Here is a 139,242-nt window from a genome sequence, read left to right on the forward strand (position 1 = left end):
CAAAAACTGATCCCACCACTAATTTTCGCATTTTTGGACTCAGGGCACATCGAAATGTCGAGATATACAAAAGATTGGGGTTTTTTTCTGTATGTACGAATGTTAGACTGTATAGGAGGCACGATTTTGAATCGGAGTCGGATGGTTTAACACGGAAGTTATTAAGCTTGAAAATGGTTGAACTAAATCGGTTGGTACACATTCTAACACCCGTGCGTACAGAAAAAACCCCGAATGCTTTTGCACTTCTCTACGTTTCGAGGCTTCTCGAGTCCGAAAGCGTAAAAATCTGAGAAAATCATTTTTTGACTGATCGTCATTCTTTTCCTTTGTTATAGGCCTTACTGTATAACAGCCGAGAAAATAATAATGACGACGATTCTGATTATTTTTTAAAAAATACAAAACAAGACGATTTTAAAAAATTAATTAAACATTAAAATTCGACACATCAACCGAATATATAAGTTTACATTTATTGACTCGTTTGATAATGGCATTGGTATTTGGTAAGCGTGTATGAATAAAACCAGTAAGTACATTCTTATACAAACAAATTAGTTTAATAAAAACGTTGTAAAGTACATAATATACGAGTATATTAGGTAATATATCAGTATACAGATACATCAAACTAAGTCAAGAATGAGAAATATAACATTTAGACATGGTAAAAAACAGGTTGCTTATTTTGCCACGTTTATTAATTTATTATTTTTCATCTCTGTTATAAAGTGAATTACTCCTTACAAAAAAATCACTTCTATTAATTCAGCATTCACTGAAGTTCTAAAATCATGTTTAATAATTTTAAGAGCGGAAAATAAACGCTCTACCGAAACTTGGTTGGTGGCAATGCTGTGACAATCAATGTTGTATTTTGGATAATGGCTGGATAGTGCAGTATTGCCGTATTAACATCCAAACTCGAAGAGTGGTCAATGTGATTTATTTTTTCCAGTGCAAAATAAATATCACCTTCAAATTTTGTAAGATTTCGTTTTCTGTCTTTTCTCATATTAGAACTCAAGCTTAATTTTGAAGGTAGAGACGAGTTTTATAAAAAAAAATTTTAAAAAAACTAGCAGATGAGCCAGATGTTGCTCACGCAAAAAGTAACGAAACGAAGATTAAGATATTTAGAGTATAGCCGATTTTACCCATTTTCACTGGGTGCAAGAATTAGGTCCTCTCTTCCGAGACTAATTAGAGAATTTTTAGATGGGTTTAAGAGTATGTTCGATTTTTCACAAAAACGCAAAATACCGCATCTAAAATAGTGCGGTAGAAACAAAGTTCTTCGGGATAATCCTTAACTCTCTCCTTCTTCCCCCCGCGAGACGAATTTCGAAAAATCCCTTCTTAGTGTACATTCTTATGATGTATCCTAACTGTTTACCGAATTTCAACTTCTAACCGTTTGAACTCTGAGCTTAGTAATACTGTAATAATAAATAATGATATCATTATTAACTTATCTCGATTATATTATAAGATTGTGAATGCTAATAACGAGTAAAATATTTATTAAGTCCGACCACACTAGAGATATGACACATGACCCCTTCTATGTCTCTACCCTGTCGACCTTTAATAAAGAATCAAAATTTAATAGCATTAATGCCCTTTATACACACGCTACTCTGCCAAATTTTGTTTCTTAAACTTTACTTGTTCTGAGATATTGTTTAATAGTTCGGAGCAGAATAAAGAAATTAAACAAATTAAACGCCAACATAAATTCGCGCGTGGAAGCGCGAATTTTTCCCTTTATTTGCCATTTTTTGGGTTCGAGAGATCTCCAAACGTATAGATTTGCAAAAAAAAACTCGGAGAGTCAAATGTGACACGATTGAAATACTTTTTCGTTTTTTATATACATAATAAATTGGAAAAGTGAAAAGGAGTTCGAGTCTCCCCCGACTCCGACTCCGGCTAAAATATCAAAACTCTACGACTCTGACTCTGACTCCGACTCCACAGCCCTGGTTATTATACAATAACAATATTACTTTAAAATATTAATTGTTTAATTTAACCTTTTTGATTAATATATAAATAATATAATATTTTATCCATAAGAGGTAAATTGAATAATGAAAAAGATAATTTAAATAAAAGTCGAGATAGTTTAAAAGTAAGTACATAAATATGAATAAACTTTATTTAAAAATTCAGAAAAGTAAACTATCTTATTTACAAATCTTTTCAAAATAGCCAGTTTGATCAGGCCCTTCAAAAAACCGGGCCCTAGACATTTGTCTCATTTGTCTATGCGATTATCCGGCCCCGTGTCGGTAATTGATTCCAGGAGAGGCGATTGGTTCCAGAATAAACTTGTCACTAGGCTAAACTACAAATAACCATTTCCAGTTCTGTATTTTATTTATAAATGCATTTTTAATAATATATGGTTAATAAGAATCTATTTAAAGCTTACAAACAAATAAATTTTAGTTTTTAATACAGTACGGAAAAAAAGTAATCTAAATTTACGAATGTTTACAATTTGGCGATGTTTACAGTACATCGCGGACTCTATTTGTGAATGTGGTTTGCACTAAGACATTAAGGTTAAATAACAATACAGTTATTCAAATTATTTTGCGACAGTAAAGAAAACTAATTTATATTGCGAATATTTACATTCAGTTTGTTAATTTACATCGCGGACGTAGACGGCTGTGGATCGTCAGCATCAACAGCTGATTCTGATATTGCGATTCTGATTCTGAGTATCTTAATATGATTTTATATACTTTTATTCTTATTTATTGTACAGTAACATAATTTTATGTGCTTTTAACGCTTTTCTAGTGATATTACGACTTCAATATTTCTGACAGACAGACAGCCAGTCGAATGAAATGACTTAAGCTTCATTTTTATTTTTCCAAAGATTTTTTTTGACAAACGACGTATAATCGAGAACGACTTAACTCGAAAAAACGTAACTTGAGGTATACCTGTAGTTGGAAATAAAGACAATTCTGACAGACCAAGTGATCCTGTTTAAATTTAACTTGACTTTTAAACTCTTATCCCTTAGAGATTAGAGAAATAAAAGTCTCAGAGCGAATTGCGAATAATTGTTAATTGCAGATTATCTCACTATTTTTCAGATGAATTCCGTTGCACGTATACTGAATTATAGCGAGTTAAAACCAGAATCAGCCTACGAATCTTCTCCTGACGAACAACCACCTGCCGATTGGCCTCAGAAAGGAGAAATTGAATTTAAAAATGTTTTTTTGAAATATTTGAATGACAGAAGTATTGTTTTAGATAATTTATCCTTTCTTATTAAGCCAGGAGAAAAGGTGAGTTGATTAAAACATTTATTTTTCGTAATTCTTTTGAGCAATGTTGTAATTTTATGTTCGAATGTAGATAGGAATTGTTGGACGAACAGGAGCCGGAAAGAGTTCTATAATTGCTACTTTATTCCGTATGACAGAGCCAACAGGAACGATAACCATCGATGGGATTGACACTAAAAATATTGGTCTTCGAGATCTACGCAGTAAAATCTCAATTATTCCTCAAGTAAATTACAATAGGTTTAAAGAAACTCTTTATTAGTGTATAGAATTATTTAATTTTTGTTTTTAAATTTTTAGTCAGTATACTTATTGCTATAAATACTGCTTGCATGAAATGATCGTTATTTTCACTGAACTTAAACTTAAAACCTGCTTCGTCATCATTCGGTTTGGTTGCATATGTAATATATTTTATTTACCAGAATATATTGTTGAACAATCTTGATAAGGCAATAATATAATTTCTTTGTGATCGGATTGCTACAACAGATTGCCTTGCAGTCATCATGTTTGGATTAGAATTTGACAGAAAATAATACAGAAAAGTTCTGCCTGTTGAATCATGACTACAGAGATGACTGCTTGTGTTTTCTGCAAATTTTTAATTGTTTTGACGCTTCCGTGAGGACAGTACGTAAATTATAATCAATCCAAATAAGTAATAAAATTTTGATTATTATTTGGCAACCCAGTTTTCTCTGGGTTGCCAAATAAGAAAAAAACTTTTATATTTAATTTTCTTTGTTCTGGCAAGAGATTGTCAATACCAAATAATATCATAACTGAACGCCAGTAAAAATTCAATACAATACTCACTCGTTAACACCTAAACGAAAACTGAAAAACGCGTAAGAGTTTGTCAAGATGTCAGCAAAACAGAATGAAACATTAACCTCTTGAAGAAAATTTTCGCAAGTGATAAACACGATGTTAACGATACAAACCAAGCACGAAAACACAGTGTGGAGACGACTCACCTAATCCAAAACCCATGGCTTGATTAACTGGGAATTTGTACTCTTTAATATGGGAATTAAGTTACAATTCTTCTTCCATTTCCTGGTTCTACTGGAGATTTGTATATTAATTTGTATATATTGTTTTTAAAACAATTTATCTCACGTTGAAGATACGCCATGTAATCTAAACAGAAAAATACATAAAATAAAAGATATACTACAGTAGAACTTCTGTTATCCGGACTAATTGGGGATGAAGGTAATCCGGATAAGGAAAAATCCGGATAATCGAAAAATAATAATAATTGACGGTGAAAGACATGTACAGTACATACAGTATGAATAATTTTTATTTGTCTAGATTTACATATAGCTTCAATATTAAATTCTTTTTTATTAAGAAATTCAATTAACGATTTTTGTTTAAAGCTAGCTGTTCTTTTTGAAGCTGCTAAATCGCGAATACTTTTAAGCATATAAGTTTTCCTGAGTTTCACTCTTCTTAGCTCTCAAACCATTTCATGGCGACATCTAAGCACTGAAAAGCTTCAGAATGTGTAGGACCAATATCTCTTACTTCGCAAATCTCTTCTTCGTCTTCTCGATCTTGTTCATCTGAGACAGATATTACTTTAATTATTTCCTCATCATTCAAAACTTGGAATCCAGGATCATTCGCACCGCAATTTAACCACTCGGTTACATCTTCTTCGTGACATTCAGCACATGTTGAAATTTGTGCCATTGCTTTCGCAATGTCTCCTTTACCACTTTTTACTGTGTTACTGGAATTTACTAATGGTCTTTTCAAAATTTTGTTCCATGCATTTCATCACGTATGTACATAAACAGTGTCACAATTCTCCAAGTGCAAATCAGCAAATTCGTACAATTTTTGTTTATTTTGAACAATCCGGATAATAGAGGTCCGGATAATCGAGGTTCTACTGTATGAATATATTACCGTAATAAATAATGATATCAACTATTATTGCTCCTAGTTCGCTTTTATTATAGTTTATTGCCAAATATTGTCACTTTCTGTTATATAGGTTAATAAGTTCTTTCATAACAGGTTGGTTATATTACAATTACTAACATTCTTTATAATTCCGTATATCAGGTATTCTATTTTATATTGACTTTAACCAAAAAAAAAAAAAAAAAAAAAAAAACATGATGAAAGGCTATTTTCAATTGTGGTCATTTCAACTTTCATGCGTATTTATTAATGCATTGTGTATTTATACATTAATTTTGCTATTTTACTTCACATGTGTATTATTTATTTACTAGCAGGTAGGCCCGGCGTTGCTCGGGCAAAAGTAACGATAGCGAAGATTAAGATTATTACGTTATAGTTAACCTTACCCGTTTTCACAGAATGCAAGAATTGGGTTCCCCTGTTTCTAGACTAATTAGAGAATTGTTAAATGGGTCTAAAAATATGTTGGATTTCCCGCAAAAACTAAAAAAAACTGCATCTGCATCTTGCACGTCGCTTTCTGTTAACAATTTAATTGTTACGTAACACTTCCATTGTTGTCACTTCCATTGTTACTTGACACTTCCATTGTTACTTGACACTTCCATTGTTACTTGACACTTCCATTGTTACTTAACACTTCCATTGTTGATGGAAGTGTTAAGACTTAATCCTGTCCCTCTCCCCCGTGGGGAGGAATTTCGAAAAATCCCTTTTAAGTGTGCGTCCTGCCTTTTTAGTGCTGTCAGAATGACACCAATATGCCAAAGTCGACTGGTATGGACACCAGTATGTCGAAGATGTATGGACATGAGAGACAATGCGGTTAGGGAAGTACACCAAACATCCATTTAACGATAACAATTATCCATTTATTTAACTAAGTGCACAAAGATTAATATTAAGTCTACAAGAATACTAGTATTTTATAGCCTAAGGTACAGTATATGTACGTCTTCGATCTACCAAGTTCGGGAGTCAGAGAAAGAGAGTTTACATCTAGATCTTTGAATACATGCTTTAATTTCCCGAATTCAGGATTATGAAGGAATTCACTGGGTTTACTGAGTTGCTTTTCTCTTCTTTCTAAAGATGTCTTTATGGAGTCCTGTCAGGTCTCAAGAGTTCACTTATTTAAGGAGTTCTTGTCTGCTGGAGTCACTTAAAAAAGTCCACTTGGACGGAATTCCCTTTCTTCGAAGTTGGTTTAAAGAAGTTCGTTCCTGTTTTGAAGGTGGACTCTAACCAAGGAGGGCTACGTGGAGGCATCCAAGCGAGAGCCAGGCGAGGTCAAACTCTCGTCATCCCCGATCGTCATTGACCCTCACTTCTATTGAGGGTCTACCCCATCTTTTCTATTGCCCTTTTTTGGAAATGTTTTAGATCGTAGCCACTAGATAAATTTCGGTGAAAGTTCCAAGTGACAGATTCGGAAGATGTGTCAGTGGAGAAAGTAAATTTGGTGAGAAACATAATCAGATTTTTTTATCTTATATTAATTGTTGGGAAAAGCTTTTTGTATAGAAATTTATTTATTAATTTATTATTTAAAAGGTTTTATAAAAATGTTTCTCTCTGAAACAATTTGCCTTGAATTAAAAAGTTAAACGTTAATAGTTCCATAACTTTTATTTATAATTTTTTCTCTTCATGAAAGGCTACATGAAAACGCGAGAGAAAATCTAGGTTCTCACATTATTCCGGCCATTTCAAAATCGAGCTTGTTCTTCTTGGGCAAGCTGAATTTTCGTAGGATTAGAAGGTTGTTAGATTAAAGATGCTACAAAAGCAAATTTACTCAATCTCTCTATTTCTGTTACAAATATAGCTAAGTATTATACAATTATACCCTTATCGCGTCGCGTTATTGGAATTGATAATTTCCGTGACAGGAGTTGTCGACAATATTAACACTATGATAACTTTACAAGATTAGTTTCTTTTACTCTTTCTCTCTCTTTCTCTCTTTCCTTTTTCCTGAACAGGTGTAAAGAATTATTATAAAGCAATTTTCAATAAGAGATTAACATGATATAATTGGGGTTTATTATTACGAAACATTCAATTGAGTAAAGATACAACTGATAAAAGGATTGATAAACATAATAACAGCATTGTAATTATATGAGTCTAGTAAAATATAACATACATACTTTGGGTTTTTTTCATGAATATATAATAAAAATAATATAGATGTGGTTAATATGGTTAACATATCATAACATATGTAGTATATGGAATATAGTATAAAGTCAATAAGGAACAGGTAAATAAGTGGTATTTAGTGCCAACGAGTTTCAGTTATTCTTGGTTGAAAGTCTGGATTAGGTCAAGTGTTGGCTCTTTGGTTATGTCGAAGGTCAGCTAGATCAGGCCTGGCCAACCCAAATTGTTTCGCGGGCCACTTTGATCATGCCTAACATTACGGTGGGCCACAATTTAGGCAAACATGCTTTTAAAAAAGTAAAACAAATACAAAATGAATAAGATTTTATTTTTATTGTACTCGCACTTGCGCATTATACCAATGACACATGCAAATTTTCATTTATTTAATTGTTTTGGTATATACATAACGGGAAACAAATGTTTTAATAGATATATAATGTTGCTTAGAGGGCGACACAGTTTAACGTGACGGGCCGCGGGTTGTCCAGGCCTGAGCTAGATGAAGGGGAGACAAATCTAGAAATTCCACCTTGTCGTGGAGATGGGGGAATCCACAGTTGTTCCTCTACTGGGCCTTGACTTTTCAAGCCATATGGGTGTGAAAGAAGTTGTTTTGGTTGTTTTTTCACGATTGAGGATTCTCTATTATAATCCGCTTCGCTATCGGATTCTGAATCTACTCTTACCTGGATTAGGGAATTTCTGCTAAAATAAATGCATCCCAAGAGTCTAAGGTAGGGGAAAGTTCTGTATGTGGCTTTTCTCTTGTCGAAGTTGGAAAAAAAGATTGATTAATAATTTCTGCTTGCTTGATTTTCCATTGTGCGGTGGCATGTTTTAAATGGTTAGCGTGGACTTGCATTCGTTTCTTGGTTTGAATAATTTCGATAATAAAGGTGACTGAACTTAGTTCTAGGTCTTGTGGGACGTATCTAGTATTTGTGGGACTAGTGACAAGATCGAAAGGGTACCTGGGGTCTCTTTTATACAGTAAGAAAAGGGGGCTGTGATTTATTGAAGCATGGATGGTGATATTGTATGCAAATAATACGTAGGGAAGCCATTCGTCCCAATACCGTTGATCCTTGGCAACATAGTGGGATATCTATATATATAATCGAGACGAGTTGATAATAATAATATTAATACATCCACAAGAGCCGAATTATCGGGCTAGAGTTGGCTATAATAAATAAATAATTAATAAGACAATTTGGCACTAGAGCCTGGCGTTAGGCGCCATCTCTTACTAAACTTAATAATTATAATTAAATTAAATAAATAATTTTAATAATTTGGAACTGGAGGAAAAAAAATCGGCCCGAAGCGGGACTCGAACCCGCAACTTCTGCTATCCGTGCAGACACGTTACCAGTTACGCTACCCGGACCTTCAGTCCGATCGCCTCCTCCAGTATATATAAGCTAACATGACGACCATCGACGGTCATTACAATGCCGGCTGGGGACACATCAAGTGCCCACGTCCTCCCAAGGCACTCAACCGGCCATCGCGACCCCGGCAAGGCAGATAAATATAAATAAATAACGACTAACCCGTTACAAAGCTATACATCCACAAGAGCCGAATTATCGGGCTAGAGTTGGCTATAATAAATAAATAATTAATAAGACAATTTGGCACTAGAGCTTGGCGTTAGGCGCCATCTCTTACTAAACTTAATAATTATAATTACATTAAATAAATAATTTTAATAATTTGGAACTGGAGGAAAAGAATGGTCGTCATGTTAGCTTATATATACTGGAGGAGGCGATCGGACTGAAGGTCCTGGTAGCGTAACTGGTAACGTGTCTGCACGGATAGCAGAAGTTGCGGGTTTGAGTCCCGCTTCGAGCCGATTTCTTTTCCTCCAGTTCCAAACTATTAAAATTATTTATTTAATTTAATTATAATTATTAAGTTCAGTAAGAGATGGCGCCTAACGCCAGGCTCTAGTGCCAAATTGTTTTATTAATTATTTATTTATTATAGCCAACTCTAGCCCGATAATTCGGCTCTTGTGGATGTATAGCTTTGTAACGGGTTAGTCGTTATTTATTTATAATAATATTGATAATAATAATAATAATCATCATCAGTGCAGAGCACAAATGGTTAGGAGTTGAAAGTTGAAATTTGGTACACAGTTAGGGGACGTCACAAGAACGCACACTAAGAAGGGATTTTTTGAAATTCCTCTCCACGGGGGAGAGGGACAGGATTAAGTCTTAACACTTCCATCAACAATGGAAGTGTTAAGTAGCAATGGAAATGTTAAGAGCCCAAACGGTTTTTTTTTTAACTCTTTCCGCCCTGTGTGCACTAAGAGGGCCTCTTTTAGTAGGCCCATTATGGGTTCGGCCAGGCCCACAATGGGGCGACCGGGTGGTGAGGGATGGGGCCCGACATATCCGAACGGACGACTTCCCGAAAAATTCCTGGGGATTATTCGACCCTCTCGGATTCGATCCTGGGTCCCCCAAAGCGGTAGTCTGCCACCTTTACCGCTCGGCCATTTGGCCGAGCCCAAACAGTTAAGAGTTGAAAGTGGAAATTTGGTACGTAGTTACGGTACGTCACGAAAACGTACACTAACAGGTGACTTTTCGAAATTCTTTCCCACGGGGAGAGGGACAGGATTAAGGCTTAACACTTCCATCGACAATGGAAGTGTTAAGTAACAATGGAGAACAAGAGAAAACGACGTGTAAGTTTTACGGGTGCTAGAGGAAAAAAAAAGAAAAAGAGTAATATGTTAGAACATATTCGATTTTCAAATTTAAACAGATTAGTTCGGTTTTTCTCGACTTTTTTCCTTTAGAACATTCGATGAAAATCGAACGATATAATCAGAACACGTCGTGAAAATCGAACAATTTTAGAACACTCGATTTTGAAATTCGACCTTTCTTTAGAAATACTTAGTTCGTTGATGAAATTACTCTTTTTCTTTTGTGACTATAACGTAATAATCTTAATCTTCGCTATCGTTATTTTTGCCCGAGCAACGCCAAGCCTAAGTGCTAGTTATATCAATAAGAGTTTTATTGAACCTTTCTACTATCCCATTGCATGCTGGATGATACGCAGTGGTAGGAAGTCTTTTAATATGAAGTAAGTCGCACACTTCTTTAAACATTTTCGATATTAAGTTAGGTGCACGATAAGTGGAGTTGAACAGGTGTTGAATGTCTCAAGACAATGTGTGTGACAAAGGCGTTTGCAATTGTTTTACTATGAATATTGGGTAAAAATATGGCTTCAGCATATTGGCTAAAATGATCTATAATTACCAATATATACTTGTTCCCATTTGTTGAAATTGGCAAGTGACCCACAATATCCATGGTAGTCCACTCAAATAATTGGGTTAAAGGAGGAAACAACTGTAGTTCAGCTTCGTTTCGTTTATCTTTCCCTTTATATATATATATATTATTATAGCACAGCATTGACAACTCTGACAATAATTTCGGATATCTTGTTTCATCGTGGGCCCATAAAATCGTGATTGAAATTTTGTTGCATTTTCTGCAAATCTAAATGACTTCCAATAAGAGTATCATGATGAATCTGAAGTATGTATGGGATTAAGACAGATTAGTATAACAAATTGTTCTAGTGGTCTTTCTTGTGGTGAAAGATGTTGATGATACAATATCCTCTTAACAGTGGAACAGTCAGATGTGGCACTACCACTTAGTTGTGGAGAAGAAGCGTGGGAAATTCTTTAAGAATTTTCCCACGCGTTTTTTTCGTTTCCGTTTAGGAAAAAAAATTTTAAACAGTTACGTCTAGTAAAGAAAAAATCTTTTTTTATTGTCACATATTATTTTTATATGTGAATTTTTTTCAATTTTTTTTTCAAATTTATATTAAATTCTTTTGTGATTTTCCATCCGTTACGATTTTTTCAAAAGTTTTGAATTTATTTTGAATTTTATATAATTTTTTAAAGTTTTAGGCATTTAATCATGACGATTTTTTTTGACCTGCGAATCAAATGCAAGAAAATGTAATTGACAGTTAACTAATTTCATCCACAACGGTAGATGACGTAAAGGTTGTTATGTTTACAACTACGACACCTGGCGGCCTTTCCCCCCAGACTGAAATGTGGGTGAAAGTCGTCTTGTGTTCTACTTTTTGTAGAAGTGACGTAATCATTGTAAATAAAAGAAAATTTCAGTATATTTCTTATTTAAAATTTTAAAATTCGTTGTTCAAATTTACACCGAAATATTAAAGCGGTTTAAAATATTAGCATTTAGTAAATAAACTTACTTTACATATAATAAATTTAAATAAATTCAACTTTAAGAAACAACAAAACAATAAAAAATAATGTAGAAATATTTTTATATTCATCTTCAGATTTATTACATATGTTATCGTCATTGACTGATATTTAATTTTGGGATAAAAATTTGGACCGATAAAAAATGGAATAAATTGTAGGTAGTGACCAAGGTCAGAATTTGTCTTGGGACCTTAGTAATAATTATTTAAATCAGAGAGACATTTAATCGGTCTTAACTGTTAAGAATTGGGGACAAATATCATGTGTGTGGGTTTTGTCTGGGTTGGTCTTCTCTCGTCTTTGACCTTTTGTTTGCCCTTTTTCCTGGGAAGGTATTGGATTAAAATATTACTTTAATTAATTAAATCATTTAATTAGCTCAATGCCTGCCTCTCACATAAATATACAATACAATATTATTAAATAGGTACCCGATAACCCTGAATGTCCAGTAATTCGATAATCAGGCTGCAGTCTGATCCTGTACAAGCAAGTCTGAATAATTTCTACTGGGCGTTAATGGAAATAAACTGTATTTTTTTAGAAACTTTCAAGAACTTTATACAGAATTAGAGAAGTAGAGTTTCAGTTCTTAAAAAGTTTTATTTTGTATTACAAATACGATTCTTTCTCTTAGTATTTGAATTTTCCCTTTGTATTAGCAAAAAAGCACTCATACAATTAAAGTAACTTCGAGCACGCAAGGTGAATGAAATGTAATCTAATTGCATATTTTTTAATATTGCATCACTTAAAGTTTGTAAGATATATATAAATTCCATTGTACTGTCAATGTATATAAAAAGATGCTTACATTATTTTTCTTTCTATTCACGTTGATTATTAAAATATGTTGTGGAATGTTTTTTTTGAATGCAAAGTTATTATTTTATTTTTAACGAATTCAAACATGAACACAATAAATACAGCTTGTATGTTGTTTATAGGATCCGGTGTTATTTACTGGTCCTCTTCGTAGAAACATCGACCCTTTTAATGAATATTCAGAGGAAATGTTATGGCAATGCGTTATAATCGATCATTATACACCCTTCGTTATTTGGTAAGTCTTTCTTCTTATGGCGCATCCTGCTCTTGCTAGTAATAGCTTCAGAGTTGATTTTTTATTTCTTGGCTAAATTATATATAAGTTTCAGTTCTTCCGTTCTGTCCTTTGCATTGCTACAGTGCGAATAAGCTCTTGTGATAAGCGCTCTGAACGCTGCCAGCTTATATGAAGGGGGATCGTGCGAGATCCACGAGATAAATATGGGGTTATGTGAGGGCTTTCTGTAGACTTTAGTACTGAATTGTCCTAGGTGGTTAATATGTATATAATGATCCAGGAAATGTACAATTTTGTTGTTTTTCTGCTCTAGCTCTATCTCCAAGCCAAATCTGTGTCATTTATCCCTTTTATAAAACCTCGTATGTTGGGCTTAACGTTAAAGAATATAAGTACATCGTCTACGTACCTGGCATGTATTATCATTTGCGCTTCATATTTCGGCAGCACCGCTTTTTCTAATTTACAAAACGAGCCTGCGAAGGGGCTTCCCATGGCTACCCCTTTTTGTTGCATGTATGTAATGCCTTTGAAGCTAGATAGAGCAGAAAAAGCGGTAAGGTGCACCAGTTTTAAGATACATTTTCTTTTCTTTTCTGGAGAAGGGATATTGCTGAGTAGGATATCTCTTAGATGACAGAAACAGGGTTCCTGTTTAACGGACAGATATAACGCTTTGTAGTCCAGCACTATCATATACTTAACTTCATGCGAGTTAATATTATCCATTTTGTTTAAAACCTCTAGAGATTGCTTGACGCTGTAGGGATTAATGGCAGCATGTCGACGCACAAAGTTGTGTACCCATTTTCCCAGTGTTATGGTGGGAGCGTATCTTTTATCAACGACTGGTCTTATATCCTTGTCTTTTTTATGGGTTTTAGCGAATTCAAAAGCCTAGGAGTCGACAAGGATTGTACAATTATATTCTAGATGCCTAGTTCTTTGGCCAAAAGTGTGGTTTGCGAACTTCTTGACTCTTGTTTGCAGTTTTTCCAAGGCGTTCGGGGTGCAATCGTGCTTTTTGGAACGTTTTTTTTTTTTTTTTGCCAATTCTTAACAGTCGAATCCACTTTCCATCGATTACACTTATGAGTTTCTCCGAATTCTGGTCAGGCTTATATCAGGCTTCCGTGTGATTTTCGAATATCAATCTGGAATTCAATGCAACAGTTTTGCTTTTCCTATTACTATCCATCTTTACTTCTGACAATATTCAAGTATAATTCAAACGACTCAGATAAAATAGTTGTTTTTAAATACAAGAGGGTAAGCATCTAGTTAAAATAGCGAATACAAAAAATTACAAAAAATTCTTTGTATTCGCATAAAAGCAAAGAATATTTCGCTCGCGCGTATCGACCTAGTAATTTGAAACAGTAAAAAATGAATAGAACCCACGTCTTATATGCGAGTAAGTACAATAAATCTTAAAATCGAATAATGTAATTATTTTTCATTTTTAAGTAATTTAATATACAAACATATGATTACATGAAATCAAAACAATATTTAAAATTATAAAATACATATATTAACTTACGAACGTATTAAATTTCTTGCAGAACTGACACCCGTATTCAAAAAATTATTCGGGAGAATTTCAAATCTTGTACAGTATTAACGATAGCACATAGATTACACACTATTATCGATTCGGACAGAGTTATGGTAAGTTTTATGACGTAAATTAATATAAATAAATATGAGTTTCATTTAAGTTTTTAAAATTTTTAGGTATTACATTCAGGAATTATTCAAGAATTTGATTCGCCGTATGCATTACTAAAGGATGTAAATGGTACTTTTTATAATTTGGTAAAGAGCACAGGAAAGACTTCGATGAAAGAACTTTATAATATTGCCAAAGATAAATTTTATGTTCGGGAAATTATAATGAATACAAAATTATAAGTGAATGGATACCATGGATCTACTATACAAATTATTTCTTGTATGTTCTGGATTATTATTCATCTTTTAAAACTATTTTCTTAGAAACATGTCTTCGATCATCTGTTTCGTGTAAGAATTTATATTGCTGAAATCTCACATTTACAATTCCTTCCTGCAACATTGATAAGAAAACGTTAAATTTATGGTTAGTCACTTTTGAATCGAAGATATTGAAAATGTTTAATGTGAAGGTTTCGTTTAAAAACGATGATTGAAATCTTGCTGAACAACAGAACGTTTGTTAATGTGATAAAAGTTAGTGATTACAAGTGAATTATTAATAAAATATGTTAATATTTTGCTGCTCGGTATTTTCAAAATTCTCAACTTATATTGGGAGATAAATTTATAATATAATCGAGATGAATTAATAATAATAATAATAATAAGCGCAGAGCCGAAACGGTTAAGCTTAGTTCACACTGAGCGCGATTCTCTGGCGAACGCGAAAAATAGAGCGAATAACACGTCAGACATGACGTCGTTTCCGGCGAATTTTACCATTTTGCGAATCGCTTCGATGTTCGGAACCGTCGAGCTTATTCGCTAGCGAAAAAGTTTCGCCACCAATCGTATTGCCGTTAGTTGTCACGTGGTTCTTGTTGTTTTTAAGATGGCTACAGAAACTTCTCACGCAATAGAGTAAATTTTGTAATTACGGATTTTTAATATTTCTTCACCCAGCATCGTTTTTTTTTTGACGTAACTTTCTTTTTCAATAAATAAACAAACGAGGTTAACGACGGAATATCGGAAGCACCCATTTTGTTTTTCCAGATGACGTTTTCTCTCGCTTGCAGATGATTGACTCTTTAAAATTCGGAATCGCTTTTCGCCTTTGGTTGTATGGGTCAATTTCGCTAAGCGAGTTAAACTCGTTTTTCGCATTTCTCATTCGCTTTCGCTATTCGCTCAGTGTGAACTAAGCTTTAGGGGTTGAAAGTTGAAAATTGATAAACAGTTGGGTACTTCAAGGGGGAACACTGAAAAAGGATTTTTTGAAATTCTCCCCGCGGAGAGAGGGAGAGGAACAAGGCTTATCCTAAAAAACGCAGCTTCTACTGTACTATTTTAGATGCGCTTTATTTTTAACTGCGCCGTGAGAATGCACTCTAATAAAAAACTTTTGGAAATCCCCCGCGGGGTAAAGGATTAAGGATTACCTTGAAGAACTCGGCTTTTATTGTACTATTTTAGATGCGGTTTCTTGCGTTTTTCACTGCGTTTTAATAGATTATGCCACGAGAATGATTATTAAGAATGGATTTTTGGAAATTCCCCCACAGGGGAGTGGAAAACGGTTAAAGTTAACCCCCCGAAAAATTCGGCTTCAGCTGTACTATTTTAGATGCCATTTCTTTGCATTTTTGCGAAAATCGAACATAAATTTTGGCCTATTCTAAAAATTCTCAACGATATTTAGTGCTCCATTGAATTGAAAGTTGACACAGGGAGCGTATGCGCATATGTTTGCTTTATTCAAACTGTTTGTCTTACCGTTTAATTTAATGTTCGAATTAATATTTATGAATTACTCTGGAAGATCAAGCTTATTTTTGGAATTAAGTAAACCTAAAGAAAAACCCAGAAAAGGTTACAGAAACGTTCGTTGTTCATCTCTTAGTGGTACTACGCACCGTTTAGTGGTTGCAGTGAGTTTTAGTTATCGTTAACCCAGTGTTGTAACCAGATATCTAAAAATTTTTTAACTAGTCTCGGAAGAGAGGAGACCTAATTCTTGCACCCGTAGAAAAGGGGTAAGATCGATATAATGTAATAATCTTAATATTTATTATCGTTACTTTTTGCCTGAACAACGCCAGGCTCATCTGCTAGTATGACTAATAATGTTTGCACCACGGAAAATATACAGTTGTAGCGTAATGATTTTATTGTTTTTTCTTTGTGATATAACAGATACAAAACATATGTACGAATCTGATCAAAATAAAATTTTTGTAAAAATGAAAAAAATTGTGTATAAAAAAGTAATTTAGAATAATAATATCAACTTATAATTATCTATCCAATCGGTTTCCTTATCTGCTAAAGAAACAATTTTAACTTACATAATTTCTATATTATAACTAATATTAGAAATCTGAGAAGTTGTATAATTGTTTATTTATGTTATTCATGAAAATAACATTCAACAGATTGTCAATAAGGCACTTTGATTCCAAGTGTAAATTATCTTGCTATTAGTTTGGAGATTTTTATGTAACATTCATTTTTTATGCCACTGATGTTTAATTTTAAATGACTAAATATATATGTATATACAGTCATACCTCGGTACTCGAACGTTTCGGAGCCCGAACAAATCGGTACTCGACCAAAAATTTCGAAAAAAAAAATGCCCCTGTTCCCGAACAAAATTTTGGTACTCGAACGGGAAAGCCCGCCAAGTCGACGCCGACGCCACGGCGGCGGCGTCAGTTACGAGACAGTCCAGTTAGGCCTAAATTTATTTAAATTATTTAATTAAAATTCCAATTATTAAATTTAGCAAGAGATGGCGCTTAACGCCTAACTCTAGTACCAAATTATCTTAAATTATTAATATTTCTATAGCCATTTGCTAGCCCGATAATACGGCAGTTGTTGGTCTTTTCGAGACAGTCATTGTTTGGCATGCACATTAACTTACGCTATGCTATATTTTTTGAATTAGCATCCTTTTCTTTTGATTTATTAGCCCTTAAACATGGGTCCAAGACGGCCGGATGGCCGAGCGGTCAAGGTGGCAGCCTACCGCTCTGGGGGACCCGGGATCGAATCCGAACGGGTCGAATAATTCCCAGGAATTTTTCGGGGGGTGGTCCGTTCGGATATGTTGGGCCCCGTCCCTCACCACCCGGTTGCCCCATTGTGGGCCTGGCCGAACCCAAAATGGGCCTACTAAAAGAGGCCCTCTTAGTGCCCACAGGGCGGAAAGAGTTAAAAAAAAAAAAACATGGGTCCCAAGAAGAATAAAAGTGAAAGTGGTCAAGTGAAAAGGAAAACAGTGAGAACAACAATCGAACTGAAAAAGAAATCATTGCTAAACACGAAAATGGAGTGCGTGTTTCGGATCTTGCTGTCAAATATTCTATGGCTAAGTCGACGATATCGACTATTTTAAAGAATAAAGAAACAATAAAAAACATACTAGCGAATCAACTGGGGATTGGAACGCATTATTCTATTTTACATTATTTGTAATGGGAAAAAATGATTTGGAGTTCGAACATATTGGTACTCGAACCTCTTTCTGGAACGGATTATGTTTGAATACCAAGGTACCACTGTATATATAAGTTTTAAAATTTACAATATAGAGAATGTATCGATACAGCGGTTACAAGCTTTCAGGAGAGACAGAGTCCACCTAGACAAGGGAAATCACATAACAATGCATGGTCAGAAACGCTTTCCTGGCGCGGTAGTGACGATACAAAACACAAAGGAAGGACACGAACAGAGTGAGAAAACGTGTTTATTATTTTTAGTACAGCAAAAATGCTGGAATGTCTTTTCTGGTATATGTGAGATGTCAAGGCACTGGGATACGAGACTCCCGTTAACAGTGCTGAGGAACTTGTTGCACACATCGTGGAAGCTGGTGAGGAAGTCCGGGACACGCCCGGTATTTTCGACAACGTTAGATCTTTAATGCGCCGGAGATGTGAGGCCCACATCACGGCCCGGGATCGTAATTTCGAACATCTTTGATTTTTGTTGTACTAATGTTACCGGCAAAACCCGATTTTACGCCAAACTAGTTTGGCGTAAGCGTGTCAGGCCAAACTAGTTTAAAATTATTATTCAAGTAAATTAATGGTTAAAATAAAATTACAAGGCAATCAATTAGATGAACAATATTTATTCAAACATAGTCTACTCAATAACTATGGTAATTTATTAGAATAGGTTAGTGTGAATGTATGTCTCTTTAATTCGAACAAATAAATCCGGTAGACTATTGCTCACAACTATTGCTGTGAGGAAGTCTACCGGATTTATTTATTCGGATTAAAGAGAAATGCATTCACATTACGTATATACAGCTACCACATCTGACATTGAGAAGAATAGGTTAGGTTAGAACGCGCGTCCCCACTGTTTCCTGTCTTCTGATTGCTGGACACGGAGACGAGCCGCCACCTTCGATACGTAGGGTAACATTAACCCCGTTTTTTATAATTAAGTAGACTATGTTTGAATAAATATTGTTCATCTAATTCATTGCCTTGTAATTTTATTTTAATCATTAATATACTTGAATAATAATTTTAAACTAGTTTGGCCTGATACGCTTTCGCCAAACTAGTTTGGCGTAAAATCGGGCTTTGCCGGTAACACAGAATAATAAACATGTTTTCTCACTCTGTTCTTGTCTTTCCTTTCTTGTGCTTTGTATCATCACTACCGGGCCAGGAAAGCGGTTTTTTTTCGACCATGCATTGCTAAGTGCTTTCCCATCTTCTATTATTCTATTTATCCTATTATTCTATTTTACATTATTTGTAATGGGAAACCGCTGTACTGATACAAGGTGTATCAGTACAGCGGTTTGAAACTTTCAGGAGATATAGATTATATCTCCTGAAAGTTTCAAACCGCTGTACTGATACACCTTGTAGTATATATATATATATATATATATTGTAAATTTTTAAACTTTGCCTATATAGTGTGAAATCAGTGTCTTAAATTTGCCATAAAAATTTTAAAAGTTACTAGTTATAAATGTGAAATAGAAAAGTGATTATCAGGTAATCAATATCTTTTCCATTAAACATAATATTTATGACGTTTAATGAAAAACATATTTGTCTTCTTTTGAAAAAACTGTTTTCTTCCTCTTCTTTCAATTTTTTCTGATATACAGAAAAATGTTTTAAGTTAGTTTGTAAACTATAGCAGTTATAATTGTCATACAGACTATTTATACACTTTCGTATTAAGTAAATTATATTGCAGGGCTTAGTTGGAAAGGGTACGAGTATAAACGTAAAAGTAGCAACAAAAAGTGATCATCGTTTCAATATTTGAAAATACAATAAAATATATTTTAATATTTTTGGCAAATACGTTTTACAGTTCACTTTCTCATGTGTAAATTTCTAGAATAAGTCCCAGATGTTAAGCAGGGTATTGCTTGTAGGTACTCAATTTTCAAATATTCCAAGTTACGGAAAGAATAGAGTAGATATGGAAAGAAAATAATCCTTAGTCTGATTAAAAAAAAATAACACTAGATGAATGTTACTTTTCCAGCAGTTATAACTTATAAGAGAGGAAAGTTATGACAATCAGATAAACAATCAAGTTTTTTTATATTTTTGGACTCCAAAGACTTTTAAACTTTCAAAATACAGTTTATACTGTATTTTGAATAAGCGTGCAATCACTTATTTGAAATGAGTCGAGATTGGTCCGATCATTAGAACGAGAAGAAAAAGATAAAAAGTTTGACAACGCGAATTTCTTGCTTTGGTATTATTGCAATGCTTTCTCGTGATCAAAGCTCAATGAGAAATTTAATACTTTCAATTTAGCAACAATTAAAATTTATCTTCATTACGTAACAATACCATTTAATAATTGACTGAAACATTTATTTGGAAATTTTATCAGTATTTTTTTAAATTATCAAGAATAAAATTATAGAGTTCATTACTGACGATACTAGTTGTTAAATCTAAACGAAAACAATCCCCTGAGTGCAAAAAAATAATTTGTTGGTCATTTGACCCACTACTGACAGAGAGGGGAGTTTTTAAAAACAAAGCTATAGAACGATTATCAGTTTGTTGTCCTTCACAGTAAAGGACTGGCAATATCTATTACTTTCGCGTAAGAAAATAACAAAGCTTTTCTACCCTTGGTTGATACAATCCTGTGAAAGTTAAAAAACTGGGTACCTATTTTGAGTTGTATGGTTAAGTTAACGAATACGATAAAAACCACTTTCTATCGTGACCACGTGATTAGGGTTTAATCAAATGTGAAAATGCTATTCTGAACCATAGGTTTCGTATCCGGTTCCGATAGTCAAGTGCAGTAACTAAGCTTTTTTTATCGATCACTCACGAACTGCGATTACGAACGTAACGATAGTAAAAGGAACATAGCGACTTTAAGTGTAAGAATGATATCAGCTAGGTTGCGGCCTATGTTTTCATCTCTAAAACGTGAACGTCGAACGTCGAGTGCCGCTTAAAAGATAGCCGCTCTCTAGGTTCGACGTTCACGTTATAGAGATAAAAATTTCAGTCACAACCTCTCTATTACTTCACGAGCAATTGGAAAGAGAGAAAAATAGCATTGGCATCGCGAATCACGGATTTTTGTCTTTGAGATAATGCGTTTCGGCTGAATAATATACGCTTTCAAGAATTTTAAACATCAGTTAGATGCCACACGACTAACAGAGGTTTAAATTAGAGATCAGATTTTTTTTCTATAATATCCGTGGTCCCAGAGCCTACATGTCAGTTATTAACTATTCCTGGTAAACATCCTTGCATATGTAAGAATCTGAATTTAGGATTTATTAATTTTGATTAATTTCAAAAATCGATGTAATATTTTGTCACAAAAATTGTATATTTTTCCACTTTTCGAGGAAAATTGAGATTGGATAAGGAAATAGTTTCCTTTACAAACATTTTATTTCATTAAAAAGTTTATATCATATCCTATGACTAAACTCCGAGCTCAACTCCGTCTCATTGTCAGAAGGCAACAAACATAACTTTTCATTGAAGATAAATTTGTGTGTGAAAGGGTTTTGCACGTTAAACTGTAGACATATTAGCCACATAGAATCGGTTCATGTATACGTATAATTTTGTGCCTGATCTCCTCTTGCTCTCTGATTTCTGTCTAACATATTAATCTCGAGAACAAAGTTAAATAGATAAAAAATTAAGGAAGTATTCCGGTTTGCATTAGACGTCCATACACATTTAATCGGGTTAGGATGCCGCGATTAACTATATATGAACTTCTGATTTGCATCGGAAGTCAAGGTATTTCGATTCCACAATTTTACCCTGGAAAGTGTTAGATAGATAACCGGCACGACGCTAATGTTAAAGGAAAAGTATTAAGTACAGAGGCGAGCCACTACTAATATATAGTGCAGAGCAAATACTTAAAAAAAACGTAACAGAGACTAAAAACGTATTCCCTTTCGCCATGTCCAGTCACCAGGAACAACAAATGCAACATTATATATTTTTAAATTTTTATTTTTAAATTGTTAAAAGTTTAAAAAATTTTTTACAACTTTTTTACAAATAAAATATTATATTTTTAATTGTGCTGGGAGTGTCACCTGTGACCTGTTAGACTGTTTTCTTTTTTTTGCAGAGGCGTAGTGTCTAAAGAAAGGTCATCTCTGCTGTGGAAGACTTTTGTTCCTGGTGATTGGGCATGAAAAAAGTCAAGACACTTTTAGTTTCTGTTATGTTTTTTTAAATTGTAAATTCGTCAGTATTTTTTTGCAAATGGAGAGCATATATTTTAAATTAAAACTTGTAGCCCGGCATTGAGACGATGCCACAACAAATAATCGCTCCTTTATATTCAATTATAAGTTTGTGCAATAATTAAAGAATAGTGTTAAAATATTTATTCTGTAAAGTAAAAAACCAGATAATACCTACAACCAATTTTAATGTTCGACAACTCGATACGAGATGCAATCTTGCTTTAGCACTCCACTAGGTATCGCTTTTTTCTCATAAAATATAACTGGGAAAAAACGTTTCTTACGGTATTGTTGATTAGATGTCTTATTTCTCGTCTTACTATTAATTAAAGTACTATATGAATATCAGCATAAGAATATGCCATTTTGTATCTAACTTCGAGATACCCAACCTGTGCTTAAGGCGAGTAAGCAGAAATTTTTATATATATTTTACTTCTCAAAAGCAATATGACAGAGGATTCTGCAGCAAACTGCTCTAATAACGGCAGACAGCAAATATAGAATTTTCGCTTTCCAAGTAAAGAAAATCGTTGACAATTATAACAAATAAATTAAAGAAGGGTATATTTACACAGCATAACTACCAACGGAGTCATTCCTGATAAATTCATTAGTTCAATCTCGTATAAAATTTGCAATTATTTCGGGAGAATATTGAAACGGGTGTTACAAGTGTTCACAAAAATTTTGTTTACTTTTTTATGTAAAAAATGAAGTTTGAGTAACCATTATTTTTCGAGATACAAGCTCATGTATTGATAATCGATAGTATGGGTCATTTCTAACTCTACTGCTTCCATTTGTTTACAATGTTTATACCTGCAAGAAAATAGTTGATTTTTAAAGCTAATTGACAGAATGGAACCATTTGAAGTTTGTTAATATATTTTGACTTATGCGTATGATAAATATTTTCGTAATGTTCATGCCAAAGTACAGTTTAACGTAGAACACGATCGTTAGAATGAAGAAAAGATTTGTCTTCTGGAAAGCTGTTATCTGCAAAAGATGCTTGGAAATGTTTTCGTAATATTAAAGAAAACCAGCCTGATGTTCAGGAAGATGTTATGCAAGTAAATTCTTTAAACTGTGACTGTTTCTGCCAATCAATCAAATTTCCATATATACAGAAAAAAAGGTGTATCAATGACGAGAAGATGAGAAAAAGGATGCCATTCAGTAAATATAGGTATTTTCGTTGTTTCAACGTAAAGTAAAATTTTTAATTTAACTCAATAGGACTGGGTGGTAGAGGAAGTAACAACGCCAATACAATACCTGCAATGTCTTCAAAATTTATCACGTAAAGAAAATGTAATGCCTTACATTGGTAAAGAAGGAACGAAATAAGCTATCATGGAACCAGACTGCATTTCAGATAAATGTTCGATACAAAAATTAGAAACGCCAGGTCCTCTTGAATATGCAGAAATATATATATATGTGTGTGTGTGTGACAGCATAGCCTGTTCGTAGTAACTAGTATGAGAATACACGCGAGGGTGTAATATCCTCTAGTCATCGAGTCTGTTAGACCCGCTCACCTGGTCACTGAATGTCTTTTTATAGAATGTCCACGGGATCTTTTGATCCTTCCGACGTCAAGACTGATACCAGCTAGGGAAAGATTTCGCTCCCTAACTCGCGATCTTCGTGCAATGTTTAAACGGAGAGCTCTATTCTATCGAGTAGTCGTGAGTAAGTTTGCGATCGTAGCAGGGTGAATGTCGGTACTTGGGACCTATTCTGAGTAGTATCGTTAAGCTAACGAATACGATAAAAACCAGTTCCTATCGGAATCACGTGATTCGCGTTTAATCAACTGTGAAAATGCTATTCCGAGCCGTACGTTTCGTTTTCGGTGCCGATAGCCACGTGCGATAACTAAGCTTTTGTTATCGGTCACTCTCGAGCTGCCGTTAGGAACGTAACGAAAGTGAAAACAACATGGCGTCTTTTCGGGTAAGAATGATTTTACAGTATTTCACGAGCAATTGGAGAGAGGGGACAGCAGTAACACCGATTAAATTTAATACTCTTTCTTCAACTTCAGTTAATTTTTGATTAACTGAAGGCCCATTTCCTGTTTGAAACGTTGATTTTTTTTTTATTTGTGAGGCTTTACTTTTAATGTTTGCTTTCCAGTCACTCCATGTCTATGCAAATAATATTTACATTTAATAAAATGTATTGCATTTGACATTTAATCATAATACTAATTCTAATTTGGTTATAAGGTTTATAGAAGTAGAACTTGTGGCAAAATTAAGTTTGTCATTTTATTCTTAATGAATGAATTAAAAATACATTAATTACATGAAGTTATATAGAAATATACAAAGAAACTTAGACATACTTTGTATAATTGTAAAATGTTAGCATTATGTAATAATAGAAATCTTTATTTTGTAGATTTTATCTAAGTTTAATGTCGGCTTTAATTCATTAGTTTTAGTATTAAAAAAATACATTCTATTTACGTAACATAACAGTAAACTATACACTATACATAGATGACTATCTATCACATAAATTATAATTTTTAAAAACAAATATTTGCTTAACGGATGGGCTGACAAAATAGACCCAGTAATAGACCCAGACATTTTAAAACAAAACAAAACTATATCACTAGCGCTAGTACACGACAATGCTAAAAGCACGTGCTTCGCTTAGAAAATGGCGGGTTGCAGTCACGTGACAAAATACAATGTTAACTAAACTGTGATTGGTTAAAGCGTAATAGCTATCGATAGCATGGAATCCAGACGCATCTCGACCGACTACCCGTAGCGAAACCCACTTAACGTGAAGCACAGAATAGCAATTTGTCTAAGGTTCGTTAACTGCCTTTCGCTAAGGGGACTTATCGAATGTCCCGTGTATCGCTCTCGTTCAGTTATCGGAAGAGCTCAGAATAGGTCCCCTTGTGTAGCTAAGAAATTCAACAGGTTAACAATAACAATAAAGGATTTAATGAATATGATACGCAAGATATACATAAATCGAGACACTTAATATAACCCAGTGATTCTTATCCTTTTTTTCTTCACGGTACACTTTTAATAATTTAAAAATCTGGCGGCACACACGGTTACTTCGGTAAGTACCGCAGGACAACCAGTGACGTCATAACAGTGATTTTTAAACGCGATTGGTTATTTATGTAACGTTTTCTAAACGCATTGATAACTATCGGCAGTTACCGATAACACCGGTTACAATTTCCAAATGCGCCCTAGGAAGGTAAAACTGATTGAACTACTTTTTGACATCATTTATGTATGGTACTCGCAGTTGTGGCACACTTCATAAATCTTACGGCGCAGTGGTTGAGAATTACTGATATAACCTATCGTAAATCGAACCTCTAACTCTAAGATACACCTCTAGATAAAATACACCTCTAAATAAAACCGAGAAAGTTTACAATCGGAAAAAATGATGATAATACTTCAGTAGATCATACTTGGAAAATGAGAAATGAATGCGGGACTATCCGCTGTTGCTTTTTTTAGGAAGCTTTCTTCTGGTCATAAACTGCGGCTAATATGGCAAATTCTTTTTGTCGTAAACTGCTAATATAGCAATTTCGGGTTGTATTGACTGCGCCAAATTTGTGAATTTTTCCCCTATTTATTCTCAGATCCCACCAATCAATTAAGCATAGATAATTTGGGTCTAGATGGTATTCCGATTCCTTACCCATAGTTTAAGATCTATTACGGGTTAAAGGCAAAATTGAGACATGTTGTGCTTTAGTCCTTCAATCAAATGAGATCAGAAGGACAGAATTGTGTTTGTTAATTTTTAAGATGATATAATTCTGTCCGTGATGATGCAAATTGTCAATATAAGTCTTAATTCTACTTGTCAATTTGGTGTTTATAGTAATGAATATATTAAGAACATAAGACAGGCGGCCGGATGGCCGAGCGGTTAAGGTGGCAGCCTACCGCTCTGGGGGACCCGGGATCGAATCCGAGCGGGTCGAAAAGTCCCCAGGAATTTTTCGGGGGGTGGTCCGTTCGGATATGTCGGGCCCCGTCCCTCACCACCCGGTCGCCCCATTGTGGGCCTGGCCGAACCCATAATGGGCCTACTAAAAGAGGCCCTCTTAGTGCCTGCAGGGCGGAGAGAGTTAAAAAAAAAAGAACATAAGACAAAAAACACCTTGATGCTGAGAACGTTTAAATTTAATCAAACTAAATTTAATTTAATTTAATTTAACCAAAAAATGCTTAAATTACAAGGATGCGGCTATTTTACCATCAGCTTGAAAGTTTTTAATTAAAAAAGTCACAGGAATACATTAGATACGACAAAAGGGATTGCCTAGAGAACTATAGACTATAGATTTTTACAATGTACACATGTAACATTGACATATTTTATTTTATTATTTTCTATGTTGTTTATATTAGTTCTAGTTTACGTTATCCAGCGTAGCGCGTGAGTTCTTTTGTAGTTTATTTCAATTTGAAATTGCTTGTTCGAAATTGTATTCGAATGTAGTTAGCCTGACGATGGCTCATGGAGTGGGCCGAAAACGTTTGTTTTTGATTAAATTTAAACGTTCTCAGCATCAAGGTGTTTTTTGTCTTATGATTTAATAGAGTCTGAGTGAAGTTAGACGTATATTAAGAACATTTTGAAGTTATTCTAATAAACTTGATATGATATGAATCGTGAATCTCATATGCTGCTAAATTACAATTAAGGAAACAGTAGATCGTTACAAGAAGATAAGTAAATTTTCAGAGGAACAATCCTGTAAGAATCCATCGCAGTAAAGAAGCAGGATTCTACTGGAGCCTGCTGCTTTACTGCAGATTTTGCTTAAAAATAAGCATTTTTATAGTTTCAATATGGAATTCAACCATGAAAAAGCACTTAAATTGAATTCTATATAATGTTTTATACATTTATTAAATTTATATTATTTCATTACTGTGTTCTATCCATGCATATTATAACATTCAAACAGTGGTATTGACAGATAATTTTTAGATTAGTCTGAAAAAGATTAAAATGTGGTTTAATTTTATTCGGGATTTAAGCTTTTAATGATAAATTACGCAATTATTCGTTTATATATTCAACAATCAAAGTATAATAAAACAATTATAATTTATTGCTTTGTTTAATAAAGTAAATACAAACTTAAATGTTTAAAAAATAATATAAACTTACTTTATAACTACTGGTACGGGCATATCCATGATTATTTAAATCATAGTGTTTCTTTGAGCAGATATCAATTTTATAAAAATGGCTTTTGCATTCGTATTTATGTCTCATCAATAGATTAAAGTGAAGAGCGATATGATAAACTGTATTTTTGAAATTTTATACAGTTATATTTTTATTTCATTTTTTATCTTTTATTTTAAAAAAATTTAAAATAGATTTGAGCGTTTTAGTTTGATCCTTTACATTTTCAAATATTTTCAAACTGATATTAAACTAAGTGATCTTTAGTACTTATAATTAGTAATGATCTGGGGCCCCTTTCACTTGCAATAGCGTGATCCGTTGTGGGCCGAATGGTTGAGGATTTAAAAGTGTCATCCCGAAGCTTGAAAGGCCGAAGATTGAATTCGGGCGAGTACTCCGGGAATTTTCGTGGATGATCCGTCCCGAATATATCAGGTCCGTCCCTCACTACTCGATCTCATTGTGGGTCTGTTTGAGACTCATGATGGATATGATAAATGTTTGGTTTGTTGGGAACGGCAACATGACACAAAAGTGATTTTTCAAGGCAGATGCGGGGAGGACTTTCTATGAGAAATAGGCCCTATTTAGGTGTTAGCAGTTAGGAACGAGTAGAAAACCCGGAAAACCCCATGGGCCGGCCCGTTGCAAAGCACGAACCTACGACCAATTACCAGTGTTCAGTGATTTTATCCACTCGGCCACTGATAGACTCAAGACGCCTCCAAGAAGACTTTCTATGCGTAATAGGTCTATTCATTTGTCGGATAAGGGAAGAAAACTCGGAAAACTCAACGCAGCCGGCCCATTGGTGAGGCTGGACTCCGCCGCCACAGCCATTGGCAAACGGTACAATTAAAAACACTCTTAGTGCCCACAGGACAAAACAGCCAAAAAATGTATGTTCGATTTGTAAAACAACCTGAAACTATTAGATGAAACTTTTCTAAAAATATAAAATTCTTAAATTATTATAATTAAAAAATGCCGAAACAAACTTATAGGTTTGAAGATCTTCACGATTCACACTATTTCAATGGTTCGAGACATTCTCGAAGGCCGAAATAAATCTCGTAGATTCTTGGTTTGTCGACTGAAGAACTCTTTAGCATTATTGAGATTATCGTCCGAGAAAACTATCGAATTTCCATCGCTAAACTTGTCGATATGTCGAATGCCTCCCACGAGAGTACCCATATAATTTTGCACCACTAGTTGCTCTTAAAACACATTTGTTGTCGATGTGATTTCTGGTTTCTGACGTATGAGCAGAAACACGTCCGGATAGAAGTCCTCCAAGTGTTGCGACGTCTGGTAACGATCTGAATGACATATTTCTGCAATCGGTTGTCATTGGTGATGAAAGCCAATGTACTGTACGTCACTTCAATCATCACAGCAAACGGGCCAATACAGGGGCGTAGCAATCGAAAATGGCACCTAGGGCACGCATCAAAGTTGCGCCCCTTCGTAAATTATCTTAATATAAAAAACAGAAACACTAAATAAAGCAGTCCGTTTGGCCAACTCCCATTTTCCCGCCAAAACTCTAACCTTTTATACGGATTGAAGTTAAGTTTGATTAACCAATCAGCGCTACCTAACTCTGTCGTAGGTCCGGCTTTGGTCCGATGATCCGCGGCCAATCAGCGATCGTGGATTCGAAACTACTGGTCGTTTTCCAACCGATTTCTGCAGCGTCGACTAATTTGAAATAAAATAAAAAGAAACAAGAAAAGGCGGGAATCGTATTGTGCGTCCAGCCGATTCTATCCCGACACTGACAATTAGATAACAAATCAAGTAGCTTCATTAAATCAGAATCACAAATCACGCGTAAACAAAATAAACAACTACGCGAGAAGTGTCGAATTCGAACGAGCAAGTGCACCGCCTGCGCGTACCACTCATTCCCTCTCGATCATTCGCGAAGCGCGTGAGTCGCGGACGAGATTGTTTGATATGAATTGATTTATTTTGATTTTTATATTTAATAATTGGCGATTTTGTGCGCCCCCCTTTGAAAGGTGCCCGGGCACGTGCCCTAGTTGCCCCACCCTAGCTACGCCACTAGGTCAACGGTGTGGAAATCATATTCTCCAAAGAAAGCAAGAGCTACTCTGTCAGCTGTCAAGGTACTAGTTATCAACTGTATTTAATTTTCAATGAAAACTATGCAATATGCTGTTCTGTCGCATGTAAAGTATTACCAGTCAGTTCTGCACATTGAAACGTTCCTGAACGTGAACAATCTCCTAGCAAATGTGAGGTCCTGGGCTGAGATGAAAAACATTTTTTAATTATATCAAAACAAAAACGAATATTGATCTTCGCGATTAATTAAAATTAAGGAAAACTAAATTATAAAGGAAAAGGGGAAATAAAATTATTTTAATAAAAGGAGAAAAATTAGTAAATTAAATTCTTTATAAGACAAGACGAACAAAAAAGAAAATGTTAATTAAAGTACAAGCCTTGGTTCGTTCAACACCAAACGAAAGACGGTGTCGAATTGTATTAATAAACAATCGTCTTTCTCGAGAATCGATCTGGTCCAATTTCATCCGGTAACAGAGAAACCTCTTTCTTGGTCCCAGATTGATCTTTAACTATTTGAAAGATGGGCATGGAAAGGGCCCATCGGTCCACCAGATAGCGAGAAACGGGGCCCGACAATGCTCCTGAAATCTTTCATGGGGACTTGCTGACCCGGATTCGATCTCGGGTTTCCCAAATTGCGCAAGCACGCCGGCCGTCGACTTCATTAAATTGCAATGACTAATTTAAAAATTAAATCATAGCAAAGTACACTAAATTGCTAATTCACTTTTAGAAAAATGTTGATTTGTCACGCTTCAAACAGTCATAATATAAAATATTTACACGTAAATCTTGTTAGAATTATCAATATGGCTACCGATAGCATTGTTATCAATATAGTAAGTAATATTTTGATTTTAACATTTATAGAACCCCTGTAAAAGTAACTTTGTTTTTATTTTAATGCATTAAACGCGTTTTTTATTTATTGCAAGTGATAAACGCATTTTCATCGGATGCGTTATGCCTTATAAAGGACAAGTGAAGATGATCCATTGTAAACGGAATTCTGCCGACGTAGACATTACTGGTTTGCTTACGTACGGCAATGTTGCATGTGGGCGATCAGCGTACTTTGAAATCAGTTTGAAAATATTTTCAAACTGATTTCAAAGTGACTGAGTTTTAATACTTTTAATAATGATGATGTTATTCTGGCAGTGGGCGTAGCGTAGTAGGGGCGGCAGGGGCGGCCCGCCTTGGGCGACACTTTTAGAGCGGCACAAAATTTCACAATAAATAATAATAATATCTTGTAAAAATTTGAACTCGTACAATACACAATAATGATGATTGTTCTTGCTGAAAAGTTCTTTAGAATTACTGTACATGTCAGTCTTTTAAATTGAGATACCTAAATAAGGGGGGGCTGACAGCCACGCTACGCCACTGTATTCTGGGCCAATTTTACTGCCAGTAGTGTGATCCGTTGTCGGCCGAATGGTTGGGGATGTTAATGTCATCCCACTGCTTGAAGGACCCAAGATGGAACCCAGTGGTCTACCAGGAATTTTTCATGAGTGATGTGTCCCGGATATGCCAGGCCCGTCCCTTACTACTCGGTTCCCTTCGTTTTGAGTCTGGTTAAACCCATGATGAACGTGATTAAGTGTTTGATTTGTTGGGAACGGCAACGCAAGACGTGAGCGATTTGTCAAGGGAAATTCCTCCCGGGAGGACTTTCTATGGTAAACTGGCCCCTACTTAAATGTTATTAACGTGGAAAAAAACCCGGAAAACTCCACGAGGCCGACCCATTGGTGAAGCTCGAATCCGCGCCCCCAACCACTAGTGTACAGCGTTCTCTAAGTGCCGACAGGACGAAAGTGTCAAAAACGTTTGTTTTATTTATAAAAAAAAATAGTAGATAGCCTGGAACTATATGGAATTTTTCTAAGAAAACGTTTTAAAAACGAACTTTTAGAACCGATTTGGGTGCTACAAACGTGAAGAAAACTTGGAAAACTTCATGTGACCAGCTCGTTGGTGAGGTGCAAATCACGAACAGAGAACACTGGTAGTAGATTTAGCCACTAACAGTATTCAGTGGTCGTGGATTCGACGTAGGACTATAATAGGGTTAAAATAGAAAGATTCTGCACTGAAGCCGGGCCCTTCCGAATTACGGACCCTAGACATTTGTCTAATTTGTCTATTGGTTAATCCGGCCTTGAACTCTATAGTCTTGGGTATGTGTATATATTAAGTCTTTCCGCCATTTGGGCACTAAGACAGCCTTTTTATCAAATCCACTATGGGAGACCTGGGATCGAATTCGGACTGATCGAAAACCCCATGAATTTTTCTTTGGGTGTTCCATTGGCGCGTTATACATTCATGGGCCCCAGGTAAAATTTGAATTAGGTGGCCCCACGTACAGTATTCACACATTTTTCTTCGAGGAAGTTTTTTGAGTTAAAGCTTTTTTTAAAATAAAAGAACGACTTGGGGGCCGTTCTGTTAGTGGGAAACCAGGCAATTGCCCTTTTTCGCCCACAGGATAACGCACCACTGGCATGTTCGACTAGATATGCCGGACCCCGTCTCTCGCTACTCGGCTTCCCCATCGTAGGTCCTGTATAATCCATAATTGGTTTTCTAAAATGCCCTTCTTCTAAAAGTGATCACAGAACGGAATAATTTAATGTTATAAATTTAAGTAAAAATCGTACAGAATTATACAAAAAATATATATATATATAATTTTTTAAAATTATATTTACGCATTCTAAACAATTAATTGAATTCGATTATTTAAATTACCGCCATTAATCGATTAATCGTATAATAAAATTTTAGTTCGTATATAATCCGAGAGGGGTCGCTAGCCGATTTGCTCGACCAGATGGTGAGATGTGTGTTTAGTTTGGCGTGTTGTTAGCAGTCGAGCGATAAGCAAAAACCATTGAATTATAAACTCAATTGCGTAATAAAAAGGTGCGTTTTCGCTTCCAGATAATACAGAAGTAGATAAATTGAAGATATTTCCGATAATTGTGCAACCGTGCGTTGACTTTTGTACCGGAAGAAAGTTTGTACACGTGATTTGCGTAAGAATCTTATCGAAATCAATTTATATTTTACTTAAAATGTCGTATATTTAAAATGGATATTGATGCGGGCGTAAGTAATGTTTCGTGCCAGGTTTTACCTTTGCGTATGTTAAATGCGCATTGTATTAATTAAAGGAAGTGACTCGATTCGATCCTCGTGTTTTTGTTCGTTTGAAATTGACATCTTTTCGGTTTTTAGTCTCTTCCATATGCATGCTGATTCGTAATAATCAGAATGACGACTTGGCCGTTACAATGTGTCAAACTGTGCCTTTTATACTAAATTATGCCTCCTTGTTTTTAATTTCTTGTCATTGATTTGACTAGTTAAAGACTTCTTGTTAATAATATTAATCATCAATTGTAAGTAGGGAATTTTCGTATTGAACAATAATTGTAGAAAGATTTTTCCATTTCTGTCGTGTGTTCGGTCGACCTGCAGCGAGGTTGCCGGACGTGTACTGGACGGATAGTTCCTCAAAAAATATCCGAGGCTTTTTGGCCTTCTCAGATTCGTTCTGTTTTTCCCAGTCTGGCGGGCCGACTCCTTAACTGCTCGACCTGCAGTCGATCGAGGACGGGCCGTGAAAGGAGAGATGAGGCTCGGTTAAAGTATAGTTAGTCCGCATGCTCTCCGAAACTCATAAAAATATACAAATAAAGCTATAGTCTGTGCACCGAAAGAACAGGATGTGAATTGGTCCTAGTGGGAAGGGTCCTATGTTGGATGAAAGATGTGGAAGGAGATGTAGAAGTTGACACGTGGATCGCAGTAATAAAATTTGTAAAACAATAAAATCATTTACGATAACAATATAAAAATGCTTTAAAAATGTAAAACAAAACAGAAGGAGGAGATCAAATTCATATGTTGACTTTCACATGTCTTTCATCTCTTTTGTCTGACACAAACCTTTTCAGCTCAGTATGACTCATGTCTCTTCTCAATATGAAAAAGAAAGGATGATTTTACTCTGTATGTACTGTAAGTAGTAAAGGAGCATCAATACATATACAGGTACAAACCCACTGCTTGTACAAGTATTAGACTATTAAGTAGACAGTTGGCAAGATATTTTAGTTACCTTTATCTTATCTAGGATCACTAGGTACTTATTTGATAGTGTCAAAAATGGGATAAAATGAGGTATCGAAGAAAAAATCTGACACTTCAACATTAAGTTTCTTTGGTCCTTGTTCAGTGTCAAAACAAAATGAGAACTTTTGTATTGCTTACCGACTAGGGTAAAAATGATCAATTTGATACTTGAACGCATTGAGTCTATTCCAGTTGTATGGAAGATAGATAAAATAGATTCTTTTTTGTTGTGCAGGACTTTGCAAACATTAAGACATTTATTAGAATTGTTGAGTAGCCGAAAAAAAGAAAGATTGATGCCATTGACATGTTTAATGTGTTATTACTTTTAATATTTATGATTATTTTACAATTTTTAAGACTTTTATGTCTACAGAACTTTAATTTTAGAATTTTTATATTGTCTAATGGAAGTTTAAATTGTGTCTGATGGCTTTCAAATTATATATAATTCAAAGATTAAACAATTACTGAAATACATCCTATTTATCCTACAACAAAGATGCTAGAATAGGAAAACTGAAATATTAAATTGACATTATATTAAAAATTGAAGTGGAAATTATTGAAAAAATACTTGTTTTGTGCGTGTATAACTAAATTTCAAACTTTTTTTGTTTTAATCGTTTTTGTAGGATTTTAACACGAGTCCGGCCATGAGTACAATTACGTGTATGTGTTTGAGGAGTGTCATTAACCTCGGGAACAGTATTATTGGCGTCAGTATATTAGCCATGCCGTATTGTTTTAAAAAGGTAAATATATTTACTTTGAAATAAATTAATAATTACAGTCTGAATCTTGAGTTGTGTACAGAATCAAGATAAGCTTGTAAGAGAATACCTACTTTTCTTCTACTGTAATTCATTTCCAAATAATAATATAAATGTAAATAATATAAATATAGTAGAGCATCAATTATCCGAATACCGATCAATCGAAACATCAGTTAACTGAAAGCGTTCCAGTTGGCAAATTCAAATTCGAGTAGTGCTGTGGCACTGTAGCACTCTTTCCCTCCCTGGCAACCTAAACTATAGTCCTACTTTAATGTACTACTTTATATAAGATATGTATTTGTAAGACATATGATAGAAAATATATACAATACAGTTTTGTGTTTAATATATTTTTTTGTAAATTATCAGTTATCCGAAAAATCTTATTTAAACAATCCCAGTCCCGAATTGTTTTGAATAATTGACGCTCTACTGTAATAATTTTTAAAATAATTTCTGTTTTGTGAGTACTAAGAGGACCTTTTTTATACTATCTGGATTTGGCTGGATCGAGTATGAGAGACAAAAGTCCAAAGTAGCTGGGTCACTGCCAAAATGGCAAAGGCAGTTAGTGATAGTCTAGTGCAGGGGTCGTCAGTTTGTGAAGTGAGAAGAACCAAATTGTCATGTAAACAAGATAACCAAAGTACCAGAGAGCCACATCGAGGCTTAACTGCTTGGCCGATCGCCGACCAACTGTGTTGAAGGATGCCCCCTAGTGCGCATTACTGGCATTCCGTGACGACAATAAATTCCTATTACAAATATACTGAATTATTTATATTGTTATTGGATATTGGCCAAATGAATAATAATAATTTATACTGTTAATGTAAATAATAATTTATATTATTAATTTAAATGTACGAAATATGACACATGATGGGGGCCTCTAGTGGCCGTTTTTGGCATAACGTTACACGGATGGATGGACACACGTTCAGTAGGTTATATATATAGATATGCTTTAAATGCTACCACTTGCATGTGATTCATATTGATCAACACATGTGGTCATTTGCAGACGGGCTAAAGAATGGTAGAGAGTATGCCGTACGAGTTGAAGTTTGTTCGGCGGCTGTATCTCATAAACTCATAAGTTATAAGGCTGCTTGAGATGAGGTGAGATTGGAGTTTATGTCCGAAGAGCCGGAAACGTCTATGCAAAGAGCCACATGTGGCTCGCGAGCCGCACTTTCTGACCCTTGGCTTAGTGTTATGAGTGATCTGGAATTGAATCCAGACGAACAACCTCCTCGAAAAATTATCACGGATGGTCTTGCATAGATAAATTGGATCCTGTTCAATTTATCCAGCCATTCTATTGTGGGCTTAGCCAGGTCTGACAGTCTATGACAGGTCTGAAGAAAGGCTCTCTTGTACCCATGGGACAAAAAAATCCAAAACGGGACGGAAATATCCCATTCGAACTACTTGTGAAAATTTCCGACGTTACGACCAGAACTCGAACCAGATCCCCTCACGATAGTAGCCAATGCCTTTAATGCATTAGTCAACCAGTTATCTGTATTAATAAACATTATTAATAGAACCATTTTAAGAAATTTATATGAAAGTATTAATGAACTTTTTATTTTTTAGTGCGGTATTCTGCTGAGTATATTATTGATAATTGCCAGTGGTCTTATTACTCGAGCCGCTTGCCACTTACTCCTCAAGTCAGCAATTATGGCTAGAAGAAGAAATTTTGAGTTTTTGGGTTAGTGTTTTACAATTTTCTTGACATTAAATTGTACAACTGTAATCACTTAAAAATGTAAATAAATGTCAAATTATTTTCAAGAACAAAATCAGAAAATTCTTTAAAATATTGAATTGTGAAATTGTCAAGATCTTCCAATATTTTATGTCGTCGTACAAATAATAATAATTATAAAATGAGTATTTTAATTAAGGAAATATTTTGTTTGAAGCATTTTAAAGTGCTTATTGGATCATCCTTAGCTTATAAAATATCTAGAATATATTCAGAATATAAGAATATTGCAACTTGAGATTATTAAGAAGAAAATTTTGCTTGATTGAAGTTTTTCTACAAGTATCTAAATATTTTTAAACTTTTCTTAGCTGATTCATAAGACTACTTTTAATCCAACGAATGTTTAATCTTTAAATATTCACAAATATTGATGCATAATAAATCGAATATTTAGAATCAATTTGTAATGATGGAACTAAAGTAAGCTCAAAAATGCTTAGATGTTAGATATTTGTAGAAGAAGTTGCCAATAAAACAGAGTTTTATTATCATAGCTTTCATTATATGACATTAAATAGCATTTTAATTTTAGCTTTTCATACATTCGGGCCCACCGGTAAACTCGTCGTAGAAATCGGGTAAGTCGATATTTTGTTTAAATATAATTTCCAAAATTATGAATAAAATAACTCTGTTAGTATTTTGCTCTTACAGAAGAATTTGAATATTCGATAAAGAATTTTAATAAGTTGCAAGATTCATTTAGATAAAATTTTCTTCAACACGACAAAAACAAATAATTATTTACAGCTTTAGTACCATTATCCTTGAAGAATGCAAGCTGTCTCGTGTACATGACAACCAGACAGCTGATGCAATAAATATATCAGCTTGTTGTTTTGTATACGTAATAAATGGGGTGTATCTTTGTGTACATGCTGTAAATATTTACACACTTGTACATTCATTTTCAAGGATATCAAAAGTAAATTATCAAAAAATTATGCTATTTAATGCATTATTTAGTAATAATAATATAGTCTGGTAGCAAAAGTATTTTTTTCAAATCAAAAATACTAAAAATTGCAATGACTGTGGTGTATTTTACAAATCAGATCACTCGTTAAATAATATCTGTGCACAAACTGGGATTGAAACACTCAGTTTTACAAAGAATAACTCGAATTGGCCAAATTTATTAAAATAAATGGTTTTTTAATTTATTATTATTATTATTATTATTAAATTTTAGAAAACTAAATTGATAAATATTTAGTGAATTAATTACTTTCCCTCCATTGATTATTAACTCGTATTTGAATGCAAGTCTAAATCACAATAGAATAAAACATCTGGAAAGTATTTTGGTGTAAATAATTTTTTGAACTTCTCGTAAAAGGTACAATATTATTCTCAAATTCGGTATTCGGGGTGCATAGTGGACCCTAGTTAACTGACAAATGCAGATAGCTACAATTACGAATGTGATGTATAGTTATAGTGACGTGACTGTGTGCTACACGTCACTATAACTATAGCAGCACTATAACAGCAGAAAACTGGCAACATCCCAGTGGTAAAATTTGTAAGCTAGCACTCCTATTTTAAAAACAATGAATGGTAAGGGAAAAAATCAAGAGTCATAGAGTGTTACTGATTTAGTAGAAAAGGAACACGAATAGTGTGAATGGAAAGTTTGAAATGATAATGTGCACGTTAGCATAGATGGTTAAATGTGTATTTCTGGTATTCATTTGTGTGTTCTCATTCATTTTTCTTGCATTTATTTATGATGTGTATTTTTCATTATTGTTTGTCTTTGTGCTGTATTTATTACTGTGTGTTGTATGTTGCTCTCGTGTCAGTGTTTAAGGACTTTACTATGCATCCTGTATAGTTGTTATTTCCTATTTTTGACGATGCAGTGTATGATTAACTAAAGAAGTTTTTCATATACGCTGTGCTGTGTTAATAAATTTCATGTGTTTTAAGACTTATTTTGTGTCTTAAAACATGAAATTAAAAACATTTTTGTAATAATGAGAATTTAATTTTATAATATAATCAATTTATTTTTAGTTATGTTTATTAATATATTTAGTATTTATGTTAATTTAGTTAGAATTTTAATAATTGAATATTTCATTTTAATATCAGATTATTTTTTTAGAATCATTGGATTCCTTATTGGAGTGTGTGTAGCATTTTTTGTAGTAGTCGGAGACTTAAGCCCGGCTCTTATAGCTAAATTTCTAATGGTTGAAGTAAGTGATTCTTCTGCAATTTAATTGTGAATGGTAACCAATACAATTATATATTATAAACTAATTATTTTGAGAGGAAGAAGTAATATAGCATTGAGTTGAATGCCTATGTCATAAGATATTCAATCATTTTGAAAGATCTTGATTCATTGGACACGATCATTTTAGATCAAATTGATTCATTCCTTGTCCTCAATAATGCTAGATAATTTAGTGCAAATCATATTTGTTCTTAATGAATGAAATTGAGACTAGATAGATATATTTTTCTGTGTTTCTACTTCATATTAATTAATGAAACCAATCCAATTAAGAATGTGTGGCTTAATATTGTTTCATACTGATATAAAATCAATTTAATGATGTTTAACACTTATATCAGATTATCAGTTTTGTAAATTAGATGTGGAATGTAACTAAGCATATGTGCGTGCATAGTTATATATGCATGCTCACACAAGTATGATTATATACACATACATAAATCACTTGGTGCTATATTGGGTAAATTGAAGAAATATGGAGGGTGGAGTAACAGCTCACATTTTATATCTCGAATATGATCGATAATATGACAAGGAAAGTATTACTCACTGTTCTGGGTTCATCACCTGGACCTAAAACAAAGTATGAAAAGTGGGAGATATATTGATATGCTATTAGATTATTTGCAGTGTAATTGATATAAAAATTTGAGGTATGAGATATATGCCTGAAGGCTTACACAAATGAATTTACGTGTACAAACTGTACTGTGCCTCACTTGTAGATTGGTATGAGTTTATTTTGCTTTAATTTTTAATTAAACTACATTTGCACAAATTCTGCATGAGGTACTACTGGTAATCAGTCATCGAGGCACAAACCTTATACCTTAAAGCACTGGGAAATTTTTAGTAAGTCACACAAGATACCTTGTGACAATTAACATGTTAATAGAAACATTTTCAGATCTTTCAATCTAGCCTAGAGGTTTGAAAATGTTTCTCACTGGATGAAAAGTTTTCATTAAAATAGAATGTTCATCACTTCTCTTTATTAACTTTATTGTTTATTATTTCATTAAAACAACTGCAATTAGAATGTTTCAATATATTATATTATTTTAATCTGTTTAACATTTTTATTACAGATTTTATTACAGAGATTGTCATTTAATTTCTTTTGCAGAATACTTCACAGCTAAGAGCAGAGATATTAATATTTTTAGGTTTATTTGTTGCTTTTCCTCTTGGACTTCTACGAAAAGTGGATAGTTTAACCAGTTTCAGTGCCATGTCTATAGGTTTTTATATGTTTTTGATTCTAATTGTAAGTATCATTTAAATATAAAGTGTTATATAAATAATAGTATTATATTTATATAAATATTTTTATAAATAGTAGTATTATGTAATATTTAATTTAGCAACTTCATTATCCTGTATTGTGTAACAAAAGTACTGATTTTAGATTTGAACAGGACTCTATTGTTTGTAATAGAGAATGATCTCTGTAAATATGAAAACAGTTTACTAAAAAATAAGTATTTTATTTAAATAATAATAATAATAAAAATAATCAGAATATTTTGTGAAATATCATTGAAACAATATGTGACTAAATGTTTTAGATTTTGAAATTATTTAAACAGACAGCTATTAATTCAAGCAGATAAACTGTTGATTTTCCTATATTTTGTTTATATAGGTAGAATATAGAAAACATAATTTTTAGATAAATAAATAAATATATACAGTCGACTCCGCATAAGTCGACACCCGGATAACTCATCACTGTAGGTTAATTAGTCAATTTTCTGTGGTCCCGGTCGACTTACGTAGGCAATAATGTTATTAATGTTAAAAAACTCGGTTTACTCGACATCGTTTAATTCGTCACCACTGAATAAATTAACATACTTTTTCTGTTTCACACTTTTTTTTGACGTCTGATAAGTTGACTTCCCTCCTGAAAAAATGAATTCACATCGAACAATAAGCTGTGTGGTATGAACTCATTTTTCAGGGGGGAGCCAACTTATCAGAATTCTAAAAAGTGTGAAACAGAAAAAGTATGTTGATTTATCCAGTGGTGATGAATTAAATGATGTCGAGTAAACACAGTTTATTAAGGTTAATAACACTGATGCCTATGTAAGTCGGCTGGGACCACAAAAAATTTACTATGTAACCGACGAGTGACAAGTTATTTGTGTGTTGACTTATGTGGAGTCGACCTGTGTATATATATATATAAAATATACTAAAAATTATTTATTAGTAATTCTCACTGATACAAAACCACTCAATAGCAGGGCTCTATGATACTTCTCAGTTTACAGATACAAACTTTCAGACACTAGTTTATGTCAGGGATGCCATAATTGGGCACATTGTTTGGTAAAGCAGCTTTAGTGAGTGCAACTTGTTAACCAAACCAATGACATGATTATTTCAGATGAAACAGGCTGTTGTCAGTTTGATTAACCAGTTGTTATTAAAGCCACTTTACTGGGCAATGTGCCAAATACTTACTTCAGGTGCCCATCATAGCATAACAATAAAAAATTCAACGTAAAGTAAGATATTGGAGTAAATATTTCCACTTCACACTACATAAAAATTGATATTATACATGTAAATATTGCAAGACATGAAATTTTTATAATACAGAAATAAATTTACATTTATTATTGTTGTCTTAATTTATTAATTTATATATAGTTGTATTTCCAAAAAACTATTGCCATATCTGATTAAAATTTAGAGATGAATATAATTTCTCCAATGTTAATTAAATTTTATTTGATTTTGAGTTAGTTAGTTAATTAATTAATGCCAAGTGATCTTTTGAATATTGGACTACAGAGCTTAGTGTTAGCCCAATAATTTAGCAGATTGTTTGGCATTAATTAGTATAAGTGTATATGATGTAATATTTTAATGCAATTAAAATTGATTTCAAATAATCTACGTAATGTAACTCTTTATAGACTTAAATTTTTATGTTAGATTGTAGGAGAAGCTTTACCAAAATTGTTAGCAGGCAGTTGGTGGAATCAAGTCAACTGGTGGCAACCTGCCGGATTATTGCCTTCTTTGCCTATATTTTCAATGGCTTTATCCTGCCAAACGTAAGTAAAATGTTTTAAATATAATAAAAAAAATTTTCCACATTATATAAAAACATATTTGAAGACGTTTTGCATTTTTGTTGATCCGAACTAATTATTGTAAGAGCTTGTTTGGGTTAGTGAAAAATTCAGATTAGCAACGTTAAATAAAAAGAAAAGGAAGTCAGAAAGAACTACAAACAAATACAGTAAGACCACGCTTAATGTAGGGGATGTGTTCCTAGATGACAATGTGCTAAACAAATCAGCATTAAATGAAGTCATTTTAACATAGAGTAAATAGAGAAAGGGGAACATGTGACCAAAACTAAACAGATTTAACGCTTAGCCCATACCCGTTGCTGTTCATTGCGTTAATAAACCTATTGATGTCCAGAAACAGATTTACTTTAATATTAAGTTATTTTTATATTTATTTGTATAATAATATATGTTAAATAACACAAACATATGCACACAGAAGTGTAAAGTTCATTATTTGTGATGAAGGTTTTGGCTCTTCTGAAATTCTTGTTTTTTGCAATAAAGTCGTGTAGTGATTCATACTCGTACCCAGCAGAATTAAATAAAAAACTTAAATCAACACCTTAATGTTTGCTGAGAAATTTTTAATTTAACGAACGTTTTCGGCCTCATCTATAGGCCATCATCAGGTCGAAATACAAAAATTGGAACGCTTACGTTCCATACACAGAATACAAAATTCAAACTAAACATTTTTTTAAAAAATGGAACTAATTAACGGATAAATAAATAAACATATAGTGAGAAACTAGAAAAACAAAAATAATAACAACAAACGAACATAATATCAATATTACCTATCCTAACTATAAATAATTCAATTTAAAATATAACTAAGTTCATGCGCCTCCTATAAGTTTTTAAGGGCATATTTCCAAGCCGAAGGAAGACCCTCCGCGTCCCTTGCATTAATACATTTATCTTTTAGCTTACTTCTGTAAATTTCTATTTTTTCCGCTGTTCTCGCCAAAGTTGGGGAATGTACCTGTTTTATGATTTTCGCCTCATTCCACCGTACCACGGATCCTTCAGCTTGCCCCATCTGGGCTAGTACTGTTGTATTGGACCCTTTTCTAATATCATACTTATGTTCCTTCATCCTTATTCCTAAGTTTCTAGTAGTAACCCCCACGTACTCTTTATTAATACCTAACAACTGGTTCTCGTAGGGGATCTTATATACACCTGCCTTATCTTCTTTTTTAACTAATCCATTTGTATAAAATACTTAGAAACGATAAAGGATTAGTTAAAAAAGAAGATAAGGCAGGTGTGTATAAGATCCCCTACGAGAACCAGTTGTTAGGTATTAATAAAGAGTACGTGGGGGTTACTACTAGAAACTTAGGAATAAGGATGAAGGAACATAAGTATGATATTAGAAAAGGGTCCAATACAACAGTACTAGCCCAGATGGGGCAAGCTGAAGGATCCGTGGTACGGTGGAATGAGGCGAAAATCATAAAACAGGTACATTCCCCAACTTTGGCGAGAACAGCGGAAAAAATAGAAATTTACAGAAGTAAGCTAAAAGATAAATGTATTAATGCAAGGGACGCGGAGGGTCTTCCTTCGGCTTGGAAATATGCCCTTAAAAACTTATAGGAGGCGCATGAACTTAGTTATATTTTAAATTGAATTATTTATAGTTAGGATAGGTAATATTGATATTATGTTCGTTTGTTGTTATTATTTTTGTTTTTCTAGTTTCTCACTATATGTTTATTTATTTATCCGTTAATTAGTTCCATTTTTTAAAAAAATGTTTAGTTTGAATTTTGTATTCTATGTATGGAACGTAAGCGTTCCAATTTTTGTATTTCGACCTGATGATGGCCTATAGATGAGGCCGAAAACGTTCGTTAAATTAAAAATTTCTCAGCAAACATTAAGGTGTTGATTTAAGTTTTTTAAAGTTGTGTAGTTTCATTTGTCGCTTTCTTTTTCTTTCCTTAAGGAAATGTCGGTAGAAGAAGATCACATCCAAAACACCTTGTTTTGCTTTTGCACTCCTTTCAAAATCTTCATTCGCTATAATTATTACCAAACTTTTATTAAGGAATTCCGTAGCAAGTTCTTTGGGTTCTTTGTTTTCAGAATCACTATTTCCAGTTCTACGTTCTGCCAATTCTTGAAGGTCGTAAGGCTCTCACCAGAAACCTGCAGTAACTCCTCAATATCCTGCTCATCTACATCTTCTAGTCCTGCTGTATCAATTAGGTTGACAATTTAGTCAACGATAGGCGTTTCTCATTGAGAATTCTTGGCTACCTCTGGCCATACCTTCTTCCACACTCCATTCATGCATTTATCAGTGAATTCCTGCCAAGTGAAGTCGATATTTCCTATGGCATCTATGATATATGTTTTCCAAAAGTGCACCACAAAAACATGGATCTAAGGAAAGTACAGCGTTACGACAAATTGCCACCTTTTGCCAATTGGTTCGTGTTTGGGAATAATCGTATTATATACGAATCAATGAAATTCCGCGATAATTTGAATCAGTGTAAATTTTAAGCATTTTTTAAGGCTTAGAGCAGACTGCATTATGTCGAATCATTGAAAAGTTTGAAATTTCAGTAGTGTGTCCCCTTAATCGAGATAGCGTTAAGCAGGGTCTTACTGTATATGTACCATACATACAGGGTCCATATTGCACTCTCGCAGAAGTAATGGCCCTTTAAGAATATGCATGTGAAAAGTTTTCCATTCTGTTCTAGTGTTCTAGTCCCCCTGTATGCACATTCAAACACTTCTTATGTTGTATTTGAAACATATATTTGTGTTGAAATGTATATTTTATATTATTTTTACAAATTCACACACATTAGTAAAAGAATACAAAAGTTTTATTATTGTAAAGTTTCAATTTATAATAATAAAATTTTATTGTTTACAGACAACTTTTTGAATTTTTTGATCCATTAAATGATCCTTCTCTGAAAAAGATGAATTCTGTCATTAATGGTGCAGTACAGATGTGCTTAGCTGTTTATATATCGGTAAGTATTAACATTTATAACTAAGATATATTAAACGTAATTTTATTTGTAAAACAAATTTATAATTTAACACTAAAAAAATCTGATATTGGGATTTTGTGAGACATTAAAAGTCAATCTATCACATTTTATATTAAAAAGATTACAGTAAAATAGCAACAGCACTTACTTGATTTGTGTATGTGCATTTGCATGTGTTTTGTGTTTGTGTGTGTATACAGACAAACACATAATTATAACACATTGGACAAAGCTAAAACATAGCTAAATGTTCAAAACTAATCCATCCACACTTTTCCAGCAAAGAATTTATTCAATAAACCAATGTTTTCGACTTACTTTATAAGCCTGCCTCAGGTTTAGCTGCAAAATTCAAATATCTGATACTAGCAGGTAGGCCCAGTGTTGCTCGGGCAAAAGTAACAATAGCGAAGATTGAGATTATTACATTATAGTCACAAAAGAAAAAGAGCAATTTCATCAACAAACTAAGTATTTCTAAAGAAAGGTCGAATTTGAAAATCGAATGTTCTAATAATGTTCAATTTTCACGAAGTGTTCTGATTATATCATTTGATTTTCATCGAATGTTCTAAAGAAGAATGGTCGAGAAAAACCGAACTAATGTGTTTAAATTTGAAAATCGAATGTGTTTTAACATATTACTTTTTTTCTTTTTTCTTTTTTTTTCAGAGCCCATAAATCTTGCACATCTCTTTCTCTTGTTCTCCATTGTTACTTAACACCTCCATTGTTGGCATTTCCATTGTTACTTGACACTTCCATTGTTACTTAACACTTCCATTGTTGATGGAAGTGTTAAGCCTTAATCCTGTCCCTCTCCTCCGTGGGGAGGTATTTTGAAAAATCCCTTCTTAGTGTGCGTTTTCATGACATACCCTAACTGTGTACCAAATTTCAACTTTCAACTCCTAACTGTTTGGGCTCTGCACTGATTATTATTATTATGTTGGGTTAAGTGAGATATACTCGGTTAACACTGGTGGCTGTGTACTATGCCAGACCAAAGTCAAGGCATAGTAACCAAAACAGAAATTAAAGAAGTGTATCAGTGTGTGTGTCTGTATTCAGGAATTTTCTCTCAATATGACATGTATTCAATATAGTGGCTTTCTGTAGTGTGATGTATGTGTTTCTATTCAATTGTAATGTGCCCAGGCTTTTGTGTAGTGTGTGTGGTATGACACCTGTAGAGGAGAGAACAACAGGTACAATAAGCACCCTATCCATCCTCCACAGATGCCTTATTTCCTGGGCGAGTTCTGTGTACTTGCTAATTTTTTCAGTGCATGCATTTTCTATATTGTGAGTGTTTGGAATGGATATGTCTATAATGTATGTGATTTTATTGTGTTTGTCAATGAGTGTGATGTCTGGTCTGTTGTGGTAAATTGTTTTATCTGTGATTATGGCTCTGTCGTAGTACATTTTGTGCGTGTTGTTTTCCAATACTGTCTGTGGAATGTACTTGTAGTATGGCTCGTGGATGTCTAATAATTTGTGTTTCTTTGCAAGCTCTTGGTGTATTATATTTGCTACTTGATTATGTCTATGTAAATAATCTGTCTGTGCCAAGAGCTTGCAACCAGAGGTGGTGTGTTGTATAGTTTCTGGCATGATGTGACATTTTCTGCATGTGTCATTTGTGAGTGTTGCATCTTTAAGTATGTGTTTTCTGTAGTTTTTAGTATTTATGACCTGATCCTGTATGGCAATCATAAATCTTTCCGTCTCCCCAAAGAGGCATCCCCGAGCTAACCAGCTGTTTGATGCAGTTTTGTCAATAAAATCCTGGGCCAGATCATAAGGGTGCCTGCCATCGAGTGCCTTTCGAGCCCACAATTGCTTAATGGTGTCTATGTTTTTATATGTTGTGTTGTGTCCATAGGATGTGAATGTAAGTTTAATGGTGTGTTATTTGAGTCTGCTAGAGTTACTGCTTTATGTAATTGTGATGTTTCTTGTTTTCTGTAGAAAAACTCTCGCAGTGACTGTATTTGTTTGTAGTGAAGGTTAACTATGTCAATCAGGCCACGTCTGCCATCTTTACGTGGAAGGGTTAATCTTTCTGTGGTGGATTTAGGATGATGTTGTTTATGCTTAGTAAGTGTTGTTCTTGTTTTCCTTTGGAGTTGCTCAAGATCTGTGTGAGTCCAATGTATAACTCCAAAAGAATATGTAAGTACTGGAATGACATATGTGTTTATTGCTTTAACTGTATGTTTTGCATTTAACTCTGTTCTGAGAATAGCATTTAACCTACTTTGGTATTCTTTAATTAATCTTTGCTTTATTTGTGTATGTTCTGTTAGTTTCGGCCTGTTGGAATCCTAAATACTTGTTGAACTCGCCCTCTTCTATGGATTCAATAACATCTCCATTTCCATGTGCAAAATCTTCTTTCTTCAGGATTCCTTTTTCTATGTGAAGTGTTTTGCATTTATCTAGGCCAAATTCCATTTGTATGTCCTTGGTGTATGAATATGTGATTTGTAGGAGTTGATGAAATTGTTTTTGTGTGGATGCACAAAGTTTTGTGTCATCCATGTACATGAGATGTGACAGTGTATACTGTGTTGTTTGTTCATGCCTGATATTGTAGCCATATTGTGTGTTGTTTAACATGTCGGATAATGGGTTCAAGGCTAAGCAGAACCAGAGAGGACTCAAGGAATCTCTTTGAAAAATTCCTTGCCTAATAAAAATTTGATTTGTTTGTATGGAAGTGTTATGAACCCTGAGATGTAGTGTTGTTCTCCAGTGCTGCATAGTGTTTTGAAAAAATGTAATGAGTGATGGATGTATTTTGTACATGTGTAGAATATGTAGCAGCCAACTGTGTGGAACACTGTCGAATGCTTTTCTAGAAAACAATCCTCATACCGGTACTCCAATATCCAATATCACTTCCTAAGCCTTTTAAATTTCCGGTACTCCATACGAAAATTAACAACTAACTAACGTTGAATGCTTTTCTGTAGTCTGTATATGTCATGTGTATGTTTCTGTGTTGTTTGTGTGCTTGCTGTAGAATGACTGAATCTATGAGTAACTGTTCTTTGCATCCCCAGTGATTTCTACGGCAACCTTTTTGTTGTTCCATAAGAATGTCATGTTCTTCAACATGTTTGTATATTTTGTTTGCGATACAGGATGTCAATAATTTGTAGAGTGTTGGAAGACATGTAATTGGTCTGTATTGTGTGGGGTCTGTGGTACTGTTGTTTTTAGGTTTCATGTAGGTGATGCCCCGAGTAAGAAAATTTGGCATGTCTTGTGGATTGATGATGATGTGTGTTAGGTGTTTAGCTAGTTCCTGATGCAGTGATGTAAACTTTTTGTACCAGAAATTGTGAATGTTGTCTACACCAGGTGTCTTCCAGTTGTGTGTTCTGTTAACAGTGTATTGGAAATCATGTATGTTTATTTCAGCACAGGACATAGTTGGTATGTTGTGCAAGTTTCTGTTCTCCTCCTCGATCCAGCCTGCATCAGCATTGTGCGTGGCAGCACTGGACCAAAGAGAAGACCAATATGTTGTGAGTTCTTCTTCTGTTGGTGTGCCACTGTGCTGTGTATCAGTGTTTGCTTTGTTATTAATTTGTCTGTAAAAGAGTTTTCATTGTTTGTAAATAATTTATTTTGTTGTTTTCGTAGTGTACATGTTTTGTATCGTTTGAGTCTACATGCTTTGGCAGCAAGTTTTTGTTTTAGTGTATCGATGTATTCTGTAATGTGTGTGTTGTGATGTTCATGTTTTGTGTGTGTTTTTATTTTCTTGAAAATGTTTTTGAGTTGTTTCCTTAATTTGGGTGTTATGTTGTTTTTAGTGTATTGTGTCAGCCTGCCTAATTGCTGTCTAATGTCATTTATTTGTGTTTCTATTCTTCTCTGCCAGGCAGGCTTGTGATAGAATTGTGTTTTCTGTGTATTTGTCTGTGAATGTACTTTCAGTCCATGGTATGTCACTACTGTGACTGCCCCAGCATAAACTAATGTATGAATGTCTGCGAGTGTAGAAATTGAATGAATGTAGTGTGGTAGTAAGTGAGTGTTTACATAATTTAGTGTTTTTTCTACTTTTTTTGACGTGTTGATTTTTGGTATTCGTGGTCGTTGTGTGGGATCTGTACCTGTATATTTAGTGAGTGTTTCCTGAAATATAAGTGAGAGCGTATTAACTAAATCCATGTCTATGTTATCAGTGATGGATGAGGAAGGGTCTGTAGTATCATTAGTGATAATTGTTGTATGTGTGTTATTATCAATGCTTGTTGCTGGATTATTCTGACAGGTTACACGATCTTCATTAATGTTAGATGTTTCTGTCTGTTGATGTATTTGATCAGCAACCTGTTGTTTGATAAGTTCAAGTGTTGTTTGTGAGATAAGGTTGTTGTGTATAATTGTTCTTTTTTGATCAACAACCCTTTGTTTGGTGACAGTGAGATGAGGATACTGTTGTGTGAATCTATGGTGTAGTTGTTGTCTGTATGCTGTCATGTTTGATTCGAGTTTTGTGATGGTGTAGTAAGTACGGATGATAAACTCGTTCATTTCTACTGTCTATTTCATCAGTTGGCGTGGTTTTCCAGCCTTTGTGGTCTGTGAATGCATTGCCACAGAAACACCAAGGCTGGGTTGGTTCCTCATATCTGTTGAGGGCATTGCAGTAGCCCTGCTTGGGCCTTTGCTGCTTTTGCCACTGATAACCAAGGGAGACTGTGGCCTATTTTTCGAACGGGAGCCTCTGCCTAACCCACGAACGCGGACCTTGTTAACCTGAGCGACGTCCGAGCTGCCCAGGTTGATCTGGTTATTACCATAATAAATATTTCCACAGAATGTGGGTGTGGTCACTCTTAGCTTCATTTCTCCCCATAGACCTTACTGGCATGGGTGTCTCTACCAGGAGCTTGTGCTCCAGCCTGCATTGCCCTATGGCTCAGTAAAATTACTGGGCTCTCCCACCATGACCAGGTGGTGACCCGGGAGAGTTATTATTATTATTAACTTGTCTCGATTATATATATATATATATATATATATATATTAGATTCTAAAGTAGAATGCTCAACATGTTCTATGATGTTATTTACAAATTTGAAATCAATGGAATGTTAAGTTTTACACACACTTTTTTTTATAACATTAAAATATAATATACACGTATCTCTTGTATAACACTAGTTACATTCCAAAAAAATATTGTGAGAACGTTATGCACAGAGCAAAGGAAATTGTCAGAATTCTACAAGTAGCCGAAGCCATAGGGTACTAAAAAAGACACAATAACAGGAATACATTCTTCTTTAACTGCACTAATTAATAATTCCGTCTCGACACTTATCAACCTTTAAAATGCAGCCTTCTTTCTTTAAACTAACTGTTTGTTTGAGAACAAACAGTCAGTTAAAGAAAGAATCGTTTTGATTTGTATTCCTAAAGAAGGCCTTTTAAAAAGACCAAAAACGTTTGGATTTAGAAGGCTGCATTTTAAAGGTTGATAAGTGTCGAGACGGAATTAATAACAGGAATTGTTAGATGAAAGTTGGGCATAACAAGGGGATCAAACAAGATCCCGGTAAAATCACAAAATTCACTTATAGCAGAAATGCAAAAGGCATTATGAAAGAAAGATCGCGGAGCACAAAGAGTCAACAATAATTTTAAAAAGAGCTCCGAACCTGTATAAAGTTTTAAGGAATGACAAGGATAACATTAGGAAGGAAGAAAAAGCAGGTGTGTATAAGATTCCATAAGAAAATGCAGAGCTGGGAATTAGAAAATAATATATCGGCATTAAAACAAGGAATTTGGGTGTAAGACTCAAGGAGCACAAGTGTAACATCAGAAAAAGTTCCAATGCAATGGTACTATCCCAGATGGTTCACACCCAAGGCTCTGTAGTTAAATGGGATGAAGCGGACATTATCAAACCAGTGAGCTCCCCAACATTAACAAAGACTGCTGAGAAAATAAAGATTTATAAGAGCAAACTAGAAGAGGTATGTATAAATGCGAGGAACGTGGAAGGCCTACCATCAGCCTGGAAGTATATTGTTAAAAAGTCTGCCAGGAACTCATAATTTACACGTTAATTTTTAATGTTCAAAGTAGTATTAGTTGATAGTTATATTTAGTAGTATTTTTGAGTTTACTTTTATTTTTTGTTTTTTATTATATATATTTTTATACATTGCTTGTATGTTATTTTTTTAATTCATCAGTTTTTTTGAAATTTAAATATTTGTATTCAATTTTGTGGAACAGAAATGTTCCAATTGTCCGTTTTCAACCTGACAATGGCCTATGGAATAGGTCGAAAACGTTTGTTTTAAATAAATTTTCTTGGCAACGATAAAGATATTTGGTTATTGTCTATTGTATAAAAAATTACATCATTCAGGATCTCCAGTTTAAAAAATTTCTTCTCTTTTCATTCAATATTTAACTTTGCTTTAGTATTTAAGTTTTTATAACAAAATACTTGTTTACTGTTTGTGGTGTTATAATACTTGGATATCGGTTGTTATTTTTCTATATTTTTCACTGCATTTAATTTCTAATATATATTTTATATTGAAACTCTAATTTTATCTTGACATTAGTTTCTTTTACTGTGAGAATCCATTACGTCCTAAACTTTGAAATCATGTGCTTAGTTTGCACGTGCACAACTCAGTTGATAAAGGATAGATCTGGATCAAATTGCCTATGAAAATTTCTGACAAGCAAACTCGTACTAAAACCCAATTTCCTTGGAGCAACATACTTATTCCTTTAGTACCAAGTTGGCTATCCAGACATATGATTTTTATATTATAATTTTATTTATAAGAACTAAAATATAACAAAAAGTTACAATATGTACATTTTAAAAGATCTGTTAAAAACTGTCTCAGAATTTTTGAGGTGACGGAGCAAAGTGGGCATGCCAATAGCAGTTCTGTGACCTCATTATAACAATCAAATATCACATACGGACACATTTGTTGAATCATAGCTTATAGTGTATGCAAATTGGTTAATTTAAAATATTTGAGTAATGAATAAAAATGAACCATCTAGAACTCCATACTCAATTGATGTTATCAATGACAGGGTTTTTGTGAAGTTGGTGCCATGCTTGACTGGTTAGCAGCTGATATTAACAGAAATCTAAGAAAAGCATTAGGTTGTAAGGCATGTTCAGCCAGAACTACTTGTCAATGGATTGCTCAAATTAAAGATACAGTGGATATCAAAGAGGCTCATCTTCAAGGAAGAACAGAAGTGATCATCAACAGGAAGAGAATCACATTGAGGTCAAGGAATTTTTAAGCGAATCTACAGACTGATGTCTGTGAACTATTTAGGCAACAATTAGCATTCCTTGTGAAATGGTTCAGTTTATATTGAAGAATCTCAACAAATTTTACAAAACTTGGATTTTATACGAATTGACAGAGGATCAAAAATTGAATTGAAATGCAGCATGTCAAACAAATTTGCTTCAAATTCATAAAACAAGGAAGCTCCTTGAGTGTACCGTACACCTGCAATTGATGAGACATGGATTCCCGTGTACGGACCAGTTGGACATGAATTCAAAGTTTGGCTACACCCAACTAAACAATGACAAACTCAAGTTAAGGGAGGTTTTTGGCTAAAGAAGAAGATGCTCTTAATGACCATGGATTTTCACAAAATCGCTTTTTGGCAACTCCTGTCTGAAAAATCACCATGACTGCCAAAATATATAAAGACTATTAAGACGACATTGAAGAACAGAAAAGTAAAAACAACATACAGCATTATTGCTCGTGATAATGTCATAACCCCACACCACTAAATTGCTTCAGAACTATTTTGTGGATGAAAGAATTTCACTTTGTATTTACCCAATCTTCAGCACTGTAATTTCAACTGCTTAAGTCCTCTAAAAGATGCCTTAAAGAGTACTTGATATCAAAACTTGGATGAGGTCGGAACCACATTGAATAATGTGTCCCAAATGCAGTATGAATAATGATCCAGCACAGTTTGTGATGTGGCCTCTATCACAGTGTTAAAATGCTGCCAGAATGATGGGAATGAGTCGTCATTCAGGAGGAAGACTATATTTAATTGTAAAATTTTAATATTTTAGACAAATACTTTTGTTTATTTCAGTAAAACCACTGATCACTTTGCTTTGATCAGTGGTTTTACTGAACCCTGATAGTTAATTAAAATAAAAGTTTATTTAATCGTTAAATTTCTGGATATACAGATGTCATGCCAGTCTATAGTAGAAATAGTATAGTAGAAATAGTCTATAGTATAATTAATTTATTTTGTCCACAATACTTTAAATTCATTTTTATTGATAGTTACATTAGACTCTTAGACTTCAATTATATATTTATTGAGAAAAATATAATCGGTAGTTGAAGAGGTAGTTGCTTTTTTTTCATGTCTAATAAATTATTAAACAGTATATCATTACATCTCACATTATTCTACAGTTAATACTGCAGTATTAATTGCAGAATAATATGAGATATAATGATACAGCAGCAAGCACTGTACATGTACTGTACCAGTGTGTCTGCTGTATGCTTCCAATGTGTTTAAGCACACTTTTTAATCAGTCTGAAAATGATACAGTGCATGATCATAATGTGTTAAAATTGATTGAAAAACTTGCAAAAACATTAATGGATGTACCATTGCCCAAAAGCAACATTTGCAATGATTCATGTGCATACAATAATTCTCAAAAGCTCTATGATCCTATTAGGAGAAACCTGTGTTAGGTGTGCTTTTCGTTGGTCTGTAGGAAAGAAAATACATTAGTCAAGTACATTACCATTCCCAAAACATGTTCTAGCTCTAACAAAGCAATGTTTATTTGGCACAATACAATATAGACATTCTGTAGTATTACAAATTTGCAGAATACTGGCATTCTGGATTATTATTGAGCAATTCCAGATTATCAGCTACTTTTTAGAGGGTGGATGCTGAATTACTGGATGTTCCATGTGACTGGGTGCTAGATTAACAAACTTTTATTATATATTGAATAATCATTATTATTACAGTTATAATTTTATGCTGAATTCTCAATGTTATTTTTATATGTATTCATTCAGATGTAATGAATTATTGCACATCAAACTGATAGAATCTCGATTTGGCTGATTGTCATCTTTAATGCAGTTTTTATACAATATAACCTTACTTACACAATCAATTATTTCTTTTCTTTACTTAATACACAATGATTTATGAAACATAAATTGTCATTGACTTCTTATTGATAAACAAAAATATGTAAACAATTATCTTCATGCTGTTGATTCTGTAGAATTCAAGTGAATGTTTGATGGACAATTCATTCCTGTTGGTGTCCTTACAAGTATTTTTACTTGATACATGTTATTTTATTCTAGAGATTCAACAGTAATTTTATATCTTTACAGGTTGGATTTTTTGGTTATATTGCCTTTCACGATAGTCCCATCAGTGGAAATATTTTAATTCGTTTGACGCCGTCATTAACAGCTGAAGTTATAAAAGTTGGTTTTATATTATCGGTCGTTATTAGTTTTCCCTTGTGTCTATTTCCTTGTAGAAGCAGCCTTCATTCACTAATATTTAAACAGGTAAAAATTTATGTTAGTAAACATAATATAATAAAATGTCTTAACATATATATATAAAACTTACATTTCAGGGAATGGGCCATTACGATCTACAAAGTAGTTACATGCCCGATCATCGTTTTCGAGTTCTGACGTGTGCACTCGTCACTGCAACGATGGCTACGGCCATTATGGTTCCCAACATTGAATTCGTCCTAGGTTTATTAGGCTCAACAATTGGCATAACGATATGTGTGATTCTTCCTGCATTAATTTTTTTACATTTAACTACAAAGAATACTAACGAGCGTCGAATGGCTCAAGTAAGCACTTACATTTATTAAATAAATTAAAATATTTTATTATTATATGTTAAATTTGACTAGAAAGTAAATAAAATAGGTAAATAATTGTTGTATACTGTGAAAAGTAATCTGAATGATACTGATGAATGTAATTCATCAATAACATTTTAACTATTTATATATCAATAGATTCTATGTAAAATTACTTTCTATAAGATATATTGAATCAATGTATATAATTTGTTGTTTTAAATTTAATATAGATTTAATTCCATATTAATTTTCTTGTAAATAAGGCCCTTTTAGCACCCACAGGACACTAAGATGGTCTTGTTTTCAGGCCCACCATAGGTTATGGGATAGATGAATGGTGCGAGATTTAACCAAATGTATCTAGGATACACCACCCTCAAAATTCCCGGGCGTTTGGCTGTCGAGATTTGAACACAGGTCTTCAGGGTGGTAGACTGACACTAATTATTTTGACCATCCAGCCAAATACAACATTATTTAAAAGTAATTCCAATTACAAATAGAAGCATAAATATCAAAATGTTATTTTTCATTAAAATTTTCTTAGTACTGCATTTGAATTTATTTTAAGAAATTAAACAAAGAGCATAAAGTACAAAGTTTTCAAAATAAAATTCTTTTTCCCCAATTTATAGCAATAGAGACTGTATATTTAATAATTTATTAAGAATTCCAATTAATAAAATAAGTAGAATGCATATAATAATTTATGATTGATAATTGTTCATATAAAATTAATACGCAACTCTTAAAACTTGATGCATAAATATACAAGCATGTCAAAAGACCAGAATATCCAGCATCAAAAGAATATTTTAATAACTAAATGAACATTTTCAATCATCTTCATTGGTCATCGTCAGATTTCAAAATGACGAAACATCAGTTTTATTGGTTGGGGCCATGTGTCAGAGGACATATAATATTAAAAATAGTTAAAAAAACAACATCTATGTAAAGATGGGAAGGTGATGTCCATCCACATACCTCAAAAAATGACTTTCAAGACTGCAAAATTATCTCTGTGTCTTTGAAATTGATGGCAGTTGTTTTGTATATATATCTAGTTTTTCAAGATGTTTACGATGGGTCATGTCCCAAGCTGTATATAAGATGTGTGCTTCCTTAAGGATCATTCTTTGTGGTGAAGGCTGCTAGTATGGTGGTCAGTAGATCCTTTTTAATAGAATTCATATGTTGTTTGAGTTAAAAGTTTAATGAGCATGTAGTGGTACCTATAGATGCCCATTTTCTTCATGGATCTGTTATCTACTATAGGAATAGAATATATTTCAGGAAGATGTTTTTATCAGTAGGGCCTTTTGCATTTTTGAGTAAGATATGACAATGACACAGATGACAGACAATTTCACCAGGTTCGAAATCCTCCTTTGATCTACCCTACATCAATGGTTGTCGCACCTTCCTCATCTTTACATAAGTCTTGTTTTATTTATTATTTTGGTATTATGATATTTACACACACCAAGCTGCTGTAATTCCTCATACTTATCATGTATTGACTAATGTATTGTGAAAGAAATTAACATTTCATGCTTATACGAATTTTTTAAAATTATACTTTGATATGAAATAATAATGTTAGCTTCATACACTATGAAATACAAATTACTATATTGAAATAGATATTTTTTTATATGTTTAAAACTTATTTGTTTTAAATTAAACAGCTTGTCACCTTTATTGGCTTTTTCATATTGATTGCCTGTACGTTTTCAACACTTAACGAAAATAAAACTCAGGAAGTCGCTTCTCAATTAAAACCGAAGATTGAAAATGAAGAAATAAAAAAAGACACAAAACCGATTGAAAATAAAATGTTTGATTCTTTAAATAAAGGTATTTAAAGTTAAAATTTAAATTATTTAAAATATTATATATTGTTAATTTTAAATTAATAAATTAGATAAAGAAGTTAAAAATCAAGAAATGATTGATTCGAAACAAATAGTGAAAGAAGTTGCACAAAATGTAAAAGAAGAAAAAAAAGATAAAGGTAATTTAGCATTCTATTTTTATTGATTATAAGAAGAAAACTTATAAAATAACAAATATATATAATATGAAACTTTTTCTTTCTCTGTACATACTAAAAGGCACTTCTTTGTATGCCCATTACAAGTTTGACAAAGCTCACATTGGGACACTGGGTATTGAGAGATAGGGCTCAACCTATCCAGATCAAACCACCTATGAAAATTTATGAAATTTTATCTTGTACTTCAGTCATGTCTTCAGAGTGATTGTACCAATACTTTTACCATTTTGTCTATCAGGACATCGTGTTTTTTCTTCTATACAACTTCACAGTGTGCTGGTGTCTAAGTCTGGCCCCATAGGAATTACGTTGATCTTGTTTATTATTTTAAAGCTGAAGCATGGCATTGAGTAAGGAGGAATAAATTCAAGTTACTTGAATGACGAGAACGCTCGGTCAGTGTGAAGAAGCTGAAAAAGTTAATAACAAAATTAGTGAACTGTCGATATTGTAGTGAAAGTTAGTTTAAGTTATCAATATTATTAAGTACATATAACGGTATTCAGCATTATCTAACTTGTAACAGTATTATTTTCTTTAATTTTGTGACTCCGGTATCGTTTTCTACATAAAATCAATTATAGTAGATATAATGAATATGTTAATGCACACTGTATATTTTGAATTATATCAAAACGTATAAAATATAATTTTAATAGATTATACTAACATTCAGTTAAAAATCAATCAGATTTAAAAAACTATGTTTACAGAAAAACTATATTAATATTAAATACAAAATACATCAATGGATAAACTAAAAATAGATACTATTATATTAAATAATTCAAATATATTTATCAGAAAATTTTTAAAAGTAAGGTAATTTTCCTATCCATTACTTTTAATGTCTTTGGCTTGGCATAAATTGAAAATTATGTAAACGAGTTTATTCAAATATTTGTATAATAAATATAAATATATATTTAGAATATTCTGGAGGAAAAGTTTGTCCCAGAGCAGGACTTTAACCCTTAGCCTGCCGTTTGCCACGCCCCCTTATTTTGTAAAACGGCCAAGGTCAAAATAGGTGAATCAGGCAATATTATTTTAAAAATTCACTAAAAATTAAATTATTATTTTATTCATATGAAAAAAATTACATATATTTATCAATATAGTTAGTTTTAAATACGACATATTTCAATAAAGTTTGTTTGAAACATTTATGAGAAAAAAATAATAATATATGATAACTGACATTCAGACTTGAAAATTTGTTACTATTTGTCAAAATTAACATTGCCTGCTTACTCCATTCTTATTGTCACTGAGCCAATACGACTTAGAATATTGTTCTGTACAATTTGATATAACATTTATGCATGTACGTTTATTCGTTGTGAAATTATCGCACATTATATCAAACATTTGTTTAAAATTTGAACTTTATTCTGCTTTCAACTAATATAATGAACTAATATACTTTATTCATTTTATATCAAACAAGATTATTTATTTTCGTAATAAACATATGATTACCAGTAGCAATAGATGTAACATTTTCGGATATTTTAAATTTAAAAAATAATTAAAAATTAAAAAAATATATAAAATATCAGAACTGAAGGTCATAACTTGAATATTTATAATGCATTAACATATTATAGCTGAATAAACTTATTATAGCATTAATGAACTTATTATAGTAATATTATTGCATAGATATGCTAAAAATAAAATAAAAAATAATCAGAAAATGAAAAATTAAGGAAAAACTATCGATAATTAAAAGTTTTTTTAATCGACAGAACACCACCTGGACAAAAATATGTAAAACAGACGATAAACAAGACGATACCATCAAGTGCTGACATCTGTTGTCGATAAATTTTATAAAAATCGATTTTTAACAGGGTAACGATGAATCGGTACCCTGGCCGTTTTGCGAAACAATTAGGGTAACGATAGATCGGTACCCTGGCCGGGAAAGGGTTAATCTGCAGTTCCTGCTTACTGCACAGATTTGGGGTAATAAATAATTCAGCAGATCATTTGGCAATAATTGAATTGGCTTGTTGTATATCTTATAGGCATAATATGGCCTAAACATAGCCAATTAACCTTTATGATAGTTCAAATTCATATATTTTATGTTTGAAAGTGAATGCTGGATAGAGGTCCAGTTAGCATAACTAGTAATGCATCTGCATAGTAAGTAGAAACTATAGATACAAGTCAGTACTTTATTTCAGAATTTTCTTAATTATTTTTACTTAAAATTAAAAATTAATTTCTGATGGTTACTCTTAATGTAAGATGGAGGCATAATGATCTATCTTTAGACAAAATTAGGCTATTTGATTAATTAAAAGTTAGATTAAACTCAATCAAATTATTTAAATTTGTGATTGATTAATTCAAGCTTTGATTACATTGTTTGTAATACTTATATATTTAAATTATATTTATTAATCTGTGTGTACGTATATTAATTATATAAATTTAATTTTGTTTTCATTTAGCATCAAGCGAGAACAAACGTCAAGAACCTCCCGTACCACAAGAGTCCGAGAAGAACATGGTTAAACCAATAATTGTATAGTTATTTTTCTTAATATATTGAAAAATAATAATTTTTGTGTAATTTTAATTTAATATATTGTCATTCATAATATAAAGAAAATTTTAAAATAATTAAATTACTTAATATCATCTTCTAATATTACAAATTAAAGTTGTTAGGGAAAATAAAATGATAATGATGATACAGAAAATCTCAATCGTAATTACAGTAAAAACTCTTAGTGAGTACACTTCCCTAACAAGTATGCCTCTCTTATAGGTTCATGTTGAAAATTCCTCAAAAATCTCTCATTAATTTAAATAGGAAATGACAACTCTATTGAATGCATCTCTACTATGAGCCCAGGCAAAAAGGCCTGAGCTTAAAATACTAACAAGTACACTTCAGTCAATAATCAGCAAGCATGCAGATTATAAAGGTTAAACAACCTTTATAATCTGCTTCAGCTGAAATTTTGGTTGAAGTAAATTAAACTGAAAGTACTGTAAGTGTTACTGCTGTGGCAGACCTACATTTTTGGTACCTTGAAGCTTGTACTGTTAGAGTACGTATCAGTAGTAAGCTTCCGCTTAATCATGTAAGTTATAAGTACTTTTAATTTTGTAAAACTGTTAAGGCTAACAGGCAATCTCCCTACAGACTACACTTTCTAATGGATCCACCTTTTGGAATTCCTCAAATATGTACTCATTAGGGAGGTTTTATTGTAATGTATGGTACAACTTTATTAGAATTAAAGGAGTTGATTGCTTGCTGTTCTTTCTTTTTGTTGTATGTTCTTTGGAATTAAGCACAAATTTGCTACAGAGAACTTATCATAAAAATTGGCTAAAAAAAAACCAAGTTTTTTTTAGCCAGCTTTTTATTGATTTTAATGTTTTTATGATTTGTATTTATTATTTGGATGTGATATTTGGCTTTTTGATATAGTATATATTTAAAAGTAAAGAAAATTATGTTCACTTTCCAAATTAATTTTTAAAATACATATTTATGTATTTTTAAAAAACAATAATCTCTAAAAAATTGTAAAAATTTTTTAAAAATAAACGAGTTTCTAAAATTAACTCTTTTCTATCCGACTTCGAAAGAGCTAAGAACTGAGATGGACACCGTGGAAATTAATAAATACTTCTTACTATTAATTTCCACGGTGTCCATCTCAGTTCTTAGCTCTTTTGAAGTCGGATAGAAAAGAGTTAATTTTAGAAACTCGTTTATTTTTAAAAAATTTTTACAATTTTTTAGAGATTATTGTTTTTTAAATATACAATAACCGATCCCATTGCTTGATATTTGTTTAACATATTTATGTAATTTATATTTAATTTTTACCAAATTTTATTGTTTTAAATATTATATAGCAATAGATTGGAATGATTATATAATTTAACTATTTTACATTTTTATTATGAACATTTATGATCATTTAGGATAAAACAATTAAACTTTCTTCACAATAAATTAATAATAGACATACATCATTAGCTATAACACAGTACTAGAACAAAGACCCAATATAGCCATGTAACTTGTAAATATGTGATTTGTCTTTCAGAAATTCTGTACTTGGTATATTGGTATACTCTTTAAGACACTGTGATATAGAAAGCATGTGTTTGGATGCCTAAAATATACTGAATATGTGAACTTATAATGAGATTTTCTGTTTTTGACTAAATTTTTTTCATAAAATAGTTTGCTTAGATACAATTGTATCTGTAAGATAGATGAAGTATTAACTGTGCGTTGTCGCAGCAAAAAAACTCGAAAATCTGTTCTACATAACTTGACAATGGTTGTTTATGCTACCAAAAATGTTCATTTTAAATTACAGTGTTTGTTTTTATGCTGGATTTTTGGATTTTCTTGTGTTAATACTTGTTATCTAGTCTCTTGAAGTTGTAAAACTAGCAAAAATGATTTTATGTCTTCTGTTAAACAGATATAACAATATCTATTGCATTTATTTCTATATTTATACTATGGTGGTATACATTACATCTTTATATTCAAATATATAACATTCACTACTAGTAACTGATATAACATTCAATATGGGGATCAAATGAAAGCAGTTAATTTTATATTGCTTTAAAAAGTATGTGAAAACAAGTAACACTTTTAGATTCTGCATTACCCAGTTTATTATTTTTTGTTGTTACTTATAAGTAACTTCTTGTTTTTAAAATACAGTAGAGCATCGATTATCCGACTTAATTGGGGACTGGGGTTGGTCGGATAACCGAAAAGTATGAAAAAATACATTATTAGTATAGTGCATTAGGCCTGGTTTAAATACTAGCCTCCCTTTCATGGTCGAGCCAGTGCTGCCAGCTAAAACATGCAAAAATTTAACAAAAATAATATTAAAGTAGCCAAGACATAACCAAATATTGTAGCTCCACATCACTAGCGGACATTTGAATTTGCCGACTAGAACACGGTCGGTGAATCGGGGATCGGATAATCGATGCTCTACTGTAGTTTGATTTTTGATTGACTCACATAAGTTCTATTCATTTAAGTTTAGTAAACTTTTTGTTTGATGTGTGTAATTCTTACATTTCAGGATAAATCTCTCAAATCTCAAGATGCTCTTGATCCCGAAGCATTGAAAAAAGAAGATAAAGAGATAAATTCGCAAAAGAAGCAAGAAGAAAAAGAAGAGAAGAAGAATGAAAAGAACTTAAAGAAAGAAGAAGAACTTCTAAAAAAGCTTGAAGCACAACACATTGAACAGAAAAAGATCCTAGAAGAGCAGAAAAAATTGTTAGAAGAATTGAAAATGCATAAAGAAACTCACGATGAACAAAAGGCTAAAGTTAACGAACCCGCACCAGTTATAAAAGAGCAACAAGTTCAACCATCCGAGAATATTAATAAAGTGGTGAAAGTGTCTCCAGATTCATTTGTACAAAATATTCAGCCAGTAGCTAATATAAAATTGGTGCAAGAGCCTTTAAAACGTCCAGAAGAACAATCAGTAAAATTACAACAGCAAAATCTGCCAAATCAGAACTTGCTCCCCGAACAGAAGAATGTCGAACAAAAACACAACATAATCGTAAAAGAACCAATGATTAAAACAGTAGATATCAAACCAGAAAATAAACCCGAACTCGTAGCTCGTTCGCAAGAACCATCATTTGTAAAACAGCAAATACAATTGGAAACAAAACCAGAACAGAAAATTTTACAACCCGATACATATATTGTTAATAATAACATTCAACAATTATACACCAAAGAACCCGGCGAACTGCTCGATCAAAATGCACAAGTATTAAAAGACGGACTTCAGCAAATAAATAAAAAGTATTTAAAAATTCCAGAAGAATCAAATATCTTAGAAAATAATAAAGAAATAGAACGTGCAAAAAACATTTTATCTAAACCAATTCCATTTTTAAATCAAAACAATGTTCCAAAACTCGACAAGATACCAAAAGACCAAGATCGGGTGCAATCTTTGGACGATGCTCAAAACAAGACCCTAAACAACAAGGAAAGAATTATAGAAATAAAAAATAACCAAGAATCATTAAAGAAAAAGAGGGAAGTAGAAACCAGCGAAAACGAATTACAGAATAAACAAATAGCAGAAGACGGGAAAGCAGTCGACCGAGCACCCGTCGAGTCAGAAAACGCGGATGCCGCCCAAAAACAGAACGTAAAGCCTGAAGTCAGCAGCGCAGCTTCTCCCCTCAAGCACGAGATGAGAAGATTGTTATTTCACAACAGATGAGAATAACTCTTACACTTTGAAATGGGTAAAAGTGATCAAGTAAGCCATTTTGTGCAGTAAATGGCCAGAACAGACCAGTGAAAAATGTGCACTTCTGTGATACAAATGCAAAATTTCAGGTTTTATATTAAAAAAATGTATATGACATTTTACACAGAATGAAGTTTACAGACAAGTTTTCTGAGGATAAAATACTGTAAAATGATGGCATTTTTTTAAAGCATAACAAGAATAATTATAACTCAACAATAAATACATTAATATAAAACTAATACCTCCTTAAAGATGTGTTAAGAAGTTATTAGTTTGTTGTGTAAATAATTAATTATATTATAAATAAAATATTTATATTTTAATGCAAAGTTCAATAGATACACTCAAAATAATTTAAAATATCAAAAGTAATCCAAAGTAACTTGATGTTTGATTACAATTAAGGTATAAATGTTAATTTTAAGTTGAATTTGAATACAGATATGATTATTCAGTTGGGTAATTTTGATGATTTATTATATTTTTTTTAATAAGGCCAATTTAAATTAAGTGGAAGCCCACTTCTCAGAAAAGTAGAGACGTCATATTTTAATGAATAATTTTCCTTTTGACCTGGAATCGGAACAAGTTTTTGTACGATTGGAAAAGTTACGCAGGAAATTCCGTATTTCCTTGATCTTTTGTCAGATTAAAAGTTACTTTTGTAGGATGATTTACGATTCGATTAAGTTTATAACAATAATAAAATTTAAAAAATTTAAATATCACTCATAGAAGTTACGTCATTATAATACACTATATAGCCCAGAAATAGCCTAAATTATCCTTTAAAACGATAGAAAAAATTTAATAATTTTATAAATGAATCATTTAATAATAATTACGTATTTATATTCCGGTACATTTTATTTAAATTATTTTGAAAAAGTGCCAGACGATAATTTGTAAAGAATTTTCGGAGCGCCACCTAAGTTTTTCGTAAATTTTTTTCTTTTTATTTTTTTATTTATTTTTTAATGTATATAATTTGCTCAGCGCTTGCGCCTTGGAGAGGAGCGCTGACTGGCAGACGGTATAGAGACTAGTTGCCGTCAAACGATTAAAGGAAGATGGCCGACGAGCAAGAGGTTATCAATACCGAAAATCAGTCGACGTTTCCGATAAAATTTAGAGAGAGAAAAGGTGCTTTAAAGAAAAAAAATATATCGCTCGTTAAAGATCATAAGTTTATTCCAAGGTTTTTTAAACAACCGACTTTTTGCAGCCATTGTAAAGATTTTATTTGGTGAGTTCCTTTACCCTTTTTTTCTCATATTAAGTTTAGTTGTTTATTCTTCCATGTTTACGTTCGTTTATAAGTTCTATAACGTTATACGCTTCGTAGACTCTGTTCATTTGTAGTAATAGTCCAGTGATTATGATTCTTAATGCTATTGTAAGCTGTATAACTGTGTGTGTGTGTGTGTGTGTATACATGTAGCACACACAACACATACAATACATACACAATATATACACATCACACAGTATATACTACAGACACACATCTCACACACAATGTATATACATATATTATATAAATAAATGCTGAACTTAGCCAGTATATAGATATATTGGCTAAGTTCAGCATTTATATAATATATATAATGGATTCCTGTTCTTTTTAAGATGAGGAAGATATTTTGGATTAACTTTAACAGCTATTCTAAACTTAAACTTGGCTTATATACACATCCATTCATTTACATACATTTTAACAGAATTTAACATTCTTTTTTCCTGATGATAAATTCTTCTGTATATTAAAGATTTGATTTTGTAAGATGTTTAAAAATATATTTAAACCAGTTTATTGATTGTATAAGTTGTTGTTTTTTTAAAAACAAAAAAATACCAAATTTTATAGCTTATTTGTATCATTTTGAGATTTCATTCATGAAATAGTATGTTGTTTGTTATTCATACATTTGTAACTTGATACATACAATTCTGAGGTATTAATTACTTTAAATGAGTTTTGTTTGTGTTGTCGTTTTCAAATAAAATCTCTAAAACATTTATAGTCTTTAAAATATTTAATTTTATGTTATATTATTTAAATTAACTCTTTTCTTTTTAGTTTTTTTTTCTGTAGATCTGTAAACAGGGTTATATTGCATAGGCAACACACTCTATCTATATTATGATAAAGTTCAAAGGTTGAATGGTTATATTTCATCCTTACAGTAGTAAGTTTTATATTTTCTTATAAAGAATTTATCAAATTTGCCTAAAATCATCCAACCGTGTCATTTATACAAAGTTCTGTTTAGGTAGGCTTACTTAGAAATCAGTTGAAATAGTTAAAAAAAAAAAAAAAAAAAGAGGAGAAAAATAGCTACATCATTGAGGAAATTAATGTTTTATTTATGTCTACATTTACTCAATTTATAAATTCTGTAGAAATTTAAACGATTAATTAGCTATTTTATTACTTCTACTAATTACCAGTTACATAATTTGTTTTGGAATTTTATGTTTAGCCGATTGTTTTATCATTTAAGAGTGGAAGGGATTTTTCTAAGCTTGTTAAGTAGGTAATACTTGAGTCATTCAGACTGAGCTAGACTTAATAACTTGTTGGCTGAAGTTCTGGCATTTAAATGATGTGAAGAGTATAAACACGTTAAAGATATGGCACTTTACCAATATGTACGAAACGTGTTGAGAAAGACATTGACCTATTTTTAACAGGCAGGAAAAAAAAGGGGACGAAGTAAAAGAAAAAAAAGGCAAAAACTGTAAGGGAATTTAAGAGTGGACGTCTGAAAATAAATGTTTTAACTACTAATCTCCTGGGATTTTATGTCCTTGACTTGTACTGTTGACAACCATAATTGTGCAATCGCTCGAGTTACGACCTTCTTTCTCACTATTACACACTATTATTGTATTGCAGATTGTGGTAGGTGATACGTTGCGTTAATTTGTAAATTAATTTATCTATTTTGTTTTTTAATTCTTTCAATAAATAAAAATTTCTAACTGCGCATTTCCCGTGTTTTCGATCCAGGAATCTTGAAGATAAACGAATTTCACAGCTGGAAATACAGTAGAAAATATATATACGTATTTGGAATCGATTTTACTATCGGAATTTTAAGGAATTTCTCGGAATATATTGTTGCGTTTCATTTAAAATATCATTACTCGAACCAGTACAGGTAAGGTATTAGCATCACCTGCACAGTAGCAACATCCCGTTAGCACGTTGCCATGGTTACTGCCATCATATCTTGGTACATCGCCTACATACTTTAACATCCCACGTTTATATATTGAAGCTAAACGTGTTTATAATTTACAAATCTTTTTTTTATTTTTCATCTTATGTTTGCTTATAGTGAACGCGTGAAATTAAACCTTATGTTAACACCTACATCAACTAGAATTTCTATTTTCTACTGAATTATTCCTTGGTGGAAAATATTGTATAGTGAAAGTGAGTGAATAGATTATATTGGTGAAAGAGCATTTATTTCTTATTTGTTTGTTTAACGTATCACTCTCGATATTTTTGTCTTAAAATATCCATTCCTGTTTTCTTTTCTTCGTTACTCTTACTTTCTAAATCATTAATTTAAAAAAATATATATATATGTATATATTAATTTAGCTGTGGAGGACGTCTTGACAGTTTTATATCAGGATCCAGCAATAATTTACCCACTTTTTTCGTTGATTTAATGCTTATAAAACACGATGAAAAAACGAGAATTTATTATATTCAGAATTCATTCCACAAAATTCTGGGTTTTCTGATGGCTCTACGAATTTCTGATATAAATAACTGATTAAAATTTGACTATACGGTTATGTATTACGCTCTCTGGAGTGAAATATGACCAATAACACCGCAGAAAATTTATATTTATTTATATAAAATCTATTTATTTTAAAGGGAAATTTTAAAATCTAATCGAGGGGTTAAGTTTCTTCGAATTTGTAATATATTTAAATTAGGAAATTACCATTTTTTTAAAAGAAAATTAGCCTTGAAGAACTCTTAAATTTTGCAGATGATTCATAAAAGTTTAGTGAGTTAAACTTGTTTTTCTTACATGTAAATCCCTATGTTTGTATCCAGATGTATGGCTTTACACACGTGCAAGCATAAAAATAATGTAATTGAAGCAAGTATTCATAAACACATCTACTGTGCATAATAATGAGAAGAATTCTGTACACTTTCCCTATCTGTGTTAAGTGAGAGATAGGCCTTAAAATGCAATTACGTGAAGTATTGACGCTGATGATATTGTTAACCTCGAATAGCCAACTCAGAAGAGCAATTTATCATGCGATTTCTCTTTGAAGGTCAAATTATTTGTAATTTCTCGTGCTGTTGAACGTTAAAGATACTTGTATAGAGGCCTAATTCGACTAATTTCTTTTATAAGAACAAGTGTTGCGAATTATGGACAGATGCTACAGTAAATCAGAATTAAAAATATATAGGGAGTATTTCATATAATAATTGAATTTTAAATAATTTAAAATGAATGCTAATATGAAATACATTTCGTATGCTTTATTTTATAACCGTGTGCTTTAATTTTTGGCTTCTTAATTCTAGAAATTTTTATTGAAAATCCGATAATAATGAACTTTTTTTTTTCCTCTCTTGGGTTATTGGAACTAACAAAAATTCCTGTAATTAAAGTAATTTCTGTAATTAAAGTAAGAGATTTGTTTGTTTTAAATATTTTTCCGTTAATTTTTTCCTTGTTTTTACATTATTTTTGCATGGTTAAATTCTACGACTGCTGAAATATATTGATTTATAATTCGGATAAATGATTTTTTAACGCATCCACGTGTTAAAAATAGAAAAAGTTTTCATAAAATGTCAAAGTTTAATCCTTACTAAGTCTGGATTTTTAATGGGAATCTCAAACTTTACTCCTTAAAAGTCCTTTGTCATTATAATTACTCAAAGTTACGGTAGTACTATTTAGTATTGTGGCAGAGTAAATTCTTTATAAAAATGTTCTTGACATTTTATTAATAAGATTATGTTCGTGAATGTCGACTCGGATTGCAAACAAGAGCATACCCTACATGTTATACACTTCAAAATGAGTACACGACTATGCTTAATTCAAATACATTCATGAAAAAGTACTTCTTTTTATCTGAATAGGCCGCGTTGACAGCTGCAGTATTATATTATTTAATAAATTTGCTCCCGGTGAGTAAAGGTAAGAAGTGGTTTATCCTGTCCATGCATCAGGAGCAGTTGGGGTTTTCTTCGCTGTTACTTGATGAACAGCAGGAAACACATTAGTACTGGAATATGCAGGCTTGCTAGCTACTGTAGGAGGGTGAAATCTTATATGAAGTAGTATAATTACATAAAGTCTCTCCTGTTGCTCCAGCTGAGTTAAGATAAGAAGTGGTTGATCCTGAAGTTGTTGAGCAAGTTGAGGTTTGCTAGCTATTATACTGTAAGAAGATAGAAACTTTGAATTACAGACAAAACAGGAGTCGTTTGAGCCCTTAAATTGGCAACAACAAGAGCAACTTAGTGAGAAGATCGAAGGAAGAAAACAGAGATAGATGGATTGGATTGAATAAGAGATCCAAAAAAAGTACTAAAATGCAAGAGATCTTTGCCCATCATTTGGATTAAAAACGATTGATAGAGAAAGATATTATCAGAAATTTGTAAATATGTATGAATTCGAAGAATACAAGCGATTAATCATCGTTAATCATAAATGATTAATGATTAAAAATATTCGGGCGTGCACTTTATCAATTTCCTTGTTTTCGTATAGATCAAATATAAATTCTTAGGTTTATCTGAAGATTCTTTATTATTTTCTTTATGTTCTAAGATTCTTTATATTTATTTCTTTGAATCAATCTGAAATTTAAATGTGGATGCATTATCGATTATTATAAGAGTGTTTTTTTTAATTTAATTCGATTTTATGAATTAACAAACTCCAGTTATCAGTTTATCGTTAGTTCTATTGTGTTTTTTTAATCCTTGCATCTACCAATTTAATTGCAAGCTTACATATTGAATTTTGCAAAATAACCATTAAAAATTATTCTGATTTAGAAACGTTGGTTATATTTTTATTAATTTTTTTGAAATGTTTCAAAAATGTTTTTTTGTAGGTAATTAAATATTTCAATTATTGTAAGAGATACAGAAAATCACGGCTGGTATCTGAGAATAAATTGAGATATTGATACGAATTTGATCATCTGTGGAGTCATTTTTGTAAGGTTTTCAACAAAATTTCTCCTCTTTGACCCTGTTACTGGATATTACAGTTTAAGAAATACACAATTCATTTCAGTTTCTTAATAACGTTTTATCCCCACATTTAACTTTTAAGTTTTATGGTAAGAATCAAATTATTATGATCAGAAAAATATGATAAACGACGTCTTGTCATTTATTACATACACTTACATAGACCTTCGTTATATTTTTAAATCCATTTTTTTTATATTTTCAATGGATGTGATTTACTCCACTGTATAAGTTTTGATTATCCAATTGTTTGGTTGAATTAAACATGTGATTGATAGAATCTTTTTTCTTTCCATGGTAGAATTTGGCATTGAAGCCAAGTAAATTTACACACAATTAATTCTGTCGTTGAATCACATGAGCCAAATATTGGGATTATATTTGGAAATTCAAGATTCGAATCTTACATTGTCAGATTGTATGAAGACATCAATGACATGATTGTTCTTTCATATATAAGCCTGTATATATATATATATATATATCTTCAGAGTGACTGTAAAATCTTTATGCTACTACTTTATGCAAAACACGATAAAGGTAAATTTCGCTTTAAAATCGAATAGAATAAATTTAATAATATATCTTCCCTATAAAAAGTCTTATTTAATTATAGTTACAGTTAAAATTTATATATAAAATTATTTCTTCTGAACTCTATTCCTCATCTTAAAATTGAAGATAAACGGAGAAATATCTAGAATATTGCAATAATTGAATGCAAAAATTTAATAAAGATGTATGGCATACTCTTTTCTTATTGAAAAATGTTTTAAAAGTAGTGCGAATTTCTTTTTTCGTGTCTGTATTTCAGGAAGATCTCTAAATTTGCGTGGTGTTAATCACAAAATTTGATTATTTATCATCGTGTATATGATTTAAATCATACTTTTGAGCCCAACAATGGTCGTGTAGATAGAACCACTGAACATTGATGGATTCGCGTGTGACCAACGGGCTAGTCACGTGAAGTTTTCCGGGTTTTCTTCACGGGTCTAACATCTAAGTAGGCGCCATAGAAAGTCCTCCCCTCGACAGATCGTCGTGTGTGTTGTCACGTGTCTAATATGTAAATAGGAATCAGTTTCTCATAGGAAGTCTTCCCTCTTGGCAGATCGCCCATGACTTATCCCATTGATCGATCCAACTCATTTCTATTTGGTCAATTGTTATACGGTAAATTATTATTCCAAATTTCACAGCATGACTTTTATGGGCACGTGTAGATCTAATCTTAATTTCAGTGCTATAGGAAATAGTCTTGTAATCTATGGAAGATACAAAACATTCTAGAGTTCGGAGGCTCAGGTCACTTACCTTTTCGAATCCTTTCAATATATTAAATTCAAAACAACGTTTAAAGAATTATATTATATATATATTAATAATTAAATATAACAAAACTAAAGGATATTTTAATATGTAAGAAATGCAACGGAGTGAATAATTCGTAACATGTTTTAGAAGGTCTGCCATATGCCAAATGCTCTTGTAGGCCACTGTCATACGGTCTGCATGAGTTTTCACTCTTAATATTCCCACAATAGTAAGGTTCCTTTAGCAGAAACTATTATAATTAAGACAGTCTACATCAGTTTGTAGTGAAAATCATGTAAGATAGAGACATTCACTTGATTCTATCTTATACAATAGTCTACATAGACTGAAGAGTTATCGTATAATATTAGATTTTAAAACGAGAATTCGCGTTTCAATCTGTATTTTTTTTTCCTTTTTTTTAGAGTATATCGAACAACATTTTTTTTGTTTGTTTCTTATCATTAATTTTATTGCGTGCATGTATTTGTTTATGTAAAGTAATGCTATAACTTGTTTATATGCATGCAATAACATTGTTTTGAGAGTGAGAAGTAAATAGATTATTATTTAATTTTGAATTATCGTTGAATGTATCTAATTAGATCAACTTTGTATTCATTAATACATTTGACCAGTGGCCAAGTGTATGAAAAAATGCCAATGAACACAACGTTGGTCGTGAGTTAGCAACGTGGCGTATTCCATGTTTCCTTCACGTTTGTAACACCAAAATAAGGGCCATAGGAGACATAGGAAGCCCTATACATAGGAAAGCCCTATCGGGAGGCATCCCCCCGGCAGATCGCGTGGCCCTATACAAACAAACATTAACACACGAGAAAAAGTATTGATTTACGTAAAATTTAAGAAGATTTTGGTATATATTTTTCCAGAATTTTAATATATAATGTCATTATTATAGTGTGCTCCTATAATAATTGAAAAATACCCCAATCTAGAAAATTAGTATTTGCCCTTTTCTTGAGTGTAGTTTGCAAAATTAATTATCCTCTGCAAAGATGGAAACGCTCGTTTCGATACCAAACGTTTATATTATCGATAATTTTAATTTTCAATTATTAAATAATTAAAAGAAAATTAGCACTACGTGATGGGAATATTTTATCGACAAAAACGACGATAATACGTTTGGATTTCAGTAAATCACACCAAGTATCAAATTACGTTTCCAGTAAATTTATTCGCAAATTGAAAATACATATTACATTAATCATTTCCTCTTCAACGTTTAAAGATGATATTTTAATATCACATTTTGTATGGAAAGGCCATACAGGATATTTTGTAATATTCGCTGCAAACAGGTGATTTCACGAAGGGAAATAAGACACAAAAATTCATACAAACTCCGGGCTTTTTGCTCTTGTTTCCTTTCAAGGAAAATAACTCTAAAATTTCCGGAAATTGTAACTATTAATAGAGGTCTTGATACGTAACCAAGGACGTAATGTTCAGATGAATGAATGATCGTAGTAAGTTAATTAAGTATCGTTGAACGAATAGGAAATGTAACGCAATCGAATATAAATAATCCATTAATAAGTTTCATGACATTTTAAAGACTTTTTTTTTTAAATTTAGTGCATTACAAACATCGTTTCGAATGTATTTCCGTATAATTTTATTCTATTTTCTTCTTGTTCTCGTCCTTTCTGTTATTGGTTATCGAACTGTCAATCACGATTTCTGAAAATGACAGCGAAGTTTTCTATGTCGGATTCTTTCAACAATTAAGAGCTGAAATTTAGAAAATTATATTCTAGACATTCTTATTTTACATTCTAGAATCATTTCCCTTTGGCTTCTTTCATTCGTATATTTCAAAGTTTTCCATATGTGTATCATGTATCTTGTATGGAATGTATGGAAAATGGGAATTTGTTTAATATTCTAACCAAGAGGAGACGTTTGAAGTTTAATTATTTGTAATACGTGTCTCTAATTAAGGATACTAAAAAAAAACAAAAGCATTCCGTTAATTTTTCATTAAATTTCATGTAGAAATCTCGAGTAGATTTTTATATTTCTGTGTAGATAAACAGGCAGACAAACCGCTTGATAAGAATTGTTAATTTCGTATGTTTTTTTTCTGTTTTTCGTTCAAAATTTTTGCTCATTTGACTAGAGAAAAAGGTTAAGCATGGCAATTTCTCGTTGCTTTCCATGCTCCATCAGAATCCATAAAACTTACCTCTTTCAGAATTCTTGTGAAATTCTCTATTCGTGTTTTCTCCCCAATTTAGAAGTATCGAGTTTGATTTTTAAGGGCTATAAATACTAATTAGTGTATCTTAGAGAAGCTTATTTGTTTGGATTAATAAAAATTAGTATGTTAAGTAACTAAACATTAAATTTGCGGACTTAAAAATATTTCGTTTATAGGGAGAAACCCTGATATTTCGGGGTTTCTTCCTGTGTCTAACATGTAAATAGGGGCAGTTTTACATAAAGACCACGTGGAGTTTTCAGTATTTTCTTCACGTGTAACACCCAGATAGGGGCCATTTCCCCATATAAAGTCCTCTTCTGGTATCCCCCTTGACAGATCGCCAATATGCTGCATTAATTCTATAATTCTGCATGTCTACGTGATTTTCTCCTACATAAATGATAAAATAATAATGGTTAATCAGCGAGATTTGTTGTATAAATTTATAATAATTATGATAGTTAATTAAATTAAAATACATATATTAATATCTTCAATTGTAATAAAATATTATTACTATTTTGTGATTGAAAGTTATGTACTAAATTTATATATTCTGAATATGAAATGCTTCTGAAATTCTGTAAATAATTATTAAAGGAATGCCTTATTGTGAACAATAAGTTAATTATTTACGAATAGTGTAATGACATACGACTAATAATGAAGTTATTTCCCAAATATTAATATTAATAACAATTATAATGACGTATAATATTCACTTAACGAAGTGCTCCAGAATGACATTTATCTTCGAAAGATTCGCGTTAATTAAAATTAATAAAATTTTTGAAGTAGCATGAATTTCATACTCTTCCATTCACACGAGGATCTCCATTAAAGAACAAAGCGCATTCTCTGTAATTAATTAGAAAAATTATATTTTTACTATGTAACAACTCGTGGAAGACTAAAGAGTTTAATAAATTAATAAAGATATTTTATTGGACGGGCATGGGCATACTAGTTGGGGGAGCAAGGGGCGCAGGTCTTCAAAATTTCAATTCTCTTCGCCCTGTAGACACTAAGAGGGCTTCTTTTTAGCAAATCTCGTTTAGCCAAGCCCATTGATTGGTGAGGGACGTATCCGGAGGGACCACCCACGAAAAATTCTTGGGGTTTTTCGACCCGTCCAGATTTAATCCTGGGTCCCCGAGCGATAGGCTGCCACCTTAACCAATCGTCCATCCGGCCTCAAGCAAAAGAATTTCAAAAATTATTAGTGATGGCAAATTAAAAAAACTTGATACTTGTGTTTTTATTCGTGTAAAAATTTGACTCCCTTAACCAGTGTTCCCCGTACAATAATAGTTTGGTTTTATTGGTATATGGCAACGCAACACGTGGACGATCTTCCAAAGGGGTGCTCCCGGGAGGTTTTTATCAGGAACTGTTCCCTGTTTAGATGTCACCAACGTGAAGAAAACCGGGAAACTCCACGTGTCCGGCCCGGCGTGAACCCACGAGCAACTACCAGTGTTGAGTGTTTCATCCACTCGGCCAATGTTGGGCTACGGTAATAAGGATGAGTATTTACCATTTAAGTTTAATGAATTAAATGCTCCGTTACCTAAAACATTTCATAAAATTTGAAGTACGAATATCATTTTTCTTTTGGAAATTTGGTATTTTATCGTTTGCAAAACTATTTTGCCATTTCTTGAAAGATAAAGTGTGGATATGGAACATTTTCATTAATAATAATAATGATAAATAAAGACTAACAGTATAATTAAAATTCACATTTTTATTGGTTTCTATATATAGGAATTTGAAATTTTGTATTTATTTAAATTTATTTACGTCGCACTTAGTAATAAATTCTTAGTTTATGCTATTTTGAGGCTTTTTAGTTTTGCTTTATTTCTGGGTGTTCTCATACGTTGTTCTCCGAGTGCGAAAAATGACATATTAAGAAAGATCTTTAGTTTAAAATCACTCAACTAAGCGTAAACGGAGATGAATGATGAGAAGTGATATATTATAATCATTTAAGAAGAGATAAAGTTGACAACAGTGATAGCAGGAGAACCATCCATCCATCTGGATAAATTTGTTCTCGCTTCTGTTATCCTCTAGTGATATAAGAACTACTTTTGCTGCATTTTATTGTCTGTACGTCGACCGAATTTTCGGTAACTTTATAATAAAACTGGGTTAAAATACATGGAATTTTATGAATTTAGAATGCTGTTTGGCTTGTGGCAACGAGACACGAGAGTGTGCCTCCCGCCTCCCGGAATGACTTTCTAAGGAAAACTGGACCTAAATAGGGGCCAATTTTCCTTAGACACGTGAAGACTCGGAAAACGCGCGACTAGCTCGTTGGTGAGGAGCGAACCCACGACCAGCGTTTGATGCTTCCATCCATTCGGAAAGTTTGGGCGAATTTAGAATGATGTATATAGCTTCTACTTTTATAAATTATATTACTTAATTAATTTAGAGACATAACGAGTTTCAATAATACTTAAGAAGAGAGAGAATAATTTATAATGCGAGATTTCTGCAGGCTTTTATGTATGAAGCATTTTATCACGAGTTAATTATTTACATAATTAAAGAGCATAATGAGATTATTCGCATTGATCCACTCTATTGAAGTCTGATCCTCTCTGAATAATTTATATTCCTTGTATATTACTAAAGAGGCAGAAGGAAATAATGCAGAGAGTTTTGATCATATTTATCGTTCGATATTAATTTACCAAGAACGAAATTCGTGAAATTTTTAATTTAAATCCGTTCAAACTCTCGATGATTTAATTTGCATCCATTCGTAAAGGATCCAAAATTCGAATAATAATAATTGAATATGAAAATAACATACAGGATGCCCGATAAGTCTGAAAATATACAAATTGTACTGGTCTTTGTTTATTCTTTTACACATAAAGCATGGTGCTGAGTAAGGAGGAACGAATTCCAATTTACTATATTTTTATTGGTGACCAGCAACCAGCGTAAAGTCGCCAAAGGGTTTAAAACAGGTTGCATCCACCGCTGTTTGTGATTGATGGGAAGTCTGGATGCATCTTTTTAAACTGTGGATTTCACTATCAAAATGATTTGATTTCTCTCCTCCTCACTCAGCTTCATGTTTTTATGTCCTGTTAAAGAATAAAGTTGAACCCTAACTCTTATGGTTTTCATATTGGACACCCGTATATACCTAATAATTTTCAGTTATTTGAGTAATTACGAGAAAAATTAATTCCTACAACAAAATCTATAAATGCATTCAGTCTTAAACTGATAAACGTGAATATTTCTGGTGCAGCTTTATTAAATTATTAATACAAGTATATATATCCCAATCTTTACGTATTTCAAAGCCGGATTGTTAACGCGACGCTATCAATTTACTTTCTTCGACTGGTAAATAATTTGCAACCAGATGAGAAAAATGTTCTATCGATTGAAAGAAAACACAAGGAATATTCTTAAGGCTACAATTTTCTAGGCAAATATAGTTGCCAGTTGTAATCAAAATGACTTAACCCATTCCAATTTTATTATAACGATTACTTATTAGTTAAACACGTAAGTCGTGTGGATAACAACGTGATAAGCTGCTGCTCCCTTTTGATGTTCGAAAGAAATTAAGATAATAAGAGAAGATTATGCATGCCCATGCTAACTGAATATTGATAGCTTCGTGTAATTACTATATGCAGATTATATACCACCTTCGAATACGAATCCTCGCTAAGTAGTTATATATTTGAGGTTTGAAAGGTGGTAAAAATTCAGGATAGAAGGTGAAGTAGCGTGTAACTTGTCGTTTTAAACGCTTTTATTTAACTTGATCTGTATCGTGTCCTGAAATCTTGCAACTCAAATTTCATTCACTTATAATTAAGATAGAAGGCTGAAACTTTGAAGACGTACAGTACATGATTTCAGGGGATAACCCACCTTCACGCTTTTTCCCATCCCGAAACCCGATAAACACAACCAAATGTAGAATTTACTTATGATTTGTGTGTGTATATGTAAATGCACTATATCACGGATCTGAAAGTGTAAAGGCGTGAAATAACGCGTTTTTATACTTTTTAGATCTATGAAATTTCAACGAATTGGTGGCATTTTGAGTTTACTCTATTGTGCATAAAATGAAATTCGCAGCACGAATTAAAAAAAATCGTTAAATTGGTTTGAAAAATCCTTATAAAAACTACTTTTCCATTCTAAATTCGAGTTTTATGGTACAGGTGATATGCAGGGTGTTCATAATTAAAGTACACGATTTTATAAAGATATAACTCGGGAACTAATCAGCAAAATGGCGTCACATTTGGGTTACGGAATTTTATTTAAAAACAATAGAATTAGTTACAAATATGTCCGCTAGGGCGGCAAATGACGCTGCAACACTGTCGTGGATAACGCAAAATGCCTCGGAGCTTAGGATGCAGTATGATTAAGTAACAGTAAGCTCGATATGCAAGCCTCCGTTGCCGGCAACATGCCGAAATCGCATGTTCAACTACAGCATGCAATTCATTTGCATAAACAATCACGTTATCCTGTTGCCGACAGTAGAACCAACACGACAAGCTTGCCGTTGCGTAACCATATAGTGTACCGCGTGTATCGTAAGCTTTGAGATGTTTTGACTTATCCACCACGGTGTTACAGTGCCATTTACCTTCCTAGTGGACATTTTTGCAATTAACTTTTTTTGTTTCGAATAAAAAATACCATCACCATAGACGTCGGTCTGCCGATTAGTTCGAGTTAATGCCAACATTAATCATCAAAATCCTTGTTTTATAAAATGTATAAATTTGTTTATGATTTGTTTATGAAATAGTCGATTGATACTCCACGTTCTGCACTGCAATATCAGCTCGAATAATTCCAAGTCGATACTGTAATGTGATAAAATCAAAGCCTGCGATAACTTTATTATAAATATGTATATATTAATGGAAAATCAAGAAAGTAAATTACTCTTATCTCTCGTCGAGTAAACTAAATATTATTATTATAGAAGTTTATCAAGGATATAGAAAATGGAACACAGATTAGTGCTTTTTATACTGATAGTTTCTCCGATACTGAAGGATATTTTTGTATTTTTTAAAAAATTCCAACGTTGAAAATTGAGATAAATGTATTTAAAGTACTCATTAATTAAACAGAATATCAAATACTGTGAAATAAATTTTTAACAGATAAATAAATTAATTTGATTTTATGTTAAAAATATTCTCAAATTGGGCTTTGCCGCCTCCTTGGGGATGGTAGAACACTCGAGGGGATGCGCGAGGGTAATGGGCCAAAAGTTCATTTTGAAACAATAAAATAAAAGTTACTCATCGCTGATTTACTTGGACGAACCTCCCTGCAAAATTTCACAAAATTTGTACAAAAGGCACAACAGTTATTAAGCTTCAAAGTGAGTGGGCAAAATCGTACCCCACCCCACACACTAATATCCATATATACAGAAAAAAAACCCCAACATTTCGCGCACTTCTCGAGGTTTCAAGGGCCATTTTTGACGGATCGCCATATTTTCTATCTGTTAATTCGTTAACTTCCTCGAAATAAATTTTAGAATTTTCACGAAATTTCTTTTAATACTTTGCTCCCAACTCACCAAATTCTTCAAATAGAATACATTACCTCATCTGGCATCTACTGAATTTTTACTATTTTGAGCGTATATTGAAGTAATAAGATACATGCTCCTTCCATCAGTTTTACTAAAAAAACTTCGGAAATATTAAGTATTAAATGTCAGTTAAAATTAACTTTATTAAGTATTAAGTAAATAATCTTAAAATTCTCTTAATATCACCAATATATTTTTTTAAATTAATACTTAAATTTCTCTTCTTGCGAGAAAATTTGAGAGAAAGGAAGTACAGTACGTTCACTCTAAAATTACGTTCTATAAAGGGGGTGCCCATTAATTCTTTATACAGTTTAAGGGGAGGAAAGCGCGTATCTGCCTGGATTTTCCCCACCCCATCTTATACAATCGTTCAAGATGGGGTGGGAGGAAATCAATGCATTTTACTAGTGGTATTAGGAGGCCCCACGTACAAAGAGGTGACTTCGGTGTTATTTTCCGGGAAATTTTTGGGGAACCCCTGTATAAACGCGACCTCTGAAGGACCCGCTCACTCCGGCAATCTAGGGCCCCCGATAAGACGCCAAATTAAATTTCGATATTCTTACTACAGTAACGAGTTTATAAAAGATTGGTTTGGGGCCTTCCTGTTGGTGGAGTCACCAGGCAATTGCCCTTAGGATAAAGCGTCACTGGGTATTATTTTGATGCGACTTACTAGATGTGTCAGAAGTTTTGGAGGTCATTTCTTCATTTTTGGACTTCACGAATTATTGTACACGCGTAATTAAAAGGGAGAGGTTTGCTAAAAGTATACACCGCTGTACACAGGGAGGGAGTCAGAAAGGTACAAAAACTGTACGAGTAATTAATGGGCGGCCCTATAATCGATTTTAACTTTATTGCATGTTAAAAATTAATTTTATGGCAATTTTTAAACATTAATAAACTAATTTAAGAGCGATTAAAAACATTTGAAATACCTTTTAACATTAAATACTGTTAATAATCTGCTAACGTTTGCACGTTGTTTGGCGCACAATCCCTCAATTTAGCGCACAACCGAATGGGTAAAAGTAGCAAAATTCTAATCATTTTCTGGACTCCGATACGTCGGTGAAGGTCAGCAAGAAGGTAGTTTTTCTACTTTTCTTGCATTTTTAATCACTCGAAACCGATTTAAATGATGAATTTAGGCCTTTCAAGTCAATCTGTTTCACTGCATTCAGCGCCATTTTGAATTTATATGGAACGAAATGCGTTTCAAAACCTTATACTTTTTACTTAGATAATATTTTGTAGAGGTTATTCGGATCTTTTAACAGTCAATGAGGATGTTTAAATATATTTCAACATTACTTTTACTCAATGGCTGTTTCCTGTCCACAATTAAATCATTTCGAAGGTCATTTTACTTCTGGGAATTGTGTTTCGTACAGTATAACAAATGCTAATTCCACTTTAATAATTATTATAATAAAGAAAATGTATTTTTCTGCTTATTTTTAAGTGAATTAATTTAATTTAATGCGTTTTTTTCCTCTGTGCGCCACTTTTATTTATACATTTTTTAAAAGTATAAATTATGATTTGATTTTAGTAAATATTTTACACATTGATAAGAATTTTCAATATAGAGGATTGAATTATTATTATTATTATTATTATTATTATTTTATATTTTAAATATATATTTATATATACGGTAACTTGTTTAGAAATGTTAAATGATTTACTTAATACAGTCATAACTCTCAACAACGGCCACTACAGAGACATTGGCCGTTGTTCGGAGGTTATTCTGTAATTGTCAGTTGTATGGAGGTGGCCGTTGTTGGTAAAATATGTTTGGGTGTTAAAAACGTAAAAAAAACCCGGGAAACTCCATGTGGCCAGCCGATTGGTCGGGCTTAAACTCACCACCAACTACCAATGTCCGGTGATTTTACCCACTCGGGTGCTGGTGGATTCCGTTGTTGGGAGGTGTCCGTTATTAGAGGTTCGACTACATAATATAATACACATAAAGAAAATAATTAAAAGAATAACAGCATAATAAGAATACATAGACATGTAACAGACATAGGTAAAATGTTCGTATATAACAAGAAACGTCAACAAACTGTATACAGGAAAACCTCCTAAGCGGGAAAGATATTCGGTACCGCACCAGTCCGCTTTATACAGGTTTTACTGTACATTACGTCTTTACTTAACACTACAATAAATATCTCTAACTTTGAATAAATCGATCGAAACCTCATTAAACCCATAAACACCCTTCTGTCAATATTCAACTAGTATATAAATTTCTCCAACACATTACATTACCAAAGATCGGTTTAGTCGAATGGGAAAATTGTAATTTTAATATATTTACACATTTACATAAATTCGTATAGGAACTTATTATTTAGATAATGGAAAACAAGGATTAATACTTGGGAAAATGATAACGTTCTTTCGTAATGGTGTGGGCCACACTGGCAATTTGCCAACGTTAATAAATGTGGCCAAGTATTTTTTTCCATTTTCTGGCGTTTTCTTTAATTACATTTATGCAAACGAGGGGTGAGACGTATTGTTTTCATCTCTGTTATAGAAATTAATCACATATTATTATTTTTTACGAATAATTGCTAATTCGCTATCGTTTCGATCAATCAAACTGCTCGATTTACACCAGTTACAAATTGTAATTTTTAATCAGAAAATAATTGAAATTTATAAATTTTTTTTTTAATTTTATATATACAAAAGGCGTGCCCAGTCTGCAATATTAGACATGCAAATCGGGCTGTAGCCTTATAATGGAGTTAATGCATATTATATGGAAATGCATGGCTTTTTAATAACATAATTTATCATTTTATTCATTTATCAGTAAATACGAGGCGTTAATTTATGCAAAAAATTGAAATTATTGCATTTAAAATGGAGAAAAATAAGCATTTTTTAAAAATTATTTTTGCTCTTCACGTTATAATTCTAGTGGGAAATTAATGAATGTTGTAGATTAGGTGCCATTTAGGATATGCAATTGTTTCAATATATGGAAATTTTCTTTATATTGATTCACCCCTGGACGGAAATGAAGTTAATTGATTTAATTCCTCATCCTCTGAAGAGAAATATTTTCCTTAACGTATTTCCTCTTCACAACAAATCGATTTTGTGCTCTATGCAGTTGTATTGCACCAAAATCAGTATCAGAAATACATGCAGTTTAATAATACCTTTACGGATTTAAATTAAAATATTCGATTAAATAATTAAATGTGGATGTAAAGATCCCTCAACTGCTGCTGTTATTCAATTAATATATTGGCTTTTATATTTTTTAATTATTATTATTTTTTTTCTTTTAATTTTTGCTGGTGTTGTTTGGTTGTTGATCTTGCCAGAGTTAAATTAGAACAGTTGACACTTTGCATGTATGTTTTTTAGCTTCTTAGTGAGACAAATTCAGCTTAAATTGTTGAGTTATAATGCTGTTTTCAGCTCTGTTATTCAAGTTAAACTTGTAGTTTAAGCTACAGATTACAAGGAAATATGCAATTTTACTAGTCAAATTCCATTCCAGATCCATTTAGAATCGTATAAAAATGCGAAAAGATCAAAAGATTTGTAATTTATTTTGTAAAACGAGACAGAAAACATCCCCCCATTCAATGAGAAAAATTTGCAAATTAGGTGATAATATATTAGTGTCAAGTTCTTTGTTCAATATTGTCGCTTCCAATTTAATATACATTACTGTTAATCAGATGAGAAGGAAAAGCTATTCTTACAATTACAATTACATCACAAAATGCAAATAAATGTATAGATTTAACGTATTTAAAATAATTTTCTGTCATCTTACTTCCAATTATTGCATTAAAATTGAAGTAAATTATAAAATACAGTAAAACCTGTATAAAACGGAAACCTGCCTAAACAGGAAAAATTCTTCGGTTAAGAACGATTTTCTTTGTTAGAAATAACCCGCAAAACCGGAAAAATATCGATTCCGGTTTACGCAGGTTTTACTTTAAGCCTATATAATTTTATTCACGGTTAATTTATAACACAGTCCACTAATTGTAAAATTACCTTGTTAAAATATGAAAATATGAGGAATGTATATACAGTAAAACCTGCTTAAGTCGGACGGTACCGAATATTTTTTCGGTTTGGCAGATTTCCGTTTTAAACGGGGTTTTTTTAACACAGAAAATCTTCGAGTTTTGCAGAATTTTTCCGGTATAGGCAGGTTCCGTTTTTAACAGGTTTTACCGTAAATAGGACATAAGTTTGACTGATCGATTGTTTCATCTTTAAAAAGCAACAAGGTTTCATAAGAAAAATAAATTTAAAAAAAAGAAAACAAGCAATTTTTATAATGGAAATTCAATTTACACTCCTAATATTACTAGTAGCAGAAGGATTATGTGAAAATCAATGGCGGCTGCTTAAAATGATTGAACGTTATCCACATATATTCTATTTTTCCTCTAAAATCTCATTTAAAAAGAAAATGTTGACCACGAATTGCGTAACTTTTCCGGCTGTTATAAAATTTTATTTAAAAATAACTTTTACATTATTAATACAATTAATAAAATTGAGTGTGGTGCCATCTGTTATGAGATTTTGTTATAAAAAGCTTTTTATATTTTTAATTATTATCGAATGGCAAAAAGCTTAATTCTGGGGAAGGGATTAGTTTTATAGAATATTGTATATGCTAATAATGAATAACATCTTCATTAAGTCCGATCCTTCTCGAGATACGCGACCACCCTCTATCTCTCCATCCCCTTGACCTTTCACAATCAAAATTTATTAGCATCAATGTCCCTTATATACAAGTTACCGTGCCAGATTTCGTTTTTTATCTTCGCCTTTCCTAAGATATTAAGCGAAATAGACCCAACACAGTAATTATACAACACCAAATTATATTCCATTATATTATATTTTCGTGTTAAAAAATACAATCGAACAAATTGTATTATTTATTTTATATTTTGGAAAACGACTTGTTTATTTAATTACAAGGACCACCCAAGATTAAATTTTTGTACGATTTTGTTTTAAAACAACTTAATTTTACATAGAACAAATGGAACCTTCCAAAATTTACTGAATAACCGGTTTAGAACTAACTTGGTTGAAGGATTTGGGGTTAAGGATTGGCTCCAAATTGTTGTTTCGATTTTTTTTTAAGATAAAGAAAGGAATTTTGTAACATATTCGATTGGAATTTAACCTGTGAGTAAAAATATATTTTCCTATTTTAAATAAGGTCCATCACTTATCGAGTGGATGAAAGCCTGTCGCGGTTTCGCACTTGACCACCATGTGTAAAACTACTGGTCACGTGGTGTTTTTCAGGGTTTTTTTTTTTAATCCACGTGTCTGACACCTAGATAGAGGCCAACTTGCCATAGAAAGTTCCCCTGGGAGGAATCTCACTTGTTAATCTTTTAGAGTTGTCTCGTGTGTATATTAAATAATAAGGACATAATCTAGTTTTCTCTATAGAAGACCTGTCATAAACATGTTAAAAGTACGAATGTAACTCCGTAGCAAACACTGTAAATTCCATACATTGCCATCATTCAAAGTGGTGATAAAAATATACATGATAATGGCTATGTTTATTGGAATATATTTTTCCTTATGTCTACTTAAGATTAATGAAATAAAAATTTTTTAAAAAATATGAAAATTCCTTTATTAAAATTTTGATATAAAGAAAGAAGTACTAATCAACTAAAATCAACTAAATAAAGATGGAAATAAAGCCAAGTGTTTAATTAAAACTCAACTTTGGGTTCATAGTCCATAAAGAAAGAAAATTTGCTTGTTGACTAACCGTTCAATAATATAAAGTGAATTGTAGTATATAACAAAGGTTTTTCAACAGTTGCAAAGTGGATTCTCCTATATTTGACACGAGAAAATTTCACATTTTTCAACCAAAAATCCATTGAGCAATATTTAATCCATTGATTCTGTAATGTTAACTTCAGCCGAATCTAACGAGAAGTTAATGGGATGTGTTGTTTTTTCTCTTTGTTTTACAATAGCCAATTAGTCAGTTAATAGAAAATTAGGACTTGTTGAAGTTTGTAATTAATTTGTTTCGCTAATCGTAAATTCGATGAAATATATTAAATTGCTTTTATTTTTAGTCGTATATTTGACGATTATTCTAATTATAATATTTTAATTATTGTTTAAATCGGGTGAAAGGTAATCATAAATACATTGTGCTTCTTGTGGTCGAAATTTGATTGACATTTATTCGATTTACTTGAAATGACAGTTTGAAAAAAATTTTACAACTCAATCGTCGCCTTCTCATCCATTTGTCTGTATACATTTGTTTATATACAAAAAGTACCGCGTGGTTCCCCATCCTTAAAACCTACCCCGAGCAGTTTTTTGTGCTTTGCAGTTTCATTATTGTAAATAAATGTAAATTTAGTTACTAAGACCATTCTTTTTTTCACCCTCTCCCAACTCAACCTCACCAATCCCTACCCCCTCTAGAGCCCGAGCACACGCATAGTTGTCTATGAAAACTTTTATGCGTTTTTTTAATGTACAGTTGTTGATAAGACAATAAGTCGGCCATTTTAAAAATAATTTCTTTTGTTTCACGCAAAACGCTTTTGATTAATAAAAGGTGTGGTTAGTTACAGCGTTTGCCAGCGAACAATTTATCATCCGTTACACCAAAAAATATAGCACTTGACCTTTTCTATGTTTTTATTGCCGATTATTCTAATATAAAAGTTTCAGTTGTACTAAAGACATTTTTGAGGTAATCTTCGTGAAAAAATGGAAGCTTTAATAATTAACTAATTGCCTTTTTTTAAGTTTTATTCTGTAAAAATCATTAAAACAGATGGAATTTCGTCACTCTGTCTTGATTTTGGTGTTAAGATTAGAAATAAAAACGATTCATACAGAAATTTTTGTATATTATTTTAAAACTAGCTGTATTGTTTGGGATTTTCAGGGGGTGAGGTTGGGTCGAGGGTGCTAAAAACAATTGTCTTAATAACATGTACATTGATTAGTTACAGTGATGAGACTGCAAAACACAAAATATTGCTCGGGCTTAAGCCAACCACCCTCTTAACTTTAGAGGTGATTATGGTGGGGACTCCCACAATATTTTTTCTATGGTGTGGAAGAATATTCATTCCAAATTTGGTGAGGATATATTCAACTGTATAGAACCCTTTACCTAACATACATATATATTTTGACTTTTATATATATAAATATCGGAATATATCAGAATTTCAAGTAGCATTTTATTTTTATTTACTATTTATAGCGTAAATAAAAGTAAATGACATGATAATGTCGCGTATTGTATTATTTACTATAATAAACAGCATTTCCGTATATCGGTCGTCTAGATTAAATTTCATACTACTGTTTACAATGCATATTAATGTATTATACCCGTTTCTTTAACATAAGGCTAATACATTATATTGTGTCGTAAAGGTAAATTTATAACTGGCTTATTTATTAAGATTTGGCACAAATCTAAGTATTATGCTCATAATAACTTAGAGTCAGAATTAAATTTGCTACCTTTCAATTCTTCACACAGACTATTATTTCTGTAGGTCAAGCTTCCTTGTACTAAATTGCGTAAGTACATTTTCCTTCTTAGTTTCCTAGTTATTTTACTAGATTTATATCGTTTTCCTCTGTATACTTCGTCATTTCTATTTATAAATACGATAATATGCCAAATATTAAACATTACTTAAGAATATTTCATAAGTTTTATATGTAATTTCTATCTTTATTGCTGTTTATCTATGAGCTTTTTTTATGAGCGTTGTATCTTCGTCTAATCCTTTATTTGTGTTTAATTATACTGTTGAAGTTTGGCCCTTCTTTTTAGGAAATTCGGGTCAATGATACGCTTTATAAGGAAGTGAAATGCGGCAGGATTACCTAATTCACTCTGCCTTTATTGACTAGATACCAACAATTGCTGATAAGATTTTATATGTTTAATTATGCGATTACCTTAAGATTTAGTGTTGTTGTGTTGTACAGGTGATATGAAATGAATTTCTGTAAAATTCTCTGCATAAATCCCACGTATTCGATTACAGAATTCACTTACGCTTTAAACGAATTTTATAATTATGCGTTCTTCAAAAAGTCATATAATATTTTATTAAGCTTTTTAATAACTTTATTATTTATAAGAAACAATAGCAATCTCTGCTTATAAGAACTGAAATTCTGAAAAAATGATAAGATGTCAAAATTTATTAAGTAAACAGAGCGGCATGCAAAGGGAAACCACGCAGAAACACATTGAAACTTTAAGTTATATCCACGCTAATTTATGGACATTCTTAACAGAACCGTGTAAAAATGCTGCAAACACATACAGTACAATGTAAAAACTATCGACGTACAAATTGCATAAGGAGTAGTTATGGTTTTCTATTCTTGTAGTTGTAACTAGTCACGACTTTTTTGAATTGCACGCAATACCTGTTATCATAATCTTTAGATACTGTACACTGTGCCCTTTAGTGACATTTGTAGAAAACTTCATATCATCTCTATATATTCTTATAATTCATTTTTATAAAAATACTAGTTGCATGTACCCTGCTTTATCTGGAATTTTGAGGGGGTAGGTTGGAATATGGTGACAAAATCAATGGTCTTGGTAACTAATACTGTTGGTAAACTGTACAAGTACCGGCTTAAGTTAAGGGGGGGGGTTTAGGGTAAGGACTGTATTTTGATTTGTACACTATTATATACAGAGGTAATTGTTAAATGTATGGCTTTTTTAATTTTAAATGTAATCATTCATTCAGTAATTTAATATTTTTCCGTGTTCTTTTTATTAATTATCAATTAGTGATATCCCTTTTATATACTGAAAAGAATTTTCCTTACTTCATTTATGACATATCAAACGAAGATCAAATTTGTATTAAAGAGTAGATCAACATTTAATATTATGTTTATGAGAATATCATTAAATTATACAGGTATATAATTCGGTTACATTCACTTATTTCCTTGCAGTTTCTTGGTAAAATTTGAATTCGGAATTTCTGCTTCAGTTATTTAATTTTCTCGATGATAGAATATTTTGTAGTTACTGTTCATATTATTAAAACCTCTCATAAATAAAAAGTGGCTGGGTGCGTATCTAGTCGCCGTGTTGATTTTTGATTGCAAGAAAATCTGCAACAGTCTAACAAAATTGATGTGATGTGACAAATGATTCTATTTATTTGTAGAATTTTAAGATTATTTTTGAAGGTATCAACATAATTGATGACCACGAAGAAAATAGACAATTGAAATTCATGTTATTTTTGATAACGTTTGTTTAAAATAAATCACGCATGCCCAACTTTTTAAATCTAAACACCAGAAAAACAAGAACCTAATATTGGCTCACTTTAAACTGAGCCTGGAGAACTGAAGCTACAGGTTGAGGCACGGAAGCAGAAAGGTCTCGATATCTCTGGTGAGTAGAATCTGTTCCTACCTGAAGAATATCGGGCCGCAGTCGGACGAAATTCTGAAATGGATCAGAAAGACAGTAGATCCCATGTTTAAAGGTCTCAATGTTAAGGTTCAAGTTCAGATCTGGTGATTGTTGTGGCCAGGTCATAAGTGAAAGTTCATCAAAATATTCTTCAAACTATTTGATCACCATCCCGATCTTACGATGAGCTGTGTCTTGTTGAATCGTGCCATCACCCTCAGGGCCGGATTTACCAATCCAGCGGCCCTGGGCACAAATTCGGTGGGGGTCCCCCCTTTAAGAGTAGGCAAATTTGATGATTTAGAAAATTTACAAAAAATACTGTACTTTCAATTAGATTTGAACTAGGAAGTTGTAAATTTCATTTAAAAATAAGGTTATTGTAAACATACATATATTTTATTGTGTAAAACTAATTATTTTAATTTAACTGAAAAATACCTATGTGAAATTTTTTCCCGAAATTTTCCGATGTTTAATAGGTTTTTTTCCGGGTTTGGTTTTCTCTGCCTGTTGCCCTCATGATTAGGCCACACTAGGCTGTCGCGGTAATAGAAAAAAAAATTATGTTTAAACATAATTTTTTTAAGTTTTGTGGGGGCCCTGGGCACAGGCCCCAAATGCCCTTATGTAAATCCGGCCCTGATCACCCTGGCTCCGGAGCTAGGGTGATGGCATGATTCAACAAGAGCAATCGCGCAACCTTCTTTCATTCCGTTAGGGTGCAGTTTTTTTTTATATGCAGACACGTCAGTTTGCCAATTGTAAGAGAGCGACACTGTTCGGGCGATGATTTCCATCGCCCGAACAGTGTCGCTCTCTTACAATTGCCTTTGGAACATAAATCCTTTCAGTATTCTTTGGACACAGCATTACTCTTCAGCCACTTGTTGCAAACCCTCAGCCCGTCACTTTTTCCAAATATTCGTAAGGCCAACCGTTTGACTCGGACGTGCCCCACGTTGGTCTACAATGTGTCCTTTATTTAACTCTGTTAAATTCTTTGCGTGCCCCATTTTTAGAATGTGTCATGTGGGCATGAGATACTCTTTCAGCTTTTACTATCTGACACTTTATATACATTGCGTTGCATGCGTGCTGCGGACATTGATCCATTAGAAATATCTGAAGTCTTATTATTATTGTTTTTGTTTTGCTTGAGTGTGTGTATATAAGCATATTGTGTGTTGTAAGTTTGTGCAAAAAGTAAAAGAATTTGTAACTCAATTTTTTTAAGCTTCCACAGATAAATACTTTATACAACTACAATGTAAGAAATTGCATTTGTATTCAAAAAAGACATACAATTTTCATTAAAACACAGGAATAGAGCTATAAGTAATCACTAATATTACATGATTTACAAAATTACAGTATTTTTCTTTTAAATTTCTAATAAACTCTACTTTAAGAAATTAGTTTATCCGAAGATAAATGAATTTGGTTAAAAATCTTAATTAGAAACTTATATCAAACCTAAGTTTTTAATTTCTTCAAATTTGATACAAGAAATGCTTCTTAAAAAAGTATTTCTGCAAGCTTTCTATGTAATTTTGCTAGCAGTTTAGCCGAGGAAAAGTTTTGTATAATAATTAATCATCTAAACGTCTTTAATTTAATAACTCTTCTTTAAATTAAATTAAATAATTAGGTCAGAGCTTCTTCTCAATTTATAATTAGTGTCGATATTAGTTATTTTCAGGGTTACTTTTGTCCCTATTTATAAATGCTGAGTCAATATATTTTTTTTTTAAATTAAAGAATGCCGTAATATATACAAAAACTAAAACGTTTTTCATCTTCTAAAGTCATCGACGTCTTCAGAGAATCGTCAAAGGTGAAAATTACGCATCTAACTAACTCGAGATTCGATAATGAGGATACATTTGTGGCTTGCTTGGGATTTGAATCCTCATCTTGAACCAGTTAAGTTAGCAAGGACACAGTTCGTACGGTCTTCTAATGGGAATTCTTAGCTTTATCCTCAGAACACTTAATTAATACGAACTTTAGACAAGTGTAAGTGTCTAGAACGTTGTTAATAACTCTATAAACTTAAACATAACCATATTTATTAAGGAAATATTAGAACGTAGGATTATCAATAATAGCATAACTTTTATTCTATGTTATTTTACTGTTTAGATGATACTGAATTACATACGTAACATGAGGTATTTTCGTGATTGTATGACAATTCTCGTAGAAAATAAGTTACAAAACTTTACTAGAAAATAATAAGATTATTTACTGTTAATTAAAAGCAAATAATTTGATGTGGAGTAAGATATGAGTGCTTGAAAAAATATACCCTAAAAAATAGGGATCGTCCGTAAGTTACCTAACGCTATTTTTATACATTCAACTACCATCCCGTCCCTGTAACGTTGCTTAACCGTCACACTTATCCACCGTCAAAATTACGTAACATGTCGATCGACTCCCCCTTAACTGTACTAAGGAATAACACACAGCACGGGCTCTATGTATTATTACATTCACTTTATTTTATTACTTACCAGTGACATAAACAGTAAGTTCTCTACGCAACACTTCATTCTGTTACTTTAGAATTGCGACCCTAGCGTTACGTAACGTTGTTATAAACATTCTATCCCCTTGTAACGCTTCGTAACACCTGTATACCCATCCACATATCTGCGTTACATCATTTATGGACTATTTCTAGTAACAAACAGATCAAATGCTTAATGGATTGTCAGTTAAATGATAAGACTTTATATTGTTTGAAACAATAGTTTGAAGACACATCATTCTTTCTTAATCTGCGCCTTTCAGACATGGCGAAATGCTTGACGATTTAATGATTAATGATGAAAATAATTTATCTGAGGCTTTCTAAACTTGAAAAGAAATGCAAAAAGTAAATTGACACAACACAATTTATACAGTTGCCCCCTTTTTTGATCAAATATACAAAATGTATTACGAGTTATTACGATATAAATAGAAGAAAGCTATCAAACATAACAAGAATAATTATCACCTTAAAGTCGTTTCACTTCACAAAGGAAATGAAAATAAAAATTAAATTAAATAAGAACAGCTGCGGTTACTTAGTGGGATCGGTGTACAGTAGCGTAACTAGAACCGATATTAGGGGAGGGCCCTAATTAGAACGTGCAAATCCACATTCACCTCTTCAAGAGCTTTGATATTTTATGTAAGTACATATATATAAGTGCGTTTGCTATCTTCTTCCCTTGTTTTATTTGTTGTTTTTTCCCCTTAATTTAGTTATTTACAAAGGTGAGGGGCCCGGAACCCAGGCCCTTTTCCTAGTCACTCTGCTGTAGGTTTATAAAAACGTATCCATCTTGAAGAGGAAACGAAAAACAAGTTGTAAATTGGATCAATAGAGTAGTGTAATAAACATTGTTTTGAATTCTCGAGGGTTCGCTCGTTTAGTATTTATGAATTACAACACTTCTGAATAATGTGCCAACGGCGTAATTGATAGATACGCCACTAAAATAACCTTTTGTATACGAATTCAACGTCCGAAAATATTTCTGTGCTTCAATATCGCATGGTTATGTACTGTACTGTACGTTGATCTGGTATACGAACGGCTTGGATTCATGCAATTAACTTAGATGTGGATTAACAATTTTTGAATTCAGTTTCTGTAATCGAATATTTTCTGTCTCGTGCGAGAAATAAGACAGAAAGTAGTAAATTTTTCATATTAAATCCAGAGCTGCTCTATATAGATTTTTCGGCTGTAGGTGTTTTGGGTGTAGACGTTCAGTTATATCTTTCAGTGTATTTGCCTCTGCCGACTCCACGTCATGTTTCTATAGTAACAACAGATGGTGACTGACTGACTGGATGGGCCACATCGAATCATGTTTCTATGGCAATTGTTGCCATAGAAACATGATGCGAATCGATGTGGTCGGTGTGTCGAGCGAGCGGATTAGTCACATCGTACGGGTTAACCCCTTAACTTCTTGTTACGTCAAAATATCAGTAGACCATTCGTAGAGAGCATTAAACAGAATTACGTTTCTCCCCCTCTATAACGTTTTTACGTGTATTTAGAGAAGCTTTTACTCGTTGTTTATGCTTTATTTATTGTACATTAAATGACTAAATTTGAGCTTCACGAAAGCGTTCATATAAACGGGTTCTTACTCGAGAGCTACTTGACTACTGCTCGTCTATGATCAAGTATCGTCGTTAGTACTTTTATGTTATTTTAGTAAGCATAATTAAGTCAATTATGTGCATTTTTTTACAATAGTCCTTAATTCTGGAGAGAATTATGAAACTGGAATCGATCACTAAGCTAAATGAGTTACATCTTTAAGTAAATATTGATTATTGAGTTGTAGAATGTTGATTCAAGTATGCAAATTGATGTAAACATTAAAAAATTTCTGTACACTATCCTCTAAAATTATCTTACATTATGTAATAGAAAATTATAATAATTTTTTAGGTTTAATTCTAACTCGAAATTCTATTTTAAAAAGTTTCGGTTTACAGAAAATTCATTATTTCTGTTATGTAATAGGAAAAGGTAATTTGAAATTTCAAGGTGAAAAGAGTTAAAAGTAATTATTTTGAGAAGTTTCTTAGTATTTTGATAGTCACTTAACGGATACATCAGCAACTTTATTGTTGAAAATTTTAAATGAAATGTAGATGTTTAGATGATGATGATTATGATGGTAATCAATGACATAAAATGAAAATTAGCAAAAATTTTTCTTGTTTTGGATGCTGATTTCCTTATTGCTCGGATTGTCAAATAATAATAATAACATGCTTCTCGTGTTAAATATTGTCGAATGTGACAATTTGTGCTGAATCTTACTGCATATAAATTCACAAAATAGCCAGAAATAAAAGATTTGGCAATCGATAATTAATTTAAATAAAAAAATATTAATTATTACATTTTTCTAATACAGCATTTTTATACAGCTAATATTCTAAAACAATGATGAGCAACCATTTCTGGATGAGATCTTAGAGCTAAATATGGCCCAATTTTCCATATAATACCTTCCCTTGGCAAATCACGTATGTGTTACGTTACTTTATTCTATCAACAATACAATCTTTTCATTGTATATGAGCTTTCCATGATGATTCTCGTATGATTTCCATAGATTAAGCATTGTAAAAAAATCTTTAACATTAATGATAAATTTCATGTCTTTTATAAGTTTTGATAATTCTTTGAACCTTAAAATTTAAAACGTTAGAAAAGTTTTAAATTCTGATACGGTCATCTTTAAAAACCTATCGTTTTTTGGCAAAAATATTAGTGAGTTGTAAAGAATCCATGTATATTTTACTGTTTTGAAATTAAATTATTAATTGCACTAGCTTATTTATTCGTTTATTTCCATACATTTACTACGTAAACTGCTCTTTCTGTTATGAAATAATGATTAATGATGATACATTATATGAAGAAAAAAAATAAGTAAACTTTTTCTCTTCTCACTCTTTTGTAAAATATATTGTTGTGTTGTATCTAGGGTTTTTCATTTCCCGGTCTTTTGCCTGTCCCGGGATTCCGGGAGAAAAGTGGACTGTTTCCCGGGATCCAGGGAAATCCCGGGATATAATTAATTATTTTTACGTTAATACGTTCTGCAACCTCCAAAATCATAATATTAATAATGCTGTGTAAAATATATATTTAAATTGGCTTTGAATTGAGTTGAAAAATTAAAGAAAAAATGAACTTAGATCAAACTTAGAAGGTAATTTACATTTTTTAAATAAAACATAATACAAAATATTATTGTAAACTTTTTATAAGATTTTGAAAAGATGGTCAATACTCCGATCACTCGATCTGGTTATTATTTTAATAATGAAAAGTCCCGCTACTGAAAATGCCTTTTCCAATTCAATGAATGTGGGTGAAATCGTCTTTAATGCATTTAAGAGAAGACAGACGTTATGCGTTTTTTCACCCGTAGCGTCGAAGATTTCTAGTTCGTTTTCGAGATTGTAGTACTTCTTTTCCTCCTAGTATTCTCGATTTGTCTACCTCGGCTGCTTTAATAGCGGTATCAAGCTTATGGTTCGATAATTCGGCAGTTCGTTTGGCTTTAATAATCAGGTTTATGAAGAAAAACTTCATACTTGCAGACTTCGTACTTGTTTCTATCTTTGCCCAATTTGCACAACCTGGCATAATGCAGTTATTGAAGCTACTGGGCATAGTTAAAATTAAGACAGCATCGGCGCTATTATTCAAGAAATTACAAGTTCTGATAAGTAAAGAATTTTCAGAGTCCTGCCACAAATACATGTTGATTATTGACAATCTGTGAGATGTCGTAACAAGCAAAAATTTTAAAAAATAATAAGCAGGCTTAAAATTAATAAATACAAATGTATTCTGACAGTTTATGAGTTAATTATACTTTCTATTTGCAAAATTTCCTCAATCTTAACACACACAAAAACAAAAAAAAAAAAAAAAGTGATATTTTAAGAAATTTGCGGGATTTCCCGGGTTAAAAAAACAGCCTGGATCCCGAGACCACGTTTGAGAACCCTAGATGTATCGTTCTAACCTTTATTTATTTATGATTGGCAGTTCTAGGGGCCCCCGAGTCTGCCAATTGCAAATAAACACATGCCTAGAGGGGCCCAAAAATTGGAAAAAAATAATAATACAATCTCAATGCTTTATCGTAATTTATAAATAATTCTCTAGTTGTAATTATATGTTATTAGTTTATGATTACAGTAGAGCGTCGAAAATTGGAACGTCGGTAATTGAAATGGCCGGAAATTGGAACGATTTTCAGTCGGACTGTGTCGTGCTGAATCGAACGTTTTTGATACTAAATTTACTTCTAAAGTATAATTTTCATGTTTTTTATATTCTTCAATATATTTATTTTGTTTGTACAAAATAAAGAAATAATATTTAACGATACGATAGCCTCGATTATTATTATAAAAATTTTCGTTAGCCTTAAAATCGACGAAAATTCAACACGAAGCGACACGCAACGGAGAAAAATTCAACAGGAAGCGATACGCAACGGAGAAAAATTTGAACATCGGACAGGTTAATATATTTTTTCGTACATAATCGGAAATTGGAAAAAATCACTACTTGGAACGACCCCAGTCCCCAATTGGTTCCAGTTATCGACGCTCTACTGTATATAAGATTATAGTATACAGAGGCCCCAGTCTTCTGTGTCTATGGGAAAGGTCTTAATGTAGGCCTACCAATGACAATTCAAGAAATATCCGTTAGAATTTCCGTTAGATTCAAAATATCTGTTAATAATTTCCCTTATATTGTTTAAATAATAAAATTTTATTACAAAAATATGCATTAGGCAATGATAATAAACTAAATAAATAATTTTTCTATTAATTGAAACTTTTCATTTTGAAGAAGACATTGGATTTAGTTTCACCTTCCTCTTTGAATTCTTTCCTTAGTTTATTTTAAATAAAAATAAATAATGAATATTGCTAATATCGAGGACAATAGAGTGACGTCAGTAACTATTGTTATTCCAGAGACGATATTAAATTTTCTTGATTATAATACAATCGAGAAATTTCAATAAGATATTAAAGAGTATCTCTTTTGTATATTCTGAATGAAATGAAATCAGGAAAATATTATTAAAAATTTATATTTATTAATTTATATTATAAAATATTGACAGTTTCTTCTATTATTTTTCTTTCAAACTCTGCAGCAATCTTAATTTGCCATGTTCATTAAACGTCCTATTGAAACACTCGTTCACGAATTACCTGAGATGAATGCACTTTTCCATGTGTTTTTCTTCAAATACCAATAATAGTTTTAGATCTATCAACAATTATTTAACTTTCTTAATTGTTTTTGAGGTAATTTGAAAGATACACCCACGGTGCAACACGCAGTTTTTCATTTAATAAGATGATCGATTTATTAGTTGATACGAGGGATTGGTCTGCTATGGAGTACCTCTGTTAATCTCTGCTTTGTCTATTATGGGTTTTGAGTTATTCTGAATGACTTCAGTCGTTTAGCACAGAAGACGGGATAATCGAGTCAGTAAAGGCATTAATCTAGCTCTAAGATTGAATTCACGAGAACCATCCCTCGAAATTTTCCATGAGCATATGGTATAAGTTCGAATGTGCCATTAATTTTTAATTCTCCCGCTACTCCTAAGATATATACGATTGAAAAGGCCCTCTTAGTGCCCACGGAGCGGGAAAATAAAATTATTTTAAAGAAAACTGTCTGCAAAAGTGATTGAAAACAACAAAATTGTTTTCATTTGCAAACAATTGTCTTGAATTCTGTCTTTAAAGAATCTTCCATCATTTACTGCCAAGAAACTTCGTTATATGATTTCAATGGCTACGCTCCCGTAAAATTTTATTTATTGTTGTTATTAATTTTTTTAATGAAGCGAAAGTCAGGAGATTAAAACATTCTCATTGGCATTTTTAAGATATTTATACATCTGTTATGAATTTTCTGATTGCCGCGTATATTAAAAAACGAAGACAAAGTTTGTGTTACAAATTGCACTAATTGTGACGTAAGAGATGTTAATGAGTGTGTGTGGCAGGATTTTGTTCACTCACTTTGAAGCTTAATAACTCCCGCGCGTTTTGTCGAAAATTTCTGAAATTTTGCAGGGGATTTTTTGTATTAGGGGCATTGATGTTATTAAATTTTGGTGGTCAAAGGTCGAGAGGATGGAAAGATACGGTAAGAACACGTGTCGTATCTCGAATGGGTTCGGACTTAATGAAGATTTTATTCGTTGTTAGCATTTACAAATTTTTTATAAAAATTGTCTGCACCCTGGAAATTAAGCCTTTTTCCACTTTATACTAATTAATAATACTAATTTTTTTAAGTAAAATCTCGTAAAAAATGGCGCCACATATTATTTTAAAGTCTAACCGGAAAAGTTACGCAACTCTTTGCTGGATCTTTTAATCGTTTGAATTCTTTGCATAAACAATGCTTTAAATATACGAGTTATTCCTAATTTTCAATAGAACTTTCTGTATTTTATACAAAATAAATGCCGGCTGACAATCTTTTTATTAATAGAAAATGATCATTTAGAATAACTGCTTCTTTGTTAGAAGGTATAATTTATTTTTAACTCCAAAAATGATGGATAATTTACAACTTCTCATTGAAAAAATTCAGCTGACACTTCAAAAACTTTTATAGAAGTTTTGCAAGTGTCAGATTTCGAAATATTCGCTTTAAATCACACCACAAAATCGCTTTATTTTAATATTTAATGTGATATACGATACTATTTCTTACTCGTCTCAGATAAGGCATGGCATGATCTTGTGGTTACTGTTATTAAGAATAAACAGTTCGTGAATAAACTTTATCATAATCGTACGTGTGACTTAAATGATTTCATTACAATCAGCGAGTGAAAATTTTCTTAGAAGTTAATCTGTAATTTAATTAGTCAATTAAAATAATTTGTTTTTTCTTGTATACAGAATATTTAAATTATGTTAATATACATTAGTAACATGCATTTCTATTGTAACAGAAGTAACAGATTTTACTGTAACTATACAGTAGAACCTCGATTTAACGCACTAACTGGGGTGCTGGAAGTTTTTTAAATCGAGTCAGTTTTAAAAATATATATTAGTAACTAATTTAAAATTTACAAGATGGGTTTAAGCGTTATTATAACGTATGATTAGGAATAGAATAATAATAAAATGTAAATTATATTGAGTAATTTGTATGATTAACTCATTAATTCCACGTTTATATTTATATTTGGATGTGTATTTCGAATGGTGTCTCAGTAGCATGTGATAGAGTTTAGCATGTAGTCCAGAACTTACCTTTATAAGTATGTTCTTTCTTTGATAGAAGCGATGAAAACTATAGAATAATTTCTATGCATAAGTACAGGACATTCGCTAGACATTTGCTAATCCGGCTTGTCTTTGCACAGAGGTGTACTAGATTAGTGAGAGTTTACACGGATACGTATCAACTGGAAGATATGCCGGATTATTGAGGAACGAATCAGAGTTTGTAGGCCTACTGTATTTAATATATTTCGGTGATAGGATAAATTAAGTATGCTAAACTTTTTCACTGACGTATGACATTCCTACATTTATTCGAATGAAATTTAAATATGGAAATTGTTCTCAAATAATTAAACGTATTTATTATTTTTTAATTTTATTAAGGATTACGTATTAATTATTAAATAATTTAATTCATTTCAGGGGTTTCGGCAAGCAGGGATACCAGTGTCAAGGTACGTGCATTCACTTTATAATGAATTTGTATTAGACACAAAGATTTATCAAATAATTCACTTATTTCTATGTTCAATGTAACTGATTTTTGTTATCAATCAAGCTACATAGATACAATTCAAATCATATTTTTATAAGCCGTATCTCATATTAATATACATTATATAATTATATATTAAGTTACATAATGTATTTAAAGAAGGAAGAAGTTATATAGTTAAGACTCTGAAATATCCTGTATATACAGGATATTTCAGAGTCTTAACTATGTCTATTTTAATGCTTGGCCAAATTTCACAGGCTTAAAGAAGGGTTCCCCCTCTGTAAGCCTGAAAAAGTGTGAAAGTGCCTCTGTAAACATGAAAAAGGTTAATTAGCGAGTCATTAAGCATCCATAAGAAAAAACCTAGAGGATTTAAATCGGAAAAATGTTCAGACCGAGTTATTTAGTCTTTCTCTTCTAATCCGTCTCATTGTAATTTAATTACTAATACAATACATTGATAAACTTAAAAAACAGAAATGGTGTCACTACGTTTTAATACTTAATAACTGGCTAATTAACACTCCAAATCAAAAAACACCCTTGACTTCTTCATTCAGGTTTTCCCTCTATAATCTGTGAAATTTGGTCAACTTTTCTGAAGCACTCTCTAATCTGTATATACAGGGTGATTCAAAAGGTCTTAGAAAAACTTTAAAGGAGAATATCAGGAATACAAAAACAAAACATTTTACCTAGGAACATCCTCAAACGCCACCCGGAGTTGCTAGGAGTATAGGAAGAGTCACGCAGAAAGTAGTACAGGTGAGGCACACAACATGTTTATTAAAACACTTGTGCGGTGTTCTTAGGTAAAACTGGTTTGTTTTCGTATTCCTGACCTAACTTTAAATTTTGTCTAAGATCTTATGAATCACCCTGTAAAGTTCGATTATAACTCGAATATGGGCAAATAGAATAGCATTCAATAATTATAATGAACCTCCATCCTCATCGTAATATAAGATGACATTATTCTAATTATAAAACGCAATATTTGCATGAATTTTGTTATAAATTCTCTCTTTATCATAGGAGTAGGATTAAGTTTCGAGAATCAACCATGACCTTTATTGTAGTTAATAATTCGTACGTTTTAAATGATCATAATTTAATTTTTAAAACTACAAACTGTCTTTTATTTATATAAATTATTGCTGTATAAGTGGCAGTAATTTGATAATTACTGCCAGTTATACAGTATTATGAATCGGATGATTTTTGATTTAAATAAACAATACACTTGACTATAAAGTGTTTTGTTATAATATTAAATTATTTTGAGATGTTATCAAAGAAATAAAATTAATTTAAGTACATTATCAATATAAATTCCCAAGATTTTCAATTTTATAGAGAATTTAGAGATAACGCGGAATTCTCATAAGAGATACGATGTTGTAATTTGGATTAATAAATTACAAAAACTGTTATGTTTAGTTACAAAAAAATCTTTTAAAAATTAACATTAAACATAGAAAATCTTATCTGAATTTAGATAAGATTTTCTATCTAATTTTCAAGCATATTTTTCTGAATATTTTATATCCATTGAGAGAAATGGAGCTATTTTTAGCCCCTTTTTATTTCTACTTTCTTAATTAGGCTGCAATTTGAAAAAATTGTAGATCTAGCAATTCCCACTGTCATCCGTCTGTTTGTCTGTCTTTCCTTAATCTCGAGAACGGAGTTAGATAGATGAAAGTCGTGACAAGATAAGGAAACCGTAGGGGTAGGAGGCTCCGATTAACTACATACGAACTTCCTATGCAAAGCGGAGGTCACGTTATTTCAATTCAAAAATTTTTCCCCGAAAGTTGTTAGATAGATGACGGGCACGACTCTATTTTAACAGGAAAAAATATGATGTACAGGGGCAAGTCACTACTAATTTGAGGTGGATAGCGTATACTGTATTTTAAATGAAATTAATGAAAAATACGATTAAAAATTGCAGCCCAGCATTGTGACCATGTCACCATAAATGATTGCTCGTTCGATGTGTAAAATATTAAATTAATTTACGTTTAAAATTATTTTAAGTCTATTGGAAGATTATTTACAGACATAGGACCTTACTGTTTTCTGAAAGATTAGAGGTAACAAAATTGTAATTTTGGAACAGTTATCAATATAAAAAAAATTAAATCTGGAATTACATGTGCAATATAACTTATGATTGAAGAATTTTAAAAGAAATTAAAGTTATTATACGAAATAAATTCTGTGTTAAGTTGCAGCATCGCATCGTCACGGTTTCCATACAGTCATTGATTTCAATTATTCTAGTGTAAAATCCTCGTATCGACTGTTACGAACGTAATTAAAATAGTAAACATTTTAATTATGTTCGAAATGACTGTTTACGTAATAAATTTCATTCTGAAATCGGTTTTATTACAGGAATGTCATTTATTGTTATTATTTATAGTTTGCAGCTTTGTGGTTCATAAAAGGTGTCACGAATTGGTCACGTTTACTTGTCCCGGAGTCGACAAAGGGGTAGATTCTGACGTAAGTGTTACTTTTTTAAATTTGTAAAGTGGTTAATGAATATGTTTTATTTTGAAAAAAGGAGTAGTAAATTATGTGTTTCTTGTAATAATTTTCTCGTTGTTGAGAAAAGGAAAGTGTAATCCCATATAATGATAAATATGTATGATATATTCCATAATGATCGTCTAAAAAATTTTACAGAACCAAATTAGAATTATAAATACTTAAACCGTTATTTTTCATTATTATTAATATTTTAAAGTGTTTGATTATACCAGAAGACTCAAGGAGTGGATAATAGGGTATTGGAAGATACGGGGGATAAGAATTCATTTTGAAACAATGTATAGTAAGAAATACAGAAATATATACGTTAAAAGGAGGCAGTAGTTTGAAAAGTTTGAGAAACACTGGATTAGACAGATTACAGCAATTTAAAGTATGAGCATTTTCTTACAGGCATTCAGGCCCAAACCTATTCACGTGACCATAATTTATTGTAAATTTATATAGTACGAGTCGAGGCATAGTGGTGTCGATCGACCTCATTGGGGGCCAGATTCACCTATAATGGGCATAAAATTGTAGCCTGGCATATCATGTAGTGTGTTTTTGTAACGTGTTAACTAGTCAATCGATCAAATTATATTTCAGCATTCTAGACACATACATTTATATGTAACAGAGAATTGCTGTAATAGTAAAAAATTCAAATAAAAGTAGCTTTATTAGTTTTAACAACGTCGATGTATTCAAAATGAAAGTATACAGAAGAATTATTCACATAATGGAAGATTTATAATAAAGATAAAAAATGAGTTAAAGTAAATCCTATATATTTATAACTAGTCGATTGTATTATAAAATGTAAATTCACTGGCATTGTAGAATGCAATAAAATATTTACTTGCATGGATCTCAATGGATTTCGGGAAGATATGAGTCATTTGTTTTCGATCTAAATCAAATCATTTGGATCTATTTTCGTCTGATGACAGTTGCGTATATATTAAATAAAAACAACGATATTTTTTTACTGTTTGGTTTTTCATTTTTATTGTAAAGATACACAACATTTCGCATCCGTGTACACGACTAATATATTTAGTATGAACATCTCTGTTTTGGTAATGTATTTTTGCCATATTTTCCCGATTAATTCTTCTTTAGATTCCAAAAATTAGGTTCGAAATAAGTTGTTTTTATCATAAAACGTTCAGAAAGTACAAAGAAGTTGAAAATTCGATTTAATTTCAATGAAAAACGACGAAATATCAATTGAAAAATTTAACTAAAATTCACAAACAAGACTCAAATAAAAATATATTTCTTTTTTTTATAAGAAATAATTCATTGTTGGTAAAAAAATAAATACCTCAAACTTACTGTAATTCATATTTTGCAAATTTTGTCGACGAATTTCTAATATCTGTTAAGATATTTCAATTTAAAAATGAAAGTTTTTACAGTTTAAGAAATAGTTTAAATCTTAAATTAAACTATTATTAATTATTGTCTTTTTTTGTTAATTACAGGATGTCAGGACCAAGCACAATTTTCTTGTCCATACTTACACGAGTCCCACTTTCTGCGATCATTGTGGTTCTCTACTTTATGGCATCATCCATCAAGGATCCAAATGCAAAGGTAAGCATTTATTTACAAATATCTGCAATTAATCAGCCGAAAATTCGAAGAAATGCATTATATGACGTTATAAAGTTTCGTTATATATAAATATTTTCATTTTAAGATAATTATTTAAACTTGTTTTAATTGGAGATTCCCTTTGTCGTTGTGGAAGGTTGTAGAATTACTCATAAATACAACTACCGATCCACTTAATCGGCATTTATGAAACTTACTTTAACGTAGAATAAATTAACAATTAATGAATATCTACGTGTATAATTAAAACTTTGATTCTTAATGTTTCTAGAACAGTATTTTTGACCGTTAGTGAACAACGTTACATTGAAAATTCTTTAATTTATTTAATTAGTTCTTTCCCTCGCTGTAATTTATGTTCTTCCTGTAAACGTAATCAATTAATTTAATATTTTTACAAGGTTTATGTTATATTTTCTATTAATTTTTTGCAGCATGTGATATGAACGTTCATAAACGATGCCAAGAAAACGTTCCGAATCTTTGCGGATGTGATTACACCGAAAGAAGGGGAAGAATATTATTAAAAGTAACTGCTATAAATTCTAAACTCGTATGTGAAGGTTTGTTGATTCTTATTTGTGTTTTTTCGTATATTACTTCTTCAAATACATAAAATATATTCTCCAAAACAATGTTGTTGCCTAATACCATCAATCAGATTCGCCTTTTGAATGGTCGATTTGCATTAATTGTAATTTGAGGATTCATATTAAAGTTTTATTATGTAATCCAAATTAATACGAATTAAATGAATTAATAATTATGCATTTATTTTGTATACAAAATATAAAAATTTGTAAAAGTTATCCTTTGAAATAAAATGAATGAACGTTTGATATTATAAAACAGTCTCTTTTCTTTATTATTTTGGTTGAATTTTTGTTTACTCTTTCTTCACTGTGCATATTGATGGAGCTTTTTTCACGCTCATTATGGGTGTGGTCAAACTCAAAATTGTATGCTGCCAGGAATCTCCAGATTAAATCATTCATGAAAATTCTTGAGGCTGTGATTTGGAATTACCAGAGTAGCAAGTTAATGTCTTTTCTGTCTCGGCCATTAGGCATCTACTGTTATAAGTGTTGTACTAATAGAGATCTAAGTAACATATATATACCGTACGGCGACTCTCGGGTATTCTTGACACTGTTGTATGTCGTAGACAATTTTCTCGCTATTTCAAACTTAAGTTCCCCTAAATTTTGAACAAATTCCCACCAAATGTGATATGATATCGAGTCCAAACTTGGGCACGATATTAAAGATTGTTTGGCTCATTTTAAGCTGCTCAAATTGACCGTTTCTTTTCCATATTTTCTTGATATTCTATATATGTTTTTGGTTAATATAAATAAGTAAACGGATGTTTTCTTTCCGAACGATTAAGCCACCGAATAAACTAATAATCCGGCAATCTCCTTAATCCGACACTGTTCCAGTTTCAGTTGTATCAGAATACCGAGATTGTACTTTAATTTCTTATTTTCAAAGTAAATTTTACACATCGATCATAAAACTTGACGATTAAACTGTAAATATATGCACTTATTCATTGAATTATCAGTGTTATTCTACTACGTAAATTGAAGATAATTATTCCGATTAGTAATTAGGAATTTTGAGACAACCTTAATTCGATTTCATCTTGTATTCAAACTTATCAGTTCCAGATTTTATAATTGTTAGACAGTTACAAAAACATTTATGAGAACAGTTTAATTACAACAGAAAATCTCACATCACTAAATACAGGAAACACTCACTTTATCTGGAAAATAACGAAGATGTGATAAAAAACTAGATTTAACGTGAGGAATAATTTTTGTTTTATGTGTAAACCTAATTGAATTTTTGATACATCTTTGTATAATTAAGATATATTTTTGACTTGTAAAATACAAATGTACTGTAGATTTTCCTACTCAAAAAATTTAGAATTTTCTATAAGAATTAAAGAATAGACATTGATTCTCTGAGGAAATAAGTTTCAGATAAATCTATGTTAGAAACAGATACAGTAAGCATAAACGCGTATAAATTTTTTCTTATTATACTTTGATACAATATGATATAAAATATTGATAAATAAAAATAAAAATAAAAATAAAACTGACAAATGACTTTGTTGGATTTTCCAGGCACTCTAACAGGAAGTTAAGAGGACATTTAGGAAGACAAAGTTACATGATTTTCAAATTATGCACGATATAAAATTTAAATCGTGACAAAAGCTTAATGGAGTAATTTTGCTGAATTATGAGAGAAGTTTCTCTGTTTAAGAGAATATTTATGTTTAAGCAACATTAGGGCACATAAGCACAAAGTAAAAATTGTATGTGGCGCCACCTTAATTTTACGAGAGTTAATTTAAAATTGTCATTTTATAATATATAATATAAATTAAAGACTTAATTGAGCTGAGATTTAAAAAAAAAAAAAAATTGTAAATGTCAATATCGACTAAAATTTTCATTAATCCGACTCCACTCGAGATTACGACATCCAACCTTCCTCTCTATATCCTCACCTCCTGACCTTTAACAACCGAAATTTAATAGTATTAATGCTCCATATGTAGAAATAATCTTGCCAAGTTTCAAAATTTTTGGTTCATTCAGGCGTTAGATATAATCGAAAATAGACGAACCTTCACACAATTTTGTAATAATTGCATTAGGTGTGTAATTAAAGTATATAATGAAAATAGACTAAATATGACGTAGAAAAATAAAGATTGGATTGGATTGGATTGATGGGATAAGGCAATGCAACACGTGGAAGATCCTTTAAGAGGGTGCCTCCCGGAAGACTTCTATACGAATCTATTTTAATATTGTCGTCATTAACACTATTCAAACTGTTCTACTGGATATTTTTAAAAGTTTCTTTTCATTCTAGACAACACGAACTGGTTTTTTCTTAAAGTCCCACGTTGATAAGTTAGGATCTTGAAGACGTTCTTTCGATTGAACCGGATTTCGTAAGGTTTATAAAGTATAAATTTATGAAATCAGTTTAAAATAGATTACGATTTTTATTGTTATTAGCTGAAACTTTCTTTTTTATTGCATATTTACCGAGAAAAGTGGATTTATAATCCAAAGGTTTCGAGTTCGATTTCCGATCGAGATGAATCTTGTGTGTGGTTTTGTTTATGTAGTCATGTATTTAATTGTTTCAATAGTCGACACAGATGTGGTTTATATTCTACGTAACAAATCCGATTTTCATATTATATTTAAATAATGTTTTTTTTTCAGATTTTGAAAACTATTTTCTGATAAAATATTTATATATTTCTTTTGATAAAAATATTGAAAAATTGTTCACCCCATTTCAGTTTGTGAAGCAAGGAATTTGATTCCAATGGATCCAAACGGCCTTTCTGATCCTTATGTTAAATTGAAACTAGTGCCCGATAACGGTGATTATTCAAAGAAGAAAACGAAAACGATTAAATCTTGCTTAAATCCTCAATGGAACGAAACAATCAGTTTGTAAGTATTTCGTGTTTTCATATTGCTTCGTCCTAATTTTCCGTATTTTAAAAATTTCACATATTTTTCAAGTGATCTGAAACCCGAAGATAAAGATCGTAGACTACTTATAGAAGTATGGGATTGGGATAGGACTTCGAGGAACGATTTCATGGGATCTTTGTCCTTTGGAGTTTCGGAAATCCTGAAAAAGCCTGCAAAGGGTTGGTTTAAACTTCTTACTGCTGAAGAAGGTGAATTTTATAATGTTCCTGTACCACCAGAAGGTGTGGATAGTTATCAACTAAGCAATGAATTGAAGGCATGGTCTTCGTAATTTTTCTTTTTTATGTTTTATAATTTTCAAATAATACATAAAAGTTTTTCTTCCACAGTCTAAACTTCCTCTGAGCTGTGAAAGGAAAGAGTTTTCAGAAATTACAGATATTCCTCATAATGTAGGAATGCAGGATGCTATCAGAGACAGTCACTTTTCTTTTCTGAAAGTACTTGGGAAAGGAAGCTTCGGAAAGGTATTTCTGTAATAATTAAATTTTTAAATTAAGATATATTATGCATACTAATACTCCTCTTTATCTTGGAAGGTTATGCTTGCAGAACGTAAAGGAACTGATGAATTGTATGCTATTAAAATATTAAAAAAGGATATTATAATTCAAGATGACGATGTTGAATGTGCCATGATAGAAAAGAGGGTTTTAGCCTTATCTAGAAAACCTCCATTTTTAGTACGATTACATTCGTGTTTTCAAACAGTGGTAGGTATAAAACTAACTGTTTTAATTAACTTAATGTAAAGTTTTCTTTAAAAAAAAAAAAAAACAGCAATGTGTTGCATAAATTTCACAGCAAAAACATTTAAAATTTTATATGGCGCCATCTATTACGATATTTTCTTAAAACTTTTTATATTATTGATTATTATAAAATGGTAAAAAGCTTAATTTCGAGGGTAGAGACGAGTTTTATAAAAAATATTTTAAAAATGTAAATGCTAATAACGAGTAAAATCTCCATTAAGTCCACCCCACACGAGATACGACACACGACTCACTCTATTTCTTCACCTCAAGCTTTAACCACCAAAATTTAACAGCATCGATCTTCCTAATACAAAAACTTTACTGCAAAATTTCAGAAATTTTCGACAAAGGGCACAGGAATTATCAAGCTTCAAAGGGAGTGAACAAAATAGCGCCTCCACACACACTAAAACCTATACATACAGAAAAAAAATTTTGTTTACATTTCTCGGCGTTTCAAGGTTCCCCGAATCCAAAAATATAAAAATCTTGAGGGCTCATTTTTGACCGATAGCCATAATTTCTCTGTTATATATAGCAGCAGGAAAGTAAAAATCGATGGAATTTATTATATTTTAAAATCAGTTTTCGGGTCAATTTAAAAGTATTTTTCACTTTAAAAACCGTTAAATTTAGAATTTGTCAGTATTTCAGTGGTTTTCAACCTTTCTGAGGCTGCGGAACATCATTCGAATACTTTTTATTACAAAGAGCATTAGTATCAATGTATTCGAAAATCAATAAGCAATTTTATGTTTACTATTCTCACGAAACAACGAAGCAATAAACTAATAAACTTTATTGAGTAAAATAGTAAACGTGAAACTGTCTACGAATAAACTTTGAATAAATTTGCAATAAAAACTTTAAAATTTTTTTTTTCGTTAAACACTGGTGGGAGAGCAATTTTGCTGAACACATTGGTTTAACACAAAGTTTATACAGATCTGTTATAATTATCTTTGATACAATATGTTACATGTTCAGTTAGAATTCTAACTGAACATGTAACATATTCTTTATTACGTTATTGATTCGTGAAAATTCTTATATTGAGATTTTAGGACCTATTTATCAATAAATTAATAGGGGAGCAAAAAGAGAAAATACTCTTAAGCATTATTGATATAATTGATTTTATACAGAATTGCTAACTTCTTTCCTTTTTAATAAAAGGCACGACTATTTCAATTAATTGTTGATTATTCAATGTTATCTTTCAGAATTTCTCTAACCAAGTTTGGAATTTTCTTTTTTTTGTAGGATCTTCTGTAGAGACTATATATACTTTTCATGAAATATCTACCACATTCAATGTACACAACAAAGTGAAGCCCTTGTCAAATTATACTCATTGGGCTGCAATTTGAAAAAAAAAATTGTAGATCTATCAATTCCCACTGTCGTCCGTCCGTTTGTCTGTCTTTCCTTAATCTCGAGAACGGGTTAGACAGATGAAGGACGTGACAAGACAAGGAAACTTTAGTGGCAGGAGGCTCCGATTAACTATATACGAACTTCCTATGCAAACCGAAAGTCACGTTAATTCAATTTAAAAATTTTCCTCTGAAAAGTGTTAGATATATGATCGGCACGAGTCCATTGCTAACGGAAAAGTATGATGTACGGGGGCGAGCCACTGCTAATTTGAGGTGGAGAGCGTATATTTTAAATTAAATTAATTAAAATATGATTAAAAATTGCAGCCCGGCATTGCGACCATGTCACAATAAATAATTGCTCGTTTGATAACAATACTTCAGCATTTATAAAATATAAGAATAATCTGTATGTGAATTAAACTTTAAGAATAATAAATAATTTATCGACATGAAAATATATTTTCGAACTACTTTGTAAAACAAAATTTAATATTTTATGATGTTGGAATTACCCTCTATAATATTTTCATCAGGTTTTGCTAATTTGCATTATCTGAGACATAAAATCAATGATATAACAATTAGACTTGTAGATAATTATATCGATTAATGTTACAGGTATTGATATTGTATGTAAAATTTTCAAAACCACATACTTAATAACCGAGTTTTTTTTTTTAATAAAAATGTATGAAAATTAACTCCATATTAATTATTCTAACCAAATAAACACTTACTCGAAAGAAGCCAAAGTTAACAGCAACATTTTTGTTCTAAAATTAGTTCTTTATTATTATTTTTAAAACAGAAATTTTTATTTTTTTTTGTCAGTCTTTATTTACTTCGAATTTCTGAAAATAATACTTAATATAATTTGAATACTCGCTTATTCAATAATCTTAACCCGTATATGCAGAAGCCCACCACTGAACACTAGTAGTTGTCCTGGATTCGAGCCTGACTAACGGGCTAGTCACGTGGAGTTTTTGGGTTTTCTATAGAAAGTCCTTCTGGAAGCATTCCACCTTTAGCAGATTGTATTTTAATTAAATTTTATAAAATTTAATTAAAATACTTCTTTGATTTTTTTTAATGAAAGTTTTTATTCTGCAGACCTTTTAAGCATTTATTTGTAATTTTGATTTCAATTTACTTGTAGTTTGTATCTAGTAATAAAGATTTTATACATTATTTATGCTATATAATAATAATAGGCCTAATATTAATACAGGATCGTTTGTATTTCGTTATGGAATATGTTAACGGGGGCGATTTAATGTTTCAAATACAACAGTGTGGAAAATTTAAAGAACCCGTTGCAGTGTAAGTCTAATTCCAGTTTTAGTAAAGTTTTATTGAAGATTTCACAAAAATTTCTTAACACTTTGCTTGCGTAATTAGGTTTTATGCTGCAGAAATTGCCATAGGATTATTTTTCCTACACAGTAGGGGCATTATATATAGGTGAGTACAAACACGAGTCGAGTGTATACAATAAAATTTCATTATATAGCACATTTTCCACATGTTTTCTTTTGTTTATGATTAAGTTTTCAACATGTTTAAATAGGATACTTAAGTTTAATTGGTGGATGTGTAAATAGTTATTTTTATTTCTCAAGAGATTTAAAGTTGGATAATGTTCTACTGGATGAAGATGGACACATTAAAATAGCCGACTTCGGAATGTGCAAAGAAAATATCGTGAGCGATAATACAACAAAAACTTTCTGCGGAACTCCAGATTATATTGCACCAGAGGTAACATATTTTTCTTTAATAACTTATTTTACAATTTATATACAGATTAAATGTCTGATTTATATGCAATATACTGTAGATCATTCTGTATCAGCCTTATGGAAAATCAGTAGATTGGTGGGCTTATGGAGTGTTATTGTACGAAATGTTAGTAGGACAGGTAAGATAAAAATGTAGTATTGTTTTTACTTTTCATAAAGTAAGTTGATAGTTATTTTAAGAATTTTTGTCAAATTAATCTTCCTATGCATGTCTTACACCATCTCAATTCAGATTTATAAACACAATTAAATTATGGTATGCTTAGTTATGCAGTTAGTTAATTATGCAGCTGTATAGTACTTAGTTTATAATATGGTAATGTCAAATGAGTTTGAAGTATTAACGAAATAATAAATATTCTTAGTCTAGTTAATGATTATAATTAGCCCTAGCGTTATTTTTTTTTTTTTTTTTTGTAAGTGTGAGATTTTATTAATACAAGTTTTAATAATTACATAATGAAACCTTAATGAAACAGATTTCATATAAGACAGAAATATTTGTAAATAGAAATTTTCTTTTGTCTGATGGAACAGAATTTATAAGTTTCATATATATTTCAAGAAACATTCACTTAACTCTCCTTAAATTCAAGATAATATGGCGCATAAATTCATTCCGCGAGAAAAATAATTAATGATCTTAAACATAATCTTTACTTTTTTACGTATTTAATTGAAATATATTTGTCGAGTTCGTTCATAATTTGTAATTAAATAAACTTGGAATTACTAAAAACATTGAAACATGAGAAGGAAATTTACAAAGATGCACTAAAAATGTTATATATTTTCGAATGGCCGATTTATTTACACGCTTAACTTCTCTCGTTTGACAATTAATCAGCAAAATCGATAGAGTTGATTGACAAAAATAGACTGCTTTTTCCTAATTTAATTGACTCGATCAGTAAACGCTTTTTTCCTAATTGCCAGCAGCGAAACATGCTTCAACAACTTTTATTTCCATGTATTAATAAAATTTCTATTTACTACTATTTAATTTTATAGAATTCGAATGTAATTGTATTGCGTGTTTAAATTTGTAATAATTTATATACATATGTATATACTGCAAATTATTTTACGGATATTTTTTGAGTATTTCGATAGTAAATTGCGTCTAATTCCGATGGGAAATTAAATGATACATGCACAAAATCACCTTGTTTACCAAGTTATACGAACCCGATAAACTTACCAAATTGCTTATAATTTTATAAACAGAATGTAATTAACCTGAATTGTTTTATTAATTGTGTTTACCTCATAGATACCTCTATAGAATATATTTTATTGCGCTAATATTTTAATAATAATTCATTAAATAGACAGAAACACAGTCAAAAAACCTAAAATTACTGTTTAATAACTTGTATGCGGTATGCATAAGCGTGTTATAATTTTTTCCTGACCCAAATTACTTTAATTTTTATTCAGTTTGTATTCTAACACATGAAACAACGTCACAGGTTTTATATTTATTAACTAGCAGGTAGGCGCGGCGTTGCTCAGGCAAAAGTAACGATAGCGAAGATTAAGATTATTACGTTATAGTCACAAAAGAAAAAGAGTAATTTCATCAACGAACTAAGTATTTCTAAAGAAAGGTCGAATTTCAAATTCGAGTGTTCTAATATTGTTCGATTTTCACGACGAGTTCTGATTATATCGTTCGATTTTCATCGAATGTTCTAAAGAAGAAAGGTCGAGAAAAACCAAACTAATGTGTTTAAATTTGAAAATCGAATATGTTCTAACATATTACTCTTTTTCTTTTTTCTTTTTTTTTCCAGAGCCCATAAATCTTGCACGTCGCTTTCTCTTGTTCTCCATTGTTACTTCACACGATCATCGTTACTTAACACTTTGGTACTTAAATTTGGTACCCTATCTGTGTACCAAATTTCAAGTTTCAACTCCTAACCGTTTTAGCGAAAATTAAGATTATTACCTTACAGTCAACCTTACCCGTTTTCACAGAATGCAAGAATTGGGTCACCTCTGTTTCCAGATTAATTACAGAATTTTTAAATGGGTCTAAAAATATGTTCGATTTCCCGCAAAAACAAAAAAACTGCAACTGCGTCTTGCACATCGCTTTCTCTTAACAATTCCATCGTTACGTAACACTTCCATTGTTGACATTTGCATTGTTTCTTAACACCTCCATTGTTACTTGACACTTCCATTGTTGATGGAAGTGTTAAGACTTAATCCTGTCCCCGTGGGGAGGAATTTCGAAAAATTCCTTTTCAGTGTGCGTTCTCATGACGTACCCTAACTATGTACCAAATTTCAACTTTCAACTCCTAACCGTTTGGGCTCTGCACTGATTATTATTATGTTGGGTTAAGTGAGATATACTCGGTTAACACCGGTGGCTGTGTACTATGCCGGACCAAAGTCAAGGCATAGTAACCAAAACAGAAATTAAAGAAGTGTATCAGTGTGTGTGTCTGTATTCAGGAATTTTCTCACAATATGACATGTATTCAATATAGTGGCTTTCTGTAGTGTGATGTATGTGTTTCTATTCAATTCGAAGTCTATGTTATCAGTGATGGATGAGGAAGTGTCTGTAGTATCATTAGTGGTAATTGTTGTATGTGTGTTATTATCAATACTTGTTGCTGGATTATCCTGACAGGTTACACGATCTTCATTAATGTTAGATGTTTCTGTCTGTTGATGTATTTGATCAGCAACCTGTTGTTTGATAAGTCCAAGTGTTGTTTGTGAGATAAGGTTGTTGTGTATAATTGTTCTTTTTTGATCAACAACCCTTTGTTCGGTAACAGTGAGGTGAGGATATTGTTGTGTGAATTTATGGTGTAGTTGTTGTCTGTATGCTGTCATGTTTGTTTCGAGTTTTGTGATAATGTAATAATTACGGATGATAAACTCGTTCATTTCTACTGTCCATTTCATCCGTTGGCGTGGTTTTCCAGCCTTTGTGGTCTGTGGATGCATTGCCACAGAAACACCAAGGCTGGGTTGATTCCTCACATCTGTTGAGGGCATTGCAGTAGCCATGCTTGGGCCGGTGCTGCTTTCGCCACCGGTAACCAAGGGAGACTGTGGCCTATTTTTCGAACGTGAGCCTCTGCCTAACCCACGAACGCGGACCTTGTTAACCCGGGCGTCGTCCGAGCCGGTATCATATTCAGATCTGGTTACTACCATGATACATATCTCCACAGAATGTGGGTGTGTGGTCACTCTTAGCTTCATTTCTCCCCATAGACCTTACTGGCATTTGTGTCCCTACCAGGAGCTTGTGCTCCAGCCTGCATTGCCCTATGGATCAGTAAATTACTGGGCTCTCCCACCACGACCAGGTGGTGACCACAGGAGAGTTATTATTATTATTATCATTATCATCATCATCAACGCGTCTCGATTATATATATAGACGAGCTAGCCAAGATTTGGTTTGCTGGTGAAGAAGACCATCAAAATTATTTAAATTATACATTTTTAAGTCGTGGCAAAGTAGAAAAATATTTTAAAGTACATTCTGTACATTTAGCGACTTTATTTCTATGTGTAACTTGCATAAGCAGCACAACTATCCACTGAAAACCTGAATAATGTTTAAAATATATTATCCTTATTATCCTTATTTTTGTAAATACAGCTAAAGATGTGCAAACCGAAATCGCGTGGTATATTTTCCTTTTTGTCAGGTTTCCGGTTTATTCGGGTTCCGTTTTAGACTGTACAGGTTTTACTGTATCTATATATATAATCGAGACGAGTTGATAATAATAATAATAATAATCAGCGCAGAGCCCAAACGGTTAGGAGTTGAAAGTTGAAATTTGGTACACAGTTAGGGTACGTCACGAGAACGCACACTAAAAAGGGATTTTCGAAATTCCTCCCCACGGGGGTAAGGGACAGGATTAAAGCTTCTATATACATTATCGAGACGTGTCCAAACGGTTAGGAGTTGAAAGTTGAAATTTGGTACACAGTTAGGGTAGGGGAGAGCGGGGCTACAAGTTCCGTTTTTTAATTAACCTTATATTTTGTTAAGGAAACATAATTCTAGCATAAGTATTAAGAGATTAAAATTTAGTAATATATCTAACTTTGCAATAAATACAGTTTTTGGGGTTGATTTTTTGTAACTTTTTTTTTATAATTGATAATACAATACCTAAAGTCGGAAAGTAACAACTTACCCCGGTTCGGGGCTAGTTGTTAACAGGGTGGGGCAAGTTGTTACAAGGTCTATGGAAGGTGTAATATGTAAAAAAAAACAATAATTTATTTAATTAAGTATGTATTTAAAGACTAATCAATAATATCTTATTAATAATTAGTTGTTTTTCTTAAATTTATTATAAAGAAAACATTTTCACGTTTCAACATTTATAACTTTTACTTAAAGAAAAGGGAGAAAGGAACATCCTTTCCATGTTCTTGTATAACACCAGAAGTTGCAGGCAAATTTACAACTCCCGATGACCCTGGCTGATCCAAGATTTGTCTTTCGTCAGTAAAGCTTACATTTAACAAATACTCTGCTAACTTGTTTTCCTGTTCTTCAATAAAGACCAATCTTACTTTTTTGTAGCCAATCGCAGCGTTTTCTACTCTAGATTTCAACTTGTTTACAAATCAATATAACGTCATATGACAAATATCTAATTCTCTGGCAACAGTTTTTATTTTTTAACCATCTTTAATAACTGCATCTGCAGCTCTTTGCATCAACTCCTGAGATACAGAACCCCGTGTTGTTTTTCGAATATAAGACCGCATACTGCAAAAGGAAAAAAACATTATTTTTACTGCATTACCGGTACAGATGAACTGGGGCAAGTTGTTCCAAGGTCACAACATGCCCCCAAAGAAGGGAACATCTAGCCCCGATAACACATGGGTTCAAAACAGCAACTACTAGATTAGGTTACGAGACATATACAGTTTTAGCGTAGTATGTCAAGATACTCAATATATTTTTGAATAAAAATACCAAACAACTAATCGCTAATTATTTAAATTCGCCAGATATACCAAAAATATCCATCACGAAAATATTTACTTTTGTGGATCAGCGACGTACAGGCTCTTTTTCCAATGTACCGGACGTCACTGGCCTGATTAAGATAGCTGCCGTCGGTGCGCAGAAACGTTCGATTTCATGACATATTTACTAATTATATATATATTTTTTCCTTGTGGAGCTATTTCAATCGGAACAACTTACCCCGGGAACTTTTAGCCTCCGCTCTCCCCTACGTCACGAGAACGCACACTAAGAAGGGATTTTTCGAAATTCTTTACCACGGGGGAGAAGGACAGGATTAAGTCTTAACACTTCCATCGTTGATGGAAGTGTTACGTAACAATGGAAGTGTTAAGAGAAAGCGACATGCAAGACGCAGATGCAGCTTTTTTCTTTTTGCGAGAAATCGAACATATTTTTAGACCTATCTAAAAATTCTGTAATTAGTCTGGAAACAGGGAGGACCCAATTCTTGCATTCTGTGAAAACGGGTAAGGTTGACTATAACGTAATAATCTTAATTTTCGCTAAAACGGTTAGGAGTTGAAAGTTGGAATTTGGTGCACAGTTAGGGTACCAGATTTAAGTACCAAAGTGTTAAGTAACAATGGAGAACAAGAGAAAGCGACGTGCAAGATTTACGGGCGCTGGAAAAAAAAAGAAAAAAGAAAAAGAGTAATATGTTGGAACATATTCGATTTTCAAATTTAAACAGATTAGTTCGGTTTTTCTTAACCTTTCAGGAAAATCGAACGATATAATCAGAACACGTCGTGAAAATCGAACAATATTAGAACATTCGATTTTCAAATTCTACCTTTCGTTTAGAAAAACTTAGTTCGTTGATGAAATACTCTTTTTGTTGTGACTATAATGTAATAATCTTAATCTTCGCTATCGTTACTTTTGCCCGAGCAACGCCGGGCCTACCTACTAGTTCATTGAATAATCCATTAAATATCTATGTTGTACAAGCTCTTTTATGCTAATTTATTGAATTATGTCGCCTCTATTTATTTGTTTTAATTCCATTTCATTATATCAGTGCTTTTTAGTATTTTCATTCAAATCAGCAACATTATAAATAAGTAAATATAAGTAAATGTAGCTGTGGAAAGTAATTTTTTTAATGTTATGTTTTTAACGGGTTTCTTTGTAGATTTTGTTTCACTTTGTTGTTTTAAATACTTAAAATAATTAAAAATTCTCTGTTTTAGCCGCCATTTGATGGTGAAGACGAAGAAGAATTATTTGCTTCAATTACGGATCATAATGTATCTTATCCAAAGTTTTTATCAAAAGAAGCAAAAGATGTTTGCAAAGGGGTACGTACTGTACTGTACATTTGTAGATAAACCGTAATTCGTTACATTACAGGAATATTTTTATTAGTATATTTATGTTAACATGGTAAAAAACTTCAGTTTTCTACGATAATAACCCTTTAATGTAAAATAGAATTTTCTACAGTACATTTAAAGATTATTTAAAGAAACTGTATAATCTAAGAATTATTGTGGAAATTCAGACATATTTATATTTTAAAAATTGTTGTTTGTGTAAGTCCAGGAAATAACCATTTTATACATACAAAGAAATGGTTTTTAAAAGAGAAATTGACCTTATCTTTCCTCTCATGTGAAAGTTATCTTACTACTACTACTTACAGGATTTGGAAGAGTTAAGACTCAATTCTTGTCAGGAAATTTCGAGATGAAGTTGTTCCCTTTGGAATTCCTGACAAGAATCGAATCCGGACTCTAATGTGAAACTTATTTTTCTTCCACATGGAAAACGAGAAATATATTTATCTGAACGATGTTCGTCAAAAGAAGTAAGAAGACTGATATTTCAATGTACTGCTTTAAGTAATCGCCCTTCAATAAAAGAAATTTCAAATAATCTTCAAAATCTGATATTTTTCTACGATTTCCTTTAAATTTCGGAAATATTTCCTGTTAGAACATGAATTTTTATATTTATTTTCTTATATACTTACTCCAAAATAATTGATTTTGATAACGAATTACCCAAATTATCTTTTGATATATTTAAATATGAATTATCATTTCTGATTTTTACAGTTTTTAACAAAAAATCCAGCGAAACGTCTGGGTTGTGGTCATTCCAACGAGAAAGATATCAGAGGTCATCCTTTCTTTAGGCGTATCGATTGGTTAAAGATAGAAAGTAGAGAAGTACAACCACCTTTTAAACCCAAAATTGTAAGACATTTTTATTATTTGTTATAAAAATAAGATATATACATATATATTTTATAAAAAAAATCTGGAACAAATTTTATTGTTATATTTCGTATATCTTTCTTTATCTATTCTCTTAATTCGAAAATTAGTTTCTTTATTTCCACCCTGTCATGCTACCCCATATTTTCATAACTGGTTCTTTCAGAGAATTTTTTATTTTTTTTTGATGAAGTAAAAAATTTATTTTGACATTTTAATTTTTCGGTTAATGTATTTCCTTTAGTCTCTCTTCCCTTTAATGTAACTTATAATTGTATCGTCGGTATTTTTGAGCATTGATTCTGCTAGCATGCGCCATTTTAATATAAATTTATATGAACGCCATTATAAAATTGGGAAGATACAATCAATAAATTATAAAATAATTTATATTAGTTCATGTTTTTCTAATATTTTAATCGTGCGATCAAGTATAACATATTGAACATGTACTAGATATAAGTTGTTCGTCATTAACAAGTTTATAAATTCATTCGAAGACAAATTACTGTTATAAAATATCGAATTTTGTTTATGAATCGTATGTTTAAACTTACTTTTAAATTTTTATATGAGTTTACTTTAGTGATTTTAAGCTGTCTACAATACTGTTTTAGTAAGAAAAATGCCTGGAGTAGAGGTTTAAAAGTTAATTTATTCTTTAATTTTCAATTTATATTCGGCATTTATTCTTGCTGCTTTTTTGTTTAGGTGCTTTCAATGGCGCAAGCTAGTAGCAAACACTAAAACAATTCTAATCTTGATGTCTGTATTTAAAACAGGATCCATAAATAAAATTACTTGATAAGATTACTCGTCATAAATTCTTATTAAAAATGCTTAGTGAGTCACTATCAATGCTCTAACTATGTAAAAACACAGTGATAATATGAAACTCGTGTGATTTTTTCAACCCTTTTCTTAATTTTAAATTTAGATTTTATATTTACATGAATATTGAAAGGGATGTTATTACTGACGTTGTTTTTAATGTCTTCCAAACAGAAAGATTCAAAGGCAGCAGAGAATTTCGATCCCATCTTTACAAACGCCAGTATGTCTCTGACACCCGCAGACGAAATGGTGGTGGGTAGCATGACAGGGAACGAGTTCCAAGGATTCACCTTTGTCAACCCGTTTTTCCATAATCAAAGAACAAGTGAAAAAATATAAACTGAGATCGTTTCTATATTTTTTTTTTCTTTTGACCAATTTCAGCATGGACAATTTGCCTCAGTCCTCCTATCCACAGTTCCAGTTTGAAAGTTTGAATCCATTTTACACTTTATCCTTTTGGCTGCACCAGTTTTTTGACGAAACGGATTATTCTTTATTCTCTCCCAAAAACAAAAACAAAAGAAATATATATATATATATATATATATTTGGAGAGTGTAGGCGACATGAATTAAGCTAATGTAATTTTAAATTAGAATGAAATCCGCAAAGGTGTCAAGAATGCATTTATCACTTACTAAGCGTATGAATTAATATTTAAGGTCAATGGAGGTCGATTCGTTTGAATTTTAATTTATATTTTAATCCGAGGCCTTTTCTGTCGTTCGAAATTCCAAAAATACGAGTGGAAACGAAATTTTAATAACTAAAAAATCAGGATTGCATCACTCTATACATTGAAATTTTTAAGGACAAAACGAGTCAGTCTTTTATTTCATTGTTTTTTTAGTTATATATGTTATTATAAGTGTGCCAAATTTATGGGGACGAAACCCATTTTTTATATCTTAGATCTGCTTCTGATGACAATCAGGAAGAAGCACTGTGAGGACTTCCGAGTGCTCAATTCAATACTCAGCTTTTGTTAATTACGGGTTTTTATTAATAATAATAATAACACAAGGGGTAAAAAATATAGTAGAATATTGTTCATATTTTAAACAAATTATATATACTCAGACATATACACACTCATATACACACACAACACATTGAACATAGATAAAAACAATAACGGGATATATATGTATGTGTACATAAATAAATTTGCTCACTCAAGTTAAGAATGAAATTTTAAAATCGATCAAAATAAATTTTAAAAGAAGAAATATATTAATATAAAATTATAAAAATATTTTAAATTATAAAACACGTGTAATTTTGGGGCTTACTACATTAAAAATAAAACCCTTTCGGAAGACCGATTGTGCCAGGCTCAATAAGGAAACAGAATCCCAATGATGCTCTTTAACTTCCAGATGGACATTATTATCCGAGGAATGCTCCTTAAGTGCTTTGTAAATCTATATACCCAATTAATTTTCACTCCGTGTCTTCCATTGATAAAAAAAAAAAAAAAAACCTCACCGTATGAACGGCTACTCGACTGTACCCAAAATACCTGAAGAAAATATACTAGCTTTTACCTCTTTACGAAATGCTCCAGTCAAGCAGCTACGCCATGTTCAATACGGGATTTAAGGGGCGAAGCCAAATAGCTTTAATAAAATCGATGTTTAAGAAATTTTTTGGATAGAAATCTTCGCTACTCACATTTCCTAACTTTATGCACACTCACATTTTGTGTGAGAATCTTGTTAATATTTCTTTATACTGTATATTGTAAGACGATATATTGTGATGTGTCCTAAAAAACATAAAAAAAAAATTTTGGATGAATTTTTCTCTTTTACCCAACCCAGTTTTTCTCTCGCATTCTAAACATTGTTCTACGAGATCACATGTTACCATCATGTATTGTTTTTCAATAAATCATTTTTTCTCAAGTTGAATATTGAATATTTTCACTCTTAAATGTAAAAAGACACTAAATTTTATCAGGCGAAAACAACCCGTTTATACCAAATATTATACATAGAATTTCATGTTTTATTTTCAGAACCATCCTAAGGATACCTGTAATTTTGACAAACAGTTTACCAGCGAAAAATTGGATATGACTCCTAGTGATAAATTATTTATTATGAATATGGATCAAACGGAATTTCTTGGATTTTCATATCTTAATCCGGAATTCGTGGCTCACGTTTAACTATGCATTTCAACAACACACAAAATTTCTTAAGCTTCTTTAAACTAAAACGTGATTTTTATGTGAATTTTCGGAGTATTTTCGACCAATTTTACTTATTCCATAATCGTGTATGTAATGTCACATATTTTCCATTATTTATGAGTTATATACTTATTTATATGAATTATTTAAGAATATATTTATTATATTAATTTTTTCATTAAAATATTATCGAAATTCCATTAATTAATTGTAAGAGCCAATTTGCATTTATTGTTAATATTAAAAACAATTATTTATAATCAAGAAATTTAATTGAAAAATGTTCACGTGGATTTGGGCAATCCATCGCCAAATTTTAGAAAAAAAACAACAAAGTGATAAAAGACTTAAAATTTGAATGTTAAATTTTTGATTTTCACTTTATCCAGTTGATATATTTTTAAGAATTTAGCGGGTGATTGATGATAGATTTTCCTCCATTTTTTTTTTTTTGGATATTGCAAAAAATGGATGAATTTTTGGATAATGCAAGAAGTTTTAATGAATTTTTGGGAGAAAGAATATTTTGGGCAAATTTTTTGGATGATGCAAAAAATTTAGAAGTTTTTTTAATACGAGGAAAAAAAATTGGGTAAATTCTTAGATAATGCAGTTTTTAAATGACTTCTTTGGATGATGCAACATGTTTAGATGAATTCTTTAGATGATGCAAACTACTTGGATGAATTATTTGGAGAAATTCTTCGAATGATGAAAGAAGTGGAGGAGCATAAATAAACTGTAGAATATGGAGCGATAAAGTAAAAATACATGAAATTATCAATAAAAATTACTATGCATTGTCTGCTTTCAGCCATTTAACGAAACTGACGCATCTTTGAAGATTCTATTTTCTTCCAATATTGCCGCTATCCAAAAACTTTATAATAAAAATTGTTGTGCTTCGTATAATATATACAGCTATATATATCGAGTTTTATATCCTTTACACGTTTGAGCTACATAAATATCCGTCCTTATATATTGATCTGTCTTTATGATTAATGGAATTCTAATATCTTAAAATAAAAATTAATATAATAAATATAATAATTTTTGAAGTATTTTTGCATGTATATGTGGAAAATTTTCATCTCTAAATCCGTGGCGATATTTAAAAAAGTTTTTAAATCGATGTTGTATATAAATTTTTAAAATACTTCAGATTTATTTACGGCTTAATAAATGGACTTAAATCTCTTTTAAATATATATAATTCCTGTAAAAAGTGATATAAATAAATTGTAAGAATATTCAAAAGTTCTGCGTTTGTATTTTAATCCGATAAAATCAATTATATAAAATTTAATTTTAATACTTAATGGTACTTTTAAAACAGTCTCGGATGACGGAAGAAGGCAATTCATGTGGTGAACGTGCACAATGGCATGGGTACTTCAATGATATGCCAAAATGAGTGTGCCTCTGGGAGGACTTATATAGAAAACTGCGCCCTATTTAGATGTATGTTACGTGAAGAAAACGTGGTAAATTCCACGTGGTTAGCCCGCTTGTTAGGCGCGACCCCGTGACCAATTACTTTCGTGTAGTTGTTATATCCATTCTGCCACTAGAGTGGCTTGTTGGGAATTAATTAAAGTTCTAATCATTAGTTAATCGTGTGTTACGTTTATGTAGCATATATGTAAGAGAGCCGAAACATTAAAGGAGTCGGCGTACCATTCTGGGCACTCGGGTTCGAATTCTGGTCACAGTCTCAGATTTTTTCATATCTTGTTTGACTCGGATACGTTGACTAATTCAGCCATCCCACTATAGCTCTAACGAATTCTGGAAAATTAATTAATTTCAGGTGCCAAAAGTTTCATTTAAATTGAATTTAATATTCATATTACCAAGCGATCTGCCAGATTATCCATCGAGTTATATTAAGGCTAACTACTTAGGTGCAAATCAATTTGGCTAGAGGAATTTAATATTGAACAAGTATTTTAAATAATAATAATTGATGGAGTTTATTCATCCTGTAAAGAAAAAAACCAATTATGCAATTCGATATTTTCGCGCTCATACAATACAGGGTGTTTCAAAAAGGGCTTTACAACTTTAAAAGCATACAGAATTAATCAGAAGATGTACAGTACATGTCCCCTATGCCAAGTGATTTAGCACAGTTAAGAGAAAGTATCATCCATGCAGTCGCTGATATTGACAGTGATGATGCTGGGACTTGTATGGCAGGAATATAGGATTGATGTTCGACGCGTCATTAGAAATAGACATATGTGAAAATTCGAACCCGACAGAACCAGACACTAGCAATAAAAAATTTTATTGTTTGGTTCCCACGGAAAAACCATGAATCAGAAGGAACAAAATTCGAATAGTGCTGGTTGGTGGAAGAGAGGAACGTGACCGAGATGATAAAAAGGCGACGCGCGAGGAAAAGGGGGTCGATTACGTAGTGTCCATTATACAGTGTGTGCGCGTCCCGACGGCGAACGACAGGATACCCGAGGATATCTTAAACCTGCATCAAGACCGATTCGGATCACGAGGTATGACTCCCCAAATTTGTGTACACTCTCCCTCCGCGTACGCTAACTCTAGGCGACGGCAGCTCGCCCCTTTGTAACTTTAGCTCTAGTCTTAATAAATTGTTGTTGTTTTTATACGTTGTTCATGTCCTTTATTTGAGTATCGGCGCCGCTCTATCGTCGGACCCATCCGCTTCCTCCACTCGCACAGAACGCGTAACGCGTAACAAACCCGTACCGCCATCTTGACCGTGGGCAGGTCTCACCAACCTGTCAGCCGACAAAAGGAGGTGCAACTCCGTCCACCTCCCGGCGCACCCACACATACAAGGTATTGAGAACCTGTAAGGTACAGACGAAACTTGAGAGATTCTCTACATTATTGATATAAATCGTTCTGCAATGTCTGCTTTCTCTATTACGCTATCGAGAGCCAAAATCCCAGAGGGACTTATGAATAATTCAGTATATATATATTAAATCACAAATAAGGAATACAAACTAATGAAAGATAAAAAATAATAATAATGAACAAACATTTGTATTTCTCAGATTCTCAACTGTATACCTACTTGTTTGTTTAGACATATATATATATATATGTCTAAACAAAAGGGTGCAAAAGTAGGTATACAGTTGAGAATCTGAGAAATACAAATGTTTGTTCATTATTATTATTTTTTATCTTTCATTAGTTTGTATTCCTTATTTGTGATTTAATTTGTACATAAGAATACATGTGTTTTTTCTCCCTGTTTTCTCCTTGCATGTTTTTTCCATAATAACAACTGTATACCTACTTTTGTTCTTCGTATATACAAAGGAAAGCTGTCAATAGGCCATCAATAAATTTATTTGTCTTATTTACGAGGATTTTAAATTTATTTAAGAGGATTTAAATGCGTATTTATATTCTACTTTTGATAGTGCAAAATACCTGATAACAAGGGCGTCGCCAGCCAATGGGCCAGGGGGGGCAAGATGATATAAATTGATAGAGGATATGAATTGTATGTAGGTAAAATAAAAACGATTCATAAATTTTAAGAAGCTTAAGATTATTTTAATTAAAACATAATCTTCTTGGGTTTTTCGCGCAGGAATTATAAATCGGGCAATAAATGACTTAGCATTTAAATAATTTTTTTCGCATGTCTAGGGAGGGGCAACTGCCCCTCTGCCCCCCTCTGGCGACGCCCTTGCCTGATAAATTACCAAAACATTCAATGTGAATGTCACAAAAAAATGCAATTTTATATGTCAGAAATACAGAACTGATTACTATAAATAAACGCATCAACCGATTATGTACAGTGCAAACTATCTTTGAGATAACCCCCTTAAGAACAACTCACATGGGTTAGGTCTAGTGACCATGGAGGCCATGGAAGAATAGGTGAGTCATCGTGAGAAGCGCGTCCAATCAACGACCAGTTGGTTCAGCGATAAGGTGATCGCGACATCCGAAAGCAAGTGTGGCGGACTCCGTCTTGTTAGAAAATGAAGACTTCGCTATTGTGGCTCTAACGTGGCATTAACCACTGTTGTAGCATGTGGGCCACAGGTCCCATCGTGAGCTTAGCGCGTTCATTTTGCGAAGTTTATCGGAGCGTTTTCTCTGTGTTTTTCGCTGCTTTTCTCGTAGTGCTCTTGGGAAAGTGACCTACCTCCAAGTGGTGTGGCCCGTCAGTACCTTTGTAATGGAAGCTAAAGGTAGTTGTGTTTATTTAGCCTTTTTCAAGGCTACTTCTTTCTAGTGGTATGGCTGGTAAGCGACCACACATGATTGTCCTAGCCCGGACAGAGGGAGAAGAGAGGCTCGAGTTAGAGTCGTAAGATGAGGTACCGATCCCGTCAAGTAGACAGGAAGGTCAGCAGGGTAAAAGGCTTATCGCTGCTCAGAAGATTTAAGATGAAGTACATGAGTACTTAGTGACCAATTCTCATTCGAAGAGCAGCACAAGGGATCATATTTCCCAAATACTGAGAAAAGTTGAAACGATAATAGAGATATTTACTGAAGGAGAAGACATCAAGATGATAGCAAGTACACAGAAACAGTTAGAAGACATTAAATCAAATGAAGACAAAAGAAGAGGAAGGTCGTATGCCCAAGTCGTGGCCAGTACACCTTTGGTCAACAAAAGAGTAGTAGAGCCTAAGGAAGTGGAAATAGTTCAACCTACGGACGGTACCGGAGATGCTGAGAAAACCAAGCAGACAATAAAGGAAAAGATAAAGCCCCATGAGCTGAAAATATGAGTAAAAGGGCTCAGGAAACTAAGAAATGGAGGTATAGCAATAGAAGACAGTAAAAAAGAAGACTAACAGAATCTACAGCAAGCAGTGGAAGATATCCCAGCCATAACTGCCCGGGAGCCAAAGAAAAGGATGCCCAAGGTAATAATACACTCAGTTCCAAAGGAGGTGGACAAAACGGAGATTGCAGGACTAATATACCAGCAAAACGAAGATTTACAATAATGCTACGAAAATCTGAAGGAGTTCGAAAAAGGCTTTATCGCAAGGTTTGCCCTGGATAGAAGGACAAGACCTACTTCCAGCTGTGTCGTGGATATAAGACCCTTAACACGGACCAAGCTTTCAAAAATTGTTAAGTTGAATCTTCACTAGGTGAGGTGTCCAGTGGAGGATTTCATCCCTATTGTTCAGTGCTATAACTGTTGTAAGATAGGTCACTTTGCGCGTGACTGAAAGCAAGAGACCCCCCACATGCAGTCAGATACAGAGAGTGCCCCAACAAAAATATGGTAAAGATATGTTGCAACTATAGACAAGAAAAACCGACGGATACAAAGCATAATGCCCTAAACAGGAAATGTCCGATAGTACAGAGGGTAAAGGCAATCACTATCAGTCGTACAGACTATGGAGACGGCTTAATTTAATAATATCGAGGAAATAAGAATAATACAAGGAATCTTACAAAAGGCAATTTTCAGCCAATTCGGTGTTAAATAAAAGGATGGAGTCTATGGATGTGACTCTTCTTCGGGAGCCTTTCACGGTCAACAGCGGGGTGGCCTACGTAAGTAGAAGGATGCTGGTTCTTCGAACCGAGGTGTAAAACCACAAGCCACTATAGTTGTGTCCTCCACGGAGATCGATGTTCAGTTCCATCGGGATGTCAGCGGACCAAATTGTGTGTGGGGTGAGGTAATTGTTGCTGGCCGCAGGATAATAATGGTTAGTGTTTCTAGGGTCTTTAGGGAAGACCTGACCGATACGTATGACAGTACAGTGGTGCCTCATATAACGTACTTAATCCGTTCCAGGTGCACGTCTGTTAAGTGAAACGTCCGTTATACGAAACGCATTTTCCCATAGAAATACATGTTAAAACATCTAATTCGTTCCGCAGCATAAAATAACCGTACTGTATCATTAAAAAAAATAAACATGGGGTGCGTTCTTTTATTCCTCCGCGTAACTGCGCGAGCGACATCCGTTTAAAAATTCCTGCGGAACGCGTTCCTAAATTCCGGTGGTAGTGCGCCCCCGTCGAACGGCAAAAACGGCCGCTTGTAGCAGTAGTTTACGGTGGAAAGCAACATGGCGTCCTCCATGGCTCAGATTGTTTTCTTTCCGGGTCCATTATGTGGTTTTATGAATGAAAATTTAGAAATTGTGAAAGCGCGAGTTAGCGCACGCGGTGATGTAAGTGTCTTTACGAATTTTTTTCGAATGGTAGCCGGCATTCTAATTTTTTTCGTGGCTATTTTGAATGCTCTTTCAACAAATAAGCCATTTTATGGTTAAATTTTACAATTGGGACCACTCTTTTGCCTTTAAAAGCCCATATTTTAGAATTATAGATTCCTCCATCACGATACTATCGATAGTGCGGGCGATGCCATCGTTCTTTCTTTCACTGTCGTTCCTAAATGCCTACAAACAGCAGCGCACTTCCGTAGTAGCAGAGACGCAGAGAGACCGCTATCAAAGAACTCACCCATGGAGCAGTCACCAATTATGCCGGAAAGTCCGTTGTTCGCAGCCGTCTGTTGCTGAAGTCACGTAACGGCCAAACAGAAAGTCCGTTGTTCGCAGCGTCCGTTATTCAAGGCGTACGTTATACGAGGCACCACTGTATTAACAAAGTAATGAATGAATTTCAAGGCCAAGCAATTATTTTTGGCGGCGACTTCAATGCCCACTCCCCTATTTGAGGAGACCCCACCCATGATGTGGATGCGGACGAGTTTAAGGAATTTTTGGCAATGCATGGCTTACATGTGGTAAACGATCCCACCTCTCCATCAACTTTTGACGGCCCAAGGGGCCGCAGTTGGATCGATCTAACGATCTGTAATGATGAAAGCCTCCTGTGGATTTGTGATTGGAAAGTGGAAGTAGGGTGGAGTCTCAGTTACCACTCACCCATCTGCTTAAAATCAGGGTTCCAAAAAGCGAAAAAAAGATCAATGAAAGGAGGTATGACGTCAATAGGACGAAGTGGGATAAGTTTCATACTCGTTGCGGAAGAGAGTTGAGGGAGATTATGAAGGATAATAATGAAAACAGAGAGGAGGTCATAAGAAGAATAGAAAAGGCCATTGATAAGATAAATGAGATTTGTAGCGATTGTATCCTGCTAAAGAAGCGGACTAAATACGTGGTTCCATGGTGGAATAGGGACCTCTCCTTTATAAGGAAACAGAATAATAAGTTAAGAAGGCGGTACCAACATTGCAACATTCCGACTGAAAGGGGACGAAGGAAAGAGACATAACTATGATTTGAAAAGTTCTACAAAGGAAAAATGAAGGAATATAAGATCAACTATTGGAGGAAGTTTTGTGAAGAGAATTCTAGTAACCCGTGGAACTTCTACTTTAAATTGTGCACAGGGAAACTGAAGAATCGGACTATCACTTCAGCACTAAAAACTTCTACAGGCTACACATCATCGTTGGAGACCATCTCTTATCTATTTGATAAATTTTTTCCCAGGGATAATAGAAGTGAAGACACAAATATACATATACAGATAAGAAGGAAGGTCGAGGAGTATTTAGGAAGCATTGCATTGCAAAATTGCATTAACATGATAAAGGCTAATAAGGCTCCAGGCGAAGGCGGCATAGATATTCAAATTGTCAAGGTTATATGGGAGGCCTGCCCAAACATCTTTCTGGATATATATAATAGATGTCTCCATTATGGGGTTTTTCCGAGGAAATGGAAAGATGATCTAATGATCAGACGGATTACATGGCACTTGGAAAACGAAGCAAAGATCAGTAAAGCCCAGTTTGGATTTAGGGCTCAAAGGGCTACTGAAGATGCCATCAATAAGGTTCTCAAAGACATAAGGGAGACGTTAACAGGCGCCAAATACGCAGTGGCCATCAGTTTGGACATAAGGGGTGCATTCGATAATGCCTGGTGGCTAAAGATTTTATGGCAACTAAGAGTAAACAATTGCCCAAGAAACCTGTACTACTTGTCTAAAGACTATTTTACTGAGAGAATCGCTACTTATAATCTTAACTTCTTAAGAATTAAAAAGACCTTGGAGAGAGGTTGCCCGCAGGGGTCCAAGTCAGGCCCCAGTTTCTGGGTTATTCAATTTGATACAATATTGCGTAAGATCCTGGATACCGGCACCACTGAGCCAAACATCTAAGCACATGCAAGTATTTCAAATCAAAAAGCTTCTAAGTGATAATAAGCTGTTTGACAGCATCAACTTTGAATGGGTCCGTGCTCATGTTGACACTTACGGAAACGAGAGATCCGATTGTTTGGCAAAATAAGCTGTACATAACAAGCAAGCAGTTTATGATATTATTCCAAAGAGCTGGTATAAAATGACACTGACTAAAGGAACCATCGATAAATGGCAGGAGAGTTGGACATCGAGTTCAAAAGGTAGAAAAACTTTTGAACTCATACCAAATATCGAGGAAAGGCGATATCATCTGAAATGAATAAAGTATGATAATCTTCCTCTCCGGGTATGATGGCCTGGGGGCGGTTCAGCCTAGGCACACACGTGGAATGTGCTTGTGGCAATACACTTGAAACAATGCATCATTTAATTTTTGAGTTCACGCAATGGCAATATCAAAGAAAAATTCTGGAATTGGTCCCTTTGGCTGAGGGGCTAAGTTGGCCCTGCAACCTATATCATCTCATAAGGAAGGATAGTACCTATACAGAGATTCAGAATTTTTCAAGAAAATTAACAAGAGCAAAGTCGCTCGATTGTAATTTCATTCCTGGGCGAGTTGCCTGGCAGTGTGCCAGGCAACTCGCCAGTGTTATTAATTATTTCTACTTTGTTACTATTATTTTGATTTTATTACTGTTGAATATGTATGGTTTTAAGAATTTGAAAAATTTTTAAATCCCCGTTGTGCAACAGCGGTGTGGGGAGTACTGATCCCTGTATAGGGAAGTGATGACCCCCTAAATAAAAAAAAAATGTAGCATGTCTAGATATGCGGTAGTAGTAAGTTTTCTCCACGAAGAAAATGGGATTGTACACGTTCGAAGAGGAAACAGCATAAAACACATTCAATTTAAGATATTGTACTTGTAAATTTTTGACGAAATTTCACGAAATTTTAGAAGATCGTATCAAATTTTATAAATAATGTGACGTCATCGACAACAATTAGTTATTTCGGTGATTGTTAACGAATCAACAATGCAAATGCCATTGTTGTCGGTCGGAATTCAGTTTTGGCAGAATATAGAACATATTTTTAGACTCATCTAAAAATTCTGTAATTAGTCTGGAAACAGGGGAACCTAATACTTGCATTCTGTGAAAACGGGTAAGATTGGCAATAACGTAATAATCTTAATCTTCGCAATTGTTACTTTTTGTCTGAGCAACACCGGGCTTATCTGCTGGTACTATAGAATGGTACTGTAACAGCGCTCTCGCTGTGTCGACGACGGGTATTATCGACTGCCATTTTACTTTCACAATTTATGTATAGATACCTGCCTTATTATAACACATGATCGTAGTACTTATTGAGAAAAACAGGATTAATTTAATTTTTCAAGTCAAATAATTCAAATCGATCAATGTTTACACGTAACGCGTGACGTATTTATCCGAATGTCGAACAATCGAAATAAACTAATTGTTCGAATTTTCTATTGTTGGTCGCCATCTTCAAATAGAAATTTTCTCGTTTTTTTCCTGCTTTTTATGAGATTTTTCTAAAGAATTTTTATTATAAATGAACTTCAGTAAGTAAGTAAATTGTTATTTATGATTTATAGGAAATTAAAACAAAATTATTGGCGATAAAATGTTAAATCGAAACATATTTATAGTTTTAAGATTTCGAATTTCATTTCGAACGTGAGATTTTTCAAAATTAATATATCAGATTACGTATAAAATTTGATGGGTCATACGTCAGTTTAAATGTTATATGTTCAATACGTTCTATGTATGTTGAAGTTGTCTCCTGCTTTCTTATAACGTCGTTTTTACGTACAGTAAAACCTGACTAAGACGAATTGCGTTAAGTCGAAGCTGTCTACAGCTTCCTGTCTCACAATATAAGAGTTTTCCATACTATATTTTGCAGGGAATTTTAATTAGGACCGATTTAACCGCCCGCTCTTCACTCTTTTGTAGTTTTAAAATCTTCAATTTCTATTATATTCCGTGTAAATGCAAACGTATGAACCTCTATATCTCGAATTTATTTTCCTTTCTCAAAAGATTCTGGATAGACATGTTCAACTGTACGTAGTTTTTCATATTCGAACATTCGCTGAATTTTTATGGCCAGACAACAAATAAAATACAGTTGGTGATCGGTTAACGAACATAATCAGTTCCAAGACTTTGTTCGCTATCCGAATTGTTCGTTAACCGATTATCGATTTACCATAGGTTTTTGGGAATTTGATTAATTCGTTCTGGTGAACCCAAAAAATAAAACTTATACACTTTCTTACTTCGTTTATTTACGTGTAATAATAAAAGTACATATATACGCAGTCTTGCATTTTTATTAGTCATGTTTTTTCCGTTTGAAGGGGTTAAAGAATCTGTCTAATGTTGATTGCTTTTCTCTCTTCAGGATTTTTCATAAGTAATTATTAGCATTGTAATTGTACAGATCCTTAAGCCTATTAACCTCAACTTGGTTTTGATGCCATTTTAAGATCGTTGTTCTGACATCTTCCCACTTCTTCAAAAGATTTTTAATACCCCGGCCGGAAAAGGGTTAATCCTCTTTTTTAGAAGAAAACCTAGCTCTCCAAATTTCTTGGTGTTTTTCATTCAAGAGTTTTTGGCGTTCTTCTGTCGTCAGATCAGTATCAGGTTCCATTATGAGCTCACCGGGTTTCATCTTGGGTCCTTCAAGCAGTGGGATGACATTAACATCCTCAACCATTCGGCCGACAACGGATCATACTACTGGCAGTACAAATGGCCCAGAATAACAGTATTATTAAAAGTACTAAAACTCAGTCACTTTAAAATCACTTTGAAAATATTTTCAAACTGATTTCAAAGTAAGCTGATCGCCCACATGCAACATTGCCGTACGTAAGCAAACAAGTAATGTCTACGTCGGCAGAATTCCGTTTACAATGGATCGTCTCTTCATTTGTCCTTTATAAAGGATAACGCATCCGATGAAAATGCGTTTAACACTTGCAATAAATAAAAAACGCGTTTAATGCATTAAAATAAAAACAAAGTTACTTTTACAGGGGTTCTATAAATGTTAAAATCAAAATATTACTTACTATATTGATAACAATGCTATCGGTAGCCATATTCTAACAAGATTTACGTGTAAATATTTTATATTATGACTGTTTGAAGCGTGACAAATCAATATTTTTCTAAAAGTGAATTAGCAATTTAGTGTACTTTGCTATGATTTAATTTTTAAATTAGTCATTGCTATTTAATGAAGTCGACGGCCGGCGTGCTTGCGCAATTTGGGAAACCCGAGATCGAATCCGGGTCAGCAAGTCCCCATGAAAGATTTCAGGAGCAATGTCTCTCGCAATCTGGTGGACCGATGGGCCCTTTCCATGCCCATCTTCCAAATAGTTAAAGATCAATCTGGGACCGTGAAAGAGGTTTCTCGCAACCAGGGCTGTGGAGTCGGTAGATTTTTACACTACTCCGACTCCGACTTTTGCTTATGATTCGACTCCGACTCCGACCAAGGGCGGACTTGTTAACAAAGTAGGCACGAAAATTCTGACGTCATCACGTGACCTCAGAATATTAGCATCAATAAATATAGTTCTAATAAAGATAGAACGTAGAAACTTTTTTATTCCAAAGCTAAAATATGCTTCTAAGTAATGAGTCAATACGATAATTTTTACTTTTCTGTTCTTAGGCCTATACCAGTATATAACAGAGGAAAAGTGTAGCCATCGTTCAAAAAATTTTCACCCCCGAATTTTCGCATTTTTGGACTCAAGGCACCTCGAAATGTCCAGATTCGCAAAAGATTGGGCTTTTTTTCTGTATGTACGAATGTTAGACTGTATAGGAGGCACGATTTTGAATCGGAGTCGGATGGTTTAACACGGAAGTTATTAAGCTTGAAAATGGTTGAACTAAATCGGTTGGTACACATTCTAACACCCGTGCGTACAGAAAAAACCCCGAATGCTTTTGCACTTCTCTACGTTTCGAGGCTTCTCGAGTCCGAAAGCGTAAAAATCTGAGAAAATCATTTTTTGACTGATCGTCATTCTTTTCCTTTGTTATAGGCCTTACTGTATAACAGCCGGGAAAGTAATAATGACGACGATTCTGATTATTTTAAAAAAAAATACAAAACAAGACGATTTTAAAAAATTAATTAAACATTAAAATTCGACACATCAACCGAATATATAAGTTTACATTTATTGACTCGTTTGATAATGGCATTGGTATTTGGTAAGCGTGTATGAATAAAACCAGTAAGTACATTCTTATACAAACAAATTAGTTTAATAAAAACGTTGTAAAGTACATAATATACGAGTATATTGGGTAATATATAAGTATACAGATACATCAAACTAAGTCAAGAATGAGAAATATAACATTTAGACATGGTAAAAAACAGGTTGCTTATTTTGCCACGTTGATTAATTTATTATTTTTCATCTCTGTTATAAACTGAATTACGCCTTCCAAAAAAATCACTTCTATTAAGTCAGCATTCACTGAAGTTCTTAAATCATATTTAATAATTTTAAGAGCGGAAAATAAACGCTCTACCGAAACTTGGTTGGTGGCAATGCTGTGACAATCAATGTTGTATTTTGGATAATGGCTGGATAGTGCAGTATTGCCGTTTTAACATCCAAACTCGAAGAGTGGTCAATGTGATTTATTTTTTCCAGTGCAAAATAAATATCATCTTCAAATTTTGTAAGATTTCCTTTTCTGTCTGTTCTCATATTAGAACTCAAGATTAATTTTGAAGGTAGAGATAAGTTTTATAAAAAAAAATTTTAAAAAACTAGCAGATGAGCCAGATGTTGTTCACGCAAAAAGTAACGATAACGAAGTTATTTAGATTACAGCCGATTTTACCCGTTTTCACTGGGTGCAAGAATTAGGTCTTCTCTTCTCCGAGACTAATTAGAGAATTTTTAAATGGGTCTGAGAGTATGTTCGATTTTTCACAAAAACGCAAAATACCGCATCTAAAATAGTACGGTAGAAACGGAGTTCTTCCGGGTAATGCTTAACCCGCTCCCTCTTCCGCCCGCAAGAGGAATTTCGAAAAATCCCTTCTTAGTGTACATTCTTATGATGTATCCTAACTGTGTACCAAATTTCAACTCCTAACCATTTGAACTCTGAGCTTATCATTATTTATTATTACAGTATTACTATTATTATTAACTTATCTCGATTATATTATAAGATTGTGAATGCTAATAACGAGTAAAATATTCATTAAGTCCGACCAAATTGGAGATATGACACATGACCCCTTCTATGTCTCTACCCTGTTGACCTTTAATAAAGAACAAAAATTAAATAGCATTAATGCCCTTCATACACACGCTACTGTGCCAAATTTTGTTTCTTAAACTTTACTCGTTCTGAGATATTGTTTAATAGTTCGGAACAGAATAAAGAAATTAAACAAATTAGACGCCAACAAATTCGAGCGTGGACGCGCGAATTTTTTCCTGTATCTGACATTTTTTGGGTTCGAGAGATTTCCAAACGTATAGATTTGCAAAAAAAGAAAAAAAAACTCGGAGTGTCAAATGTGACATGATTGAAATACTTTTTCGTTTTTTATGTACTGTACAAGTGCAGGGCAAAAGTTTGTTCTCAGTCTTATGCTACTGAGCAGGTACGTAAGCTAATCACGTGACCATAAAAAATGTTTTTTTCCGTTAAAAAACCGTTTTTTTTCCGTTATGAAACGGATCGCTCCAAGTAGCGCTATAGTAGGGGTAAGGAAACTGATTCACAGGGGCTTTTACTACGTTCAAGGTCAGCTGTAGACTGACAACATCGCTTCCGTAACGTTACCTGCGTAACGTCACCCGTTTTTATTTTAAAATTGTAAAATTGTGGCCACTGATTGTCAGAAATCGTAATTGTATTTTTTATTTTCATACATTTTCTTCATAACGTTTTATCTACGTTTATTTTTCTGTAATTAGATACGATACAGCTAAAAAATAAACATATCAAGTTTCACTCAGCAGTAGATTATCTCATCTTTCACCGATTGACATCGGTTTCTTTGTAATCAGAGAGCAATAGATCGTGTTTCAAAGTCCAGTGTTAAGTGTTTATTGTTTTTGCAATAAGCCGAGAAGAGCGTGAGAAGTCAATTCATTTCAATAATAAACTGCCAAGTGTTTTATTACCATTTAAACAAGTGCTCTCACTTGTTATTCTTAGTAATTGGAGAGGGGTAGATTGTGTGCCAAGGTCAGTGAAAGTTTATTACTTTCTATCAGAAGTGGATCAGATGACAATGTTGTTTTGTAATTGTATTGGAAAGAATATTGTCTTTAATATTTAATAATCAGTTTTGTCAGAACTGTTTAATTTTAATTGAATTTAATATAGATTATCTTAATATCATTCTTATAATTTATTTCTGCTTCGTTTATAAAATTGTTCTTATGATGTTTTAAATCGATTTGTTTTAAAAGTAATGTATTTTTATGAAGTGTATGAATTAAAATTGCAACGAACATTTCGTTGTTTCAAAGAACATTTATTCATAATACAGTTGAAGTTTGAAAAATGTTTTCATATTTCTACCTCTTCGTTATTACATATAAATTGAACTTTTTATAATTTATAAATATTCTTGTATCACATTATATTTCATTTTTTAAACTCTATACTACTTGTAATTATGTAAAACCTGTTTTTATGTCATTATTTTAATTTTCATTTTATGTTTTTCAGGTTAAATCTTTCGAATTATTGTTTTACTTAACACGAGTGTCAGCTACCCCTAAAACACAGAACCTCTACGGGAAAGCAATCATTGCAGGCTTACAGTTGTTTATCACTGGAAAAGATGTCATTCCAGAACCATTTTCGACATATTAAAAAATAAATAAATATACACACTTTTTAAAATTTCTAATGAATATTTCTTTCAGTAATCAAAAGCTATACATTTTTCTGAGCATTATTTCGAAAGAAGCCTTGCAATGAATGGTTAATTCGGAGACCTACTCTTTCAAATTCCAGAGTTTAAAGAGAAACAACAGGTTTCTCTTCCCAGTTGTTGAGTAACATGTTTCATCCTTTTCATTACCAATCCACTCTTAATAATAGACTAGAGCACTGCCTTAAAACCGACGAGTCCACGACGAAACATCATAGGCGACATTAAAAAGAAAAATATCATCTTGAGAAAAAACTTTTAAATTTATAAATAAAAAGCTTATATATATATTCGTAAGGTTCCAATTTTTTTCTAAGTAAACCGGTTCAACTGAAAAGGTGACATGTCTCAGTGTTTTCTACACCTATGTTTCGCTTCTTGCCACTTTTTCCTTCTGATTTTGAATTCCCCTCCCTTTTCGCAAACCCGACTATGCTTACATCCACAATTGACAGTCCACGTCTCTATAGTCCTTCCGACAGGCAAGAACTTCTGCTTCGATCGTAGCCCCGGGGCGGACGAGATGAAGTCGCTGAGATGCTGAGGCGTCCTTGGCGGCGACACAACACACTGAGCACGTCTTCTGGTCCGGCGGAGACTTCCCTCCGACCTTGGAGATTCCGATTTTTATAGTTTTTCGCTCACTGTTCCAATTTCCGATTGCCCCTCATCCCCTTCCCCGCTTTTCGATTGGTCCCTCCTTTGTTTCTAGGCGACACTCGGGACGACACGGGAAAGGTCCGATTCGGGGTGTCTATCTGGCTCCCTTTTGACCATTATGCCCGGGGATTGTTGATAAATTTACAAGGCTCGAACTCATAATTTAATCCGTTAAATGCGATTTCTGTCATCTAGGAACTTTTACGATACAAGCGCGATGTTTTTCTAAAACTGTCCCCCCTTCCGAAGTTGTCTTCTTAGATCGACTATTTATGAGCACTCCAGTCAGAATTTCACCCTTCCGTTTGACCATGACAGATCGTTTTTAACACGTGTTCCGGCACGTGTTTGACACTCGTTGTTTACATTTTGCGTCGCAATGTCTAGATCAAGAGTTTTTCTTTCTATGTAATCTATTGTCATAATTTAAACGCAAGAATTTCATGATTTACACTATTTCGGGCCTCGTCTGGAAACTCACATTTATAATTATTGGCAATTTAGCTCGGGCTGTCGTTTTGTTGTGGCGCGATGAAAAATAAATAGATAATAAATGCAGATTATAGTTAAAATTATTCTTATAAGATTAATTTAGATTATTAGATTATAAAAGGAATGATAGCTACGCCACACGATTGTCGCGTCGCTATCATTCTTTTATTTATATGTAATTCCATACTTTTTTAGGTTCAAATTAACTAACTTTTAGTTGTTTTCCTCTATTTGAACGAATAATCATCTTAGGATCGTCTGGTGGAAAATTGACTGCGATAAAAACTGTTACTTCACGTAAATCAAGGCAAAACTTTAAACAAACGTTAGATAATCGCTGTTTTAGTCGTTTTCCATGTCTAGTTTTGCTAATTGTTATACTTATAGACGTTATTTAAACGAATAAGTGTTCCGTGATAAACATTTCGTGGTAAAATCGCCCGCAAAACTAAAACACTTTCGGTTTAATTTTTGTCCTGTGATTACTCAACAACATTAAATTTTAGTAAAGTTATCGAATGAAAGCCTTTGATAAGACTTCTTGTAGTTTAAGTGAATTTAATTTACAGCTAAAAATGACGAAATTATCTATTTTTAACGTTTGTTTACACGTTAATTGGTTCGTCCGGGACAGACGGTTATAAAAGAACGTTCTTTCGTTGAAATTAATTCAGTCATAACAGAAATCACCAAGTATAGCGTAAAAGGAATATAAACAAAAACTTTGAAGCTAATTAATTGTGCTATTGTTGAAACAAACACAGATTACATATGAATAAATTAATTTCATTTATTTACATTTAAAAACAATAATTTAAACTAAAAAACACAACACACATTCATTAATATTAATTATAAAATGTAAGTAAATGTAAAAAAAAAAAAAAAACAGAAACATAACAGCAAAGGCAGCAGGAAAGGCTAAGATGAATGGGAGCGGTTTTAGTACTTGGTCCACAGGCCTCCGTTGTCTATAACAGCACTCAGACGCCGAGGCATACTGGCCACTAGAGTTTGGCATAGGTCACCCACGCGTAGCTCCTCCCAATGATGTTTTACTTTCTCCCAAAGTTCTTCGGGATTTGCTACGCGATCAATCTTCTCACCTATTGCGGCCCACACGTGTTCTATTGGATTCATATCAGCACCTCTGCCCGGCCACTGGATGTCTATTAGCCCGCTTTGGGCTCTCATCCATCGTGAGGTGATACGTGCCGTGTGGACCGGAGAACGGTCTTGAACAAACCACATTGCCGTTTCTCCGTACATGGCCCTTACCGATGGGATGAGAGCCCCTTCTAATATTTCTAAGTATTGGCGAGCGTTCAAATGGCCGTCAATTCTCACAAGCTCTCCGGGTCCCGCCGCCGTCATCCAACCCCAAACAGCTGAAAACAGAAAGGGTAAATAAAGTTGTGATTTATAAAATAAACATGCCGATATATTTTCATGTTCACGTAATTATTTTCAATGTAAAATGCAACAAGTTTCGTATTCCACTGTCAGTTAGAATTATGACATAAATACACAAAAACACGAAATTGAAAAACTCACCTATAGAAAAGCGACCACTTCTTTGGGTGGGCATAACATATTCAGGGTTATGTCTCGTTCCCGGTGGACGGCGAACCCATATTTTCCCGCTCGTATCACTGGAGAACATCTTCTCGTCACTGAATATGACGTTCTCCCAATCGGAGACGTCCCACCGACTATACTGTTGTGCAAACCCTAACCGGTCAAACTGGTTGGCTATGGAAAGGGTTTGCTTTTTTGCCGCCCGCCGTCCAAATAAGTTAAATTGTCGTAGCCTATTAATAAAGAAAAATATATATATATTATCCCTGTTTTCTACATTTCTTTATACAAAGTAACACGTTAATAAAGTGTTTTTTCTAGAGGTTCATTTTATCGATATAAATATAGTTTGTGCGAAGTTTGAGTATTATACTACAAATATCACATACCTTCGTTTCACGGTATCCACAGATACGCTCAGGTTGAGCTCATTTCGATGCTCTCTGGCCGTTTTAAATGGGTTTGCTCGGCTACTGGATTGAAGACTTGCGTCTTCCGCTGGGGTGGTGAGTCGCGGTCGACCCGACTTCTTCTTTGGTGAGAGAGATCCAGTTTCTTTTTGATGCTTAATAATTTTCGACACTACGCGTGTCGATATTTTTAAGCATTCGGCGATGTATTCTATCGTTTTTCCCTCCTCCCGATGCTTTATAATTAATTCCCTCAATTCTTTCGACAGAGGCTTCGGCATGATTGTTCACTATCGCTACAAGACTGACATGGTCCGTAAGTTCGTGCCCGTTTTATGGCGTTTTGAAAGTTTTATGACGTTGTTTTGCTGTTAAAAATGTCAGTCTAATATGATGCTTTTTACACAGATGTGTTAACCGGTTGCGCTGTCAAATATAAATTGCACACACACGGTCTAGCAAACACCAATTTAAAAATTAATTAATGAAAATTTATTTTCGAATTCAGTCAAAAAATCTTAATTTGATGAAAATCTTCAATACATTGTAATCTTTTAATATTAGAAGGTAAATAGTATAAATTACAAGGTGTCATGTTCCATGTTGTAATTTATAATTTATTCATAAATTACTAAATGGGGAGACGGGCGTCACGTGATCGAATACCTTACTTTTTACGACAGAAGTTTCGTTAGCTTGAAAAATTTCTTTTGTTTCCTTTATTTTCAATATTATTAACTAACTTTTCTGATAAATTCTGATATATT

At 32.6% G+C, this 139,242-nt stretch overlaps 3 protein-coding genes across 7 annotated transcripts in view; all 3 read left to right on the forward strand.

Annotated features, from left to right (window-relative positions):
* The window catches only part of LOC136969052 (probable multidrug resistance-associated protein lethal(2)03659), a 13,982-nt gene extending 1,176 nt beyond the window's left edge, over nucleotides 1–12,806 (forward strand). Inside the window, exons 3-5 of the mRNA XM_067263135.1 lie at nucleotides 3,123–3,320; nucleotides 3,391–3,546; nucleotides 12,687–12,806. Of these exons, the coding sequence (XP_067119236.1) occupies nucleotides 3,123–3,320; nucleotides 3,391–3,546; nucleotides 12,687–12,806 (474 nt within the window). The remainder of the gene's footprint in view (nucleotides 1–3,122; nucleotides 3,321–3,390; nucleotides 3,547–12,686) is intronic.
* A 19,580-nt stretch (nucleotides 12,807–32,386) lies between these two features.
* On the forward strand, nucleotides 32,387–63,289 carry LOC136969050 (putative sodium-coupled neutral amino acid transporter 10). 3 transcript variants are annotated; one of them, XM_067263130.1, is made up of 14 exons: nucleotides 32,387–32,501; nucleotides 34,352–34,471; nucleotides 36,098–36,215; nucleotides 36,808–36,853; nucleotides 38,386–38,479; nucleotides 39,650–39,790; nucleotides 41,473–41,594; nucleotides 44,521–44,623; nucleotides 54,094–54,276; nucleotides 54,348–54,578; nucleotides 56,285–56,453; nucleotides 56,521–56,610; nucleotides 59,118–59,191; nucleotides 61,752–63,289. In XM_067263130.1, exons 2-14 carry the CDS (start codon nucleotides 34,373–34,375, stop codon nucleotides 62,925–62,927), a joined length of 2,646 nt encoding a protein of 881 aa, XP_067119231.1. In that variant the 5' UTR covers nucleotides 32,387–32,501; nucleotides 34,352–34,372; the 3' UTR covers nucleotides 62,928–63,289. The 3 variants fall into 3 exon arrangements, with proteins under 3 accessions (XP_067119231.1, XP_067119232.1, XP_067119229.1); XM_067263131.1 differs by having other exon boundaries at nucleotides 32,421–32,614; XM_067263128.1 differs by lacking the exon at nucleotides 32,387–32,501 and adding an exon at nucleotides 32,627–32,687.
* A 565-nt stretch (nucleotides 63,290–63,854) lies between these two features.
* On the forward strand, nucleotides 63,855–120,433 carry LOC136969051 (protein kinase C, brain isozyme-like). 3 transcript variants are annotated; one of them, XM_067263134.1, is made up of 16 exons: nucleotides 63,855–64,206; nucleotides 98,182–98,213; nucleotides 100,689–100,771; nucleotides 102,289–102,400; nucleotides 102,856–102,984; nucleotides 105,765–105,921; nucleotides 105,994–106,222; nucleotides 106,296–106,433; nucleotides 106,506–106,679; nucleotides 109,338–109,429; nucleotides 109,508–109,570; nucleotides 109,729–109,867; nucleotides 109,947–110,027; nucleotides 116,146–116,253; nucleotides 117,013–117,153; nucleotides 120,032–120,433. In XM_067263134.1, exons 1-16 carry the CDS (start codon nucleotides 64,031–64,033, stop codon nucleotides 120,182–120,184), a joined length of 2,007 nt encoding a protein of 668 aa, XP_067119235.1. In that variant the 5' UTR covers nucleotides 63,855–64,030; the 3' UTR covers nucleotides 120,185–120,433. The 3 variants fall into 3 exon arrangements, with proteins under 3 accessions (XP_067119235.1, XP_067119234.1, XP_067119233.1); XM_067263133.1 differs by lacking the exon at nucleotides 120,032–120,433 and adding an exon at nucleotides 118,180–119,924 and having other exon boundaries at nucleotides 63,858–64,206; nucleotides 100,689–100,759; XM_067263132.1 differs by lacking the exon at nucleotides 120,032–120,433 and adding an exon at nucleotides 118,180–119,924 and having other exon boundaries at nucleotides 63,862–64,206.
* Nucleotides 120,434–139,242: the final 18,809 nt, after the last annotated feature.

Source organism: Centruroides vittatus, unplaced genomic scaffold, assembly GCF_030686945.1.
Source record: "Centruroides vittatus isolate TY-2023 unplaced genomic scaffold, ASM3068694v2 contig_1697, whole genome shotgun sequence".
Taxonomy (NCBI): Eukaryota; Metazoa; Arthropoda; class Arachnida; order Scorpiones; family Buthidae; genus Centruroides; species Centruroides vittatus.

What these genes read in the sequence shown, in the direction of transcription:
- LOC136969050 (XM_067263128.1), top strand. An exon ending in AGAAGAAAAAAAAGATAAAG is followed by an intron (nt 56,611 to 59,117) that starts GTAATTTAGCAT and finishes GTTTTCATTTAG; the next exon opens with CATCAAGCGAGAACAAACGT. An exon ending in ACATGGTTAAACCAATAATT is followed by an intron (nt 59,192 to 61,751) that starts GTATAGTTATTT and finishes CTTACATTTCAG; the next exon opens with GATAAATCTCTCAAATCTCA.
- LOC136969051 (XM_067263132.1), top strand. Translation starts at nt 64,031, where the DNA reads ATGGCCGACGAGCAAGAGGTTATCAATACCGAAAATCAGTCGACGTTT. An exon ending in CATTGTAAAGATTTTATTTG is followed by an intron (nt 64,207 to 98,181) that starts GTGAGTTCCTTT and finishes AATTCATTTCAG; the next exon opens with GGGTTTCGGCAAGCAGGGAT. An exon ending in GCAGGGATACCAGTGTCAAG is followed by an intron (nt 98,214 to 100,688) that starts GTACGTGCATTC and finishes TATTATTTATAG; the next exon opens with TTTGCAGCTTTGTGGTTCAT.